The 138,419-nt window shown below is 39.1% G+C and overlaps 1 protein-coding gene and 1 non-coding gene across 3 annotated transcripts; both read left to right on the top strand.

Annotated features, from left to right (window-relative positions):
* Positions 1-37,909: 37,909 nt before the first annotated feature.
* Positions 37,910-121,546, top strand: GALNT1 (polypeptide N-acetylgalactosaminyltransferase 1). Of its 2 annotated transcripts, none has more exons than XM_049769658.1 (12): positions 37,910-37,939; positions 77,108-77,250; positions 81,255-81,429; positions 92,703-92,869; positions 99,914-100,121; positions 104,849-105,019; positions 107,150-107,267; positions 108,981-109,161; positions 109,973-110,112; positions 114,934-115,032; positions 115,597-115,731; positions 119,379-121,546. In XM_049769658.1, exons 2-12 carry the CDS (start codon positions 77,112-77,114, stop codon positions 119,523-119,525), a joined length of 1,680 nt encoding a protein of 559 aa, XP_049625615.1. In that variant the 5' UTR covers positions 37,910-37,939; positions 77,108-77,111; the 3' UTR covers positions 119,526-121,546. The 2 variants fall into 2 exon arrangements, with proteins under 2 accessions (XP_049625615.1, XP_049625614.1); XM_049769657.1 differs by lacking the exon at positions 37,910-37,939 and adding an exon at positions 58,592-58,613 and having other exon boundaries at positions 77,009-77,250.
* On the top strand, positions 78,927-79,034 carry LOC126004707 (U6 spliceosomal RNA). Its single transcript, XR_007493970.1, has one exon. It is a non-coding gene; the product is annotated as a U6 spliceosomal RNA (small nuclear RNA).
* Positions 121,547-138,419: the final 16,873 nt, after the last annotated feature.

A 138,419-nucleotide genomic window follows, 5' to 3' on the forward strand; every position in this document is an offset into this window, starting at 1 on the left:
GAAATTATGGGAATTAATGATTAGATAATTTTCCTCTAACCTGAAGCACTATTATTTTATCTCATTTTCCATTTTTGTTCAAACTATTTTTCTACTTTCCATGCCATACATTTTCCCCCAATCATCCATATATCAGAAGGAAAACCCTTGAGTTTCTGTTTGATGTCATCTCTAATATAAGTAGTTGAGGGCGCCTTACATTAAAGTGTGTGATTTATGTGCATGTTGGCATGTAAGTGAACATGCACATCTATTGCTTCAATTTTCTGCTTTGAGATTTGTCTTCCAGTTCTTTTCTGAGAAGATACAAAGAGAAAACTCCCAGGGAAAAATTTTAATGTGGTATCTCATCTATCTCAGTCAACAATATTTGTCTGAGTCATAGCAGATATGCAGAGATATCTGAAGGCAGGGCTTTCAGATTATGGCAACACTTTTTGAGGGTGGGGTTATTGCCAACTGCTTGGCAGAACATTCATTAAGCTGTTCTTTTGCAATAAAGAACCTCACATTTGCCCCATGTTTTTAGGATTACGTTTTATATCATTTGCCCCACATTTTTAGGATTAGGTTTTATATAAAAAAATCTCAATTTTCTAAAAGCTGTCTGGGATTGAGAATGGCAGAGCCAGCTTTACCTGTTGTGAGATACACAGAGAGTGATCCCAAAGAGTTCTATTTAAAACAGAATCTCATCTTTAGTCAAAAGATTTAGTCTTTGACTAAAGATGTGAAGGACCTATACAAAGAAAAAATAGCCTATAAAAGTCTGCTACAAGAAGTAAGAGAAGACACACAGAAATGGAAATCCATACCCTGCTCTTGGATTGACAGGATTAATATCATTAAAATGGCAATACTCCCCAAAGCTTTGTACAGATTTAATGTGATCCCTCTAAAGATACCCATGACATTTTTCAAAGAAGTGGATCAAACACTTCTGAAATTCATTAGGAACAATAAATACCACAAATAGCTAAAGCAATACTTGGGAAAAGGAATATGCGAGGTATTACTTTCCCCAACTTTAAACTGTATTACAAAGTAATAGTTATCAAAACAGCATGGTATTGGAATAAAGACAGATCCTCAGATCAGTGGAATAGGCTTCAGTACTCGGAGAATGTTCCCCAGACATACTGTCACCTAATTTTTGATAAAGGAGCAAGAAATACTAAATGGAACAGGGAAGGCGTCTTCAATACGTCAATACGTGGTGTTGTCACAACTGGTTAGCCACTTGTAAAAAGGCAAACTTAGACCTCCAGCTAACACCAAGTACAAAGGTAAAATCCAAATGGATTAAAGACCAAGATATCAGACCTGAAACTATAAAGTATATAGAACAACATGTAGGTGAAGCGTTCCCTGACATTGAGACTAAAGGCATCTTTAAAGAGGAAACAATACTCTCCAAACAAGTGGAAGCAGAGATAAACAGATGGCAATATATTAAGCTGAGAAGCTTCTGCACCTCAAAGAAAATAGTGTCCAGAATACAAAAGCCACCCACTGAGTGGGAGAAACTATTCACCTAATAGCCATCAGATAAGGGGTTAATATCCAAAATATACAAGGCACTGACAGAACTTTACAAGAAAAAAATCACTAACCCCATCAAAAAATGGGGAGAAGAAATGAACAGACACTTTGACAAAAAAGAAATACAAATGGCTAAAAAGGCACATGAAAAATGTGACTGAATGAGGGAAGTAGAAAGCCTGTTTAGAGTACAGGCCGGTGTGGGGTGGGGAAGAGGTACACTTGGGATATTGGTGATGGGAATGCTGCACTGGTGAAGATATATATATAAAATCAAGAGAAAAAATAGAAAAATAACTTAAGAAAAAGAAACAAACAAAACCCAACAAAGTATGCTTTGGGGCTTGTGTACAACAGGTAGGGCATTTGCCCTGCACAGGGCTTAACCAGGTTTGATTTCTGGTGCCCATGTGGTCCCCTGAACCCGCTAGTGGTGATCCCTGTCCATTCATTGACTTTCCCACTCTGTGCTGTGTCTAGCTGCATTAGATAATCCCAGCCTTGGAAAAGAATCCACTGGTATTTCTGTCCATTCCTGGATCACGGTTACCCTCTTATAGTCTGGGCTATGTGAAGCCACCTAGCAAAACGTTTTCAGAGGGGTATCATGAAAGGGATCCACAGATCTAAGTCCCAGGGAGACTCTGGCCCTCAGAACCCAGATTTTCTATCATTTCTGCATTTTCTGGTATGTCTCTGGGAGCTCCCATCTTTGTATTTCTTGCACAGTCTAAACATAATGGCAGCAAGAGTTCAGCTTGGCTCTAGTCACTACCAATGTACTAAGCACTGTCCCAATGGATGAGGAAAAGCTCCAAAATGTCTGCATCCTATAGTCAAGACCTCAAAGGGAAACGAGGCTAAGAAGCTTCTTAAAAGTGGCTGTTGCTTGAAGTTTTCCCAGCATTCCTTGCTTTACCGGAAGCTATTCGCTAGATCTTAAGCCATCCTTGCCAGGCCAGAAGACAACCTCAACTACCGGAAATGATCCTTGCCAGGCCGGAAACACTTTTGGAAACACCTCCAAGTGTAGAAAATTTGATGCCATGGCTGTGAGGTGGTTTCAGAAGCCATTCTGCCTTTTTTTCTGCCCAAGGTTTGTGAAGAACCCTCGGGGCTCCTTATTCCATCTCTGCAAAGTTCAGGTGTGATTCCAGAGAGGCCGATGAAGGGTAGGCTCAGGTGGGTTCTTTTGGTTCTGGATCTTTGGTGATTGATGAGATGAGTGTTTCTATGATGCTATTCTGCTTGTGGGACTTGGTGATTAAGAACTGGAATGGTTCTTAATCAGCGGGAGTTGTGCCTGATCTGAGGTTTTCCATGACACTCTTCTTTGGAGAAGCTGGTGGGGTCCAGAGTCACCATTAACTTGATGTTTGAGCATTTACAATTTAAAGGATGGAGCGCCCTGGCATTTTATAGAAGTTGAAAAAAAATCTGTGGGGGTCTGCATAAGTTTTATTTACTGCTCTTTTCCCTTCTTAAAGTGGATTTGATTACTTGGTAAAACATACTGGTAAAACCTCATGTGAAGACATGGAGATCATTTTATTAGGAAAGTTGGTATATGGATATGATGACTTTTAACCTCAAAAATGCCTATTTTATAGACCAAGAGTCATTTCTGCCTAAAAATGTAAAGGTTAATTAGGAAGTTTTTGCAAATAAGAGACTATATGTATGAAGTCGAAGATGAGAATGGTTTTTTAATGGCACATCACAGGGCAAAGGAGAGGAGGATACAGAGTGAGAATAGGGAAAACATGGAGGCATGAAAGCAAGAAAGAGAGGTGGAGGTGATCAGTGCACAATTTTATACTGAACAATTCACTTACAGCAGGACTAGAATGAACATCTATCAGAAATTACAGGAAAAAGTATTTGTTGGAAAATAACCCAGAAAATGGCACTGTGTTTTATTGTGTGGGAGCTAACTGTCATGGTTATCAAGGGTTACTCTTGGCTCTGTGCTTAGGAATTATACCTGACAGTCTTGGGAACCAAATGAGATGTCAAGGATTGAATCCAGTTTAGCCATGTGCAAAACTAATGCCCTCCTGCTGTCCTATCACTGCAGCCCTGGCCTTGTCTTCAATAAAGAAAATTCAAATTACTCCAATATGTATGTGTGCAGTACACCAACTGGACCACAAAAAAAGATGCAATAGTAAACGAGGAGATTTTCCAATCCAGAATCTCATAAACTTCTTGGATCTGTTGAATTGGTACTAAATTTGGTAAATCTAAAAAAAAAAATAAAAGAAAAAAATAAAACAGAAAATACTGATTATGATAAAAATTAAAAATCATGAATTTAAGATATTCCAGGTTTTAATATAAATAATGAGCTCTAGTTTCCAAGCTTCTAAATATCTACTTTTCTTAAGATCGTTCTTGATTGTTTGTTTCTTTTCCTCCCCTCTCCTTGTTGTTCACACAGTTATGACACTTACACAGCTATTTTAGTTGTAGTACTGAGTGATTTCATACACTTGTGTGTTGCTTGGCATACTTGGGTTGCACGCTCATTGAGGATCAAACACTATATATTTTATGGGTGGGAGGTATCTGGTCACACATAATTGTTGCTTGGTGGCTACTGCTTCTGGTTCTATGCAGAGAAGTAGAGAAGTCATTCCTAGTGGTGCTTTTGGGATCATGTGCTTCTTTCTAAGAATCTAACCAGGGCCCCTTACTATCTCCCTGGCCCCAATTGGGATAACTCAGTTGCTTCTTGCTTTTTCTTGTATTTATAGTGCAGATGATGGAACCCAGAGTCTCACACATGCAAAGCAAGTAAGTGTTCTATGACTCAACTACACCCCTGGTCCTGGTTGTACATTTTGATTGTAGTGTTCTAACTTAGTTGTATTGTAACAGAGATGGCACACCTCAAAGCTTCTCGGCCTTTTGATAGAGGTGGTAAACCTCATTGTGATACCGGAGGTTATAAATGGCAGGGTCACCAGGGTTGAATGCAGCATGTGTGGTAGTACTAGGGATCAAATTGCCAGGCTTGGGGCCAGAGCAAAAGCACAGTGGTAGAGCATTTGCCTTGCATGCAGCCAACCCAGGATGAACCTGATTTGATTCCTGGTATACTATATGGTCCCTCAAGCCTGCCAGAAGAGATTTCTGAGTGCAGAGACAGGAGTAACCCCTGACCACTGCCGGGTGTGGCCCCCCAAAAAATTACCCACTCATGTTTGAAAGGTAGGTGCTCTACCACCGAGACATATCCCTGCACCTCGTGTTCCTTGAATCTGCTCCTTGACAAGTGACACAGAGATGATAAGGACATGTGAAAATAGAAGTCTCACTTTATTCATTATTTTTAAGTAACAAATTCGGATCTTTATAACCATATGTCATTTTTTCTCATCCCACTCTGAAAGAAGGTCATTCCAACACTTGCAGTAATGGGAGGAGACCAACCATCACAATGTAAAGGGTCAAGGAATGTATCCACAGACCAGTACAAAAATGACCCTGAACATGACCTATATAAAATAAAAGTAACATGATTGAGAATAATAAATAAGGAAATCAGATATTGACTTCTTGAAAATTCATATTGGAGCTACATAATTCAGTGAAAAGGATTTCATTTCATTTTCTATTAATTGAACGATATGTATTCTATATATAATATAGTAGCTTGTATGCAACTAGTTCATTCTAATTTGTCTTTTTATTTTTAAAGCAACATGCATACAAAGCGTAGAAGTCATTGCCAGAGAGATTTCTTAATGGGACTCTTAGGATTGATCCCCTGTACCACGTGATCTTTTGAGTATCATTGGGAGGTCACCCTTTGGACACAGAGCCAGGATTAGCTCCAGAGCACTGCTAGGAGTGACCCAAAACAAAAAAGAAAAGAAGTCTTGAGTAAAGTTACTAAATAAAAAAAATCAACTGTTACAGACTATAATATTTGAGTTATGAGATGGAAAGGAAGGAAATAGAGGGTATGAATGTAGGGTGTCTGTTACAATGAATATATAATGTACATATTATATTATAAGGTTATATGTTATATGTAATGTTCTATTATATAGGTATATAATGTAGGTTATAGGTTAAAACAGGGGTCTCAAACTCAATTTACCTGGGGGCCGCAGGAGGCAAAGTCGGGGTGATCCTTGAGTGCAAAGTCAGTAGTAAGCCTTGAACATTGGGGGGTGTGACCCAAACAACTAAAACAAAACAAAACAAAAAAAGATTCCTCTAGGGCAGGGCCACAACATGTTGTACAGAGGGCCGCAAATGGCCTGCGGGCTGCGAGCTTGAGACCCCTGGGTTAAAATGTACATATTCTCATTTTTTATAATGTAGATTTGTGAGATACTATCTAAACTTGAGTGATCAAGAAAGTACTTTTTAAGGCTTGGGGAATAGCTCAATAGCTGAGAACATCTACTTTATAAGCAAGTTGGAACCTTGGAGCCACTGGATGTACCCAGTGTGACCCAGATAGTTTGGTTTTGGACCCTTTGGCACCACAAGCAATTTCTATCTGCAGAGAACCCTCACAACCGCAATAGTGCATGTATGTAGTATGTACCAGTACAAATACCACGTCTATGGGAGAGCACAGAGCCCCAGAAAGCATCTTGCTCAAGAACACAAGCTCCACAACCTGATGTGCAACACAGCTAAATAAGCCAACACCACAACCATGAATGTCTGAGACCCCACAGTAACAACAATAATAGAGGGAAGTATGGTGTGGGGGAGTAACTTTTTTTTGGGGGGGACACACCCATTGACACTCAGGGGTTACTCCTGGTTATGTGCTCAGAAATCACTCCTGGCTTGGGGGACCATATGGGACGCCGGGGGATCGAACCACAGTCCATCCTAGGCTATCGTGCGAAAGGCAGATAAATTCTTTATGCCATGCGCCATTGCTCCGGTCCTTTTTTTTTTTTTTTTTAAAGTACTGTCAAAATGATTTAAAGTTATTAGTAGAACTTCTTTGACTTACATTTGTAATCCAACTGAGAGAGGAGGTAGACAAAGTTAAGGAGCCCAAATCCTTGCTTTGATAAGTTAGAATAAGCACTTGTGGATGGTAAAGTGAATCATTGTTGCTAACTCTGGTATTTTTTTTTTGGGGGGGCCACACCATTTGATGCTCAGGGGTTACTCCTGGCTAAGCGCTCAGAAATTGCCCCTGGCTTGGGGGGACCATATGGGACTCAGGGGATCGAACCTAGGTCCTTCCTAGGCTAGCGCTTGCAAGACCGACACCTTGACTCTAGTGCCACCTCGCCAGCCCCAACTCTGCTCTACTTCTACAGCTGATTATACATACTTTTGGTGATAATAATTTCTGTCAAGCGTCCTAAAGAGTATAAATTATACCTGGAAATTCATGATTATCCCACTGACTCTGGACTTAGCCATATGAATTATTTTGTTTTGGTTTGTTTTGAACCACACCTGATGGTGCTCAGAAACTATTTGTGGCTCTGTGCTTGGAGGTCACTCTAGCATGCTTGAGGAAGCATGCAGTGCCTAGAGTTAGCCATATGAATTATTTTGAACTGTGGGTGGTAGTGACGGTGGCTAGACCTGAACAGAGGTTTTCAGAAGTATTGCGTGTTTTCTTTGCTTATCTGCACCTGTGACTCTGCCTTGGGACTAGCACACCCCAAACAATGGCTGCTCTTTTATCCCATGTCCCTAACTCAGAGGCCACAAATAACCAAGCTCCATTAAGTTCAACAAAGAGTACATTGTAGCATAATTTAACAAACAATGGCTAAAGTTAGTGAATCAAGACTGGAACTCTAAGTAATTTATTCAGAATTTGGGGCATTATTGACCAGGAGAGGCAAGGTCAAACAGGATCAGTTAAATGCAATTTTATGAGGGAGGTTTTAAGGTTTTTGTTTCATATTCTCTTGTTCTATTTAACCTTTTATGATATGCATCTGTTACTTCTTATTTTATTTTAATAGAGACCTTTCCAGCATTTCTATGGAGTCTAGAATCCACTCCTGGAAATGCTTGGTCAGACAGTGAAGGCTAATGGTTTAGAGACTGGATCAAGGACTCAAAGGACTGTGGCACTGCTCAGATCCACCTACCTGCACAAGAGACAGCAAAGGCTTTATCTAGCAGTGTCCAGGAGCTCATACAGAATTAAGGATCAAAATCAGATTCTAGAAGGCATGAGTTCCATCCCTTTGAACAATCTCCCTGGCTCCTGTTTGTTTAGATTTTACATATAAAATCCACAAAGTTCAGTGTACAATATCCATGATGTGATATGAGCCTTAAATATGTGAAGTCCCATACCAGCAATATTGACAAAGCCACTTCAATTGTACTAAAAAATAAATGTGACCAATGTTGAACTTAAGAGACTGAAACATTAATAGAAGGTTCAGAAAACTGTAATACAGTAGAAACCTTATGGACCTTATGGGGGTGGGGAATAGTGAGGTTGGAGCAGAGTATTCTTAGGGGTGAGCTGTGCTTGAGATATCTGGGATTGGTAGGAATGGGACCAGGTTTGAAGGGCTTGGAATGCTGATTAATGTATGTGGACAGACACAGACAGTGGCTTCCTGACCTAGGTGATTCAGAGTTCACTCCCAGCAGGGTTATATAAAATGGAATGCATTGGACAGAGCAGAGCTAGTAGTAGAAACTATTTTAAGGGCCATTTGGGCATGTGGTCTGGCACATGTCTAACTATTGCTATTAGGCATGTCGTTTCAATTACCACATCCTTCAGACCTAAATTTACGAAAAGGAATGTCTTGTTCCTTTGCTAGAAATATATAGATCATTATTCAGGTAGAATAGTGCCCTGTGATTCTAGGAAAAGAAGAGGACAAGAAAATGTATTTTACAAACCTCTGAAAGTCACTTAAAAAAAAAAAACCACTCTGTGCATTTAATACATTTTCATGAAGTTTTCCTAAGTGCCATGTAATAATTTCATAGATTATATGCATTCACAGTTAACATTTTTGTCATATTAGATCGCCTTAGTTCAACAGTTCCTATTTCAAACAAAGAAAAAATTTCTTGCATTTCTCTTTAAGTTTATGATTTTGATTTACTTTGAAGTAACTGTAGCCATGACTGGCTGCCAATGTCTGGGGTAGTTTAGTAACAAATTTATTTTTATTTATTTATTATTATTATTATTATTATTATTTTGGTTTTTGGGTCACACCTGGCAGTGCTCAGGGGCTACTCCTGGCTCTATGCTCAGAAATTGCCCCCTGCAGGCTCGGGGGACCATATGGGATGCCGGGATTCGAACCACTGTCCTTCTGCATGCAAGGCAAATGCCTTACCTCCATGCTATCTCTCCAGCTCCCTAGTAACAAATTTAAGTTTTTTCTCTGAATCCTGCTCTTCTTATCTTTCCCTTTCTCTTCTTTGTTTTTGCTTTTGTTTTGGGGCCACACCTTGCATGCTCAGTGCTTATTCCTGGCCCACCATTTAAGAATTACTTCTGATGGTCTCAAGGAACCACATGGATGCTTGGGGATCAAACCTCAGTTGGCTATGTGCAAGGTATACCTGTTATATTATCACTCCAGCCCCCTCCTTCCCTTCCCTTTCCTTCGCCCTTTCCTTTTCTTTCTTGTCCTTTTTGGAAATAGAGAGATATATTGAAAAGTAGAAGGGAAAGAAAAGAAACACCTCAGCCTGAGAGGAACTTAGAAGAGGATTAAGTATCTGCTTTTCTTCAAGACAAAACACATAATTTTTTTGGTATAAAAAACAGCACTTGGTTTTTATTTATTTTTTTAAGACATCAATTACTTGTCTTTTATTTTTAGTGTCTTAGCTTTATTTCTGCCCAATATCACTGGCTATATGACAAGATGGTATATTCTGAGCCCTAATGATGCAAGTTCTCTCCACCTACAATTGCTGAGGCACTTGCGCTTTTTCATTCCCATGCTGATCTCAGACTTCACTGAGTCTCTGATCTAGCAGTCCTCCAAAATTTTCTCATTTTCCCCCTTAAAATAAATATTATGACCCATTTAAATGTGTTGATCAAGAGGAAAATCAGGATTTTCATCTCATTCCAACTGATTGGTTAACATAAACAAAGCAAGCTGCCCCCTTTTCTTTGATTTAAGAAAGTCTATTGGAATGCCGAATTAAAGAGGCATTTTATAGGAGCAGACTTTAGTCTGCTATACTTCATATATAAACATATATGTTTTCAAACTCAGAAAAGTGGATGGCATATGCATCCTACAAAAAAGAGGGATAAACAGATCAGCGTATGTTAAACAAACCTGAGAAGACTGAAAGGTGGAGAAACAGAAATTATGGGCCTTGAGATCTAACCGGACGTGAGAACTGATAGAGAAATGAGAATTGAGTTATTTAAATGGTTTTTGTTTGTTGTTCCCCTCCTCCTACTACTCACCCATCGAATGATAGAGACCCAAGAAACAATATGAAACTGTGTGTGCATGCCTTTTTCTTCTATTTTATTATATTTTCTTCTTTTTGCCAAAGAGTCAGCAAAGAAGCGGTGTAGATAACTTTCATATAGTTATTCAAGTATAACATTCAGGGGAAAAACTGGGACCTCACTCCTATCTTAGGCAGCAAAGGCTGAATAGAGCACTTAGAGTTTCACTTTCACCCCGTGGACACAAGGACCGCCTCCTGAACCCCATAATCCCTTCTGGGGATTATGTATCAGTGAGGACAAAGTAGGGAACTTTTATCTTGATCCAGTTGACAAGATAATTAGAACAGAAAAGGATCCAACTGTATTCAACTATGCTAAGGCAAAGTTTAAAAAAAAAAAAAAAAAAAGAAGGCAGACCCCAAAGAAAAAAGATTCAGAAAGTCACATAATGTATCATTCCATCGTTCCACCTGGATCCACACATCTTTATTTTTTTAATATAATTAACAGAAATGGAGAATACATAATGGTTTCCGGGTAAGGTTAGAGATAGTGGGATGGTGGAAGGGTGGGTGTGACTACTAAGGCATAGTAGAAGGGTGATCTTTATGGTAAATGAATAGTTTAGTAATTTGATTATGATGGCAGTTACAGGAATCTACACATGATACAAAGGCACTTATCAATGTCAATTTCCGGTTTTGAAATGCTTATATGCTTATATACAGATATGCTTATAGTCTTTTATGACTTATTGTTTACGTTGTAGTCACTGCTGGGAACTATGTGAATGAAATGAGATCGTTTATAATTTTTAGAATTACCATAGAATCTTTGCTTCTTTTCAAAATAAGAAGTTACAAAGTTATTCATATTTAGATTTTTTGATTATTGTTATAATCCACAAACAAGGAATAAAATTATATCATAATATAAAAGCATTTACTCATTCTGCTTTTTCCTGTGTTTTGACTCCTATGTGGGCTTTGTCTGAACAGTCTTTCAGTAACACCCTGTTCTGTTTTTCCCCATCCAGTCAGATGCTCTTACATACAATTATTCGGTTTAAGAGATCCCTTCTTTCCTCCTTTCTGCCAAGTGATCAATTCTTCTTGGTCAGTCACTGTGATTTAGACAATCTTTTACCTCTCTCCGTTACAATAAATCTAATGTAGGTGCCACTTTCTTGCTTTCTAGAGAGTTGGGAAGAAATGCCTTTATTTACAAGTATTCTTTTATATCAACATTATCCAAATAACAGTTGTTTAAACATGGTCTGATGAACAAAATGTTCGGGGTTAATCATTCCTTCAGAGAAGTAGCCTTCCTTTTGGCATGCTTTATCAGGAGCGGTGATGTGGAAATATCAAACCAGGTAAACTACCTGTGTGGGATAGTCCACTATCTCCACTAATGAATCATCTAGAGATTAACTTCTATGGCAAGACAATAGCAATCATGAAAAATGCATAAAGTTGTGAAAAAGCCACAAATAACACATTATTTAGCCTGCAGGTACTGCTCTCTCTTAAATGTATACATATGCAGGAAGCCAGTTAGGGTCATAGAGCCAAATGGAAGGCAAGTGTAATACCAGGAAAGATTCTATCAGTGCCTTTACTTTGAATTCCCTATTTTTTCTCTATTGTTAGGTGCACAGTTCTTTGATGCTTTTAAACATGCTTATTTTTTCCTACTCCATTTTAGTTATTACAGTAGTAAATATATCCTTCTCTTCTCCTTCCTTCCTTCCTTCCTTCCTTCCTTCCTTCCTTCCTTCCTTCCTTCCTTCCTTCCTTCCTTCCTTTCTTCCTTCCTTCCTCGATAGTTTTTTGTTTTGTTTTGTTTTGATTTTGGGCCACACCCTGACGCTCAGGGGTTACTCTTGGCTCTGTGCTCAGAAATCGCTCCTGGCCAGGCACCGGGGACCATATGGGGTGCCGGGAATCGAGCCCTAGTCTGGTCTGGGCTGGCCGCATGCAAGGCAAACACCCTAATGCCGTGCTATCACTCCAGCAGATAGTTTTCTTGAACAAAATTTACTTAGAAAGACATGAGCAGGGGAGAAAGAAGGAATGTATGTTTAAGAGAGAACTCAAACTTGAAAGAGCAACCAAGCAGAGATTAGGGAATACAAACTTGAGGGAATAAGCCAGTAAGATATTTCTGAAATTTGAATAGGAGTAGACAAGTTAGGATGTAGAAGAGTAATTGGTTAGAAAACCAGTTGCTGAATATGCATTTTACTGCTTTGTGCAATACTACCAGCATTTTAGTATTTAGTGCAAAACTAACAGCATAACATTTGGGGGGGGGGCTTTGAAGTCCTTGGCCTTTGTGTATAGGCGTGATTCTCCAGTGCTACTTGAAGGACTATGTGGTGCTAAGTAACAATTAAGCATATTTTTATGGCAGAGATTTTATTGTAACAAGATAAGGTACTTTAGGCTGCCAAATGGTAGTCATTCCCCCCCACCAGTGTTTTATTGAGGTAAAATTTACATGCCATAAAATTTACTGATTTCAAGTACACAATTTAGTGCTCAGTGCAAGTCCATGGAATTGCACATCCACTAACAATCAAATTTTGGAACATTTTCATCATTCAAGATCTCGAGTCTGGGCCCGGAGAGATAGCACAGCGGCGTTTGCCTTGCAAGCAGCCGATCCAGGACCTAAGGTGGTTGGTTCGAATCCGGGTGTCCCACGTGGTCCCCTGTGCCTGCCAGGAGCGATTTCTGAGCCAGACAGCCAGGAGTAACCCCTGAGCACCAACAGGTGTGGCCCAAAAACCAAAAAAAAAAAAAAGATCTCGAGTCTGATACAGCCACTTCCGTCAGGGTAACCATTAATAGTAACCTGTATATACTTCTCTTTTGTTTTAGGTGTTTCATATGTATGCAATCATACATGTTCGTTTGCATCTGAGTTCTTTCATTTGATGAATTTGAGGCTATGTCGTGTCTTATATATTTTATTGTTACTGCTGAGTGGCAGTTTTGTTGGATAAATGTCAACCACATTTTGATCATTGATTCACCAGTTGCTGGAGATGGAGGTTATTTTAACTTTTTCCATATTATGAACAATGTTTATGAGTATTTATATACAACTTGCTATGCAGCCTAGTTTTCAGTTTTCTAGATTGCATGCCTAGATGTGATATTGTTGGGTCCTATTCTACTTTTTTTTTATGTTTTAAGAAACAATTATTTATTTATTTTTTTATGTTTTTTTGGGCCACACCCGGTGGTGCTCAGGGGTTACTCCTGGCTGTCTGCTCAGAAATAGCTCCTGGCAGGCACGGGGGACCCTATGGGACACCGGGATTCGAGGTAACCACCTTTGGTCCTGGATTGGCTGCTTGCAAGGCAAACGCCGCTGTGCTCTCTCTCCGGGCCCGAAACAATTATTTTCAATGTAGCTGCACTATTTCCATTTCTCACAGGTATTGTATGTTTGTATGTTTCTGTGATGTTTCTGTCTGTTTATTAACCATTTATTATACTTTTTTGGGGGTGGAGTAGTGTAAAATGGAAATATAGTCCGTGGGTTGGGGTCTAGGTTCACATACAGAGTAGTACTCAGGAGTTCCCCAGGGGCTACTCTGCCTGGGAAGGCTAGGACTTCCAAGTCCTCTAGCAGTTATAAGATCTGCAGCTACATTTATTTCAACATTATTTTGGGGGCACTCAGGGGTCACTCCTGGCTATCTGCTCAGAAATAGCTCCTGGCAGGCACGGGGAACCATATGGGACGCCGGGATTGGAATCAACCATCTTAGGTCTTGGAATGGCTGCTTGCAAGGCAAATGCTGCTGGGCTGTCTGTCCGGCCCCAATTTCAACATTATTTTTAAGAGTGTTTAAAAGCGAAGTTTACTGTGATACTTTGTGATGTTGCTTCTAAAATGACCAAACCGTTTGGAAAGCAAAGCGTAGCTTTCCTGTTAGGATGCTTGGGCAATGTGGGTCCATTCAAAACCGTTGGTAAAATTGGAGATATTACATTTAAAAGTTTCTATTTGTTGATGGATTGGTTGACGGGTCTTTGGGGCACAAGTCGAGGGACTCAGGAGTTGCTCCTGACAGGCTGGAGGACCAGATGGGATGCCGCGAGTCGGATGCCCTAGTAGGAGCTGAGCTCTCTCTCCGGGCCTTAGAGAGAATCGTTGATCAGAAGACTGTGCTTGTACCTGTTGATTTCTTCTGTGACGTGTGTGGAATGTTTGTTGCCTGGGTGTTGGGCACAGCGGTGATTTCGGCGCTTACTCTCGGCTCTTAGGGTCCCTAGACTAGGGTTGGGGGACTTCGGGGTGCCCAGAGCGCCTCGTCCGCGGCGCCATCACCGCGGGTTCCTGAGACGTCCAAGAGCGCGCTGCGTTCCGAGCGCGAGTGTCCTCTCGGCCGGGGGGCCGGGGGCCGTCCCGAGGGGCTGCGCGGGCCGGGGCTCGTGTCGCCGGGCCCCGGGGAGGGACGGTTGGGCCCCGCGCCACTTGCCCGCCGCATCCCCGGTGGCGAGGGCCGGGCTGTCCGTGCGGGGCGCGGGGCGCGGGGTGGGCCGGCCCGTCGGGCGGTCCGCGGGACGGAAGCAGCCCGGGCTTGGGGCTCGTCTCGCTGCGGGCGCGGGCCCCGGCGCGGGGAGGCCGCCGCCTGCCCCGCTCTGCCTTCCCTTCCCTTTCCATCCCGTCCCTTCCCTCCCCTCCTCGGGGCTCGGGCCGGGGAGTCCGGCCGCTCCGAGCGCGCCTCGGTCCCGGGGACGGCGGGCGCGGGGCCCGGCGTCCAATCGCCTCGCCTCGCCTCGCCTCGGGGACGCGGGCGCCGCATCCGGCGCGGGGAGCGCGCGGCGCCCCCGCCTCCGCCTCCCCCGCGCAGCCGCAACGCTCGGGCCGCCGCCGCCCAGGAGCTCCGAGCGCGCGAGCCGAGCCGAGCCGAGCCGAGCCGAGCCGAGCCGAGCCGAGCCGAGCCGAGCCGAGCGGCAGGCTGCTTGGCCCTGCGCTGCGAGGCTCCGGGCCCTACACGGCCACGGCCACGGCCACGGCCACGGCGGGCGGCGCGGAGTAGCGGCCGAGGCGGGGCTGGCTGGGCGGGGCGGGCGCGGCGGAGGCGCCTCGGAGGCGGGGGCGGAGGCGGGGCCCGTCGGCCCGCCCGCCCGCTCGCCCGCCCGCCCGCCGTTCGCCCGCCCTTCGGGGGAGCCGCCGGCACTGGCCGAGGACGCGGCGCGGCGGACGGCGGCCCGCAGGAGCGCTCCCCGCCCGCCCGCCCGCCCGCCCGCCCCGCCGCGGGACCGCGCCACCCGAGCAGCGCCCGCCCGCCGCGCCCGAGGAACCAGGAGGTGAGTGGCCGCTCGGCGCGGGGCCGCGGAGGAGGAGGAGGAGGAGGACGGAGGCCCGCCGCCCGCTCCGCCTCCCCCCGGGCGCCCCTTTGTGCCCACGCGGGCCGCTCGGAAGCCGGGGCGGAGGCGGGGGCCGGGGCCGCGGCGCGCCTTTCCGCCGCCTGCCCGCGCCTCGCGCGCCCTCGCCACGCGGAAGTTCGCGCCGGACCCGCAGCTGCGGCCCAACATGGCTCCTGGCTCTGCCCGGCGCCGTGCGGTGCGGTGCGGTGCGGTGCGGCGCGGCGCGGCGCGTTGGTCCCGGGCCGCGGTGCCAGCCTGTCCGACCCACCCCCGGCCGGCGCGCATAGCGGGCGAGGGCAGGCGGGAGGGCCGAGCGGGCCGGGGTCCCGCCGCGGAGGGCCCGTCGAGCGAGCCGGCACCCCCGGCGTTGAAAGTAGCGGCCCTCCCTGGAGGAATGAATGGACGGACGGACGGAATGAATGAATGAATGAATGAATGCCGCCCGCCCACCCACCACACGCACGCCTCTGCGGGAACTCCGGCGGCTTGCGCCGTCACCGCCTTTCTCACCCGGACAGCCTGGCCAGGTGTTGGCGGTGCTGTCGGGGTCTCCTTCCCTCCCCGACTCATGACCTTGGCCTCATTCTCGGAGCCACCTCCACATCCCTGCTTGGCCCTTTCTGCCAGCTGGACCACAGGCGGAGCAGCAGGCTCCGGGGCTGCCCGCGGACAGTCCCACCTTGGCCAGACCCTGTGCCGAGCACACTGATGTCAAGTCCATGCGACGACCCCGGGCCAGGGGTCCTGTCGTCTAACTGACCGAGTCGAGGCTCTAACTTGGCGAGGCACGAGCTCTGCAGGGCAGCACATCTCGGATTCAAACGTACAACTCTTGAGCTCCGTCTTTCTCACTTCTGGGACTAGACTCGGACTGTCCCTTGTAGCAACTCCATGTGCGTGTGTCTGCTGAACATTAAATTCAGACTATTTGCCCGAATTGCCTCCGTCTCGTTTCAAGTGTGTGAGATACGGGTGGCCTGTGGCGATGGAGCAGCACGGATGCCGTGCAATAGATTCGTTCATTTGTTTAATAAATGTTTGCTTAGTGCCATCTGCTTGCGAGGCACAGTCAGGTCCCAGCCCATAACTCAATGAGTACCTGTCTGTGTGCTTTAACAAGACTTCCAGGTGATTTGTGTGCACGTTGAAGGCCTTATTCGCAACGCCGTGATAACCATATTCAACCAACGTTCTACTGGAATGTTTGGTAAGGCTTTCAAGAAAGCCTTGTAAACCTGAAAAGTAGGCTATAAAACTCTTGGGAACACTCACTGTTTATGCAGTGTACGTGCTAAACGTTTCATTTCTCCGGGAGAGTGTAAGCTTTATGAGAGCAGAGTATGTCTTCCATGTGCAGCCGTATCTCCCCAGCGATGCCAGTGCCTGCTCAAGCAGTAGGCATGTAATAAATGCTTGTTGAGGGTGTCAATGATCCTGCCAGAAGTCCAAACTGGTGGTTCATGTCAAGCAGTTACCGACAGGGCAGTTCTGACTGCATCAGGTGAAGCCTTGGAACGAGTCAAAATGAGGGCAGACCTAGGGCTAACTTTTATCTCTAAGCCTGCCTGATTCGCTCTGGATTTACTAGCATAGTCGATCATGATCTTTCTTGGAGGGGTCTGGGGTGCCTCCCAAGACTTGACGCGCCGGGCAGACCGTAGATTGCTAGATAGAAGTCAGGATGCTACGCAACTCCAACTCCGGTTCGGCAGTGTTCGAAGTAGATCTTTATCTTTTTATGACATAAAATGTCAACTTTGTACTTAAGTATGTATTAGTGCCATACGTATACTTAAATTCCAATTTATTTAGAATGCCACCACATTTTCCATTAATATTCTTTCTGTTTGTCCTATCTTCTTAGTCTTTGATAGATACTTACTCTTAATTTTTATTCATTACTTGCAGGGATACTGTCACGGCTATTTATTTCTGAAGTGTTAACAGCTTTCTGTAAACCAGATCATCCCATTTTAGTAAAAGGCTCTCATAGTCAGAAAAGTTAAGGACAGCAGTAATGCTCTTTAGGTTATTTGTTTATGTAATATACATAGCTTTTATGCTTATGTAACAACATACAGCTTCAGTACTTTGTTTTTAGTAACAGATTTTTTTGGATGCAGTTCCTAATTGATTGAGATTCAGAAGAGTGTTACAACATAGCAATTGTGATTCACTGTTTTAACATACACTGAGGTTTTTTTCTTTAATTTATTATTTTTTTTTAACGATGGGCTAAAAGCTGGACTGAGGTGGAGGATCAAGGAAAAGAGAGATTAGCTAAAAGTGGCAGTAGGTCAGGGAGGATGGAAAGCAATTGGGGTGACTGGTAATGAACAGTAGGACAGCTGTATAGAACTAGGAATGAAGACTACAGTTTGCTCATTTATTCAGTTACTGTTGAGTGTCTATTGTGTGCCAGACTAGGCTGGATGCTCAGGATCCAGGAGGGGGTGAGGTGATAGAAGCAGCAACATTAAACAAATTTGTGGGTAAGCATGTAATAATTAGAACTTGTTTTGAGTTAAAACAAAGTATACTGGAGAATTGGGGTGTAGGATCTGCTGTTTGGATAGGCTGGTCATGAGGCTTTTCTTTTTACTTTTTTGGGGGGGCTTTTTTGGGTTTTTCGGCCACACCTGGTGATGCTCAGGGGTTACTCCTCCTGGCTATGTGCTCAGAAATCGCTCCTGGCTTGGGGGACCATGTGGGATGCCAGGGGATCGAACCGCGGTCCATCCCATGTTAGCTTGTGCAAGGCAAACGCCCTAGCGCTTGTGCCACCGCTCCAGCCCCTGATAAAGGCTTCTTTAAGTAACATTTGAACTCTGGCTTTGAGGGACCTTCTCATAATCGGCTTCCCCCCTTCACTCCCATACCATTTGCGATTTCCATATACTCCTATACATACTTAAGCACTTTGCTTATTTCTCGCTGAATTTTTATGTATGGTTTCTTCCCTGAGATGTCCCCCTCCACCTCCACTTGTGAAAGTGCTGTTCTTATTCAAAGATGTGCTCAGATCCTTTCTTTTTATAAAATCTTTTATTGTTGATTTTTCCTAGGTCTGTCACTCTACTTGAGTATATGCTGTTTGAAGACTATGTTCTCACTTAGTCCAGCATAAAAATCCCACCATCACGGAGAGATAGCACAGCGGCGTTTGCCTTGCAAGCAGCCAATCTAGGACCAAAGGTGGTTGGTTCGAATCCCGGTGTCCCATATGGTCCCCCGTGCCTGCCAGGAGCTATTTCTGAGCAGACAGCCAGGAGTAACCCCTGAGCAACGCCGGGTATGGCCCAAAAACCAAAAAAAAAAAAAATCCCACCATCAGTGCAGGGTTATTGGGGTTTCTACCCAATAGGTACTTTAAAATCTTTTTTTTATTGATTGAGATTCTGTGATTTACAATGTTGTTAATGATAGCTTCTCATGCACATAATTCCAACACCACACCTACCACCAATGTGTGGTAAATTCTGTATTGTTCAAGTGATTACAATTGTGCTTGAAAGCCCATTATCTGAAAATTCAACCTTCAGAACCATAATTATAAATACACAGAAGTAATTTAGAAAGATTTTATGTACCCTTCAGCCAGTTGTCCTCAACTACATTTCAGTATTAGACACATGACATTGAATTGCTATTGTATTGATACTTAGTGAAGTCAAAATACAGAGTATTTCCATCACTGTTTTCTGTCATGTAGTTACACCCATTTCCCCCCACCCATTTTCTCTTCATCCCAAAGCCCTGTCAGTCACTAAAGCTGTTCTTCCTTTTTATAATTTTGTCATGCTAAGAATTTTTATTTAAAGTGCTTTCTTTTGCAACACATGTGCTAAGAACTTTCATTAAAAAAACGTAAGTCTCTTGGAATTGAATTTCTATTCATTGAACATGATTTTCTGTAGAACCATCCAGATGGCTCTGTGATTCAGTAGTTTATTCCTTTTCATTACCAAGTAGTAGTCATTCAATTCACTTTTCTATTTTTTTCTTCATGTTTGATTATGTGATTTAGTCTTTTAAAATTTGTTGAGGTCTCTTATAGCTCAAAATACCGTAGGTTTCTTGTTATATATTTTGTGAACACTTTTTATAGACTGTTTTCTGCCATTAACTGTGTAGTATTGTTTGGATATCAGAAAATATTGGTTGGTGATGTAGTTGAGTTTTATATATATATATATAATTTTCTGTTTGGATAGTCTGTCAACTATTTAGAAAGTTGATATTTTCAATTGTTTTCATTTATTTGCTTCCTTAATCAGATTAATTTTTAGCTTTATATTTGGGGGGTGAGGGAACCACAGTGGTGCTCTGGACTTAACTCTGGTTCTGTGCTCAGGAGTCTCTGGTGGCAATGCTAGGAGACCCTGGCAGTTGTTCCAGGACTCCTACTTGTAAAACATTGCCCATTGAGCTATCTCTTAGACCTCTTAGCTTTATGTGTTTTGCATACACATTTATGGTTGCTGTATGGGTTTGTTTGTTTGTTTTTTGGTTTCTTATGGCTTTGCCCATTCATTCTATAGTAGGCCCTACTAAATGTTGTTGATAGGGTCTTGTAAATGGCATAAAATGTTTAATTGAAATGTCATATAACAAACATGGTTCCAAAATTTGTAGGGATTTTTTTTTTCATTATAATGAAATAACATCATGACAGTATTGAAGGCCTACAATTTGATGTCCTCCTTTACCTCTGGCAATTTTCTTTGCTCTGATATCAACCTTATCTGATAGCAATTTAGACACTACTTTTTCTATTAATAGGATTATTTCAATTGTTTAGATGATACTTTATTTTTAATCATGCTTTTACTTTCATTTTGTAGTACAGCAGGTCTTATTTAATTCAGCGATATTTTGTTATAACAGACAAGAAAAGGAAAATCGATTCTCAGCAAGGCCAGTGTCCTTGTGGAGCTTGCAGGAGCTTCCCATGTCTTCTGTGGGTTTTCTTTGAGTATTCTAGTTTCATCTCACATTCCAAAGCTGTAATCTCTTGGGTTAACTGATGTATCCAAAATGTCCCATGGTGAGTGAGTGTGCAAAAGCCCTTTGATGTAACTCTTGTTCAAGGTTGGTTGGGTACTACCTGGTGCCACCCCTCATTCTGGACTAGAATAAATGGATGACTACCAATTATTATTGTTTAAGATAAGAATAGTGCTTAGGACCATCAGAGACTTGGCAGATAAGTGTCTGTGTTTGCTCGCTCACGTGCAGAAACATCCTAGAGAGGGCCAGCGCAATAGTACAGCCAGTAGGGTGCTTGCCTTGTATGCAGCTGATTTGGGTTTGATCCTCATCATTCCATATGGTCCCCTGAGCCTTCCAGAGTGATAACCTGAGTTCAGAGCCAGGAGTAATCCATGAGCACCGCTGGTTGTGGCCCCCCAAAAAAACAAAACAAAAACCAACTTAAAGAAGCCAATGTGTCTATAGTAAGATTGGTTTCTTTGCACCTGATTTCACTTGAAGCCTTTGTTTTTGAGAACCTGTCTCTGATGCCATGTTTGTAATGCACATCAAGTTTCTTGTAGAAAGCATATAGATTGGTGGGTCATGTGAGTTTATTTTTGTTTTGATTTATAGAACTTTTAATAAATGGTCAGTGTTAAAAATAATTGGTCAGTGTTCTCTCTTGGATTTTTCAAATAAATATATATGTCTTGTTTTTTTTTTTTGGGGGGGGGGCCCACCCGGTAACGCTCAGGGATTACTCCTGGCTCTGTGCTCAGAAGTCGCTCCTGGCTTCGGGAACCATATGGGACGCCGGGGGGGATCGAACCACGGTCTGTCCTAGGCCAGCACTGGCAAGGCAGACACCTTACCTCTAGTGCCACCACGCCGGCCCCATGTCTTGTTTTTTTAATATATTTTACAATACATACTGTTATTGTCAAGGTTTTTAATATGTACTGTCATTCTGTCTTTTCACTATGTATTTACCAGTGCAATTATTGCTGTAGTAGGGTTTAAGATTGTCATTTTATATTTTGTTTGCTGCCTTTTTCTGTCCTTTTTACACTCTAGCTTTCTATGGAAACCCATTTTGACTTACCAGTACTTTTATAGTATATATTTTGTGTAGTTTTTTTTTCTTTCCACCCCCTATTTTGTGTAGTTTTAATTAAAACCTTTTTATTGGTTGCTTTAGATCAGGTTAAGGAACTTTTTCCCCTGCCAAGAGCCATTTTGATCTTAATAGCGTCATTCACATGTCATACGATGCAGGTAGTAGAAAAGAAGCACATGTCTGTTCCATGTTGTGTCAGAGCCAACACATAATTTCACAGACCTTAAACAACTCATGGCCCAGATGTTTCTCACCATTCTTTATTTTGTATTTTGTAGTACATACATTGCTTCCTGTCTGTTGATGTCACCATTACCTGTTTAAGTACAGAAGCCTTTTATCTCCCTTTGAATCTCTTTAACCTTCTCATTTTAGTGTTAACTTAGTTGTACTATTTCTTTCATATAGACATGCATCAGAGTTATAGGTTTGCCTCCATTTTAAACATAAAGTCTTATTATGGTTTTGTTTATTGTTTAAGGCTCTACTCGATTATTTTATGGGGATGGGGAGGGCAGAGAAGCAGGGGAAAGCAATATTCAGGAAAGCAGGGATCCCTCATGACAGTTCTTGACCAGCTGGTGCATATAATTCAATTCCTGTAGTTCAGTGTGATACCCGTGGATGCAGAGAGTTGGGAGCAGTGCTGGATCCTCCAGAATTGTACCTGGGGATGCTGTGGGCACCATGTGGTGCAGGAACATTAAGTAATTGAATTGATGAAGGTAAATTTGGATGGAATGTAGGCTGTTGATAATAGGAGATGTAACTATGGAAATCAAAATAGGATAGAGCACATGCTTTACATTGTGAGATCCTGGGTTTGATCCCTGGCACTGCAAAACCAAAACCAAAACCAAATACAGTGTACATAGCTCGCCCATTGCCACAAATGTTTCTCAGTGTTCTTACATTAATGCATTTAATGTTTACAACAGTCCTTGAACGTCACTTATCGTTACTCCTATTGTCAGATGAAACAAATGTAGCATGGAAAAAGTGAGTGACGAAAGTGAGCTCTTTGCACTTCCTGTTCTGTGCAGTTAGCATGACAGTTTGTGTCAGAGTTTTGTCTCAATCAGAAACCTATACCACCTTGACAGGATAGCATGAGCAAGATTTTTTTAAAAGCGAGGCAGAAGAGTACAGATGTTATTTGGAAGAAAATGAACAACCATTGAAGAAACTTGATGAGAGTTTTGCATCAAATGATCAGAACTAAGCTTTTATGTATATTTTTAGAGCTTACTCCTGTTTCTGCATTCAGGGATCACTACTGGCAGAGTTTGGGGGACTGTATGGGATGCTGAGGATCAAACCTGTGTCAGCTGCCTGCAATGCAAAGTGCGGAATATTTTAAAAGACCAGTGGTAGGAAATGAAACAATGTGCTAACCCAGCTGACTCTACCAAGGGTCTTCAAACTACGGCCCACGGGCCACATATTGTTTTTATTCCCATTTTGTTTCTTCACTTCTAAATAAGATATATGCAGTGTGCATAGAAATTTGTTCCTAATTTTTGTTTTTACTATAATCTGGCCCTCCAACAGTCTGAAGGTCAGTGAACTGGCCCCCTGTTTAAAAAGTTTGAGGACCCCTGCTATGTCAAGCTTACTGTGTTTTTTATAGAGGTTGAATGAAAGGTTCTTGTTAATGGATGATGAAAAGAATGAAGTCAGTTACTTGTCTTGTGAGTGCCACCATTAATAGCAATTGAAAAAGGAACTAAACTCAGGTAATTTTGGTGATTAGACTGTGTCTTGAGACCTATTCAACTATAGTTGTCAGAAAAGGGCTCTAGATATGACTAACTTGTAGCTTTATAGTTGAGGAATTTTGATCTTGGGAGGAGAGGCCAGTTTGAAGGTACAAAGCAGCATATTTAACATTGAGATGATAAATAAGGGAATGGAAGAGAGGGCTATACAATCTGAGGTTGAGGCTCAGAATTAGGACTTTAGGGGAAGAGTTCTTTATACCCTAATGGAGCAAATACATATTGGCATTCTGCTGTATTTCAGGTACCATGATACAAAGTGAATATAACAACATGGTTCCTGTCCTTATTGACCACACAACCTAATGGAGCAGACAGAAATAGAAATAATTAGTTAAATGACATTCTGACTGGAATTGAGAACAAGAGGATTTCAGGTAAAAAGAATGTCATGTGCAGAGGCCAGAGAGCAGACGAGAACTCCGTTCTCTTTAAGGAACTGCAAGATCATTGTGGCTGAAAGGGGATGTTGGTGTGAGGGTAAGTGGGATGGGATGGCCATAGAAAACTCAGCAGAGGGTAGATACCATAGGATCTGAATTTTTAGTGCTGTTGAAAGATGTTGAATGCTGAAGTGCTGTTTCAGATTTGAAGGACATTACCCACTGTACTGTAGGAAGAGTGTGTGTGAGTTGGTGAGAAAATAGGTGGCCTGAGAGAAAATGTTGATATAGCTGCTGTGTAATATCAGAGCTGGTATATCTCTCAATAATTGGCGCAGGCCATTCCCTTCAAGTTTCTTTTTAGTCCTAGAATATAATGTGTCATGTTGCTGCCATTCTGTGTGTCTCTTTTGTATGTGATTTTATTATGCAAAGTTTGGGACCTTTTCATAAGTATACTATAAGTATCAGCGCCTACCAGCTAAGAAATGATGAATGTTGAGTTATCTGTGAGATTAACTTCATTATTACCCATGGTTAGGATTTTAGACTGAGTCTTTTTCTGATTTATTCTCTTTGGATTTGAGGACCACACTTGGCAGAGTTCAGGAGTGTTCTTTACTCCTGTTTAGGAGTAGCTCTTTCTACCTGTTCTGTGTACTTCTAGGGATGCCACTTATTCTTCACCCTGATTTCTCTATCATGGGCAGTCACTTATATCACCATTCTAAAATACATCTTAATCTTATTGCTAATCACAGTTTAGCCTCTGACTTCTCTGTACTTCCGAAGAGATCTTTCCAAGATTTACTTGCCTTTCTTTTTTTAACGTACAGAATACTTCAACAGATTTGTGTGTCTTTTCTTACACAGGGTGTCTTTCTATGCTAATCTCTGTATCATTCCAATTTTAGTGTATGTGCTGCTGAAGCGAGCATTTCGCTGCCTGTCTTAAGCTCAAGCTGCCCCAATTCCAGTCATTAGCACAGTACTTTCTGCTACACTCCAGACTGATCCTAGCTTTTCAGGTGGGTTTTTTGATTGTAGGCAGTAGAAGGCAAACATTTTTTCTTTAGCAAGAATTTATGGGAAAGGAATCAGAATCTTACAGGCTGATGGAATGTTAGAACCAAGCTCGGAAATGCTGAAATCAGGGAATTTGGGAGGTGGAAGAGGTGGTTAGAAACTGGACTTAAAGGATTGATCTGGTTAAGATGTACTTCTGGAACAGATTTGCTGTTTCTTCCATCTTTGCAAGTTACTTGCTCAAGATTAATGACTCTTGGAAACCAAATTTGGTTGTCTGAACCAAGATGTCATGTTAGGCATATTGGTGGTAAGAAGAAGGCTTCAGTACAGGAACCCAGAAATCTCTTTCACTTCCAGAGTAGAAAAACAGCTGATTTATAATCCAGAGATTATATGAGGAGGAGAAAGCTAATTCCTTAAAAGGAAATGAGGAGAAAAACTAAAATGAAATACCTCCTACTGACTCCTTTCAACTAAAAACAAGCCCATGATTTTTTTACACTATAGATATCAGTATAAGACAGACAACTAGAATTTTGTGTTTTGCTCTGTACTGTTTATACTATTTCTGATCTCAGTTTATACTGTATGATCTCAGCTTTTTTAAATTTTATTTTGGGCCACACCCAGCAGCGCTTGGGTTACTCCAGGCTCTGTGCTCAGAAATCGCCCCTGGCAGGCTTGAGGGAACATATGGGATACCAGGAGTTGAACTGGGGTCTGTCCCGATCGCCCACATGCAAAGCAAAAGCCCTACCACTGTGCTATCTCTTTTGCCCCTGATTTCAGTTTTATATGCTGGTACTCTTTTTTCTTAAACTTTATCTATTTATTGATTGATTGTTGGGCCACATCCAGCTGTGCGCAAGGATTACTCCTGGCTCTACTCTCAGAAATCACCCCTGGCAGGCTGGGAGACCAAATAGAATGCTGGGAATTGAACTGGGTCCCTGTCGGGTTGGCCACAAGCAAGGCAAATGCCCTACCACTATGCTATTTCTCCAGCCTCCATATGTTGGTAATCTAATCATCACAGTAAGCTTTTGTGACTTTCCAGTCAAAATCAGGTGCAAACCCAGGTAGTCTTGGTAGTGTTTAAAATATCATGAATAATAAAAAAATTTAAAATAATTTGTATTTTATTTGGAATATTGGTGCATATTTTAAATTAGTATCCTTTCCCTTCTCTCCCCCCTAGTCACACCTGCACTACACACTATGCTCTGATTTATGTAAGAGTGAGAGAACTCAACTTTCCAAGAGATTTTGGTCTATAATTTAGGAATCATTAACGTCCTTGTTTTGACCTGTAATTGTTTCCCATTCATGATCATGTCTACTATATGGCTATTAGCAATGGACTGATAAGTAACTAAGCCCATCATGGAAGCAGCAAGCACTTTACTAGGAAATGATTCAGAAGTAGGTATGGTTATCATTCTCATAGCCTCAACATCTCCTTTAGCTTTGCTTTATAATTTGATTTTGAGGACTTAAAATCAATGGGTTTTGTTGTTGTTTTGAAGGGACTGCCTCCAAGCAGTTCCCTCGGAGTCCAAAGATTCACTCATAGTGATATGAGTGATATGCAACCAGACTGATTGGTTCAGTGTTTAGTTGAACCAATGGTGATGCAATGCTGCTCTTCACTCATAGTGATATGATATGCAACCAGACTGATTGGTTCAATGTTTAGGCATGGTGATACAATGCTACCCAGCCCAGTGGTGCACGGAGACCTTCACAGCAACCCCAAGTGCTGCTGAGAGATGCTTCAATGGCAGGGATTGAATTTGGGACATTGAGAATGTAAGACACATTCCAGCCCTCTGAACTATCTTGGCACATTTTTTTTTCTTTTAGGATCTTCATGTTGTTTATCCAGTGTTCCTCTCCATTTCCTCCCAAATCCCCTCTTTTTTTTTGTTTTTGTTTTTGTTTTTGTATCACACCTGGCAGTGCTCAGGGTTACTCCTGGCTCTATGTTCAGAAATCACTCCTGGCAGGGTCGGGGACCATATGGGATGCCGGGATTCGAACCACCGTCCTTCTGCATGCAAGGCAAATGCCTTACCTCCATGTTATCTCTCTGGCCCCCAAATTCCCTCTTTATATATATGTATACATGTTTTTTGTTTTTGTTTTTGTTTTTTGTTTTTTTGTTTTTTGTTTTTTTTTTGGTTTTTGGGCCACACCCGGATTGCTCAGGGGTCACTCCTGGCTGTCTGTTCAGAAATAGCTCCTGGCAGGCACGGGGGACCATATGGGACACCGGGATTCAAACCAACCACCTTTAGTCCTGGATCGGCTGCTTGCAAGGCAAACGCCGCTGTGCTATCTCTCCGGGCCCTCATGTTTTATATACATAAATATATTTAGTTATCTGTTCATCCCACTAGTTTTTTTATACTTTTTTTTTTAATTTTCTATTGAGACTAATGTGAATTATAAGTTTTTCACAGTTGTATTTCAGGTACATAGTGACAGTGAATTAGAGCCATTCCCACCATCAGTGTTGACTTCTCTCTGCCACAGTTCCCAGTACGCCTCCCATACCTCCACCTTTAGCCCCCTGGATTGCTAGTGTAACAGGCCCCTTTTGCGTGTAGCTTGTGTTGTTGTTTGGGTCTCTTGATTCTATTGTCATTGACTTTGGTTTGGGTATTTAGGTCTGACCATGTTTTATTTCCACTCAGTTCTCCTGAGACCACTTGACCCCTGCTTTCCATAGTTTTCTGTTTTCTTTAAAACCAGTAGCTTTTAAATGCTTCTGTTTGGTTTTTCTAGAGACGTTTTTCCAACTAAGTTTTGGAACTAATTCAATTTCTCTTCCTTTAATATTTCAGTTGTCTACATCTTTAATACTGTTCTTTTTATCATCAAAAAGAGTTGAAACAACTGTAGTGTGATCAAATATTATGACTACATTTGTATTAATATTTTTACATGTCTAGTAGGATTAATTATTCTGTACTAACATCCTTCTCTTAATCCTTGGTGATTAAAAACATCACAACTTTGTTGGCTTTGTTACTTGTTAGCTGAGATCCCAGTCTTATCTCTCCCTGGGTCCCAGTGGAGGGAACTTGTTACTGTTCTGAATGTTGCTAGCACTGTCACAGTGGGAAAGAACAGGGTGTATTGTACACTGTTTCTTAAAGTATCTAGAAGCAGAGCTACAGTACATTGCTTGGTGTGTGTGTGTGTGTGTGTGTGTGTGTGTGTGTGTGTGTGTGTGTGTGTGTGTGTGTGTGTGTGTGTGTGTGTGTAGGTGGCATTGGGGATTGAATCCATATTTGTAAGATAAGGTTTGCCAGTGAGCCATTTACTGGACTCTTGTCAACTTCATAACATTGAAGGCATCTAGATTTGTTGACATCATGGAACCAAGTGTTAGTGATTGTATTAAAATTAATCTCGTCTTTTCTTATACTTTTTAATGGTAATATGCTTACAATAGTGCCTAAATTCGTAGCATCAATATATAAAATTACTGAACACAACTATAGCTGTTCTTGTGGTATGTTCTAAACAGATGAGAGGCTAGACTGATAGTACAGAGGGTAGGACATTTGCTTTGCTCACAGCCCACTAGGTTGAGCCCTGGCATCACATGTGCTTCCCTGAGTTTGCCAGGAATGATTTCTTTTTATATTTTTGTAGCCTAATGTATTTTTTAATAAAATATTTATGTAAGCACTATGATTACAAACATGTTTGTAGTTGGGTTTCAATCATAAACAGAACACCCCCTTTCACCAGTACAACATTCTCACCACCAATGCCTCCCTCCCTCCTTCCCCACCTTTGCTTGTATTCGACACAGGCATTCTACTTCTCTCACTCATTAAGATTGTCATGATAGTTGTTAGTGTAGTTATTTCCCTAACTACATGCACCACTCTTTGTGGTGAGCTTCATATTGTGAGCTGGTCCTTCTGGCCCTCATCTCTATTGCCTCTGGGCATTATTACAATTATGTCTTTAATTTTTCTTTTTTTTTTTTTTTTTTTTGGTTTTTGGGCCACACCCGTTTGATGCTCAGGAATTACTCCTGGCTATGCGCTCAGAAATCGCCCCTGGCTTGGGGGGACCATATGGGACGCTGGGGGATTGAACCGCGGTCCGTCCTACGCTAGCACTTGCAAGGCAGACACCTTACCTCTAGCTCCACCTTCCCGGCCCCTTTTCTTAAAACCCATAGGTGAGTGAGACTATTCTGTGTCTATCTCTCTCCCTCTGACCTATTTCACTCAGCATAATAGATTCCATGTACATCCATGCATATGAAAATTTCTTGACTTCATCTCTCCTGACGGCTGCATAGTATTCCATTGTGTATATATACCACAGTTTCTTTAGCCATTCATCTGTTGAAGGACATCTTTTGTTTCCAGAGTCAGGCTATTGTAAATAGTGCTGCAGTGAATATAAGTATGAGGAAGGGATTTTTGAATTGAATTTTTGAGTTCCTAGGAGTGGGATAGCTGGATCATACGGGAGCTCAATTTCCAGTTTTATGAGGAATCTCCATATTGTTTTCTATAAAGGCTGGCTGGACTAGACAGCAGCCAAGAATGATTTCTATTCTATTCTATTCTATTCTATTCTATTCTATTCTATTCTATTCTATTCTATTTTTTTGTTTTTGTTTTTTGGGCCATATCTGGTGACACTCAGGGATTACTCCTGGTTATGCGCCGAGAAATTGCTCCTGGCTTGGGGGACCATATGGGACGCTGGGGGATTGAACCATGGTCTATCCTAGGTTAGGAGGTGCAAGGCAAATGTCTTACTACTTGTGCCACCACTCTGAACCCTCGGAATGATTTCTGAGTGCAGAGCCCGGAGTAACCCCTGAGTGCTGCTGTGTGTGGCCCCCAAACAAAACAAAAACAAAGAAAACAGAAGAAAAATGAATTTAATTAGCTCCTTTTTCTTAAGAGTTTGACTTTTGTATTGAAATAGAGACTCTTTCTGGATCTAACATGATGCCAAGAGATTGAAAAAAGCCATGATCCTGAGGAGGAAAGGCGCAGAGCAGAATATAGGTAGCTTGTGGATGAGTAGGGAGCCATATTTGGGAGTTCTGTAATTCTGGGCGAATACTCTGCTAATTTTTGCTTTTTCTTTAAAAAAAAAAAAGCATTAAAAACATTTAAAATAAGAGAAAAGGGAAGCATTTTTGCTTCCCTATGTGAGACCAACTGTTGTTATTCCTACTGTGTTTGATTTAGGATTCCTGGTTTCCTTTTATGTGTTGTGTAATTATAAAGCTAGTCGTTTAGATTTGTAAGCAAGACTTGGTTGCAAGCAAGGGAGAGGTACTTCTCTTTATCTGATAATGAGCATATAGATAATTCCTAGCTGGTATATAGTTTTATGATTTTGGTTCTAGCTTTATAGTGTGTCCTGTTAGGGACTAGTCTTTATTCTGGGGAATATCTTCATTCTAACAGCACATGTGCCTAATAAAAATTAAAGAGTTCTATGGGGCTGGAGAGATAGCACATTGGTAGGGTGTTTTCCTTAGGGTGTTTGTCTTAGGTGTTTTACAGCTGATCTGGGATGGACCTGGGTTTGATTGTCAGCATCCCACATGGTTCCCTGAGCCTGCCAGGAGTAACTCCTGAGCGCCGCCAGGTGTGCCCCTTCCCTCCAAGAAATTGAGTTTTGTAATTACAGAGGAACATGAATATGGGGGAACACCTTGCAGTTTGCTTTAAAGGTATCTTGAAAGAAAAGTTGTTTTTTTTTTTAATGCAAATCCCTGTGCCTTGCTATGGAAAGAACTCTAAATCTCTTTATTCATTTTTTGCCATTTATATTAAGTTTCTACTCCATTGATTATTCATTCAAACTAAACAGGTTAGATACTCATTTATTGAACATTTTATTGGTGCTTTGTACTTCACATATGAATTTAGGATTGAGATATTTAAAAATAAAATCATATTTGATCTCTTTGAAATAGCTGACAGTTGGGCAGGGACAGATATGTAAATAACTTAGTAAATAATTGTGATAAATTCATTAATGAGACCCTCAGTTTTTGTTGTTTCTTTTTGGCTATATTTGTTGGTTCTCAAGAGTTCTGTGCTCTGGGATCACTCCTGGTGCGCTCAGGAGACCATATGGGATGCCGAGGATTGAATCCTAGTTGATCACACGCAAGGACAGCTTCTTCCCATCACTCTAGTCCTAATGAGGCCCTAATTAAAGATAAAAAGTGTACCTATGAGAATGACTGAGGAATGTCGACCACTTCCTTTGCCTCTTCTTTCTTCAAAATGTAGCTAATGAACACTCACTCCATGACCCTAATTGTAGTCACTGCATGGGCACAATTAGTCCAAATACAATTTTTCTTACTAGATCTTTATCAGAAATAGAACAAAGGCTTTATAAAAGCAAATCTCAAAACCTACCACAGTAAATAACTATGGATATACAAGTCTTGCATCTTACATTTCTTTCTATTATAAACCCCATTTTTCAGAAATAGGATAACCTTGCTTTAGAAAATTAGTTTGTTTTATTTGTGGGAGTTGTGTGAGAGCTCTCATGTAGTGCTCAGGAAGCCTAGGGTCCCATCACAGTGATTATTGGACAATTGATTCAGTGGTTTATTACATTATCAGACAGTGGTTCAGTGCAAGGGTCCTAGGTTGCTGTGTTGCTCTGGCTTTGTAATGCCCAGGATTATCTGGCCCACCGCAGGGGGTTTCTAGGTCACACCCAGTGGTGTTCAGGGAGCAGTGTGGTTCTGGGCATCATTGTGCATATCATACTGGGGTTAGCTGCATGCAGAGCTAGTGCTTTAACTCTGTGTTATCTCTGACCCCTAGGAAAAACTAAGGTTTCTTTTGCACAGTTTTTATGTGCCAGACTTTCTTAATTGACTAATTTACCAGTGATTTTTTTTGTTTATTTAATCTTAAACTCCTTATACATTTGCTTTTTTAAAATTTGTACATTGCTCTTTTTTTTTTTTTGTACATTTGCAGTTTAAGAATTGGTCTTTGATTAATGTTAGAGCTTTAGAAACTATAAAAAGGGTTGAGATGGGACTATGTACAAAAAGCTTAGGTCACTAAAAGTGCTGTCAACTTACATGGGATAAATGGGATTAAATAAGATATTATTTTAAAAATGTTTCCTGCAATCCATCTCCTGGAAAATTGTTAGTGTTCAGACCTCTTATTTGAAATGTGTTCTTTTTGTTTATTTTTACATTGTTCCTATTGAACCTCTTCTCTTTGTTGTCACATTATGTATTAAGTTATGTAAGGTACTGCTACATGTAACATTTTATTTGGATCAGTTATAAACGCTGAAGTTTAATTTTCACTATCTTATTATTGTTGTTGTTGTTGTTGTTGTTTTGGTCCACACCTGGTGATGCTCAGGGGCTACTCCTGGCTATGCGCTCAGAAATCCTCCTGGTTTGGGGGATGTCTGGGGATCTAACCGTGGTCCGTCCTAGGTCAGCTGCATTCAAGGCAAATGCCCTACTGCTTGCTGTACCATTGTTCCAGCCCCAAATTCCTAACTACCTGAAATCGTAGATGCAATTGGGATCTTCAACCTTTTTCTTTAAGAAAATTATTTTTATTTTACTTGTTTATTTTTTGGGTCATACGAGTGGTACTCAGGGCTTACTCCAAGCTCTACATCAGGGATCACTTCCAGCAGACCTGGAAATGTGGGGAAATGTGGTGTCAGTGATAAAAATGTGTGCAAGGCAGGCACTTTACCTGCTATACTCTCTCTCCCTCTGAGAAGAATATTATTTTGTTTTTTGGGGGGTGGGCCATACCCAGTGACACTTAAGGGTCACTCCTTGCTCTTCACTCAGAAATTGCTCCTGGCAGGCTCTGGAGACCATCTGGGATGTGGAGAATCAAAGCAAGGCAAACACCCTACCACTGTGCTATCGCTCTGGCCCCTGGGGAAAAAAAATTTTTTTAAATGAAACTTGGAAATGTAAATCAGAATTACTTGGAAAAGAACAGTGATTTTTATTTATTTACTTAAAATACTTTATTTAAATACCATGGTTACAAAGTTGTTAATAATACAGTTTTTACCCCACAAGTACAAAGTTATTCATGATTGAGTTTCAGTCATGCAGTGTACAGCACCCTTCACCAGTGCACATTTTCCACCACCAAAGTTCCCAGTTTTCTTTTACTTTTTTGTTTGCTTGTTTTTGGGTCACACCCAGCAGCGCTCAGGGACTCCTGGCTCCACGCTCAGAAATCGCTCCTGGCAGGCTCAGTGTCCCTATGGGATTTGAACCACCGACCTTCTGCTACCTCCATGCTATCTCTCCAGCCCCAAGTTCCCAATTTTCTTCCACCCTCCCTACTGCCTGAGTATGGGGCAGTTTTCCCCTCTCTCACTCTTACTTTCTATTCACTCTCACTCTCACTTTCTTTCCCCAGTGATTTTTTAATACTGATTATAATTAGCAGGTTGTTCTTTACTTAACGTAATTTCTCTCAGATTTGAAAATGTAGTGTATTTGACATTCCAGATAATACTTAATATATTTTTATAGGAATGAAGTAAAGGACTGGAGAGACTGTACAGAGATTAAGGCACTTGCGTGAACCACGTAGCATCACTGGGAGTGGCTTGAATGATCTTTTAAGGGGTATTTTGGGTCACACAATGCTCAAGTTTTATTCCTGGTTCCACTCAGGAATCACTCCTGCTGGGTGTGGGACACCATATGGGATGCTGGCATTCTAACCATGTGCAAGGCAAACGTCCAACCTGGTGTATTATCACTCCAGCCCCATTAAATTACTTTTTTATGGGGGGCTGTGGTTTTTGGGTCACACCTGGCAGTGCTCAGGGGTTACTCCTGGCTCCATGCTCAGAAATTGTTCCTGGCAGGCCAGGGGGACCATATGGGACGCCGGGATTCGAACCGATGACCTTCTGCATGAAAGGCAAACACCTTACCTCCATGCTATCTCTTTGGCCCCCCATTAGATTACTTTTGGTCTATATTTAGTTCTTTTTGTTTTTGTTTTTGGGCCACACCCTGTGACACTCAGAGGTTACTTCTGGCTGTGTGCTCAGAAATCGCTCCTGGTTTGGGGGACCATATGGGACACTGGGGGATCGAACTGCCATCTGTCCTAGGTTAGGGCATGCAAGGCAAACACTCTTCTGCTTGTGCTCCAGCCCCATATATTTAGTTCTTTTTACTAGAGTAGGTCAGTTACTTTTATTGCAGCAATAAATACAACATGTGTAAAACAATCATATTGGCTTTACTGTTAAATATATGTTATTAAAAATAATAACACCAATAAGTTTGTAAAATAAAAAGTGGTTTTGAATATAATTCTGACCTTATAAGACTCATATTGCTTCAGTTTTGTCTTTTTAAGGTTATCATTGTGTTTGGAACCATGGAGGTGCTTTTATAGAATACACTATTAGGGGGCCAGCGCGGTGGCGCTATAGGTAAGGTGTACTATGAAACCTGTTTAACTATAGGTTACACACCTCTGAAGTTTGCCTCTGTAGCAGATCAAGGGTTGTTCCTTCTATATTAGGGGTTGTATCAAATTTACATTCAACTAGCTGCTGATAAATTAGTACTTCATAGCAGAAGCAAAACTTCAACATTAAATATAGGTAAAGGTTTTAATTCCGTTGCTACCTTCAAATCTGTAGGTGTTTTTTTATCCACAGCATAATTAAACTTACTATCAGTTGTGTATATTGGCCGTAAAAATAATGATCCAGAGAGTTTAAATCCCAAAGAATTTAATCTTGAATTATTTCCCAGTTTGCCATCAACAAGCTGATTTTGTTTTTCTTTGTCTTCAGTCTTTGTCATAGTTTCTGTTCAGCTGCAAAATCTATTGACTTAGATTTGAATTTATGTTCCTGTAATTTTTTTGAGAGCATTAATGACCTTTAAGGACTGATAGAAGAACAAAGAGAAGGAAAAGATCTTTATAATCTGTAGTGCAGGTAATAAGTTCTTTGGAGCTGAGAATGATACCTATGTAGAAATGGCAGATATTGTACCTAAGACACTTGGAAGAAATGGCAGCTTGCATTTGCATTTTATTTTATTTTATTTTAAAAAATATATTTAAGAACCATGGTTACAGGCATGTTTGCAGTTGGGTTTCAGTTATAAAAAAGAAAACCCTCCTTCACCATTGCAACATTCCCACCACCAATGGCCCCCATCTTCATCCTCCCCCCACCTCCTGCCTGTATTCGAGACAGGCATTCTATTTCTCTCACTCACTACCATTGTCAAGATAGTTGTCAGTGTAGTTATTTCTCTAACTGCATTCACCACTCTTTGTGGTAAGCTTCATGTCGTGGGCTGGTCCTTCCAGTCCTCATCTCTATTGTCTCTGGGTAAGTATTACAATAATGTCCTTTATAATTCTTAAATCCCACAGATGAGTGAGACTATTCTGTGTCTATCTCTCTCCCTCTGACTTATTTCACTCAACATAATAGTTTTCATGCCCATCATGTATAGGAAAATTTCATGACTTCAGTTTTCCTGATAGCTGCATACTATTCCATTGTGTGTGTGTGTGTGTGTGTGTGTATGTATATATATATATACAGTTTCTTTAGCCACTCATCTGTTGTCAGGTATCTGGGTTGTTTCCAGATTCTGCCTATTGTAAATAGCACTGCAATGAATATAGGTGTGTAGTATAGGTGTGTAGAAGGCATTTTTTGTATTGTGTTTTTGTGTTCCTAGGTATATCCCTAGGAGTGCTATAGCTGGATCATACGGGAACTCAATGTCCAGTTTTGTGTGTGTGTCTGTGTGTGTGTGTGTGTGTGTGTGTATGTGTGTGTGTGTGTGTGTGTGTGTGTGTGTGTGTGTGTGTTTAGGTCACATCTGGTGGCGCTCAGGGGCTACTCCCGGCTCTGTGCTCAGAAATATCTCCTGGATTGGGGGACTATATGGGGTGCCAGGAATCGAACCCAGGTCCGTCCTGGGTCAGCTGCATGCAAGGCAAACGCCCTACTGCTGTGCTATCTCTCCGGTCCCAATGTCCAGTTTTTTGAGGAATTTCCATATTGTTTTCCAGAAAGTCTGGACTAGACAGCATTCCCACCAGCAGTGAATGAAGAATTCCTTTCTCCCCACATCACTTCCAGCACTGATTCTTCTTGTTCTTTGTGATGTGTGTGCCATCTCTATGGTGTGAGATGGTACCTCGTTGTTGTTTTTATTTGCATCTCTCTGATGATTAGTGATGTGGAGCATTTTTCCATGTGCCTTTTAGCCATCTGTATTTCTTCTCTGAGGAAGTATCTGTTACTTCCTTCTCTACTTTTTTACGGGGTCAGTTTTTTTTCTTGTTAAGATCTATCAGTACCATGTTATCTTAGATATTAGCCCTTTATCTGATAGGAATTGGGTGAATAGTTTCTCCCATTCTGTGTGTGGTCTTTGTATTCACTCACTCTTTCCTTTGAGGTGCAGAGGCTTCTCAGCTTAATATAATCCCATCTGTTTATATCCGGTTCCACTTGTTTGGACAGTGCTGTTTCCTTCTTGAGGATGCCTTCAGTCTCAATGTCATGGAGTGTTTTACCTATGTGTTATTCTATATACTTTATGGTTCTGGGTCTGATATCAAGGTCTTTAATCTATTTGGACTTGACCTTAGTGCATGGTGTTAGTTGGAGGTCCAAGTTTGCTTTTTTGCATGTGGCTGACCAGTTGTCCCAGTACCACTTGTTGAAGAGGCTTTCTTTGCTCCATTTTGCGTTTCTTGCCCCTTTATCAATGATTAATTGATAGTATATCTAGGGATGTATTTACCTATTAGAAGGTGCTATACAGGTCCTATCAAAAAAATTTTTTTAACAATTATTTTTGTTTTATTTTTTGGGCCGTACCTGTACTCAGGTTTATTTCAATGGCAGGGCTCTGGGGAACTACCATATTCAAGACACTTGCAAGACAAGTGCCATAACCACTGTTCTGGGTATGAACCACTGTTCATAACCTCTCTGGCTCCATTAAACTAGTTTTAATATAAAATGTGAATAAAGAAGCAACAATTGACTCTGTGTTAGTATACATACGATTTTGATCTTGCAGATTTTTTTTTTTCCTTTTTTGGTTTCTGGGCTACACCCAGCAGGGGTTACTCTTGGCTCTGTGCTCAGAGATTGCTTCTGGCAGGACCATATGAGTTGGTGAGGATCAAATCCGGGTTGGCTGCATGCAAGGCAAATGCCCTCTTTGCTGTGTTATTGCTCTGGCCCCTTGCAGATCTTTTACGATATTCCCTAAAAGTGTCTTGAGGGGCCTCAGTGGTGGCGGAGACTGTAGGGCATTTGCCTTACACACGCTAAGAGAGATACAGAAAAAAGCATTGAAAATAATTACAGGCCTGAAAAATGTCTTACATTTGCAGGTACAATTTAATATCTTTATACTTTTTTTTTCTTTTCTATTTTTTTTCTTTCTTTTTTCTTTTTTTTCTTTTTCTTATACTTTATACTTCATTCTTTATAGTTTACTTTATACTTTATATATATACTTTTTATATATACTTTATACTTCATTCTTACGAAAAGAGGAAAACCTTTTTATAAATCTATTTATAACCAGTTATAAGTAGGCCACATCTTCATAAAATATAGAATGAGGTATAATTGGACAAATTGCTTCTTAGTTAGATCTAAAAACCAATTATAATATAAATTAATTCTAATTATCTTTAGAAATTAGAAATTTAAGTTTTATTTACCATTTTCAGTAAATATTTAAGTGCCTATTTTGATTCTCTAGTAAAATAATTAAAGTATTTGTTTTATTTTTGAATGGGTACATTTTTTCTAAGCAATATCTCAACTTACTTAAATAACTTAAGCTGTTATTTTAATATATATTATACTAATGCTATGCCATTTCTTTGATGTGGAAATAGTAACCTGGTAGTTGCATGTCTTTAGTTTGTTCTTTGTTGTACTTGTATCAATTAAGAGAAAAATGCTCAGAGTTTTTTATACTTTGACGTTTAATGAAATTTGGTGGTATGTTGTAGGTAAATACATTTTATTGATATATAATTTACATTTAATATTAGTTTAGGTATATAAAACATTTGATACTGTGTATGTGCTTAATAATCACCATTGCAGGCTTAGTTAACCTCCATCTCCACATAAAGTTAAACCGTTACTTTGTTTTCCATGTCCAGTGAATGATGCTCAGGGTTTTTGCCTCTCCTGGCAGATCCTGAGGACTACATGGGATGCCAGGGATCTATCTTGGGCCAGCTGCACACAAGGCAAGTACCCTATTTGCTATACCATTGCTCTGGCCCCACCTTTACGTATTTTGTGATAAAAACTTTTCGGATCTATTAGACTTAGTAACTTTCAAATATACAGCTTTATTGCTTACTAGTTATTAGACTGTTTACTAGTTATTAGACTATAATTATATCCTAGTCTGATATAATTCTTTTATATTACAATTACTTGTTTTATAATTGGAAGATTATAATCCTCACTCATTTCTTACCTCCTTCTCTGGCAAGCTACCAAAGCATACTGACCTCAAAGTCCATTCATGTTTTCACAATGGCAAGATTTCCCGTTTAAATCCTGAAAATATTTTATTGTTGATATATGCTCCATTTTCTTTTCATATATCCATCATTGGGTCCTTAGTATGCTTCCATGGCTGATTGCTCAAAATAGTGATGCATTGAACATAGATAGGCACAAGATATCTTTCTGAGTCTGTGTTTTAAATTTCTTTGAATGAATGTCCAGCAGTGGAATTGGTAGAATTGTTCTATCATATAGTAGTTTTATATATTATTTTTAAATTGAATTTATTATTATTATTTTGGTTTTTGGGCCACATCAGCTGTGCTCAGGGGTTACGCCTGGCTCTGTGCTCAGAAATTACTCCTGGGGGGCCATATGGGATGCTGTGGATTGAACCTTGGTCAGCTGCATGCAAGGCATACAGCCTTCCCGCTGTGCTATCGCTCCAGCCATTTTATTTTTAATATTTGGGAAATACTTAATGTTTCAGTAACAGCCACTTTAAGATTGTAGTACCTTATTAGTACCTTCCTAATCCTTGTATGATATGATTCCATTTGCTATGTTTATTGTTATCCACACCACAGTTCCCCCACAGGGTCTTTGATTATTAATATTTGTGTAGTTTAACGATACATGCCACATGCTAGAACAGTGTAAGAATGAAACCTTTGACTTTTGGAAGTACATTTATTTTAAATGTGTAGTTGAGCAGACATGCAAGTAAGGAAATACCTCAGAGGTTAAAAAAGAAATCTGGGGCCCGGAGAGATAGCACAGCGGTGTTTGCCTTGCAAGCAGCCGACCCAGGACCAAAGGTGGTTGGTTCGAATCCCGGTGTCCCATATGGTCCCCCGTGCCTGCCAGGAGCTATTTCTGAGCAGACAGCCAGGAGTAACCCCTGAGCACCGCCGGGTGTGGCCCAAAAACAAAAACAAAAACAAAAAAAGAAAAAGAAAAAGAAATCTGAAGTTCAAGAAGATAGGCTAATGATGCTGCTGGCTGCTCTGCTGGGGCTGTACGTAACTTTTGATGCTTATAAGCATAAAACTATAGGTTTTAAGAGTTGACCATGAGGTACTATATAGAAACCTAGATCAAACAGGTGAGGTTAAAAGACTTCCATATCGAGCTAAAATTCCCTACAAGGGATTAATAAATAATCTTGGAAAAATCAATACCTTTTAGGACCAGATAGTACAGTGAGTAAGGTGTTTGTATGCATGTATGGCTGACCCTGATTCAATCTCTGGCATTGTCTATGGTCCCTGAGTCTTACTAGGAATAAGTCCTGAGCTTAGCTGGGTATATCCCCATGCCAAAAACCAACAAAGAATCACATTTCCACATTTCGGGTTTGCAAGAGAATTGTGAGGTGGAGAGAATTAGGGGGAGGAATAAGGAGGGCTCTGTCTCAGCTTATCTTTTATACAAAGATAAAATCATGTCTCTGAAAAACTAGAACTGCAAATACACTTTTACTAGATTTGGGGTGGGAAGTCATAGTACTTGAATAGTGAAAAACCACCCAAGCCAAGAAGTCAGTGAAAAGTGGTTTCAGGTATTAGGACTGGGAACCAATGCAAATACTCTTTGGAGTATAGTAACAGAATCTCAGATAACTGATCCAAGTTAATTTTTTAGGAATATGAGATCACAATTGAGAAAAATTAGTAATACCTCACATAAGACATAATGACTTAATCAGCAGAACTTGGTTGGCATTGAGACTGCTGACACTCCACTGGTCAAATATAGAATATAGAATGTTGAATACTTGAATATAAAAATTCAGCTAAAACGTAAGAGGCGAAGGGCCCTTGGAGGGTCCCCACCAGACAGACCCAAACCCCTGGGCCCCATGGCTACAACGCCAGCCTCTGAACCCCGAACCCCATCAGCATTGCTGCCACGTGTCACAGTGGGAATAAATGTGACCTCTGCCACGTCTTAAAAAAAAAAAAACAGTAAGAGGCTATGAAAAATAGCTAGGTAATTTAAAGCCAGCAATGTATAAAGAAATGTTATATATTTTGTTTTGTTATGCTTTGGGGCCACACTCAAATGCGATGCTTGGGAATTATTCTAGGTAGATAAGCTAGATTCTGAATAAGGAAATCTATTAATGTAATTGTCCACATGAATTGTTTAAGGATAAATATATCAGTTTAAAAGATGAAGAAAATGCGCTTACTAAATTTTGCTGTTTCTTTAAAGTATAAACTCATACCAAACTAAACATAGGAGAAAAATTCCTTAACCTGATAGGATTATGTATAAAAAAAAACCCATTGATAACATATTGATAGGAAAACCTTAAAGCAATCATTTAAAGTGATTGCAATAAACTAAGCATGTCAATTATTACCTCCCCTCTCCAGTATTTACCTTTAGCAAGCATCGAGTCAGTTGGTAAAATATGAGAAGTCATGAGGTTGTAGGAAATGATCAGAATTGACTTAGAGTCTGAATGAATATATTCATAGAAAATTCAGGAATCTGTAGATTTTTTTAGGATAATATAGTAGTTAGTAAGTGACTGAACATAGGACCAATGAGGTAAAATCAGTTCTGTTATGCTAGCAGTAATGGAAGTAGCCACTCACAGTAGAAAATTTAAAATTATTTAAAACTATAGTTTCACAATAGTTTATAAAAACCAACCTGGGAATGAATATAAAAGTAATGATAAGATAGCTTTAAAACCTTTATATGAAAGACATATAGAATATATTGAAAGACCTGAGGACCTAAATAAATGTGGGAATGTGTCATGATCATAGGTGGGACTATTATCTAAGCTTATCAATAAAGTAGTCATAAAAATTTATTATTTCAGTTCAGAACCCTTACAGGTATGATTTTATTTTTGTGTAATCTGACAAGCTGATTTCAAAATTTATTTGGAAAAGTGAAGGGTCAAAAGTAATCAAAATATTGGGACCGGAGCTCCAGTACAGAGGGTAGGTCGTTTGCCTTGCTCTTGGCCGACTGAGGTTCAATTCCTGACATCCCATATTATTCCCTGAGACCACCAGGAGTGATTCTTGAGTGCAGAGCCAGGAGTAACCTCTGAGCACCGCTGGACGTGGCCCAGAAAAAAAAAGTCAAAGTATTTCTGGGGCATTTGTCCTACCAGATTTTAAAACTTAATACACAGCTTGGGAGATAGCTCAAAGGCTACAGGTGATCTATATTGATACTGAGACCGCATGATCCCCTCAACAACTCAAAGGACCCTGGAACACTGAGCCAGAAAAACCTGTGAATACTAACATTGTGATCTTCAAAACAGAAACAACATAGGTTTTAATATTTTTGTTTCATTGATGTTTTTCAGCCATACCCAGTGTGTATGTGGCACTACTACCTTGGTTCAGGGGAATCCCCCCTGTCAGTGCTCAGGGGACTGTGTGGTATAAGGGATTGAACACAGGAATCCAGTATTTAAAGCATATGGCCATCTTTTTGAGCTATCTCTCTCAACTGGCAACATCCAATTTTATCAGCCGAGTTAATGTAGTGTTATGGAAATGAAAGGCAAATAGATTATGAGAGAAAATTGAGGTGAAACTAGGATCTGTATCTACATGGAAATCTAATCTATGCAGAGCTAGTCTTACAACTCAAGTGAGAAAATGGAATATTCTGCAAATGTTGGGATTATTGTTTAATTACATAAGAAAAAAGGGGGCTCTTACCCTCAAATGTCATATAAAAATGCCATATATAAAACAGTTCTAGAAAGATTAAGAACTTGATTGTGAAAGTCACAATTTAGGGTTTCAGAATAGAGAGGTTGAGGCCAAGATAGTGGAGAAAGGAGCCATTTAGGACTGCACTGGCTTCTCTCAAATGTAAATTACCAAAAAATAGACAGAGAATTCCATATGCAGTCCATTTTAGAAATGCATGGGAATATCTAACAACCAGCAGTGGGAGATAGCCACCATGGTGGAACAGAAAACAGTGGAACAGATAAAAAGGATTCCTAATGGAAGGGAGAGGGTCAGAGCCAAGACACAAAATGTTGTCCAGGAGCCAGGCAGATAGTACAAGAGTTAAGGTACTGCCTGGCACATGGCTGTCCAAAGTTAAATCTTCAGTACTGCAGATGGTCCCTTGAGCATCACTGACTAGCCCCTAAACCCAAACCCAGCAGCAACAACAGCAGGGAATGCTGCCCAGGGAAAGGGCTGAAAATCTGTATCCCAGCCTTTAAATCTTAAAAAACCTGATCAAGGGGCCGGAGAGATAGTGTGGAGGTAAGGCATTTGCCTTTCATGCAGAAGGTCATTGGTTCGAATCCCGGCATCCCATATGGTCCTCTGAGCCTGCCAGGAGTGATTTCTGAGCGTGGAGCCAGGAGTAACCCCTGAGCACTGCCGGGTGTGACCCAAAAACCAAAAAAAAAAACCAAAAAAAAAAAAAGCAAAACTTGGGCCAGATAAGGATCTGTGACTGGCAGTTACAGCAGGCATACATTTGTGAGCACACAAACTAGCCAATGTGGCTAGTTTAGTGTAGGCTGTGACCATGCCAAGCTAAAGGTATAAAAACTGAGTAAAAACAGCCCAAAATTGGAAGAAAAAAAAAAAAGGAAAAGAAAAGAAAAATTTCTCCCTCCACTCCATTACATCTGAGTACAAGCCTTACTCCAGAGTTGGGAAAGATTTTTTTTTTTTTTTTTTTTGCAGAGACTATTAAAAGTTTCTTTGTAAGCATCTGCCCAAACTTACAAACTACAATCAGAAGCAGGCATGTTGGGGTACTCTAAATGTGAAAAGTGGGAGTCATCAGTGAACCCTTTGCCCTTAAAGACATAGCTAATACATGAAGCATGTGACTCTAAATGTCCAGCTGCAGTTTAGAGCAGCACAATGTTGATCTCTGTGTCGAATTGACAACTTGAACCCTAGAGTGCCATACTCTTTTTTTCCCCTAAGCCTTCATACCTCACTAGGCACAGTGAAGAGGTAGAGGAGCTCATCTTTATTAGTGGACAAAGGCAGAAGCTCAGTAAGATATCCAGCACAGAAGAGCACTCTAGCCTCCCTGTTGAAGACTTCAAAGTAGTGATGGTAAGGAAGAAGGCTTCAAAAAGGAAAAAGAAAATGTGGACAAAGTTAGAGGTCATCGAACTGAAGAACACAGGTGAACTAAAAGGTGGGCTCAGCAGCATAATAACAGAGCCACGGAATGTATCACTGTGCTTGAGAATAAGAAGTGGTACCATCATCAAAGAACAGAAGGAGGAGAAAAGAATTAAGAAAAATGAAGGAAACACAAGTGATCCTTTGGATTACAAGAGGAATAACTCGCATACATTCTGGAAGAGGAAAGGGAATGGATGAGAATTATTGCTCTAAAATATAGCCAACAACTTTCCCAATCTGAAGATCAAGTCTTTACTTGGATCCAAGAAGCAAGTTTGAATTCAAGATCAAAGTAAGAAGAATCCAAGATTCAAGTTTAGAGAGTTACAAACAAAATAAACCCAAGTAGGAGAGCACTAAGAGCATTATAATTAAAATGGCAAAAGCCAAAGGTAGAGCTAGAATCCCATAAATTAAAGTAAAATCTTACTTATAGGGGAATGCTGTATAAAACTTGCAAAAGATTTATCAAAAAGAACCCATAAGCTAGTAAGGAATTAATGATATGACAGCCAACATATTGAATGAAATAAATGTTTAAACAAGAAAACATTATCTAGCCAGGTTATCACTCAAATTTGTACATATGATACCAAGCCTTTTCAATAAATAGCTAAAAAAGAAAGTATATGGGCATTAAACCAGCTCTGCAAGAAGCACTGAAAGGTTTTCTATAAAAGGTAAAGAAATCCTACTTGGAGGAAGTCAGATAATAAAAACAAAATGTGGGAATGGAAGAAAGTAATAAAAGAACATTGTATAATGAACTTGAGTCTCACCTGCTGTGAACTTAACAGGGATGTAGGCTCAATTTAAGAGCAAGCCTCATGATAGCTCAAGACAAATAGAGACAAAAGGGAACCTGACCCTTGACTAAAAGGCAGATATCAAAGTACAGGACAAGAGACTAAGACAAGGCCAAAGAAAAATAATACAGAAGAAGAGACTAGGAGAAGTTCAAAGAAAAAACTTTACGAATATCCAGAATCCACGTAAATAACGGTAATCAGTTATTTTATCAATAATTTCACTTCAACTTAGTGGTCTGAATTTAGAAATCAAATGGCAGAGAGTGCCAAGTGAATCAGGAAATCCAACCTTCTGCAGCTTTACAAAAGTCATACCTGACCTGTCATCATAAAGAAAGAGATTAGCTAGAATGGCTAGAAAATAATCTGATGGGCTAGAGTAGACTTAAGAAGACTGGCTATACTTACATCAAAATAGACTTTAGATTTAAAAAATTATATAGGACAAATGTGGGATATTATGTAATCATGGGATCTATACATTGAGAAGATTTAACCTAATATAGCTACAGATGGGAGGGGGCATTGGTGGTGAGAAGGTTGCACTTGTAAAGAGGGGACTTTCTGATAACTGAAACCCAATTACAAACTGTAAACATGGTTCTTAAATAAAGATATTAATTAAAACAAAAAGAAACAAAAAATACTCATTAAAAAGTGTACGTTCTTTGATGATATTTTTAAAGTGTTATAGTTTAATGTGTTAATTAATGTGTTTGTAAAAAGAGAATTGAATTTTTTTCTGTTACGTTGTAACTGTATATGCCACTGGAAAAATGTGCTTGTGCATGAACTAAATTCTTTTTTTTAAACCTTATTGATTGATTGATTGATTGATTGATTGGTTTCTGGGCTATTCCCAGTGGCACTCAGGGGTTACTTCTGGCCCTACACTCAGAAATCGCCGGTGGCAGGCTCGGGGACTATATGAGATGCCAGGAATTGAACCGGGTCTCTCCCAGGTCGGCTGCATGCAAGGCAAACAACACCCTACAGCTGTGATCTCTCAGGCCCCAAGAACTGAATTCTTTTTGTTCGTTTTATGCTTTTTAAAAATAACTTCTTTATTTAAACACCGTGATTACAAACATGATTGTAGTTGGATTTCAGTCATAAAAAGAACACTCGCCTTCACCAGTGCAACATTCCTACCATCTTGCATAGTGGTGGTGGGGTGGAACAGGGAGAGAGGGAGGTTCCCAAGTAGTGTTCTGGAGACTCCAGGGATAAATCTCCATGATTCTGTTAGTCAAGTTGATGTTTCAGTGCAGGTAACCAAGGATGTGGTGCTATTTGGACTGTGCAGGTGTTAGCCTCGTCCACCCAACTGGTGCTTAGGGGTCTGAGAACCTGTGGTATTGGGGTTTTGACAGGGGTCAATTGCATGCAAAGGTTTATACTATCTCCAGATAGTATATGTTTTTAATGAACATAATCCTTAAATTCTCTAAAACTGAAGTGGAGAAATGTCATCTGCAAAATATTGTTAAGCTTTATATTTATCAATGTTAGAGGAAAATGTGTGTGTGTGTGTGTGTGTGTGTGTGTGTGTGTGTGTGTGTGTGTGTATATATATATGAAGAAAAAGATAACAACCAAAACCTATGAACGATTTAGCAGAATGGTGTATCTTTAACAGTGTTATTATAAACCACAGGGCTTCAAATAAAATTAAAAGATCTAGCAGAGTGAAGTTTTCAGCTACATTGTATTTGTTTTGATTTTGGGTTTTATTTTTGTTTGGTTTTGGGTCACACCTGATGGTACTCAGGGATAACTCCTGTGTACAGGGGTTATTCCCAGTGGTGCTCGGGACCATATGGGATTCAGGGATCAAACTCAGATTGGCCAAGTGCAAGGCAAATGCCCTACCTACTGTGCTATCATTCTGGCCTATTGATTTTGGGTTTTAGAGCCATACCTTAAGATCCCAGGGCTATTGCTGGCTCTATGCTTGGTATTGTTCCTCAGTGCTTGAAGAACTATGTGGTGTCAGGGATTGAATCACATGCAGAGCACTAGCTCAGATCGTTGAGCTATCTCTGATCCACCCCAGTTATGTGAAATTAATAAAGATAATGCAGAAGACATGTCTTGAGCTTTTACTATGAGTTAAATAGAATTATTTCAGGGACTTTTTATAATATACTTGTTAATCTCCTATTACAATATTAGTATCCTGAATGAATTATTTTTGGTTCTGAGAGTAGGAAAAGGCACTTGAGATGTTACCTCACTTGTGACGGGTAGGGACTGGGGATTGGAATTCCTAAGAGGTGCTCAGAAGTTCTAGGGGCCCTTCTCCATGATTACCGGCTAACTAGGCCATACATTCAATACTAAGGCTCTAGGATGAGTTGCCCCAAGTTCTACGGTGCTGGGAATTATTGTTTGGGATTTCTTGGAGGTGCTTGAAGGGCTATACCTGATGGTGTTTGAAGTTCTCCAGGACTGCACTTGGTAATGGTGAGATTAAGCTAGAATCTGTTGCAGGCCTTGTCCTATCTTTCTAGCCCAGGAGCAGTCTGAGAAAATGGCAGCACCAAATTGAGGGAGTGAGGTTAGGTAGCCAAAGAAAAGCCAAGGAATGAAGTTAAATGGTATTAGTGAGAAACCAAGTAAGTAAAAACTAAGTTGCAGGGCGGGTGATTCACCCTAAGTGATAGACCAAACTGCTGGCTGGCTCTTTAGGAGAGCATGTTTTACAGTGTGTAATATCTGTGATGAACTATGCTGTGTAACCATGGTAGGTGTAATATCTTTTTCTAACATGCTGATAAATGAACAGTCTGCTTTTATTCCCCTCATGATGTAAATAATTATTTCAGATAATTTTTTGATGTATCTTACAGTTTCAGTTCAGATATCAAGGTCTTTAATCCATTCTGATTTGACTTTTGTGCAGTGTTAGAGGTCTGAATACACTTTTTTGCATGTATTTGGCGAGTTTTCCCAACACCACTTATTGAAGAGATTTTTTTTTTTTTGCTCCATCTCATATTTCTTGCCCTTCCCCATATCAAACATTAATTGATCTGAGATTCGGTCTTTATTCCAGTACCATGCTGTTTTAGTGACTACTGCTTTATAGTATAATTTGAAGTTAGGGAAGTGATGCTTCCCATTTTCTTTTTCCAAGCACTGCTTTAGCTATTCACAGAGATTTCTTGTTCCATATAAATTTCACGAATGTTTGATCTATTCATTTGAAAAATGTCATGGGTATCCTTATAGGGATAGGGATAGGCATGATACCCTTATTGTACATAACAATGTCTAAAATAAGGGGGAAGGGAGAGGGAGATAAGGAGGGAAAGGGGAAGAAGGGAGGAAAAGAAAGTAGAGGAGAAAATGCAGACAAGGGGAAGGAAATGGGACATTGGTGGCAGGAATTTTGCACTGGTGAAGGTGTTGTACATTGTATGACTGAAATTCAATCATAAATGACTTTTTTTTTTCTGTTTTGTTTTGTTTTTGGGGAGGGGGCACACCTGGCAGTGCTCAGGGTTTACTCCTGGCTCTGTGCTCAGGAATCACTTCTGGTAGGTTCAGGGAACCATGTGGAATGTAGGGGGTCAAAACTGGGTCAGCTGCATGCAAGGCAAGTGCCCTACTCACTGTGCTGGGAAAAAAAATAAACAAAAAACAAAACCACAACTGTATTAATAACAATCTTGTAACATGGTGGTTTATTTTCTTTTTTTTTGAGGAGCAAAAAATGATTACTACCTTTTTCTTGTAAATAGGGTTTTCCATTTTCTTTTCTTTTTTTTAATTTAAATGATCTTTATTTAAACACCATGATTACAAATATGATCGTAGGTGTATGATTTCAGTCATGTAAAGAGCAACCCCCTTCACCAGTGCAACCTTCCAACCACCAATGTCCCAAATCTCCTTCCTCCCCATCCTACCCACACCTGTACTCAAGACAGACTTTCTACTTCCCTCATTCATCCACATTGTTAGGACTATCCTAACAATGTGTAACCATGGTGTTTAAATAAAGTATTAAAAAAATTAAGCCTATATAAATGTACTGTAGCAGAGGATAGGATCAGGCATGAGCCCATTTTTTTTTTAATCTTAAATTCACTCCTATTTGCTTTTGTGGCCATTTAGCACTAGGTTTGGTTATATCTTAAAAGATCTTTGAGCCAGGGGCCAGGACTGTGGTACAGTGTGGTAAGATGCTTGCTTTGCATACAGTCACCCAGGTTCAATCCCAGTATCTCATATGTTCCCCTGAGCATAGCCAGCTGTGGCCCCCAAACCCATAAAAAGAAGTTAAATCCTTGAACCTTCACTGCCCAGTATAGAGGTACTTTAAAGAGTTTAAAGAGTTGTTTTGTTTTTGTTTTTCCTCTCAGGATATGGCTGTTACATGATTATCAAGGACTTTACTTCTTTAATCTTCCTGTTTTGTCATTTTCAGTTTATGACTTTTAAGATCATTTTATGTTTGTGAAATCTGACCCTTCTAGCCTATTCTTTGTGGTTGTATTCTAGCGAGCAAGATACAGGAAGGGGAGGTAGTGGCCCAGTGAACAGGTACCCTTTCAATACTTTTTCCATAATCCAATTCAATTATTTGTAGTTATATTTTATTGGTCATCTTTATCTCAGGGATATGCTAGTAATATGCAAATTGGCACCTATTATATAACAACTTGATTCATAAGAAAGTAGATAATAGGTAATGATTCATAACTAGTGATTCCTTAGTACCGCCAGATGTGGCCTGGAAAAAAAAGTTTCCATTTTAGTTAAAGCCCTTTCCTCTCTCTCAGACATAACAACAACCATAATGTGTATTCAGTTTCTTGACATTGTTCTCCTTTTAAATGTTTGTCCATGAGTAATATTTTAATATATTTTGTTTTGTTTGGGGTGTTTTTGTCTTGAGCACCAGAGTGGTGCTCAGGGAATCAACTGGGAGGCTCGGGATTGAACCTGGTTCTGCTGCCTGGAAGGAAGGCTAGTGCCTTACCTGCTGGACTATCTCTCCTGTTCCCCAAACTGTGAATAAGGGAGACATACTAACATATTCTACATATTGTTTTTTTTTTTCTCAATCATTGGTTTGTCTTGATGTACAGAATTCTTGCTTAATTGTAACTGCAGTATTATACAGCTCTTTTGTCAGTTTTCCTCTTGATGGACATTGGGTTTGTTTCCTTTTGTAGCTTTTATCTCCTTGTATGTGTGTACAAGAGTGTCTCTTATGGTTATGGACCTAAAAGTAAAATTACAGAATAATAGGATAGTGTTTCTTCAGCTTTGCTAGAGACTGCCATATTGAGTCAAAGGTGTCTATAAGTGGTCACACTTGGGACAAAATTGTATGGAGACCTGTTTTTTTATTCCTTATTAACAATTGTGTTTTGCTAATCTGATTTCAGGAAATCATTGAGGTTAAAGCATATCATATGTGTTATTGACTTTTTTGGGGGGGCCACACCCAGTGATGATCAGGGGTTACTCCTGGCTACGCTCTCAGAAATCACTCGTGGCTTGGGAAACCATATGGGACGTGGCTGGGTGGGGGGATGGGGGAAGGGGGGAATCAAACCACTGTCTGGTCCATCCTAGGTCAGGTGCATGCAAGGCAAACGCCTTACCGCTGCACCACTGCTACGGCCCCAGTGTTTATTGACTTTTATAATTTACCAAGTCATGCTATTTAGAGAAGTTGGTTTTTAAATATATTCTGATGCTAGTATTGTGTTGATTTTGTCTGTTGACATTTTTTCCTAGTTGATGGTTTATTATTTAATCAACTGTGATACTTTTAGTTGTATTAATTGTATTAGCTGTAATTTTCAGTTAGTGAAAGTGATGTTCTTCCTGGGGATGGGAAGATGGCTCAGAGGTTAACATACCTCCTTTGCACAAGTGAGATGGTGAGTTCAGGCCCCAGTATACCCGAATGATCCTGGCAGCCTTGCTTTCAGTGGCCGCATCATAGTAACTTCTGGCCACATTGCAGGCTAGGTGTGTGCAGGCACCCCAAATAAAGGGTATGGGCCCTGGTGAGCAACACAGTTGTTTTTAGCACATGTGTGAGCACCATTGGGACCCCTGGTGAGCCAGAATGTTCACAGATTGTGCACAAGTGCCACACTCAAGAAGTTCAACCTCTACTGAGCACTGGCCCTGCGTGTGCAAGCGGGAGCTGAACAAGCCAACATACTGAGGATGTGTGAGATCCCTGAGTGTTACACCAGTAATGTCAATGGATGGAAAGAAAGGGAGGAGGAAGAAATTAAAAAGACTTTAAAAAGAAAGAAAAGGAAAAAACCCTACTAAACCCCAGATATTCTTCCTTACCAAGGATATATAGATATCTGCTTATATTTTAAGTTTTATTAATTTGTCTTTTGACATCTGGAATCATTTTCTTGGTGGTGTGAATTTCAAGTGTACATATGGATAAGTATTTATTAAATGGTTCAACCCATTGATTGGTAGTACCACTTCTACCTGTCTACTGTGAGGTTGGCTTATTTGTATGACTCTTCTGTGTATCTGTGCTGTTCTATGGAGATCAAGCCTGGGGTTTTATACATGCCAGGAATGTGCTATATCACTAAGACACATCAGTGGCCATTTGTTTTTAAAATCTGTGGTTTTTTTATGTTTTGAACACAGTGTCAGTATAGTTTGCTGATCGCTATAGTTAGAACACTGGAAATTCTTTTATGTTAAATTAAATGTTAAATTTAATGTTAAATTAAAACTATATTGGGGCCGGTGAGGTGGCACTAGAGGTAAGATGTCTGCCTTGCAAGTGCTAGCCAAGGAAGTACCGCGGTTCGATCCCCCGGTGTCCCATGCTTGGCAATTTCTGAGTGCTTAGCCAGGAGTAACCCCTGAGCATCAAATGGGTATGGCCCCCCCCCAAAAATTAAAACTATATTAATATTTTATTAGAATTTTACATATTGCATTTACTATAATAAAAATGTTTATGGGGGTATGCTCATTCCATAGTTTTTGTTTCTTCCAGGCTACTGAATAGAGTTGCAACTGCAAACTGTCTCTCCTGCATTGTACAACAGCTTACATCTTACTCAGTTTTTCCAGTCACTAGCTTTTGCTTTTCTTTGAGGCCTCTGGAAACTCTCTTGAAGGAAGGTATTTTGTAGTTTAGGGCTTAGCCAAGAATCAGAGTTTATATATCAACTTGGGAATTATCTTTTCTAAACTTTTGTTCCTCTATTCTATTTGTTCTGCCAGCTTCAATCTTAATCCTTTGATGCTTTTGGCCAATATTATTATGACTTATTCAATCAACATGATTGAAACTTTCTTGAATTCAGCTATTTTCACTGTTTATGCTGGTATTTCCTTTCTGTCAAGCAGCTACATCACTCAGTATAGATAAATGCCCTCTCAAATATTGACATCCTAGTTTCTGTCTTCTGGTTGTTCTCCACTACTTTCAGTAGCTTTTTTTGTTTTGGGGCCCTACCCAGCATGCTCAGGACTGAACTGCTGGCTCTGTAATCAAGGATCACTCTTGGCAGTGCTCAGGGAACCTTATGTGGTGCCAAGGTTTGAACCTGGGTTGGCCACATGCAAAGCAAGGACCTTACCTACTGTGTTACCTCTTCAGCACCTTTCATTTATTTTGTTTTGGGCCAAACTTGGCAGGACACGAGGCTCTGCAATTAGAAATCACTCTTGGAGTGCTCAGAGGACCATTTGGCATACTGAGTATTGAACTTGGGTCTACTGGGTGTAAGGTGAAGCACCTTGCCCACTGTACTATCACTTCAACCCTCAAAAGTTTTTTTAAGGTGGTAGGAAATGTGAAGGGATGGGTATGAACCTTGTAAGACTGAAACTCAGCCATGAACAACTTTGTAACTGTGTATCTCATAGTCATTCAGTTAAATTATTTATTTATTGGTTTTTGGGCCACACCTAGCAGTGTTATTCCTGTTAACCCCTGTTACCCCCTTATTCCTGACTCCATTCTCAGGAATCACTTCTGGTGGGCTCTGGGGAATGAACCCAAGTCAGCTGTGTGCAAGGGAAGTGACTGTGCCCTATCTGCTGTAGTATCGCTTCAGCCCCTAAAGAATTTATTTTCTTAAGAAAGGACAATAAACTATGAGCAAGTAGTACAGTTTTAAAAAAAACAAACAAGAAGTGTGAAATCTGTTAAAAGCACATTTCTCTGTGTATCTTTATTTTAAAGAAAATCTGAGGGGCTGAAGCCATACTACAATTGGTAGGGCATTTTCTCTGCTTGCAGCCCACTTGGGTTGAATCCCTGGCATCCTATATGGTCCCTAGAGCCCTCCAGGAGTAATTAATTCCTCAGCATAGAGCCAAAAGTAACTCCTGAGAACCACCAAGAGTGGGCCACCCCACCCCTTTATCAGCCAGAGTTTATAATTGTTGTTTGTTAGAGGGTTAATTCAACTTAGATATTAGACCTTTTTTAATGCTTCTCCCCTTCTCTTTTTTAACTTTTTGTTTTGCTTTGTTTTGTTTTGATTTTTGCCTTTTAAAGCAGTTTAGTTTAACAGTAAGATTCTAAAAACAGAGATTTCCCACATACCTTCTGTGCCAGCCTATGTACTAGCCATCTCATTGTCAGTATCAGTCACCAGAATGGTACTTTTGTTTATTTTTATATATCTATTTTTTAAATTTTGGGTCACACCCAGCGACGCTCAGGGGTTACTCCTGGCTATGCACTCAGAAATCACTCCTGGGTTGGGAGACCATATGGGATGCCTGGAATCGAACCACCATTGATCCTGGGTTGGCCTTGTGCAAGGCAAATGCCCTACTGTTGTGCTATCTCTCCAGCCCTACTTTTATTTTATTTTTTTTAAAAAGATAAATCTACATTGACACATTATAATTATTAGGGTTCACTCCTGATTTTGTTCATTTAGTGGGTTTGGTCTAATGTATTATAATATATATAATATAATGTATTATATAGCCATCTTTATACAGATACATTCCAGTTGTGCCCTAACCATGTATTCCTATCCCTACTCTACCTTTGCAACTGTTGACTTTCGTGTGTATGTAGTGGGGGAGAGGGGTAGGAAATAGGGAAATCATAGTTGGTTTGCTCAGGACTTAATCTTGGCTCTGAATTTAAGGATCAATTCTGGCAGAACTAAGAAGGTATCTATCATACGTGGTGCCAGCGATTGAACCCAAGTCATCTGCATGCTAAGTAGTATTACCTTACCCACTGTAGTAGCCTTCCGCCCTTCCCCAACCTTTTAAAAATTGTTTCTGCTTTTCCTAGAATGTCATTTTAGTAGGATACCCTATGTATGCAATTTTTTCCAATGGCTTTTACTTAGTAATATGCTTTATATGTTCCCCAGTGTCTTTTACATTGCTTTATAGCTCAATTCTTTTTAATACTGAATAAAATAATAGTACATTGAATATGCTATAGTTTATCACTTTAGCTACTGCATCCTAATTGCCTACAACGTTTGGCAATTGTGAAAACTACTGCAAATATTTGTGTGCCTATTTTTATTTGGGCAGAAGTTTTCAGTTTACTTGGGTAAATACCAAGGAGTATAATTGCTGAATGATATATAAACATATATTTAGTTTTGTAAGAAACCACCAAACTGTTCCAAAGTGGCTGTACTGGGGGTGTGACTGTTCTAAATCCCAGGACTCATTTTGATGAAGCCCTGGGGCTCAGTCCTAGCCCTGCTAATGCAAGCCAGCAAACAAACAGAAACCCCACAGAGACCACCACAGAGACTTTCTGGTATTGTCATTGTTCTAGATTTTGCTTCTCTAAGAGGTGTGAAGTGTTATCCTATTGTTTTGGTTTGCTTTTCCCAGGTGATCTATGATGTCGAATCTATTTTCATATGCTTACTTATCATTTGTCTTTGGTGAAATTGCTTTCACTTTTAACTTCTTTTTTTGTTATTGCTGTTAAGACTCCTTAGTAGCATATAGTTTTGTTTTAAACAATTCAGTCTTACAGTTTACTTTTTTAAACAAATAAATTTTATTCTTTATCTTTGTTTTAGTTCTCTATGTATTGGGGTTCATTTCTGTCACTTCACTTTGTGCTGTCTAAGGTTAAGATACGCGATTTCCTGGTTTCTTTTCAATTGCATTTTCTGTTTGTTTGGTTTTTTTCAACTTTAGATTTTAAGCCACGTGTTCTATTTTTACTTAATTTATTAATGGCCTTGTAATTTTCAAATATCTTTAAACTTAAAAAAACAAACAACCTAAATTTGATTTCCTAGAGACAACACAATGGGCTTTAGTGCATGTTTCACAGCAAGGAGGCTCATGTTCACAATATACTCTCCTGAACACTGACTGCATGCAGTGGTCCTCAAACTATGGCCCGCGGGCCACATATTGTATTTGTATCTGTTTTGTTTCTTCATTGCAAAATAAGATATATGCAGTATGCATAAGAATTCGTTCATAAGTTTTGTTTTTACTATAGTCAGACCCTCCAATGGTCTGAGGGACAGTGAACTGGCCCCCTGTTTAAAAAGTTTGAGGACCCCTGTTAAAACCTCAAGCCCCCACTACCATTGTATTTCTCCCTTACCGTATTTTCCGGCATATAAGACGACCCCTTAATTTTTGCAGTTAAAACAGGTTTAGGCCTATATTCTTTGTATCAGACAGAACGTTCCTGTGCTGCAACTGTATGTACTACAGTGAGCTAGTCCCAACAAGCAAAGGTTCAAAGGTTATACTGTAATAGACTTCCTCTCTGACTCTGGCCGATCTGAGCAGGCTTTTGACAATGTAGATTCCGGTCCAGAACATCGTCTAATTTGCATGCATCAAAAGCCTGCTTGGATTGGCTGAGTCAGAGAGGCGGTCCGAGCAGCCTGGCAGTGATTGGTGCAGGATCGAGTTGGAAAATTCGTTTTGTAGCAATGTTCAGACAGTTTTTCTTTAGCGGCATATTGAAACACTTTTCGGGATATACTCGGCATATAAGACGATCCCCAACTTTCGGTTGACTTTTTTTTGTTTCAAAAGTCGTCTTATACGCCGGAAAATACAGTATTCCTAATCTCAGTCAATAGCCTTAAAATTCTTTAACTTTAGTCACTCTTATTCCTTCTTGGTATATTTTGCTTCTTGGTATTTGTTGTTTTTTGGGCCACACCTGATGATGCTCAGGGGTTACTCCTGGCTCTGCACTCAGGAATCATTCCTGGCAGGCTCAGGGAGCATATTGGGATGCTGGGGCTCAGACTCATGTTTGCCAGGTGCTAGGCAAGTAAGTGCCCTTGCCCTCCTGCTATGCTATTGCTCTGCCTATACTGCAAATTTCCTATTTTAATAATGCAATATATTCGGCTCTTTCTATGTTTACCTTATATTTTTGGCTTAGATTTTTGGTTTTGGGCCACACTGGGTAGTGTTTAGGGTTTACACTTGGTTCTGTGCTTAGAGATTACTTCTATTAGAGCTGAGTAGATCAAATGGAAGTCTTGGGAACTAAATTCAGATTGGCTGCATACAGTGAAGTGTTCTGATCACTGTACTATATAACTTGACCTCCTACATCAGATTATTTTATCAAGTGCCTGCCACTACATCCGGTGCTGTAGTAATACTATTAAAATTTAAGACTTTGCTTTTATGAAGCTATATAATGCTTATATTAATTACTGCAATTGATCAATGCATACATTTGACATAAATTACTGTTTGATACCAAAAGAAAAAGAATTAAGAAAGGATAAAGAACAATACTGCAGGATATTATAAACTGGGTATCTAGCTCACTTGCCTTAGATATATAAGACCCCCCCCCCCAAAAAAAAGATAATGGATGGAAAACGTTGAAGAGGTTAGAATATTGAGTGGAATGAGTCTGAGAAAGAGACTGGCATATAGGTAGCCTGCATACTATAGGTATTTGATCAACAATTATTTCATTGAAGCCATACTACATTAGGTTTGGCAGTTGGGAGATTAGACTATGAGAATAAAGACTATTTGCTTAGATGGTGAAAAGGTAAATCAAAGAGAGTAACAGTATGAAGAAAACTGAACAATTGTATGAAATTGAAGGCCAAGGTGAAAAATTGCACAACAAAACCTTGGAGACTCCATGGGCCAGAATAATATAATATGGAACCTCTGACCTGGAGAACATTTGACTGAAATCTTTATGTCCCCAAAACTGCTCCTTAGAATCCCAGGGATTTTCCATTGTTGATAGTGGAAATATATTACCTAGTGTCTGAACTTGGAGACTCCATGGGCCAGAATAATATAATATGGAACCTCTGACCTGGAGAACATTTGACTGAAATCTTTATGTCCCCAAAACTGCTCCTTAGAATCCCAGGGATTGTCCATTGTTGATAGTGGAAATATATTACCTAGTGTCTGAACTTACGGTTGAAAAAAGAAACTGAGGCCCTGGCACAGTGTTCTCATATAATCATTTGACATTTATATTAAAGAAATCAAAGCTAAAATGAGAATAAATGAATGACTTCTTCTGACCATTAACCCCATAAAGTCCTTAGTTCACATGATAGTAAAGAATTCCTCTGAATTCTCTATTTAACCACATCCTTCAACACTTCTGTTTGTTTTCTGCAGACATCATCCTCATTTTCCTATTTTGACTCACATATTTTGTTCACTTGAAATATCTTTTTGTCTTTGCCCAACTCAAACCAATTTCTCAGACATTCTGCACCAATGGTTTCCTTTGTGTACTTCGTGAACTGTAGCTTCTCTCTTTTGCAAAGAGAGAAAGCATTTTGTCAATTGTAAAGTGCCATGCAAACTTAGCTTGTTCTCACCCATTGCATGCCCATTGAGTAAAAGTCTAAGCATTTCTCTCTCTCTCTCTCTCTCTCACACACACACACACACACACACACACACACACACACACACACACTTTGGTTATTGGCCACATGGTAGTACTCAGGGACTACTCCCAGCATTCACTCCTAGTGGTATTTAGGATTATTTAGTGCTAAAAACTGAACCTGGCTTTTTGCATGCAAAGCAGGTATTCTAGCCCTTGAATTTTCTGGTCTCCATTTCATATTTTTTGAGTATCAAACTTAGCATAATGTTTTACACAAACTTAATATTTAGTAAGATTTGAGTGAATTAGAGTATGTCAGACTTTATGTCAGACGTGGGCATACTCTACTCAAGTTCTTTTTTGTAAGTGTTAAATTTATGCCGAAATTATACTTTGCAGTCTCCTTTAAAAGTAGACTTTATTTGGATCCCACCAGTGATTCATATCTTCATTTTTCCCTTTACACGACACATGCCTATCTAAGTCTGTAGGTTGCAGAGTGGTATGCTAGATAATTTGGGCTGTACTAGCAGAATATCCAGGATTTTAACATCTCTTCACATAACAAAATCTAGACATAGCATATTTATGATTGGTCTCTTCAGTAGTTCTATATACTTTGTCATTTTGAGCATGCTCTTGACTTTGGATGGCTATGGGACTTCAACTGTGCTATGTGAACAACATTTAAAACATAAGCATGGTTTTTCTTTCAAGAACATAATTCCTTGAGTGCTTCCAGTCCTGTTGGTCAAGAGTTGGTTACGTATCAGTTGGGAGATAGCTCCATGGGTTATAGTACATGCTTTATGTACAGAAGGCCTGGCTTCATCCCAAGCTTCATTAGAGTCTCCCAATCCTTCCAGGAGCGACTTCCAAACACATCAAGCAGTAACCCCAGGCATGACCCTTCAACCAAATGAAATCAAACAAAAAGAAACCTGGCCACTTGGACTAGAGCCATGGTTGACTTGGACAGTAATATGTATTCTAGGAAAGAGTGATCACTTTCATTCAGTTGAGGGTCTGATGCAGTAGAAAACAATGTGAAGTGGAGGTGAGGATAAAGAACAAATCTTTGTTCAAGATGCAGTCTGAGTATCTTTGACTGTCACATTTGGAAAGTAAAAGTATCTGATGGCCATAGAGAGTACAGTTGGTAGGGCATTTGCCTTGCATGTTGCAAACCTGGGTTCAATCCCCAGCACCATGTATGGTCCTCCAAGTCCTGCTAGGAGTGATTCTTGAGTGCATGATCAAATGGAGCTAAAAATTTGAAAAGAAAGAAGGAAGAGGAAAAAGGGAAAAAGAAAGAAAAATGTTCTCTAATTTATCTTCCCTATGTTTGGTGTTGGTTCTCGGTGATCCCTATTTACCGAGACTAACTCACTCACGTAAGATAAATTATCTGAACGTTAAGAGTTCCACAATAGGGGGGCGTTATGCTCAGCATTGGTTGCTGTTAGCTTTATAGACAGATGAAATAGGGCAACTGACAGGCGGGGGAGGTGGTTATCTGTAATTAACTGATTTTAGGAAATTCTATTTTTTTAACAGGAGATGTGGGACATGTGGATTTGGGATATGAGTTCGTTTGAAAAACCACTCTGGGGTAAGTTGCTAATAATTTGAGGGCTCCCTTGTCTTTACATTGCAGCTTGACCAAACAGTTTTGTTTATTTCAAACTTAGGTTGATTGGACTTAATAAAATGACTTATGGGGCCGGGCAGTGGCGCTAAAGGTAAGGTGCCTGCCTTGCCTGCGCTATCCTTGGACGGACCGCGGTTCGATCCCCCGGTGTCCCATATGGTCCCCCAAGCCAGGAGCAACTTCTGAGCGCATAGCTAGGAGTAACCCCTGAGCGTCACCGGGTGTGGCCCAAAAACAAAAAAAAAAAATGACTAAGATTGCATTTTAGTAACTTGAGAAAGATAACTGTCAGACTTCGCTCAGTACTAATTAGCACATTCATTTTTAATTAGAGAGGACAAATTGAAGACTACAGACCAGGTTTAGCAATAAAAAGTTTCTAGGGCCAGAGAGATAGCTCAGAGTAAGGCGTTAGCCTTGCATGTGCCCTACCCAGAGCCGACCCGGGTTCAATATCAGGCATCCCATCTGGTCCCTGAGCCTGAGCAGAGAGCCAGGAGTAACTCCTAAGCGCTGCCGGGTGCGGCCCAAAAACACCAGAAAAGAAGAAGAGACTTTTGTTATATAGTGTTTGATTTCCTGGACATACTCAGTAGTCTTCTCAACTCGTGACCACTTGCGGAGCTAGCATTACCAGATCAGGCGTTCTGTCTCAAATACAGGCAGCGGAGGGGCCGGAGGGAGATGGGGCATCGGTGGTGGGAATGCTGCACTGGTGAAGGGGGGTGTTCTTTACATGACTGAAACCCAACGACAATCATGCTTGCAATTATAGTGCTTAAATAAAGATTAAAAAAAAAAAGATAAGGCAATCACAGTTTGCCTCTGAGCTTCTTCAAAAAAATTAAAAAATAAATTCTTATTGCATCAGTGTATAGATGGAAGTTCTGGATTTCTTGCTTGATACTAAAAAAATGCCTCTCAAGGGGCCGGAGAGATAGCGTAGAGTATGGCCTTTGCCTTGCATGCAGAAGGACGGAGGTTCGAGCCCCGGCATTTCCCAAGCCTGCCAGGAGCAATTTCTGAGCCTGGAGCCAGGAATAACCCCTGAGTGCTGCCGGGTATGACCCCAAAACAAAACAAAACAAAACAAAACAAAAGAAAAAATGCCTCTAGAAATATTCTTTAGTATTTACTGAGTTTGGTATGGTATATGAGTATATTATTTATTCTCACTTAATGTGGTGTAATGCATCTATACTTCGGGATATATATCCTTCACTTAGAAAATAAAGTTTTACTACTAAAATTATGTGACTGATTAATTCTTAAATTGAAATTGAAATTTTAACATTTGATGTGATAGACACTCATTTCTGTTTTGATCTACTGACAATGTTGGAGAGTCTCACCCTGTCCCCCAGGTCCAGTGATGAACTTACACAATTCAGCATGCTAAAAGTTAAAATTTATTAACAAAAGAATACAAAGCAACATATCAGACAGAAAGTGTACCTTGTGAAGTCTGGAACAAAACAGCAACACATTTCCAAAAGCATCTCCTATTCACACAGGATGTTGTTAAATTCTCCAACAAGAGTTGTGCATGGATTTTTTTTTTTTTTAAGTATTGTTTGGTTGGGAAACAAACGTGCTTAAATTTTTGAAAGGGCTAGTTTATAGGCACCCTCTACCTAAACTTTATCAAATCTAAAATGTATAGACTTCCAGAAGGAAGCCAGTGTCTAAGAGAAACCATATTGTTTGCACAGTTAAGGCACAGTGAATATATAGTTTTATATTTTGTAGGGAACTGATAGAGCTCCAAGTGTCAGCCTAGAGCCAGTTTTGCAAATAAACTTTTCTAAAGAGAACACTCATCCCTACAGTCTTAATTTTTATTCTGTACACTGACATTTATTTAAGGAGTTTGATTTTGCACATTGAACTTCTAGAAAATAACAAGTCAATATGATGGCGAACCAAATTATTGAATGCTATCTGTTTGGGGACTTCATAACGGCATACTAGTTTAACTTGCTGCACTTGTTTGAAGACTCAGACAATTCAATATAATATTGTACTCATGGTTAGGGTTTATAGCAAAACCTCCAGTGCAAGAACAGCAGGGAAAAGATATCCAGGGGAAGTGCTTGAGAAATCAGGCATTCAAGACTGCCTTCAGCAGTCTCACATAGACTTAACTTTTTCTGTGAATATAGCCATCTTTAAGTCTCATATAGACTTAAATTTTTCTGTGAGTAATATTCATCTTTAAGAAATCTTTGAAGGGAGTACATGCATATTAAAACCCAGAGTTTTTATTGGAAGCTGTCACGTAGACACATTCCAGTCATGTGACTGGTCTTCTGGTAATGGAAACTTTGGACCTAAACCAAATACCAGGTGCACATCATAAATCTTGATGGTTATTTTAAACATTACTGACAGTCTGGTATGTATCTTAACCCACTGCTTCTAATATCTTTAACCAGTGACTGAGTACATTCCAGTTTAATTCTCAGAGCTTGACTAGGGGTCATTGCCATGTCTCCCTCCAGGAATACCCCAGAGAATAACAACGGAATGAAACAGAGCTGCTGTATTAACTCTTACAGTATTCTACATTAAACAGTGTTGCATTTACTTAATGTAATACTAAGTATATGTTTTAGAATGTATTGTTCTAAATTTAGGAAAAGTAATAGAAATAACTGATGAGGGGCCCGGAAAGATAGCACAGCGGCGTTTGCCTTGCAAGCAGCCGATCTAGGACCAAAGGTGATTGGTTCGAATCCCGGTGTCCCATATGGCCCCTCGTGCCTGCCAGGAGCTATCTCTGAGCAGACAGCCAGGAGTAACACCTGAGCACTGCCGGGTGTGGCCCAAAAACCAAAAAAAAAAAAAAAAAAGAAAAAAAAAGAAATAACTGATGAACTTATCCGAGAAAAGTATGTTGACTCATATTCTTTAGAGCTTTTTGTAATGGTTAATTCTGGATTTCTCTTTTGTCCACACGCAGGGGTCCTCAAACTTTTTAAACAGGGGGTCTGACTATAGTAAAAACAAAACTTATGAACAAATTGTTATGCACACTGCATATATCTTATTTTGCAATGAAGAAACAAAACAGATACAAATACAATATGTGGCCCGCGGGCCATAGTTTGAGGACCACTGGTCCACAGTATATGTATTATATAGAGGCTTATGTTATATCAAGCAAATAATGCAGAAAATAGAACTTAACATTTAAATTATGATAATAGAAAATTAACTTCATTGTTTGATGGTCTGTTTTGTAAGAGGCTTTTGTTATATTTTATTTTTGGGGGGTCCTCCCAAGCAGTACTCCAAAAGTCAAGGCCCTTCCGGCAATACTCAGCCATCTCAGCCTGCAGTTCAATGCAAGTGTCCAAGAGTGCAGAGCTGCTCCACTCTTCAGTGCTGGAGATTACCAGGGCCACACCCAGTGATGCTCAGGAGCCTCCAGTGCTGCACTCTGGTACATGGAGTACTTCGTATGAACGAAGGTTCTCCATATGCAAGGCATATGCCTTAACCCCTTACCTATTTATCCAACTCTATAGTAGGCTATTGAGTAAAACGGGGTCTCTGAGATGCAGTTTTGCAGGAAAAAAATTCCCCCAATTTTAATTGCCTGATTTCAGGATTTAAAACCAGTTTCCTCCTTTCCTTGTTGCTGTTTGAAACCTCCTTTATATTATGCAAAAAAAAAAAAAAAAAGACAAACAAGGAAAGTCAGTCCCGTTCTTCAGAATGAGAAAAATTTTATTGTTGTAGAAATGTAACAAAACTTTTAATATGATATGGTATAAATATGGTATAAATATTTCAAGGCAAATAGAGTATATAATATTTTCTTGTTTGACCTTGGAATTTATTTTGTTTTGTTTCTTTGTTCGTTTGTTTGCTTTTGCACCACACTTGGGAGGTACTTGGAGGGTTACTCCTGGTTCTATGTCAGAAATTACTCCTGCTAGGCTCGGGGACCATAAAGGATGCCAGGGATTGAATGCGGATTGGCTGTATGCAAGGTAAATGCCCTACCCACTGTGCTATTTATTATTCCAGCCCCTGACCTTGGAATTTCTTTAGTGAAAACTCTGAATATGGGTCCTACGGTGTAGGTTTTACAGTTTTCTTTATAACAGACTTGGAAAGCAATAAGCTTAGTAAAAGATTTTATGTAAAGGAGAGACAAACAACATAACTAAAAAAAAAATTCACTTTAAGAAAACTTATTGCAGAAATATTTAACTCTATTTTATGCTGCTTTTTGATAGAAACTTCCCTCTCTGGTTGTCCTTTTTCCTGCCAGATTTCCTGAGTTGATATTTTTCTTTTGTAGTTGAATGGCAAGTTTTCTTAGAGTGGAGTTTTACAGTGTGATAAGAGCTTTCATGATGTGGATCATTGCTTTCGTTCATGTACCATCTATAGTACCTGACATGGTCAGTATCAACAACATGACCAAGACTCATAATCTAGAGCTCATTGAATGAGGTCATTCTAATTGACTTTAAAAAAAAAATAAAAAGAACTCTAGGGGGCTGGAGCCATCAAAGTACAATAGGTTGTGAAAAGATGATTTTACACACATATGTATCTTAAGGCCTAAAAACTCTCTAGGTGTGTATTCTGTAATAAGAGTTTTATTTAGCATGCTAACTCAGAACATGTTTTTACTTATTAAAATTTAAAAAAAAAAAAAACATTCCACATTGGCCAGTGCTCAGGAGCCTCCAGGTCTATCCCCAGTGGTGCAAGGGAGGCAATGCATTGCAGAGTCAAAACAGATCCTGTATATGACTAGTCATATGCTCTAATATTTGAATTATATCTCTGACCCAACTCACGAGGACTTCTTTTTCCATTGTAATTTTACTTCTAATTTTTTTAATCTATTGAGATTCTGTAATGGTACTATAATGTACTATAATGATGGTTTCCAATACCACATCCATCACCAATGTACCCACCACTCACAAGTTTTTGTTTGTTTTTGAGTCAAATCCATTTGAGCTCAGGGCTAATACTGATAGAATGTTTGGGGGATTGTACCATGCTTAGAGCACCATTCAGTGCTAGAATTTAACCTAGGCCGCCTCATGTAAAACAAGTGCCTCTGAACTGTCTCCATTGTCCCCAGAATTTTTTTTGCAGGAGAATAGGGTAGGGGGTTGGGGCCATACCTGATTGTGCTTTTCTTAGGGATCACCCTTGGCAGAACTTATGGGACTTTTAAGTTCCACCTTAAAGATGCCAGGGATTTAAACTGGTCAGCCATATATAAAGCAAGCTCTTTACCTGCTATATTTTCTATATAGCTGCTATCCCTACCAGGTTATTTTTTTAACTTTTTGCTTAATGAAGTGCTATGACTGGTGAGGAATGGATATTGGAACATTATATGATTTATCAAAGTGTTTTAAACATTTTTAAATGTTAAAAAAGTGGAAACAGCATATTATAATTTTTAATATGAAAATTATGTGAAATTCAGGTTTCAATGTCCTAAAGCTTTATTGAGTGAGTAGAATTGTTATGTTCTGTGTTGCTTAAAGCATTTGCCATCTGTCCCTCTATAAGAAAACAACTTGCTGATGCATACCAAGAAACATTTTCAGGAATGTTCAGGGCCCAAGCAGGTAGGGCACTTGCCTTGCATACAACTAACCCAAGTTCAATTCCAGTTCATATCAGTTCAATTCCAAGTTCATTAACAACCCGATTTGATCCCCTCCTGAGCCTACCAGGAGCATCACCAGATGTTGCCCAATGACCTCCTCCCACCAAGAAAAAAAATTGTTCAGGGGAATACATAAAAATGGAAAACTAGAAAGAACCAAATGTTCCATTAAGAGTAGAATGAGAAGCCAGAAGAGAGTAGAGTTGCTAAAGCACTTGGCTTATAAGCAACTGACCCTGGTTTGAGCGCTGGCACCACATATGATCTCCTAAGCACTACCAAGAGTGACCCTAAAGCACACAGACCTAGGAATAGCCCCTGAACACTACTAGATATGGCCCAGCTCCCTTCAAAAAGAGTAGAATGAATAACCATGGTATTTGCTGAACCATGTAAGAAAATTTATTACAGGCAACATAATGGATACATTTTTTGGAATATAGAATTAGAGAAAAAGTATAACTCAGATTTTTCTACTTATAAACTGTTTAGAAATAAGTATATATAGCATTGCTAACGATAATGAAATAAAACTCTGGGAAAGTTAAACCTAAGTTTAGAATAGAGATTCCTTTGAGTAGTCAGTGAAGAGGGGAAAGGAACTTGATAGGCCATATATTCTTACCTTTCAAATAGGGTAGTGAATGAGATATTTTAAAGAAGTCTGTAAAATATTTTATAAGTTATAAAGGGAAATTTCATCAGTATACCAGACATATGTAATTTTTACCTTTAATCTTCACCTATCAACAGGTATTTAAATTATGTCCAAAACCCAATTCAAACTTTCTTACACTGGAAAGGTGATATAATAGGATTTGTGGTTCTTTACAAAAATATTGAAGAGTCAAGATTTGGTCATCATCAGGACTCCTGTGTTTCTCTGCTTGGGTTCATTTTTTTTTTTTTTTTTTTGGTGGTTTTTGGGTCACACCCGGCAGTGCTCAGGGGTTATTCCTGGCTCCAGGCTTAGAAATTGCTCCTGGCAGGCATGGGGGACCATATGGACGCCGGGATTCGAACCGATGACCTCCTGCATGAAAGGCAAATGCCTTACCTCCATGCTATCTCTCAGGCCCCTTTGGGTTCATTTTCTAATAATGCAAATAGACTTTCACTATGAATTTTTGGTATTACTGTAGTCCTAGATGCACTGCCTTCCAGCTCTGAGACTCAAGATATCTAGGGGTGAGTTTCCATGTTTCACCTGGCAGGTTGTTTTGTTATCATTTGGCCAAGGGGCAAGGTCTGTTATAAGAAAAATCCTTTAGGGCAAGGTGCAAAGAGGAAGGGTCAGAATCATGAGTCAGAAAACTTCAGTATTACTTGTGTATTGTTGGTTTATTCCTTAATTGTGAGGCAGTATTTGGTATTTTGACATAGGTTTATGGATACTAAGAGTATTTTGAAATGACTATTAAAACAGTTGATTATGTCTGAGGCATAATATTCATAAAATATACTAAGATATTATTTCTTAAAATTTTTTTAAAAATTATTTAAAAAGTAAGTAAAACTTCACAGGGCCAGATCACAACAGCTAAGGCATTTGTCTTGCACATGGCTGACCCAGGTTCCTGGCATCCCATGTGATCCCCTGAGCAACCAGTAGGAATGTCTCCTGAGCACAGAACCTAAATACTGCTGGGTGTGGCCCACAAACAAAAAAAAAAAAGTTAAATTTCAGTATGAAGCTTATTTATCCTACCTCTTTCTAGTCATACATTTCTTCTCCCCTTCCTCCAGGAACATTTTTGAGTCAAATAAATATTACAAACTTACTTATCTGTTACCTACTTTAAATCATTGAGTCATCATTGAACTTAGTGTGATAGAAGTTAACTAACTCAGTGACCAGTGTGCTGAGGATTTATAGATGATTTTGGACCTTTACCTTCATGTTAAACAAGCTCTTAACACTGAGCATTTAGTGCTTTTATGGGGGGAGGGGGCCCCACACCCAGTGATACTCACGGGTCATTCCTGGAGATGTCGGGATCCTGTGGGATGCCAGAAATTGAACCTTATTTGTCTGTAGGCAAGGCAAGCACCCACCTGCTGTATTATTCTCTGGGATCCAAGAGTTTATTGCTTTATAATTAGGAAAAATATATGCCTGTGGCCAAAAGTTTATTGCTGTCATTGTCAGATAATGCCTATTATTTGAGTTATTAAAGATAGCAAGGTAGGGAGATGGAGCGATAGCTCAGTGATAGGGCATTTGCCTTGCACGTGGCTGGCCCAGGGCTGACCTTGGTTCAATCCCTGGTGTCCCATATGGTCTCCCAAGCTAGGAGCGATTTCTGAGTGCATAGCCCAGTGTAACCACTGAGCATCACTGGGTGTGGCCCCCCAAACAAAAACAAAACAAAAGATAGCAAGGTCGTCATAATTATATGAAATTACAAGAAAAACAAACCAAAAGTATTTTAAGAAATTAAATCAGTTTATCATCTTAGAAGCATTTCAGGGGTTGGAAGGTGATTAGGTGATTTTATGTGTGAGATCATAAGGTAAAGCCCCAGGGCTACCTGTATGCAGCTTGGTGATCCTGAAAACTCAGCTAATTGGAATTCCCTCTGAGAAAGGACCAGGAAGATCGCTCAGCGACTTAAAATGCACCAAGGACGTGTTGAGGCAGTGAGCTTAGTAATCCCAGATGGGAAGAAAGAATAAAAGTCCCCAGTGAAGAATATTCCATTCAGGAAGCAGAATAGAGTGGCCTAAATGGAAACACTTTAGCCAATAGATGTTATAAGACTCTTTACTATAAGTATTGAAAAGTGATAAGTTTAGAGATTTCTACAATCTTTAAACTTGGGATATAGTACGTGGGAAAATAAAGAGATAACTTTTTTTTTAATTTATTTAAACACCTTAATTACATACATGATTGTGTTTGGGTTTCAGTCATGTAAAGAACACCACCCATCACCAGTGCAACATTCCCATCACCAATGTCCCAAGTCTCCCTTCGCCCCACCCGACCCCTGCCTGTACTCTAGACAGGCTCTCCATTTTCCTCATACATTCTCATTATTAGCACAGTTCAAAATGTAGTTATTTCCCTAACTAAACTCATCACTCTTTGTGATGAGCTTCCTGAGGTGAGCTGGAACTTCCAGCTCTTTTCTCTTTTGTGTCTGAAAATTATTATAACAAGGGTGTCTTTCAATTTTCTTAAAACCCATAGATGAGTGAGACCATTCTGCGTTTTTCTCTCTCTCTCTGACTTATTTCACTCAGCATAATAGATTCCGTGTACATCCATGTATAGGAAAATTTCATGACTTCATCTCTCCTGACAGCTGCATAATATTCCATTGTGTATATGTACCACAGTTTCTTTAGCCATTTGTCTGTTGAAGGGCATCTTGGTTGTTTCCAGAGTCTTGCTATGGTAAATAGTGCTGCAATGAATATAGGTGTAAGGAAGGGGTTTTTGTATTGTATTTTTGTGTTCCTAGGGTATATTCCTAGGAGTGGTATAGCTGGATCGTATGGGAGCTCGATTTCCAGTTTTTGGAGGAATCTCCATATCGCTTTCCATAAAGGTTGAACTAGACGGCATTCCCACCAGCAGTGGATAAGAGTTCCTTTCTCTCCACATCCCCGCCAACACTGTTTGTTCTCATTCTTTGTGATGTGTGCCATTCTCTGGGGTGTGAGGTGGTATCTCATCGTTGTTTTGATTTGCATCTCCCTGATGATTAGTGATGTGGAACATTTTTTCATGTGTCTTTTGGCCATGTGTATTTCTTCTTTGTCAAAGTGTCTGTTCATTTCTTCTCCCCATTTTTTGATGGGGTTAGATGTTTTTTTCTTGTAAAGTTCTGTCAGTGCCTTGTATATTTTGGAGATTATCCCCTTATCTGATGGGTATTGGGTGAATAGTTTCTCCCACTCAGTGGGGGGCTCTTGTATCCTGGGCACTATTTCCTTTGAGGTGCAGAAGCTTCTCAGCTTAATATATTCCCATCTGTTAATCTCTGCTTTCACTTGCTTGGAGAGTGCAGTTTCCTCCTTGAAGATGCCTGTAATGTCCTGGAGTGTTTTGCCTATGTGCTGTTCTATATATCTTATGGTTTTGGGGCTGATATCGAGGTCTTTAATCCATTTGGATTTTACCTTTGTACATGATGATAGCTGGGGGTCTAAGTTCAATTTTTTGCAAGTGGCTATCCAATTGTGCCAACACCACTTGTTGAAGAGGCTTTCCCTGCTCCATTTAGGATTTCCTGCTCCTTTATCAAAAATTAGGTGGTTGTATGTCTGGGGAACATTTTCTGAGTATTCAAGCCTATTCCACTGATCTGAGGACCTATCCTTATTCCAATACCATGCTGTTTTGATAACTGTTGCTTTGTATTACAGTTTAAAGTTGGGGAAAGTAATTCCTCCCATATTCTTTTTCCCAATGATTGCTTTAGCTATTCGAGGGTGTTTATTGTTCCAAATGAATTTCAAAAGTGTCTGATCCACTTCTTTGAAGAATGTCATGGGTATCTTTAGAGGGATGGCATTAAATCTGTATAATGCCTTGGGGAGTATTGCCATTTTGATGATGTTAATCCTGCCAATCCATGACCAGGGTATGCATTTCCATTTCCGTGTGTCCTCTCTTATTTCTTGGAGCAGAGTTTTATAGTTTTCTTTGTATAGGTCCTTCACATATTTAGTCAAGTTGATTCCAAGATATTTGAGTTTGTGTGGCACTATTGTGAATGGGGTTGTTTTCTTAATGTCCATTTCATCCTTATTACTATTGGTGTATAGAAAGGCCATTGATTTTTGTGTGTTAATTTTGTAGCCTGCCACCTTGCTATATGAGTCTATTGTTTCTAGAAGCTTTTTGATAGAGTCTTTAGGGTTTTCTAAGTAGAGTATCATGTCATCTGCAAACAGTGAGAGCTTGACTTCTTCCTTTCCTATCTGGATTCCCTTGATATCCTTTTCTTGCCTAATCGCTATAGCAAGTACTTCCAGTGCTATGTTGAATAGGAGTGGTGAGAGAGGACAGCCTTGTCTTGTGCCAGAATTTAGAGGGAAGGCTTTTAGTTTTTCTCCATTGAGGATAATATTTGCCACTGGCTTGTGGTAGATGGCCTTCACTATATTGAGAAAGGTTCCCTCCATTCCCATCTTGCTGAGAGTTTTGATCAAGAATGGGTGTTGGACCTTATCAAATGCTTTCTCTGCATCTATTGATATGATCATGTGGTTTTTATTTTTCTTGTTATTGATGTTGTGTATTATGTTGATAGATTTACGGATGTTAAACCAGCCTTGCATTCCTGGGATGAAACCTACTTGATCGTAGTGGATGATCTTTTTAACGAGGCATTGAATCCTATTTGCCAGGATTTTGTTGAGGATCTTTGCATCTGCATTCATCAGGGATATTGGTCTGTAATTTTCATTTTTGGTAGCGTCTCTGTCTGGTTTAGGTATCAAGGTGATGTTGGCTTCATAAAAGCTATTTGGAAGTGTTTCTGTTTGTTCAATTTCATGAAAGAGTCTTGCCAAGATTGGCAGTAGTTCCTCTTGGAAAGTTTGATAGGATTCATTAGTGAATCCATCTGGACCTGGGCTTTTGTTTTTCGGCAGACATTTGATTACTGTTTTAATTTCATCAATTGTGATGGGGGTGTTTAGATATGCTACATCCTCTTCCTTCAACCGTGGAAGATTATAAGAGTCCAAGAATTTATCCATTTCTTCCAGGTTCTCATTTTTAGTGGCGTAGAGTTTTTCAAAGTAGTTTCTGATTACCCTTTGAATCTCTGTCATATCAGTAGTGATCTCTTCTTTTTCATTTCTGATACGAGTTATCAAGTTTCTCTCTCTCTCTTTGTTAGTTTTGCCAGTGGTCTATCAATCTTGTTTATTTTTTCAAAGAACCAACTTCTGCTTTCGTTGATCTCTCGGATTGTTTTTTGAGTTTCCACTTCATTGATTTCTGCTCTCAGCTTTGTTATTTCCTTCTGTCTTCCTATTCTTGGGTCCTTTTGTTGAGCATTTTCTAGTTCTATTAGCTGTGTCATTAAGCTACTCAGGTAAGCTCCTTCTTCCTTCCTGATGTGTGCTTGCAAAGCTATAAATTTTCCTCTCAGTACTGCTTTTGCTGTGTCCCATAAGTTCTGATAGTTTGTGTCTTTATTGTCATTTGTTTCCAGGAACCTTTTTATTTCCTCCTTGATTTCATCTCGGACCCACTGGTTATTGAGCATGAGGCTGTTTAACTTCCAGGTGTTAAAGTGTTTCTTCTGAGTCCCTTTGGAGTTCACAAATAATTTCAGAGCCTTGTGGTCAGCGAAGGTAGTCTGCAAAATTTCTGTCCTCTTGATCTTATGGAGATATGTTTTATGTGCCAGCATATAGTCTATCCTGGAGAATGTCCCATGTACATTGGAGAAGAATGTGTATCCAGGTTTCTGGGGATGGAGTGTCCTATATATATCCACTAGGCCTCTTTCTTCCATTTCTTTCCTCAGGTCTAGTATATTCTTGTTGGGTTTCAGTCTGGTTGACCTATCCAGTGTTGACAAAGCCGTGTTAAGGTCCCCCACAATTATTGTGTTGTTGTTGATATTATTTTTCAGATTTGTCAACAGTTGTATTAAATATTTTGCTGGCCCCTCATTCGGTGCATATATGTTTAGGAGAGTGAATTTTTCCTGCTCTACGTGCCCCTTGATTAATATAAAATGTCCATCTTTGTCCCTTACAACCTTCCTGAGTATAAAGTTTGCATTATCTGATATTAGTATGGCCACTCCAGCTTTTTTATGGGTGTTGTTTGCTTGGATAATTTTTCTCCAGCCTTTTATTTTGAGTCTATGTTTGTTCTGACTATTCAAGTGCGTTTCTTGTAGGCAGCAGAAGGTTGGATTGAGTTTTTTGATCCATTTAGCCACTCTGTGTCTCTTAACTGGTGCATTTAGTCCATTGACGTTGAGAGAAAGAATTGTCCTGGGATTTAACGCCATCTTTATTTCAAAATTTGGTGTGTCTTTTGGGTAGTCTTGTCTTAGATTAGGTCTTTCAGTTTTTCTCTTAAGACTGGTTTTGTGTCTGTGAAGTTTCTGAGCTGTTTTTTGTCTGTGAAACCATGTATTCTTCCGTCAAACCGGAAAGTGAGTTTTGCTGGGTATAGTATTCTGGGTGAAGCATTCATTTCATTCAGTCTTGTCACAATATCCCACCACTGTTTTCTGGCATTGAGTGTTTCTGGTGACAGGTCTGCTGTAAATCTCAGGGAAGCTTGCTTGAACGTGATTTCCCCTTTTGATCTTGCTGTTTTCAGAATTCTGTCTCTATCTGTGGGATTTGTCATTGTGACTAGGATGTGTCTTGGGGTGTTTTTTCTGGGGTCTCTTTTGGTTGGTACTCTTCGGGCATGCAGCATTTGATCACATATATTCTTTAGCTCTGGAAGTTTCTCTTTAATGATGTTCTTGACCGTTGATTCTTCCTGGAAATTTTCTTCCTGGGTCTCTGGGACTCCAATGATTCTTAAGTTGTTTCTGTTGATCTTATCATAGACTTCTATTTTCATCTGTTCCCATTCTTTGACTAATTTTTCCATTGTCTGCTCATTTGCTTTAAGTTTTTTGTCCAATCTCTCCTGCTGTATGGAATTGTTATGTATCTCATCTTCCACAGCACCAAGTCTATTCTCAGCTTCTGATACCCTGTCCCAGAGCTTATCCATTTTGTCATTCACTCGTTTACTGACTTTTTCAGTCCTGTTAGTTGACATGTTATTTCAGTTTGGAGTTTTGTGATTTCTGTCTTTATATTTTCTTGGTTCTTATTAGTGTTCTGTTCAACTCGATCCATGGTTTTTTGGAGTCCGTTGAGCATCTTCCATATTGCTAGTCTAAAGTCCTTATCTGAGAGGTTGGTTAGTTGGTTGGTCATTATCTGGTCCTCAGAATTGTCATCTTCATTGTCTATGTCTGATGCTGGCCTGCGTTGTTTCCCCATTGTCACACTTGTATTGTGGGTTTTTCTACGTGTTGTGGTGGTATTCATTGTCTATATGATGCAGGCAGCACACTCCTCTGGCTCCTCCCTTTCTGGATGGGCTGACTTGCCTCTAAGGGAGGGGAGTCCTCCGTGGATGAAGCCTCACACTGGGTCAAATCTTAGGCCCGAGCATGCAACAGAGAAGACAGTCCGGAGAGAAATGTTTGCTTCTGTGATATAGCGCCGTTCTTAGTGTGATTTTTCCTTCTTGTTGCAATGGAGTTCTTTCCTTAGAAAGAGTGCACGGTAGCAAAGCGGAGCGGCCGTGCTCCGCTGGAGCCTCTTTTTGCCCCACTCGCAAGAGTTTCACGCAAGAGGACAGTAGACAGACATAGACAGGTCACACTCACAGTTTTTCACAGTTGGGCCCCACTGGGCCGGTGTACTTTCGCGGATTTTCCCCACCTGGTGTCACACACAGGGAGCCGGCTTTTGCAAAGCTTAGCCGGTTTTCATGCTCTGTAGTCCCTCCCTGAAAATGGCGTCTGGGCGAGCGAGGTTTCTGGAGCCTCTTTTTGCCCCACTCGCAAGAGTTTCACGCAAGAGGACAGTAGACAGACATAGACAGGTCACACTCACAGTTTTTCACAGTTGGGCCCCACTGGGCCGGTGTACTTTTGCGGATTTTCCCCGCTTGGTGTCACACACAGGGAGCTGGCTTTTGCAAAGCTTAGCCGGTTTTATAAAGAGATAACTTAAGTGTGCAAAGAATGTGAACATTGCTTTATACAGGATCTGATTGAACTAATTTTAAATGCTCAAAATGAAGAGCTGGAGATAAGAGTACCCAATAAGTACTCTGAATGAGAATATAGTAATACCTGAAAATCAGTTTATTTTTTGGTTAGTGAATGAATCTTCTGAATGTTAAATAGCTAGATAATTTAAAGACAGTGGCAGAACTATTGACCCAGATATAAAAACCGAAGGCTATAAAATTGAAACCTAAGGGGTGATACTTAGTATTAGGCTAAAATAACTACTTCATTCATAATGGTAGCCTAAGTTATTATTTATATACAATGTACAGTTTTTCTTTTGGGACCACACCCAGTGACGCTCAAGGATTGCTCCTGGCTATGCGCTCAGAAATCGTCCCTGGCTTGGGGGACCATATGGGCCCGGAGATCAAACCAAGGTCCATCCTAGGTTAGCACGTCAAGGCAAACGTCATACTGCTTGCGCCACTCCTCCGGCCCCTGTATAGGTTTTTTTGGGCCGTACCAGAGTGCTCAAGGGTTCTGGTGGAGTTTAGAGGACCATATGCAATGCTGGGAGGCAAATTGGGTGGGCCGCATGCAAAGCAAGTAAGTGCCTTGATCTCAGCTCTCTGGCCCTCACAATTTACTTTTGGTAGTGGTATAAGGTAGGATCTAAAAAAAATTTTTTTGCCATATGGAAAACCATTTGCCCTGGACCCATTTTTTACATTTGACCTTTAGTATCTCTTTTCTACCTATGTGTTGGTTTTTTTCTGGATACTACACGGTTTTCAGTGCTTTAGATAAATAATTATAGATTTTATTTATTGAATAGAATAGATTTGGGGCCTGGAGAGATAGCACAGCGGCGTTTGCCTTGCAAACAGCCGATCCAGGACCAAAGGTGGTTGGTTCGAATCCCGGTGTCCCATATGGTCCCCCGTGCCTGCCAGGAGCTATTTCTGAGCAGACAGCCAGGAGTAACCCCTGAGCACCGCCGGGTGTGGCCCAAAAACCAAAAACCAAAAAAAAAAAAAAAAAAAAGAATAGATTTTCAGGCCACACTCACCTTGAGCTCAGGGTTCACTCCTGGCTCTACTCTGAGTAATTGCTCCTGGTAGGACTTGAGGGGCCATATAGATTATGTTCCCTCAAGAACTTGAGGGACCTGCGTTGGATACATGCAAGGCAAGCACCTTACCTGCTATTTGTGTTCTCTGAAAATTACCTCCCTCCTTTAACATGTCAGCCATGTGCTCTTTTTATATCTTTCAATAAAGCTTGATAATTTGCTCTAGGTCTTGTACGACCTATATGCTAAACTTAATCCTGAATACTTTAGAAACTTTATAGCTATTTTGAATATGATTTACATTATTTAATATACTCCTAGTATATATAGGAGCATGGTTGATGCTGTGTGTTATCTTATTCAGTAACCCGGATTAAATAATGATTTTGTTCTTAAGATTTATCTGCTGTTTATTTTAGAATTTCTGTGTAGAAATCATGCTATCTGCAGATGATAATTTTGTACCTTTTAGCCTTTATTTCTTTTCTTGTTTTATTGCTTAGCTATTCAGTACAGTGTCAAATTGAAGCCAGAATCTTAACTCATCTTATTTATAGTGTTGTTAAAATGCTCCAGACGTTCCAGAATTGTACTGGAGAGAGTGCAAAGGCTGGAGCACATACTTTACACGCAAAGTCCTGGATTCAGCCTGTTGCACCATATGGCCCTCTTTCTGCACCACCAGATTCAGCCCCCCTTATTTTCATTGCTAAATATGCTTACTATAGATGAAAACATTTCATTTAAAGTTCAAGTTTGCTGTTGAAGTTCTCTATTGATAAGTAATAATTTACTATGAAACTTAATGGCTTTGCCACCTAATGTTCAGAAACCAAAGAAGTAACAGAATGATTAGTTAGCAACAAGAGCTTACCAGAACTTCTGACAATGGCTTTATGACTTTATTGGAGATACACCACCTTTTTTTCATCTCACAGTGACTTCTCAGTGATGGCTTCTCCCCAAGATAGAACATTTGCTACTCACTCCTCAAAGTACTTGTTTTTCTCTTGAGTTGTAGCGCTCTAGGGACACAGCTCTTGTATACCTGCCTTCAAATCAGTTACCACAATTAAAATCCCAATTTTTGTGGCTGTTTGACTAAAGCTGCTTTTCCTGAACCTAATTCATTAAGAGCAAAAACGATTTTATTTTATTTTATATTCTCTATATTTGCCATATTCCCAGGATATAAGTATGTATTGAATGAATAGGTAACTGAATCAGAACCTTTGTTTATATTTTTGATTGAAAATACAGCAGGTGGAATATATAGTTATTAAATAAAATAACCTAGGCCCTCCTTACTAAGTTAGAGGAAAACTATTCATTTTTTTAAAGCTGTTTAGGTTTGGTGAGTCAGAAATTCCAGCCACAAATGAAATAAAAGTCTTATATCTTGTGTCTCTTCATGGTCAACTAGCTGGACAGCAGTCTTAGTGCTTCAAGGGAGAGGGAGTGCCTTTAGGAGAGGGGAGTGCATGCCATAATATGCACCATAGTCTAAAGCTTTAGCTACAAGAGAATAGAATGCTACTCAATTCAACTTTTTCTGCTCAACAGTAGTTGTCATCTTGGGCTTGGAGTTTCTGGAGAGCCTTGGAAGGAAATATGGGTTAGGAGAGAATTAAAATACTATTTTGAAGCTTGACAGCATCTCTGTTCTCACTGCATAGTCAGCAGCTATTGGTTTGATGAAAGGTGGGATAAAAGGAAGAGATCAAGGCTATACAGAGATGGCAGAAACAATACAAGTACACCTAATATTCTGGGCTGTCTCTTCATATTACTATCTGGTAGCCTGGTGAAGTGAGCAAGAACTATTTTATATCATATTATACTTTTCTTCTGCCATTTCCCCCTTTTTGGTATTTGTCACAGTACGGGAGAGGGGGAATGTCACACATTTAGTAGCAGTACCTTTACACGTATTGAACATTGCACTTTTTCATTATGATTCTCATATACAATTGGCTATACAATTGCATGTTGTGCTGTGTCAAGGAGATCCTACACAGAAGAGCTGCCAAAGAAACAAAAACAAAAAAGAGCTGCCCAGTGGAGATCAAATATTTAGAAGGCAGGTCTTCTGGCCACTGTCCTAAACTCTGGGCCTGTTTATTTATATGCAGGTTTCTGTTTTGTTTGGGGGCTACATCTGGTACACCTGACAGTACTTCTGACTTTGCTCAGGAGCCACTTCTGGCGGGCTTGGGGAATCATATCAGATGCCAGGGATTGAACCAGGTTGGCAGATTGCAAGACAATTGCCCTACTCTTTGTACTAATGTGCTAGCTTCTGTTTTTTTCTTTGTTTCCTGTTTTTTGTTTTGGGGCCACACCTGGTGGCGCTCAGGGGTTACTCCTGGATCTATGCTCGGAAATCCCTCCAGGCAGGATCAGGGAACCAAAATGGATACCAGGGGTCAAACCCGGGTCGGCCGCATGTAAGACAAACACCCTAACCAGTGTGCTATCACTCGTTCCTCAGTCCCTGGTTTTACGTATGTTTGAAATAATTTTTCTATGCCTGATTTATAAGTTTATTCTTAATGGTATATTATAGTTGTATATTAACTTATTAATTCTTTTTTTTTTTTTTTTGGTTTTTGATTTTTTGGCCACACCCGGCGATCTCAGGGGTTACTCCTGGCTGTCTGCTCAGAAATAGCTTCTGGCAGGCACGGGGGACCATATGGGACACCGGGATTTGAACCAACCACCTTTGGTCCTGGATCGGCTACTTGCAAGGCAAACGCCGCTGTGCTATCTCTCCGGGCCCAACTTATTAATTCTTAGAATTAATATATAATTATTTAATGTAATGGATATATTTCTTTTCCTGGGTGTATTAATAGCTAGGTTCTGGGTTTTTTAATTCAATTTTTTCTTTTTCTAGGTAATAAACGTGATTTCTGATGAAACCAGATTGGAATGATTTTCATGATCCCTGTAAATTTATATATATATATTTTAAAATTTTGCATTTGACTTAAAGTGCCATGAGAAAATTTGCATATTGCAAGGTGGTCCTAGCCACCTCCTTGATTTGGGTACTCTTGGATATGTTCCTGCTGCTCTACTTCAGTGAATGCAACAAATGTGATGAAAAAAAGGAACGAGGACTTCCTGCTGGGGACGGTGAGTGATATTTCATAATGCACCTGTTCTAACCAGTTTCTTACTCTTTTACTAATTTACTTTGAATGTTTTCACTATTTGAATTGTAATGCCTGGTTTTTCATATTTGATTATTATGTCTACAATAATCTTATGGTGAATTCTTCCAACAGTTTCAGTACTGGGGGCAGGGTGGGGCTTGGGGAGGGCAAGAAGATAGCTATAAAATACGGAACATGGTTTACATGCGCAAGGACCTGAGTTGAATCCCTGGCACTGCTGGGCCAAGTATCACTGGGGAGTGGCTCCAGCTCATACTCACACCCTCTTTTCTACATATAAAAAATACAAAAATTATGATATATATGTTATATGTTAAATTAAGTTCCCTGCGAGTACAGAAATTTAATACCATAATGCAGAGGGAAGTGTTGAAATTTCACTATTAGATAGCAAAAGAGGTTTCTTTTGTCTTCCTGCATGTATCATAAGGGAAATGTCATTCAAGAGTGTTGTAATCTGGAAAGTTCTTTTTATTAATGTTGTAGATAGTTCCACTTAGCACTTTTTGGGAATGGCTTTTGAAAAAAAAAATCAGGATATAAAATAAGGGACTGCAAGTGAAATCAGAATGCTATAATATATAAGGTATAAAAAGGAAAGGAAACCAAGAAATGAAGGAACAAGATCTGAACTAACATTTTTTGGTAGCAGACGTTTAGAAAAATCAGTTTTAAACTCAGGGTGTTTCAATCAAAAAACAAATTCCAATTTTTATTTTTTAAACATAATGAAATTACTTAGCATCAGTTATTCAGCTATTCAGTTATTCAGCTTTTCTTAGTTCTAAAAGTTTTATAATTAGTAAAATACCTTGCTATACAACTTTTTTGCCTTTTAGGAATTATATGTCAGATTACTTTTAACATATTTTATTAGGTAAATAGACATACTTTTATAATGGCAGAATGTAATCTCCTAAAATTTATAATTTCCAAACTATTTATTTTGGTGAATATACTTATTTACTGTCATTTTGATAATGAAATTTTGTGGTTTTTTTTTTTCAGGAAATTTTTCTAAAATTAGGCTAAACTAAACTCAAGTAAATATACTGACTCCTTATCTTATGAGTTCCACTTTCACTATAAAATTTATAGGTTGTGTTTGAATAAAAATATATATATTTGTTGATTGGCCTAGTTTACTCAGTGACCCTTGCTTTTTTTGTAACTTTGAAGGGTTATAAAAATGTTGCCTCCTTATATGTTAGAGCAGTAGAACCATTCTCATGATCACTCTAAGCTTTGTCTTAGAATGTTTGGTGTTGTTAAAATAAGGAAAAACATTTTGGAATAGGCAAAATTAGTGAAGAAAATTGTGTAATAAAATCAGCTGGAAAAAATAATGTTTAGACTTCTAGTAATAATTTTCCTGAAGAGGGTATAATATAATTTCACCTTTATTTTTTTATTTTGTTTTTTTTTGGGGGGGGGGTACACCAGGTGACACTCTGGGGTTACTCCTGGCTATGCGCTCAGAAATCACTCCTGGCTTGGGGGACCACATGGGATGCGGGAGAAATCGAACCATGTCCATCGTAGGTTAGCCCCGTGCCAGGCAAACACCTTACCGCTGTGCCACCACTTCAGCCCCTAATTTTACCTTTTAATCTTACTTCCAAGTTAGAATACAAAGTGCTCGCTTCAGCAGCACATATAGTAAAATTGGAACAATACAGAGAAGATTAGCATGGCTCCTGCTCAAGGATGACACCCAAGATAGAATACAAATCAGAAATGTGTAATACTTATTAAGTACATTTAAAAGTATGTTGAGGGGTTTATTTATTTTAATTTTAGTTGTCAGCATTAAGAGTAAGCCTGTAGGGGGCTGGAGAGATAGCACAGGGGTGTTTGCCTTGCAAGCAGCCGGTGCAGGACCTAAGGTGGTTGGTTTGAATCCCAGTGTCTCATATGGTCCCCCATTCCTGCCAGGAGCTATTTCTGAGCAGATAGCCAGGAGTAACCCCTGAGCACGGCTGGGTGTGTCCCAAAAACAAAAAACAACAACAAAAAAAAGAGTAAGCCTGTAGTTTTCTCAGTACATTTTTAAAAACAAACACATTACTTCTGTATATTGTCATGTATGTGGAACCTAACAGAAATATTTAATAAATTACATTTGTTCTCACATAAAACTTTGGAATAACACCTTTTATTTTGTTGGACAACTTGATTGGATTCTTAGAAGTTACCTCCATGTAATGATTTAATGCTAAAATGAGGGTTAGCGTGTTTGCCTTGCTGTCAGCCTATCCACGCTGAATCCTGGCATGCCATGTTCTTCCCTAAACTCCACTAGCAATGGCCCTAAAAACCACAACAGCAACAAAAAAAATTTTTTATGTCAGAAGGAAATTTTTTTCAGTTTAGAAAATAGGTAAACCCAATTTTATTTGCTTCAGGGAAACAAAAATTTCACCAAACTTGCTTTTTATTAAAATAAGACTGTTAAGTAGAATACAGAGGAAGGTAATGCTTACATCTTCGTTACCTTTAATATTGTGAGTGCCTTGGTTTAAGGACTTATTCACTAACTATGTGCATTTCTCCTAACTTCCTTGTCAAAGATAATTAGTAGTCCATTTTTTTTTTCTTCACACTGTTACAATTTCAAAATTGAAGTAGTAGAGTCTGTAGGTCATGTTGTAGTTACATAATTTTATCACCCTCTCCAAGGCCCTCATCTTCCTTTCATTGTTGTTGCTGAAATTACTGGAGATTTATTTGCACACATGCCTGACCCTGGTCCTTGAACATTTTTTGGTTGCGCTTGCCAGGGAGTTTATATCTGGTTGTGGTGTTTGCACACTTGGCCATAGGAATTGGGATGAGGAGTTCAACTCTTAGTTCTGGTGCTTATGCACAGTTAGCTGGGTGGTTTGCATACTTTACTTAGTCTCAACGCTTATTTAGTGTTGAAAATGGAAAAACTTTCACAGTCTTGAATTAAATTTAAATTACTATATAGTGTGCATCTTTCTTTCTCAAGAGAACCACACTTGAGCATCTAGACCTAGATCCTTAACTGAGTGTCATATTGACTAGAAGAGGACAAGATGTAGGAACTTTACTTTTTTGTTTATAATTGAAATTTCTGCCCTCAAACTCTACACTTTTTTGCCTGATTTTTTTTTTTTTAAGATGTTAAGGCTAGAATTTAGACTTGAGTTTGTAGTGATGGAATAAGAGTTTTAAATTTCTGGTTTGGGGGCCGGAGTGGTAGCGCATTAGTGTAGGGCATTTGCCTTACACACGACTGATCCAGGGTGGACCTGGGTTCGATTCCCAGTGTCCAGTATGATCCCCCAAAGCCAGGAGCAATTTCTGAGCGCACAGCCAGGAGTAATCCCTTAGCGTCACTGGGTGTGGTCCAAAAATAAATAAATAAATTTCTGGTTTGACAGTCTCTTATAAACAATCATTTTTATACTTAATAGTATTTATAGTAATAAGTTACTCAGTCCTTCATATTTCCTACTACATTTTCAAAATTTACAAGTTAAAAATAATTTAAAAACGAACGTCTCATTTAAAAAAAACCATTTTAAAACCCATCATCTAACTTCAGCAACAGTAAACTTGAGGTGAAATTTATAATCTGGATACCTTCTCACCACCTCCCTTTTTGGTTACCATTAAAGAAGAAATTGGGAGGAGTAAAGGCACCAAAATAAGAACACATGAAACACATTGGAATGAAATACTGAGTCGCTATTTAAGGATGCTCAGATAGGTAAGAGCTGTAGTGTCTAGAAGACTGGTTTAGAACTGTATTTGGGTGAGTGATTTGGTCTTGTGTCAGGACCTGGGTGGGGCAAGGTAGCTCTAGAAGAGCTGTAAACTGGGAGAAGATGGGTTAATTAAAAATAACTGACTGCTGAGGGTATGGGTAAGAGTTAAATGTTACTAAACAGTCATGAATCAACAACTATAAAATTAATGTTTCTTTCTTATTCTTAGTTCAAGAGCCTGTACAAAAGCCTCATGAAGGTCCTGGAGAAATGGGAAAACCAGTCGTCATTCCTAAGGAGGATCAAGAAAAGATGAAAGAGATGTTTAAAATCAATCAGTTCAATTTAATGGCAAGTGAAATGATTGCACTCAACAGATCTTTACCAGATGTTAGGTTAGAAGGGTAAGTACTACAGTGGTCCTGACAGTTATTTTTTAATTTCTAAACTTTTATTCATAATGATTTATTCTCTCTATATAATACTGTGCTAATGAGTTTAGTAAATTTTATTCATTATATAGTCAAGAGGCAACCAATACAAAGAAGTGGTTTAAAGTAGATATATTGCCAGGATTCTCTAGCCACCTTTATACAGATCTCTTACAACCTTTACTCTCCACTCAACAAACTGAGTCTGTTATCAGTCGCCATTGTTTATCCCTTACTATGCTTTTTCATACTCCAAGCATAAAAGAGATTATTTTGAATTTGTCTTGCTTTCTTTGACTCAATTCATTAGACATGAAACCCTCCAGCTCCAGCTACATAGCAGCAATTGATAGGATTTTATCTTTTCTTAGGCAGAATAGTATTTTTATTTGCATAGCACAATTTCTTTATCCACTAATTTGTTCTTGGGTACTTGAGTTGTTTCCATATCTTGGCTATTGTGAATAGTCCTGCAATGAGTATTGGAATGCAGTTATCTTTTCAAATTAATATTTCTGTGCTCTTGGGGTAGCTGCCATGTGCAGTCTCCATATGGTTTTCCATAGAGGTTGAGCTAGAAACAGCATTCTCATGAACAGTAGATGAGGGTTCTTTCTTTCCCACAACCCAGCAAGCACTATTTGTTTCTAGACTTTTTAATATTTGTTACTCTCATTGCTGTGAAGTTGCAGCTCATTTACATTTTCCTGATGATAAGTGATGAATAGCACTTTTTACCTTTCTACATACTTATTACCCACTGTAAGAAAGTGCTTATTCAGCTCTCCCCCCCTTTTTTTGTTTTTGGGGCCACATCTGGTGGTGCTCAGAAGTTACTCATGGCTCTGTGCTTAGAAATTGGTCCTGACAGGCTCGGGGGAGCAGTGTGAATGAGCAAGAAGTACATTCTTTGACATGCATGTATATCATCAACAATATTATATGAGTAAAATAGCCACATAGAAATATAAATAAAACTCTTTCTGGGAAGACCAAAAATAGGTATGAACCATACTGCTTGGTAATGGTTATGATTATGAATTATGATTAATCACCATCAGAGGAGGAAATAAAAAGTAACAGCAAGAGACGTTTATGAGAGATGTTGACTTGTGTTCTGTTTCTTCACCTGAGTCATGATTACATGGGCGTTTGCTATGTGATAAGTCATTCAGCTCCAAATTTATGTTTTGTACACTGTGTCTTATACTTCATAATAAAATCAACTTGAATAAGTGGGAGGTGATACAGCAGAGACAGAAAGTGTAGATGGTTTTTGAGATATAATTGTTTTAAAAAAACCAAGCGAAGGGGGTATTAGCTGAATTATCTGGGAAGATTATGCAATCAAGGGAGACACTTGTTAAGAATTTCATTCTGCCGTAGGAGTGGGAGGAATGCTTCAGGAGATACTTGGGCTGGCTATGGCTAAACTTTCTATGCACAGGCTCACCAAAGTTCTTGCTTTTTGAAAAAACAAGTGCAGCTTGTTTTTGCAAGATAAAATAGTACATTGTATTTGTACATTACTGGGGATGATCACCCTGAGGAAAAATTAGAAATTATTTGAGCAAGATTTTTGACCTTGAATCAGTGAGAAGGAATAGAGGTGTTTTTAGAAATGAATAAATAGGCATCATTTTGAGAATAAAGCCAGTGATTATGATCATATGGGAGGATAAATGGCATTGATTAGGGGTATGAAAATTCCATCTGATGACTTGATTTTTTTTCCCAGTGAAATTGGAAAGAAGTTTAATTACAGTGAGTAGGTACTGGAAATCCAAGAATGTGAAATAGGTTGAAGGAATTGGTGAGGAGTTCCTAGTCAATTGGCTATTACAGTATCCAATATCTAGTACTGGATATTGCTAAAAGCCTGCTTAAGGTTTATGGTTATAACTTAAATTTTGGACCATTTATTATGCTGTTATGTTTTGTTTCGCTAAAGTCAGCAGTTCTAGTGCAAATAAAAAATCAGAGGATTGTTGGATTTTCCTAGGGGTGAGATTTAGCCAACTGAATATGATAGTGAAATATAAGATGCAAAGCAGTGATTATGATAAAAAAAAAAAAGCTATGGATCAAGGTGCCAGGTTTGTAAGCCCATGTTCATTTGTCCCTGGCTTCAATCCTCAGCACCAAAAATATGTAAAATAGTTGTGGACTTCAGCAGAGTAAAAGGAATGGGAAAACATGACGAGAAAAAATAAAGATAGTAAAGCAAAGAGATGGTAGGGTTGAGGCTGAAGAGCCTAGGGAAGGAAGCTAAAGAGCAGGGATTATTGGAGTAATTGAGTTTGAATAAACCAGAATTGGAAGGGGGGCAGACTGAGGAATCATGACTGGAGACTGGGATACTTAAAATGGAACTAATCAGTAATGACATGGTCTATAGTTTAGCATGAAAGGAAATAGGTGAGAAGTGAGAGAGTATAGCAAAACAAAGATCTGAGAGGCCAGGTTATTGATAATTTGACTACTTGGTTGATAAAACGATTACAAATGTTACAACAAGACTAGTGGTAGGTTTCATTGTTTCATTTTATTCCTACTGGTGTTCTAGGGATTATATGGGGTGCTGGGGATTGAACCCAAATCAACAAAACTAGGGCCTTATCTGCTATACTCTCACCTGCCCCTACTGGTGATTTTGAATTTGATAGGAAGGTGTTATGAAAAGGTGTTAGAATGAGATTGCCACAGCAGGGGTTTTTGATAACACCTTTTTTAAAAAGCCTAAGGCCTCACAGGGAAGAGGGATAAACAGTGAATCAGCAATGAGCAAGAAAGATATTTACTCTTACTTCCACAATACGTAGTGGATATGGGAAGTGGAAATAAAAATGACTTCCTCTGGGAAAATTAATTTAAAAAATTTTTTTAAATGACTTCCTCTTGGGGCTGGAGAAGTGGCGCTAGAGGTAAGGTGTCTGCCTTGCAAGCACTAGCCTAGGACAGACCTGAGTTCGATTCCCCGGCATCCCAAATGGTCCCCCCAAGCCAGGGTCGATTTCTGAGCAAATAGCCAGGAGTAACCTCTGAGTGTCAAATGGGTGTGGCACAAAACAAAACAAAACAAAAAAACAACAAAAAAAGACTTTCTCTTAAAAGATATTTAGGAAACAGTATCTTTTTTTCAGTGGGGAGGGCCACATCGGTGTGGATCTAAGGAACCAACATCCATCCCAGGTTAGCCAGGCGTGGGCACACACCCAACCGCTGAGCCACTGCTCCACCAGGCTCCAGGCGTGATTTCTGAGCGCAGAACCAGAAGTAACCTCTGAGCGTCACCAGGGGTGGCCTCCCAAAAAATTACAAAAATATTGCATTCTAAATGTACATCTTTAAATCCTTTTAGTGTATGCTGCTAGTATTAGGCATAATATTTTCACCTTTATTCATTTGTTAATAGTTTATATTTTATATTTTATTTCTAGTTAATCGAGGGTGACTTGAAAGTATAAATTTTATTGTGCATTTTTATTGCTTTTTTTACCTCATTTTTATTATTCATTTCTAGATTAACTTCATCATGGTCAAAGTATATCGATGGGAGATGTGTTAATTTCTTTGAGAGGCATAGCCAGTGATATTTGGGTGTTACTAAGGACACCATGTTGTGCCAGGGAGCAGACCGAGTTTTCTACCTATAAAGCATATATTCTAGCCCTTTAAATTATTTTCCTTGCCTTTGAAGTGGTGAAACATCTTATGTGACTTAGAAACTCCAAATTTCTCAAAATGCTTCTGCCTGTACTCAAAATGTCATATTTATTTGTAGCTATCTTTATGATTTCCACTTCTGTAAAGTTTTAGGGGTAGAAGGTGAGCTCCAAGTGGTGTTCAGGAAGATACCCTTACAGCAGTTCTCAGCCAGTAGGCCACATGACCGTGTGAGGAGCATACATTGAATGTTTGGGAGACCATGTTGAGCCAGGGATCAAACCAGGGTCAACCACTTATAAAGCACATGGACCTTAATCTTTGTAATCTCTCCAGACATATTTCTTTATTGGTAACACCTGAAGTAAACTCAGGAATTATGCTAAATATATGTTCTACTATTTTGGCCATCTTTCTAGCCTTATGACCTTGATATTTTTTTTCCTTCTAGACATTTTTGTTTGTTTGTTTTGTTTTTGAGCCATACCTAACATTGCTCAAGGGTTACTCCTGGCTCTGTGCTCAGAAATCACTCCTGGCAGGCTCAAGGGACCATATGGGATGCTGGGGATCAAATGTGTCAGCCATGTGCAAGGCAAGCGAACCTGCTTGTCCTATCACTTCACCCCACACCATGTGTTTTTTGTTTTTTTTTTTTAGTCTTTGTTTTTTAATAGTTGAGCTTGATATATCTTTGTTTATTGTGTTTTGGTAATTTTGAACTTAATTAACATTTTAGATAAAGTTTATTAAAATTAATTTCACTTATTAAAATGATAATTTCATAGAAAGTATAACCTGATCTTAGTTTTTTTTTTTAATGGAGCCCTTTTATTTTTTTATCTTATTTTAGGTTTTTGGGTCACATCGGCAGCGCTCAGGGGTTCCGCCAGGCTTGGGGGACCACATGGGATGCCGGGATTCGAACCCTCATCCCTCTACATGCAAGGCAAACACCTTACCTCCATGCTATCTCTCCGGCCCCGATCTTGTTTTTTGTTTTTGTTTTTTTTTTATCTTTCTGCTTTGGTAATTTATATAGTGTCAGCTGACTCAATTTTTACTTTATTTTTTATTTTATTGTTTTTAATTTGAGGATTTTTTTATTATTTAAACTACATTGACAAATGACAATAAAATAACTTTAGGGTATTATATAATAATCTGATATTTGAATATATTGTGAAATTATGACCACACAAATAAGTCTAGTTAGTGTCTATCTCCATTCATTTTTATTTTAAAAATAAGAAATTTAAAGATCTTACAAGTGTTCAAATATGCAATGCAAAGAAATATGATATAATAACTATGCTATACTTTAGAATATGCTTATTTTATAACAGGAAGTTTATACATTTCAACCCAATTTAGCCATTCCACCTTCTCCTAATACCCACCTTTGGCAATGTCTATGTGATACAATTTTTAATATTCAATGACACTCTCTTAGATTGGAACTACATTTTTTTATTCCTTTAGTAGTAAGTGCTAGGGTCAATGTACTTATCTCATGCCTAGAGTCTTTCTCCCTCTGTCCCGTTTTAAATTGTCCCACAGTGATTTAAAAAGAAAATAAAACAACTCTTGATAATAACAGTCTATATTTGTCCTGCTTATCAACTTACTTGATATTTACGGACCCCAGAATTCTTACCTGTACAGTAAATAAAGTAACAAGGTTGTTGTGAAAATTTGTAGTGTTGCATAGTCTTGTTGAATATAGAGAGGATATAAGACTGTGGTGTAGAGAAGGTCTTTGAGGGAGTAAGCTGTAAGTTCCAGAGCTAGCCTAACTCCAGCTGTGCTTTTTCATCCTCATTCTCTTTTTACTAGTTGTTATCTGACTTCTTATCTATTGTGAATTAAGTGAAATTAATTTGTTAAATTAAAGATATCTTCTTAATATTTAACTACATCATGCTGGACAAATTTCTCTTTGGAATCCAGAAAGGTCTGCTTTGTCTAATCAGGAACCAAATTGGGAGTATATTTGGCAGCTAAGGGCCCAAAATACAATGAGGAAAAGAAATCTGCACTGCCATATTTATTGCAGTATTTATTTATTTATTTACTATTTATTGCAGTATTAATTCACAATAGCCAGAATCTTGAAACAGCTGAGTGCCCAAGAACAGATGAGTGATACATCTATGCAGTGGAATACTACCCAACTATTAGGAAAAATTAAGTCATGAAATTTGCTTATATGTGAATATACGTGGAAAATACCTTGCTGAGTGAAATGAGTCAGAGGGAGAGGAACAACAAACAAATTATAGTATGAGAATAATAGCCAAAGACAATAGAAGTGATGGGTGGGAAGTAAAGTTAAGTTAAGAGGGATAACAATAGGGGCCGGAGAGATAGCATGGAGATAAGGTGTTTGCCTTTCATGCAGAAGGAAGGTAGTTCGAATCCCAGCATACCATATGGTCCCCTGTGCCTGCTGGGTGCGATTTCTGAGCATAGAGCCAGGAGGAACCCCTGAGCGCTGCCAGGTGTGACTCAAAAAACAAAAAAAAAGATGACAATAATACTTGAATGTGATCACTCTGGGTAAATATTGAGAATTAAAAGGAAGTAAAGTGATATGTATGATAGTTTTTCAGTAACAGTATTCCAAACCATGGTGCCTAAAAGAAAAGAGACAGAAGAAAGGTATCTGCCATAGGGACAGTCTGGAGGGTGGGGTGAGGGAAGGGTTATGAGAGGGTAACTGGGGAAATTGGGAGTGAGAAATGAACACTGGTGAAGGGACGAGTGTTGAACATAGTATGACCAAAACTCAACTATCTACAGCTTTTCAACTATCTCGTGATAAAATGCAAAAAATTAATATATCATAATCAAATATTAATAAAAAATAAATGATACCCATATTAAGTCTCATAGAGATTCAGTGATAGACATTATGGGTTTCATTGATAAGCTGAATTAAACTAATATCAAGGATTATATACTGTATGATTCTATTTGCATAGCTTTTGTAAAAACATAATAAAAACATAGTAACAAACAGATGTTCATTATTAGGAGCAATGCATGCAGTTGGATGCAATGCATGGAGACAGTTTCACAAAAGGAGTCATTGGGAAGTGAAATGGTTATTTTTGTGATTGGAATGGTTTTTATTTGGGGTGGGGGTCACACTCAGCTGTGCTCAGGAGCTACTCCTGGCTCTGCACTCAGAAGTTGCTCCTGGCAGGCTTTGGGGACCATATGGGATGCTGGGATTCGAAATGGTGTTCACTGCGTGCAAGGCGAATGCCCCACTGCTGTGCTATCACTCCAGCCCTGATTGGAATGGTTATATGAATTTAAATATGCTCTAAAATTTATATAATGAGCTAAAATTTATAAGGTTCCCTCCCCCCCCCAAGAGTGTCATTTGAAAAAACATTCTGTTTGGAACAATTAAAACTCTAACACACTGTGCTAAGAGCTATCATGCCACCTCTGGAAAACTAATAGTATAGATTACCAACTGATTTTATAAAAACCTTATTGCCCAACAGAGGTGTTTATTATTGAACTCTTCACTAGAAGAATGCAAAAAAATTAATTATGGAATACATGTGTGGAATGGCATGCTAGTAGCTATAGAAATAGGCTTTTCCTAATAGCATGAATGAGACATGAGATTCATATTGACTAGAAGAACTCAGACATAAAAGTATGTGCTCTTTTGTCATTACTTCTCTAAGTCCTGTGTCATTCTGGAGGTTCTTGACATTTTCTGACAGAGTCTGTAAGATCAAAATTATTCTTATAATAGTACTAAGACACGATATGCCAATTTTGATCATTTTCTTCACATGGTTTATATTGAAATCTAAGAAGTTGTATGAGGTGCCTGGAGATCAAGCTCAACAGATAGGCCTGATCAGTACCTGGCACTGACATGGTCCCCCGAGCAGAGAGCCAGGAACATCCCCCAGCACTGCCAGATTCATGATAAAGGGGTTTTAAAGACAATTATAAAGGATATCCTTGGAAGAAAGGATAAACCTTGGTAGGGAACCTGAGGCCAAACCCTGGGATCTGGGAGAACATCAGATTATGGCTCACTAAAGAATAACTTAAAAGTTTGGGGGCTGGAGAGATAGCTTGGAGGTAAGGCATTTGCCTTGCATGTAGAAGGACAGTTTTTCGAATCCCAGCATCCCATATGGTCCCCTGAGCCTGCCAGAGCAATTTCTGAGTGTAGAGCCAGGAATAACCTCTGAGCGCTGCCGGATGTGACCCAGAAAAACAAAAAACAAAAAACAAAAAAACAAGTTTGACTAATGTGGAGTGGTAATTATATGATCAGGAAATCAGAATAAATCTGGGCTATTTTTAAAGTTTTAAAAACTTTTAAATTTTTCCATACAGTTTGAGAATTTTAATTATTTAATGCATCATCCAAGAAAGAAATCTGGTTTTTCACTTCTCATTTACAAAGTTCTCAGATGGTTTTTGTCTTCTGTCCATTTTCCTATTTACACACTGCACATTTTGAATAATTTTGTGTCTTACTTTTTTTTTTCTTTTCTTTTTTTTTTTTTTTTTTTTTTGTGGTTTTTGGGTCACGCCCGGCAGTGCTCAGGGGTTACTCCTGGCTCCATGCTCAGAAATTGCTCCTGGCAGGCACGGGGACCATATGGGATGCCGGGATTCGAACCGATGACCTTCTGCATGAAAGGCAAACACCTTACCTCCATGCTATCTCCCCGGCCCCATCTTACTTTTTTTAAAAGATTTTTGTTGCTTTGGTAAATTGGCATCTTTATAGTTCCCTTGGCAGTTTGTTTTTTCTAATTTTATGACAGTAAGTAGGATTTTAGGGGTGGGGCCTCCACACGGCAGCACTCAGGGCTTACTTCTGGTTCTGCACTCATAAATCACTCCTGGCAGGCTCGGGGGACAATATGGGATAACGGGAATGGAACCTGGGTCTGCATGTGCAAGGCAGACACCCTACTATTGTGCTATCTCTCTGACCCAGTAAGATTAATTTTTGAAAGAAGAGCTATATGATGTTTTTATTAGAAGCGTGTTCATTGTATCCTCCTTACCTTTTATATAAGCCATTCCTGACTTAGTGTTCAACATTAGGCATTAGAAGTGCATTAGCGGGGCCGGAGACATAGCATGGAGGTAAAGTGTTTGCCTTGCATGCAGAAAGTCGGTGGTTCGAATCCCGGCATCTCATGGTTCCCTGAGCCTGCCAGCAGCGACTTCTGAGCATAAAGCCAGGAGTAACTCCTGAGAATGGCCGGTGTGACCCAAAAAACCAAAAAAGAAAAAAAAAGAAAAAAAAGAAATGCATTAGCAACACAGGTTCTATCCCTGGCACCATCTGGCCTTTTGAGTGTTGTCAACATGGCCCCAGTGGCCCAAGCCACTCAGGAGGGTCCTACATCACAAGCATTGAACACTGGCACTAGCTGGCAGGATATGGCCATGAGTAGCTTTGGGTCATCTGAGTTCTGGAGGCCCCATCAAAAATGAAAAATGAGTGTCTTGACTTACCCACCTGTTACATTCTTGAAGCATAGTGATTAATGTTTTAACAATTTGGAGTGGAAACTATGTTCAGATCTTTTATTTGGAACGCTGAGGATGCAATTTCCCTTTCTTCACATTTAAGATATTTAAAATTTTTTTTATAATTGGTTATATTTGTAATTCTCTTCCATCCTTATTCTCATACATATGTACATGCACATTTATAGGATACATTTGGTAGGCTGCAAGGGTACACAGAAAATGCAATATAGGAGTCACCCTGGGGAAGTCTGTGTGGTCAGGATTTGGCCTTTATCCTACACTAGAATTTCTTACTTGAATAAATTCACATATTACCAGTATGTGTCGTTGTAAGTAGCGTTATAGAGAAGAAACCACAATTTAAATGTATACAAAATCATCGTACAAATTGAAATAACACTGCAGTGTTAAAGGAATAGATGCATTTAAGTTTTCGATCTTACCGTTTTTGCCTTAAAGTTTGTGGAGGAGGTGGTAGGCTATGTATTGACTTTCTGAGTGAATCTTAATGTAAACATAGGGTACAAAAGGAATGGGCAGTGACGTGGAAATGAGGTTCAAGCCTTTTGGGCCAGTGGATAGTGAGATTACTGGTAGAAGGAGATAGATCATACTGGGTGGCATTGGTATCTCTTCCTTTGGTATTGGGAATGTAAAGAGGTGGAAGACTGAAACGAGATTCAGTGAAGAAGATATTTGTCTCTCCATTTCTCTTGAGAGAGACCAGACTAACGGGCCCTTATAACGAGCTATTCTTCCACTTCTTGTTCTTTCGATCCCTTTATTTTGTTAAAATTCCTCCTTCCATTTTCTTTCCTGACAAATGTCAATTACCATCACTACATGAATTCAATAAATAGGTTATTGTGGCAGTTTCAGAAGAGGAGTTTAGTATTTTCCTCATTTCTTTCTGCTGAACTCCCTTGTATAGGCAGTAGTAACCTGTCAAATAAGCTTAAAGGTCACATACTTTGTAAAACTTGGGAGAAAGTGGGAAGGAAAGTTGGAAACAAAAGACTAGAGCAACTTTTATAATTTAAGGCTATCTAGGAAAGTTATACATGCACTTTTCAGCTAAAATACCTCTTAATAGCTGGTAACTTGTTATTGTTCTCTGAAAGAAGAGACTTTGTTGCCTAGCAGATTGCTAGACATGTACATTTGCTGATTTCTTAAACACGTATGTTGGGTGTATTTGGTCTTTCTGATAATCATTCTCTTTATATGTAGTCTTGTTAAGCAAATTGCACTTTGATATTTAATTATGGAAATTAGGCAGCATCAAGGACATGGTTAGCAATGAGGATTATAGCATCTCACTCAGCTCCTGGCCTTGCTGTATTTCACCTCAGTTTGTCTTCTGTGAAATGAGGCTTCAAATGTCCCACAGAATTGTTAGTGTTTAGCATATAAGTAATAGATAGTAAATATTAGTTCTTTTTAATTGAAGATATATTCTTGCTTAGATCCTTAAACTGCAGATTCTAGTGTTTGTTTTTGTCTAATTGTATTATTGAAATGTATTCAGTTTGGAATTAATGGTATATCCATGGTAGATATTTCCCATTATAATGAGTTAACAGAAAGCATACATTAGTAAAAGATGCCTAATTTTAAAAATGGAATTGGCAATTTAAAATAATTTTAATCTAAACATTTAACTTTAAGTACTATTTACTGAAAATACAAAAACATTATTGGTTTTTGTTTTGTTTTGTTTTGAGGTCACACCTGGTGGTGCTCAGGGGTTAATTCTGGCTCTTTGCTAGAAATTACTCCTGGTAGGCTCCGGGGACCATATAGAACACTATGGATCAAATCTGTGTTGGCCTCTTGTAAGGCAAACATCTACCCACTGTGCTATCTCTCCCGGTCTAACAAATGACATTATTCACCAAAACCTAAATCAATACAGTGTTAGCAAGAATCCCAGCACCAGAGCAATTTGTTTTATTGGTGTATTGCCCTTTTTAGTCAAGAGCCATTGTTTATGCTATATCTTCACAGTCATTTTTGATAAAGGCATTTATTTGCTTCATCTCTAGGTGTAAAACAAAGGTGTATCCAGATAATCTTCCTACAACAAGTGTGGTGATTGTTTTCCACAATGAAGCTTGGAGCACACTTCTGCGAACTGTCCATAGTGTCATTAATCGCTCACCAAGACATATGCTAGAAGAAATTGTTCTAGTAGATGATGCCAGTGAAAGAGGTAAATTTTACATTTTAATGTCAAAAACAATGCTACACATTCTTTCATCAGCAGTTAAAAATAAATTGCTATTGTTTTCAACTTAATAATTTCATATAAACATATAATTTATACTGAGAGTATTTATGGCATGTGGACTCATTTTTATAGTCAAAGAACGCATTAGTGTGAAAAATAAAGTATTACTTTAATCAGCATTTAGATAGTGTTATACTTTAATCTTTTTTTTAAAATAAATAATGTTATGTAAGCAAAGTACAAAACCCTCTCAGCACGAGTGAGTTTGGCCCAACAACCCCAAAAAAGGAACTGAATAAAAGGATGAAAAAGGAATTTAAGATGATACGATACTCAGATCATAAGAGTAAATCTTCAGTGTTACTCATTCGAATATTCTTCCAGGAATCTCAGGGTTTTCTTCCTAGTTTAAAAATTCCCATTGTTTCTGAAAAGGAGAAGTTCCAATGATAGGACCTTTAGCCAGCATTTGTTTTGCATTCTTAGAGTTTCATGCCACAAGATGGTCTGCTTAGTCCATCTACAAAGAAGCATAGAAGGGCCAGAGCAGTAGTGTAGTGGGTAGGCCATTTGCCTAGCATATTGCTGACACAAGTTTGATCTTCGGTACCTTGTATGGTCCCTGAGTCCCACCAGGAAGCACCCCTAAGTGCAAAACTAGGAACACATGAAACTTAACCTAGATTTCACCCCACATAGTCCCACAACCATTGCTAGGTTTGGCCCAAAATCCCAAAAAAAGAAAACTATTTTTCCCCTTGATTCATCTTTTTAAATTAAGCTTTTTGGGGGGATCGGGGGCTGGTGGTGGTTCTTAGGGGGCCATTTGGTGAGGAGGGGATTGAATAAGGATTGGTCATATGTGAGGCAAGCACCTTAACCTCTATACTTGCTCACCCAAACCTAATTTCTTGCCTGATTCCTCATGTTTGTTAAGATGAGCCTAGTGTAGCTTTTATATCTTCCTTTCCTGAGACCTTACTAAATATGTACATTTGGTTTTTTCTTAATTATTGGAAATAATTTGCACATCATTAGCAATTTAAGTCTTAGGACTTTTCCAGATTGTAAAGGTTCAAAAAGATAAAACTCAACCTCCTCACAGACTTCATCACTTACCTCAGTTTAATTATGGAAATTTTATAGTAACATAAAAGTTTGAAATAACAGTATAGTAAGATGTTAAAATGAATAATAGCTATGAGAAATTATGAAAATCACATCTAAAAGAAATACATTTATACTTATTGACTATAGATATGTAAATCTCATGGATGATTGACAGAAGTTAATTTTTCTTTAAGAAAATAAAGCATGAAACAGTGAGTAAGGTGTTTGATTTGCAAGCAGCTGAACCTGGTTCCATCTCTACCATCCCATATGATCCCTGAGCCTGCCAGATGTATTTTCTGATTATGGAGCTAGGAGTAGTCCCTAAGTGCTGCTAGGTATTGTCCCAAAGCAAAAACAAACATACAAACAAAAATAGAAGCAAAGTCAAACAGTGCTTTTTACAGTCTATTCTGTACTTGTGTTTGATTTACTTATATTTAGTATTTTCTAAGTTAAATATCCCTAAGTTGGATAAAATTAAAATAATTTTGATTTTTGGTGGTGGGGGGGGATTTGTTTGGTTTGGTTTGGCTTTTGAACCATACCAAGTGGCTCTCAGTGTTGCTTCTGGCTCTGCGCTCAGAAATTACTCCTGGCATGCTTGGATGACCAGGGATCAAACCCAGGTCAACTGCATGCAAGACCAACACCCTACCCTCTGTGCTATTGCTCCTGCCCCAAAATAATTGTTTTTAAAAAGAGAGTTGGTTTTTCTTATAGTCATTTTTCCAGTGCCTCCTTTGGATTCTCTGTTACTCCGTTGAATGTGGAAAAGTCTATGTAGAATAGTAAACTTTTGTAGGATGTGAACTAATCAGATTTTATGGCCATAGTCTAAAACATAACAGAGAAAGTCACAGAGAATAGCTAATCTTTCCTTTCTCACATAGCCCCTTATCACCCAGCTGTGTAAATTTGTGAGACATAATGTAGGCTGGTGTCCTTCTGCTGCCCTCTTCTCATGAGAACCTTTGTCACTGAAACATAGTCTGGTCTTCCCTTTTCTTTCTTCCAAAAGCCTTAGGTGTCCAGCTTATCCTTTTTTCTTTTTGGGAAGCACTAGGCATCGTGTTTTGTGGTAATAACTTTAGTCTTGCTTTCCAGATTCGAAATTATCTAATACATATTTTTTGGATTTAGAAATCAGAAAGTTCTTTGTTCCCTTCTGTTTCCCCTTATTCATGAAACATATCAAAGATATCATTTCTCACCTGGATTTCAGACACAGACTAGTCTTAATGAATATCTCCACATACCCTCACACTTTCCCATCTTTTCACCTTATTGCTGCAGCTTGAGTGAAATAAATCTAAGTGTTACTTCTGACTAGAGAGGCCTGCATGTACTGGCCTTTTCCTGAATCTCATCACATCTGAAATCACCCCCTGCTCAACTCATTCCTATAGCCAAGAGCAAATGTTGACTCAGAGTCAAGTTATATTTAAAGAGTTCTTCCTTGACCTTCCAAGACCCATCATATCCTTCTGAGTACATGTGGAACATTCTGTACCACAAAGCATTTACCTAAGTTTTTAACTATTGACTTGTTAGTCAGATAAATTTTTCTCTTCTCATTTAGTTCCTCAGATCCTTCAATGCCTATGACATAGTAAAAATGTGAACATTAGGGGCCTGCGCGGTGGCGCTAGAGGTAAGGTGTCTGCCTTGCCAGCGCTAGCCTAGGACGGACCGTGGTTCGATCCCCCGGCGTCCCATATGGTCCCCCACGCCAGGAGTGACTCCTGAGCGCATAGCCAGGAGGAACCCCTGAGCGTCACCGGGTGTGGCCCAAAAAAAAGTAAAAATTAATGAATAATTTATTATTCAATCCTCACTTTACTTATGTGTGTGAACTTCCTATAGCACATCTTTTCTAACTCAGGGAATCTTGTTTCATAGTTAAAGTCTGAGTTTCAGCAACTACATTTATTAAAGAAGTTTGAAGAAGGTGATATTACCTCTATTGATAAGCAAAAGCAAAATGAAACTTACTGTACACCTAGAGCTTAGCCTCTTATCTGCTATATATGTCAGGTCTGTCAGAAACCTTCCTATTACCAGCCTCTTAATGAAAATAATCTGAGTGAATCCATAGTTTCAGAAATTATGTGATTGTCCGCCTAGAAATTATCTGTTATGTTACTAATTTGAAATTATTATTTTTCTCATTTTACACAAAAGGAAATGAGGGTTTTTATTTCAGTAAGTTTTAGGAGTTTATTAGACTGTAAATTTCTTGTTCTTCCCAACACCCCCATTAAAGTTCAGTCTAGATTGCTCAAATGTTACTGTAGGCCATGAATTTTTTCTGATTGTCAGACTTCGTATTCCTTGATGGAGACATGCCTAGGGAACCTTTTAGGCTAATGGATGTAAAGATGTTTCTGTAAATGAGATAGATTCTCCCTTGTTTTTAGATAATATAGCTTCTTATCATTTAAGCTCCCTCTACTCTTGTTTCAATTTTGTAAATTGAGACTTCAGCAAATAATTCCTAACCTCCACCCAGACCTGAGTCCATAATTCTATATCAACTCTCATAAAGCATTTATTTCTCAGCTTTATAGCATAGATGTGTTGTCATATACCTGTAAAATCACTTTTTCCTTTTACCTTTTCTGACTTATTAGCACAAGTACCTTTAATTGTGTTAGTCAACCCTGGCCCTCACATGATTTATGTTAAAATCTGACTAACAAAAGTGACAGGGAAGGCAGCAGAGAGGAGAAGCTTGGCTGGCTCAGTAAGATCAATAAGGGCTGCTCAACAACCCCTGGTCAAAATAAACTTTCTCCTGTGACTCTGTCTTGTTCCTTGTGTGCTGCTCCTTGCTACCCATCCATCCATTTCAGGGTTAGCATGAACACAAACAAACAAGTCAAATACTATGAACTGAAAGTGTCTGAAAGCAGCTGAAAGCAAGCTTCAGGCGATAGCCATCAACTCCTGGGAAACCTGCCAACCAGAAAGCCCTAGAATTATCCCTACAGCTTGTGGAATAGTCATTTTCTTGAATTCTTACACCACAGAATTAATGCATTTTTTTTTTTCGTTTTGTTTGTAGATGAGACAAATCAAAACTTTTCAAAGATGTGGAACTGGGAATTAGATGCCCGTTTTTTTTTTTGTTCGTTTGTTTGTTTTTATGGTTTTTGGGTCACACCCGGCAGTGCTCAGGGTTATTCCTGGCTCCAGGCTCAGAAATTGCTCCTGGCAGGCATGGGGGACCATATGGGACGCTGGGATTCAAACCGATGACCTCTTGCATGAAAGGCAAACGCCTTACCTCCATGCTATCTCTCCAGCCCCTAGATGCCCGTTTTTAAGTAGCAATTTAAATAGTCTATTTTGGGGTAAAACGTGGAAAACATAGTCTTAATCAAAGTCCATCCCTGAAAACATCACACACCTGTTCACATAAAATTATACCAAACTCTGGGCATAAAGTAATTTAAATCTGTGTCAGATTAGGTAAGTCTATAGGCATGAATTGCTCTCTATAGAATACCTCCTGGACTCTCTGTGAATAAAAGATATGAATTTGAGTCCTTCCTTGTTTTTGTTTTGTTTTGTTTTGTTTCGTTTTGGTTTTTGGGCCACACCCGGCGATGCTCAGGGGTTACTCCTGGCTGTCTGCTCAGAAATAGCTCCTGGCAGGCACAGGGGACCATATGGGACACCGGGATTCGAACCAACCACCTTTGGTGCTGCTTGAAAGGCAAACACCGCTGTGCTATCTCTCCGGGCCCCTTCCTTGTTTTAATCATCAACAAGCAGTGTTGATGGGTTAATTTATTAACCTTGATGGGTTAATTTATTATCTACTGAGCCTTATATTTTTAATCTTCAAATTTGTGAGATAATTGTAATAATCTCATAAAATTTGTGAGGATTAAATGAGATTTTTGTTTTATTGTTTGTTTTTTTTGGGGGGGTCACATCCGGCTGTGCTCAGTGGTTACTCCTGGCTCTGCGCTCAGAAATTGCTCCTGACTCGGGAGACCATATGAGATGCCAGGATTCAAACTACTGTCCGACCTGGGTCAGCTGTGTACAAGGCAAACACCCTACCACTGTGCTATCTCCCCGGACCCTAAATCTCACCTAAGTGAGATTTTTAAAATATTTGAAGAGCCTAGAATTTTTGCTAAATAGGAAAAATATGATCGCCCTGCTCAGAAAATGTTGTTTATTCCTTCAGAGTTGCCAATACCTTCATCTTTTCTATCAGAGTCAAGTTAAAGATTTCTCCTTTTTTGTTTGTTTTTGTTTTTGGGTCACACCTGGCTGCGCTCAGGGGTTACTCTATGAGCTCTATGCTCAGAAATAGCTCCTGGCAGGCTCAGGGGACCATATGGGATGTCGGGATTCACACCACCGACCTTCTGCATGCAAGGCAAATGCCTTACCTCCATGCTATCTCTCCAGCCCCAAGTTAAAGATTTCTGACTCTAAAATCTGGTGCATAAAATAGAAACAGTCATTAGATAGTTCTCCAGATTTTTTTCAGATATAGTTGGGCTTTATTTATTTATTTATTGAGCTTTAGAAAACATTAATATCCTATAAACATTAACTGTAATAAAACTTTAAAGTATAATAAACATTTTATATACTTGTATTGTGGTATATATTGACAATTCTCTTTCACAATTTTTATAACTGATTGTTTGATCATAGAGGCATTTTGGTCTTAGCAATTTTGACTCCCAAGAGCCATTTCACTATTTTTCTTTCCCTCTACTAGATAGGAGCCACATTTAATAATGATAGATAGTACAGAGAGATAGTACAGTAGGTAAAGCACATGGTTTGCATTAAGCCAACATGGGTTTGATCCCTAATATTGCTTATGTCTCCCAACATACCTCCTAGGTTGGAAAGACTTGGACATCCTGTTGTGAATAGCATAAATCCCACAAAGTAACATGATCTGAAGAACTTTATTTTTGCTTTGAAGACAGTGTTTTGGTCTTCTCTATTCAGATCAGTTATTTGGAGGAGGGGCATTTTTTCTTACATCTATCAGATTTCTTCAGGAAATCTCCTGACTTTGTATATATCTGCATACTCCCATTTCCCCTATCTTTTTCCTTCATACCCTCATTTACCTTTTCATTTTTAACAAAAAAAAAATTGGGGTTTCTGGGCCACACCCAGAGGTGCTCAGGGGTTATTCCTGGCTCTGCACTCGGGCATCACTCCTGAAGGCCCTAGGAACCATATGGAATGCCAGGATCAAACCTGGGTCAGCCATGTGCAAAGCAAATGCCCTACCTGCTTTACTATCGCTCCAGCCCCTTAACCAAACATTTGTTGTTGTATATTTAATCTGGACCTCTTTGTGTATTGAAGATGTCTGGCTAGTGCAGCAGTTAACCAGTACATCTCTTCTGTATTGGTCCTATTTCCTTTGTCCTGATAAAAAAGAAAACTATACAAAGTCAGTGGCTGTGGTAGTCAATACAAATCCATTTCTACCTTTAAAGTAGCTCCATTTTGGTCTTGCAAGAAATCCCACTGTATTCTGAACTGACAGCTTGTGCATATGCTATTCTTTTTCCCTTTAGGGTTCTGAATTTAATACTTTCGGACAGTTTTTCTGTTCTTGAATTTTAACACAATTAGGAAAAGAATTGATCCTGACAGAGAGTAGCTCAGGCAAATGTGGTAATATGCTTATCCTTGATTGAGTCCAAGCCTTGTTTCTAATTCTATATGCAATTAAGTAGAAACAGCTCCTAGAAAATATATTCAGGAAATAAAAGACTTCCTGAAGCAGAATAGGTTCCTAATGAGTTAGGGATACTCACTACAAGTACTCATTGAATAAGTGTTGAATGATTTCTGTAAATTAAAATTATTTCTGGATAGTGATAGGTCATATTTTTCATGTTGTGTTATTGTTTTCAGATTTTTTGAAAAGACCTCTAGAGAGTTATGTGAAAAAATTAAAAGTACCAGTTCATGTTATTCGAATGGAACAACGTTCTGGATTGATCAGAGCTAGATTAAAAGGAGCTGCTGTGTCGAAAGGCCAAGTAATCACCTTCTTAGATGCTCACTGTGAGTGTACAGTGGGATGGCTGGAACCTCTCTTAGCCAGGATCAAACATGACAGGTAATTGTCTGGGGCTGTACATTTAGTTTAAATGCATTTGTGTCTGTACTAAGTTGTAAAATGCCATCTTAGAGATAAAAAAATAATTTCCTCTTGGGACTAAACAATAGTACAGCAGGTATGCTGCTTGCCTTGCAAAAGACCAACCCAGATTTGTTCGCTGATATCCTGCATGACTTCCTGAGCATCACAGGTGTTGCAAATAATAATAATAATATCCTCTGAAGCTTCCTTTAAAATACTTCTAAAAGGTCTAGGAATGTGGCTCGTCCGTAAAGCACTAGTCTTGTTTGTGTGAGGCCCTGGGTTCAATCTCCAGCACCACTACAAAAAATAATCATAATAAATCATCTCTATAATAATAATAAATGCATCTCTAAATATGAAGATAGCATATTCTCAGGGCTGGATAGAATGTTTACACACTATCTTGTTCATGAAAATGAATTAGGAAACACATTGTTAGGATATATACTGAACACACTTTGTCGCTAAGTGGGAAAAGAATAGATGGATAGTGAATGATCTAAGAGAAATGAGATAAATCCTTTGCTTGTTCCTGTTCTCTAAAATTAGCACTGGAGCAGACAGGTCATCTCATTTCTACTTACATTCTTATTATGACTATAGCTCTCAGCTTTCAGCACAGCAAGAAATAGAAGGGATTGGGAGAGACACACATTGCATCCTCAGATGTTTAATTGCATTGTGAGGAACATGACCCTGGCTGTCATCTTTGATGACATACATTTTTCAAAGAATTACCTACTGCTGCTCTGAGGCTCAGTTCTTATGTATTAGGAGATAATCTGACTTTAGGACACTGAACCTATATTATTTGAATTTCTGCCTGTCATTGGAATTTGATCTAGACTAGAGGCTATGTCAGTAGTAAGATTTAGATTTTAAACGGGATAACTTCTGAAGTACATGGAGCACGGCAGGAGCTAATGTACCTGCAGCAGATGACAAACCTACAACCTCCTCTCAAAGATGAATGAATGGTGGGGGGGGGGGGGGAAGCATTAAAGTAATGAAAAGATGTTTTCTAAAGATAGTTTTAAGACAGAGAATATTGGGGCCGGGTAGGTGGCGCTGGACGTAAGGTGTCTGCCTTGCAAGCACTAGCCAAGGAAGGACCACGGTTCGATCCCCCGGCGTCCCATATGGTCCCCCCACGCCAGGGGCGATTTCTGAGCACATAGCCAGGAGTAGCCCCTGAGCGTCAAACGGGTGTGGCCCAAAAAACCAAAAAAAAAAAAAAAAAAGACAGAGAATATTACTTAAAGAAAGAATAGAAGCGGGGCCAGAGACATGGCATGGAGGTAGAGTGTTTGCCTTTCATGCAGAAGGATGGTGGTTCAAATCCCGGCATCCCATATGGTCCCTCGAGCTTGCCAGGAGTGATTTCTGCGCATAGAGCCAGGAGTAACTCCTGAGCACTGCTGGGTGTGACCAAAAAAAAAGAAAAATAAAGGAAGGAATAGAAGGACTTTAAATTGTCTTCTACAAGTATAAAAGTATTTAGGAAGTATTTTAAAGACATAGCAGAGGAAGCATTGGGAAATGTCAGAAATATCAAAGAGGAACTAACTGAAATAATAACCACAATTATTTCCAATTTGGTTTATATGCTAGATTAAATATGAATAATAGCTTAAAAGGCTGGATAAACAAAGACTTTTTAAATGCTTTAGTGAGTTGGCACAAAAAAAGTCACAGATCTCAAAATGAATTAAGAACAAGTGAACATTAGAAGTCAGCTTTCACTTGTAGAGTTTCTTCTGAATTTAAATGCAAGCGAGCCTCTCAAGGCACAGCTTCCACCATGATAGACTGGGTAAGGGACAAGGCTGAGTGAGGTCTTGCCTAGGCTGGGAAGATGAATAGCAAACACCTGTATAACGTACTTGACAATAGCTCTAAAGTTTATGTGGAAACAGAGCAGGCACTAATAATTATAGTGGGGATGATTGTGAAAGATGATTAAGTAATGCTGGCATTAACTGGTTGTTCTCAGGAACATGAATGCATGTTCTACCTAAAAATCATTCCTATAGGGATTAAAGGCAAAAAGTAATGTTTTTGAAGATAATAAAGGAGAATAGCTTTTTGATTTTTGAATAGGGAAAGATTTCTTTTTAATATCATCTAGATGGGGAAGACAAAATATTCTCTGAAATGTGGCTGTCAATATATGAATAAGGTACCTTTTATTAGAGAGGACTGTGGTCATGTGTGGTGTTTTCAGATTTACAACAAAATATAACAGAAAAATTTGTTATTTTATCTGGAAAAATAAGCTGTTAGGAATATTTTTTCTAATAGTTTGATTCTTTCAAACAATTTGAAAATATATTTACGTTTTTGATTCACAACTAGTGATGCAGAGGACTTGCTTACTTCTAATTAGCTCTGAACTCAGTGATCACTTTTGGTGGGCACATGTGGTTCCAGAAATAGAACCTCAGATCAGAGGTGTAAGACCATCGCCCTACCCACTATACTATCTCTCTGGCTTTCTTTTTTCTTTTTTTTTTCCTTTCAGTTTTTGGGTCACACCCAGCGGTGCTCAAGGGTTACTCCTGCTTCTGCACTCAGAATCTCTCCTGGCAGGGGCTGGAGAGATAGCATGGAGGTAGTGAGTTTGCCTTGCATGCAGAAGGATGGTGGTTCAAATTCTGGCATCCCATGTGGTCCCCCGAGTCTGTCAGGAGCAATTTCTGAGCATAGAGCCAGAGTAACCCCTGAGCACTGCTGGGTGTGGCCCCTCCCCCCCAAAAAAGAATCTTTCCTGACAATCAAGGAGGACCATATGGGATGATGGGATTCAAACCACCAACTGTCTTGGTTCAGCTACATGCAAGTCAAACATCCTACTGCTGTGCTATCTCTCCGGACTCCTGGCTTTATTTTTTTTTTAAATGGCCACATTCTATAGTACCACTAGCGCTCAGGAACCCAAGACGACTTTGAGGAAGTAAAGGGCCAATGTTTCGAGAAGGTCCGGGGGTCGCCAGGGCCATTTCTGGTTTGGCATTGTTAGGGTGAAAGCCCCACCTAGATGGCAACTTCTAGTATTTGGGGCCACTAAAGTGACATCTGGTATTCTCAGGCCATGCCATAATGGGAATCAACCACTGGGAATTGTATTTGCTTTGTTGTGTTTAACCACTTGAGCTTTATCTTTAACTTAAACTTTTTTTTTTTTGGTTTTTGGGCCACACCCTGTGACGCTCAGGGGTTACTCCTGGCTATGCGCTCAGAAGTTGCTCCTGGCTTCTTGGGGGACCATATGGGATGCCGGGGGATTGAACCAAGGTCCGTCCTAGGCTAGTGCAGGCAAGGCAGGCACCTTACCTCCAGCGCCACCGCTCGGCCCCAACTTAAACATTTTTTTAAATTCTGAACATGTATTTAACAATATGACATGCAGAAATGTGAGAACATAGCATCCAAAGTTGTGAACATTATAGGAAAGCCACATGGTAAAGTACATATACACTTAATATTTATTTTAAAAAAAAACAGTAATGCCATGAAATTCCTTGACTTAATTCATTAATCTCAAGACCGGAGTGATAGCACAGTGGTAAGGCGTTTGTCTTGTACACGGCCAACATGGGACAGACCCTGCTTTGAATCTCGACATCCCGTACAGTCCCCGATCCTTCCAGGAGCAACTTCTGAGTGCAGAGCCAGGAGTAACTCCTGAGTACCACCAGGTGTGGTCCAAAAAAGCAAAAATAAGGGGCCGGTGAGGTGGCGCTAGAGGTAAGGTGTCTGCCTTGCAAGCGCTAGCCAGGGAAGGACCACGGTTCGATCCCCCGGCATCCCATATGGTCCCCCCAAGCCAGGGGCAATTTCTGAGCGCTTAGCCAGGAGTAACCCCTGAGCATCAAATGAGTGTGGCCCCAAAAACCGAAAAATAAATAAATAAATAAATAAATAAATAAATAAATAAATAAATAAAATTTATTAATCTCATTCCTAAAACTTTTCTCCAAAGGCAAGAGTGGAATGTTGTTTAATGAACTTACTTAGAAAACTGTAAAATAGGGGGCCGGAGAAATAGCACAGAGGAAGGGTATTTGCCTTGCATGCAGCCAATCCAGAATGGACAGTGGTTTGAATCCCAGCATCTCATATGGTCCCCCATGCCTGCCAGGAGTAATTTCTGAGCACAGAGCCAGGAGTAACCCTAAGGGCTGCCAGGTGCAACCCAAAAACAAAAAAACAACCACTGTAAAATAGGGGTCAGAGCAATAGCACAACGGGTAGATTATTTGCCTTGCACCCAGTAAACCCAGGTTCAACCCCCAACATCCCATATGGTCCCTAGGGCCTGCATGAGTGATTCCAGCGCACAGAGCCAGGGATAACCCATACCACTGCGTGTGCCCAGCCCCCCCAAAAAAGAAAGAAAACTGTAAAATAGATAATAAATTTGTAAGATTTACCTATTAGTAAAATTACTGCTTTAAAAGGATTAAATATAGTCATTAAAAGCACTGTTTTGCAAAGTATAGAAATATTTGAAGGATTTTTACATGTGATTGTAGAAACATAGCTTGTTAAATTTGGCAAGGAGGACATTTTCACCATTGACTTTTAATATTACAGATTGTATTTTTATTTATAAATGCCAAGTAACAATTGTTATGCAGTTATATTAGGACTTGAGTGGGAAAGTAAAATATTTTGAAATTTTGATTTTACAATTGTAGGAGGACAGTAGTGTGTCCTATCATTGATGTGATCAGTGATGATACTTTTGAGTACATGGCAGGCTCTGATATGACATATGGTGGCTTCAACTGGAAGCTCAATTTCCGCTGGTATCCTGTTCCCCAAAGAGAAATGGACAGAAGGAAAGGTGATCGGACACTTCCAGTCAGGTAATTACTTTGTCAATATTTTCTCTAAAGATTTACTGGCAAGGGGATTGTGATACTTTGGAAATCAAATCTAAAAAGATTATAAGAGAATTTTAAGAGATATGAAGCATATTTGTAGTTAAAAACCAAACTTTCACCTGTGTGACTTTTAAAGAGGACTTTTATTCTGTTCAGTAATTATGATTTTTCATTTATACAAATAATTATGGTAACGTGTGCAGGTGCAACATTTTTACAAATTTGTAAATTCACTTAAGGAAGATATTTGACTTAAACTGTTCCCTAATTAGTTCTTCTATATTAATATGTGAAAATGGCACCTAAAATAAGGTCTTTAAACCAAAATATAAGATGATAAATTTAGACTTGTACCATCTAGATTATAGTTACTGGCTTGCTATGAGGATACAAAATATTGTTCTAAAAGTAAAAAAGAAAATTACAATTGACGGGCTGGAGCAGTGGCGCAAGCGGTAAGCATATGTCTTGCTCATGCTCACTAGCCTAGGACAGACTGCAATTTGATCCCCCGGTGTTCCATATGGTCCCCCAAGCCAGGAGCAATTTCTGAGCTCCTAGCCAGGAGTAACCCCTAAGCGTCACTGGGTGGGCCCCCGGGCCCCCCCCCAAAAAAATGATGATGATAATAATAATAATAATACAGTTGACAAAAGCATAAACAAGGATTTTCATCAGTACAAGTTTTTCTTTTGTTTATATTTGGTCACATAAGTATTTTCAGATAGAGATGACATCTCCATGCTCTTCACAATCTTAAATTGAGATTTTTGTTCTAGTTTCTTAACCAAATTTCTTTCGAAGCACACTTTCTTTTTTTCTAGCTTCTCGGGTTTTCTACCTCTAGAACCCAAGACTAATTCTGGCAAGGGTTTCACTAACTTAGTCAGAGCCTTTCCCTAGCAACGGGACTTTTCCACTGTCCTACTGACATTTCAAATGTCTGTCTTAATTCAAGGTTCTTAAATTTTTTGTAGATGGAGAACTTTGAAAATATTTTGTTTTGTTTTTGATGTGGGCATGACAGAGGGATGCAAATGTGCAAATAAAAGATTTAGCATACAATTCTAAGATTTTTAATAGCCCAAAATTCACATCTAGATGAGTAAAGCGCTTGCCATGCAAGCAACTGATCTTGATCTGCTTCCCAGTACCCAATATGGTCCCCTCAGCACAGAACTAGGGGTGTCCTGACCACAGCTAGGCATGGCTCATTTTTTCCTTACTCTTTAAGATTGGACTTTTTCTTTTCTATAATCAAAATTATTCTGGGACTGGAGCAATAGTACAGTAGGTAGGGGGCTAGCTTTGCATGCGGCCATCCTGGGTTCAGTCCTTGTATCCCATATGGTCCCTGAGCACTGCTGGGTTTGGCCCCAAATTATCAGTAATAATAAAGTTAAAATGATTCCTAACTTTTTGTTGAACAGCTATTTCTTCTAGAAGATTAATATTGCTACCCTCATAGGGCTTGAAATGAATACATTTTAATATCACAGAGACAACCAGATGTTCCTAAAATACTTACCTGATCCTAGTTGTATTCCTTTTTCCTCCAGATTCATGGTTTATACTATAGAAACAAATGGTTAACTGATTTTTTATTTATGTTTTCATACATATAATTTTCCTGCTTAATTCTACTTGTAGCTACCATTCTGCGTACACAGACCGTGTTTTGATCTTATTCTGTACTTTAACCTTTCTTTAAAGTTTCCAGTTTGGTGTGGAAAATTAACGCATTGTTTATTTACATCCTATGACTTACATCTTTGACTTTACAATATTTGTCACCTTTAGAACTTGGCATTTTAGCATTGCTTACATGAGCCTAGATGGTTACTATATGGTTGCTAGGATCAGTAGAGTAGGAACACATCATTCAGATGAGGAAGATTATGAAAGATAGCTTCAATTTAAGGAGGTTAAATGGGAAGTCCAGTCAGGATCTGAGGTCTAAGAAAGATATGAGATAGGAAGAGCCCTTGGGTAGAAGTGATTGTAGGTGCAGCCCTCAGAATGACTAGGGGCGATGTCTGCAGAACAGATAACACAGTAGAAAAACACAGAAAGCCTTATAACTGACCATGTAGTATTATGATTGAATTTCAGAACACCTACAATGGCAGGAGGCCTTTTTTCAATAGACAGAGATTATTTTCAGGAAATTGGAACATATGATGCTGGAATGGATATTTGGGGAGGAGAAAACCTGGAAATTTCCTTTAGGGTAAGTTCCCTTTTAAAACAGTAAACTTTAACCTCAAATATTATGCTTTACTCATTATTTGTTAACCTCTAAATTAGTACAGAGCCAGGACTAACCCCTGAACACCATCAGGTGTGGCCCAAAAACCTTTAAAAGAAAGTAATAAATTGCTCTTCTATAATACTCAGTTGATCTCATACAAAAATCTTGTTTGTTGCTTAACATGTCAATGCCAGCACTGCAATTTATGTTACACTATATTCAAGTATGTGTCATTGGTGACTGGGTTAAATCAATATATTACTTAATGGCTATTTTTAAAAAACAATCTGCTTTGGACACTTATAGTGGCTACTGCAGTGAACTGTATGATAAATCTGAACCAATTCTCTTATTACCCATGGATCCTTATTCACTCTTAAATTGGAGTAGGGTAGTGTTTTTTAATCTTTTTCTATCCATATTTGTTTCCTTCCTGTGATCCTCCCTGCATCATACTAGTTGGCCCCTTGTCCTGTCTTGTGATCTGCCTATTTACATGATTTTTATCTGTACCCCCTTGAAACATGCTAAGGGGGCTCATAAAAGGCCTTATGTCCACCAGTTAAAAATACTACTCTAAGGACTAGAGATAATACAGTGAGTGAATAGGGCACTTGCCTTGCATGCAGCCAACCTGAGTTCAGTCTCCAACACCCAATATGGTCCTCTGAATCTCACCTGGAGTGATCACTGAGCATTACTAAGTAGTGCCCCCCCAAAAAAAAAAACAAAAATAAAAGCTCTCTAGAGTGTCTTATAGATCTTTCCAACTACTGTATTTGCTGGCGTATAAGACGACCCTTCAACACATGAAAAACTTCCTAAAAGTCTTAAAAGTAAGTTACTTCTTAAAAGTAAGAGGGGTGCGGATCACTCGTCCCTGGAGCTGGAACAAGTTTCAGCATGCCGTATACCAGCATATAATATGACTCCCGACTTTTAGGAAGTTTTGCATGGGTTGAAGGGTTGTCTTATATGCCGGCAAATACGGTATATCGTTTTATAGTACTGAGGAAACATTAGACACATAGAATATTTAACAGAATCAAAATTTTTCAATATTTATTTAATTGTAAATATTATTAGGTGTTTCACTTGTGAAAATTTTGATTATCAAAGGATAAGTTTATTGGTTAATAGGAAGTTAAAATGTTTTAACACCTTGTTTTTTTTGTTCTCAAAAGAAAATAGCATGTTACTACCATCCTATTGAATGATGTATGAAAGATCTGTTTAGATCCCTAGATCCTCCTATGTCACAGGCTTGGAGTAGAGAGAACAGATAAGACTGAATATACTGTGATGGTCAAAGTTATTCTGACAGTGAACACATACATTAGTAAATATTTTATACATATACCAAATTATAAAGTATTAAATCGATCAAATCTTAGATTATGATCCTTATGTGTGTCATGGCTATAATTTGCAAATACTGCTCTGGACCTCTTTTGTGTCTTTAGTCAGCTTTTTTATTTTTCTGAAATTATTCTTTAATTTCAGGTTTGAATAGAACCAGAAAGTTAGAGAAAGGTTTATTCCTAAGTAAGCTCTGGCTTTGTGACCATATCACAGCAAGAACTCAATTGTATGCCCTTGATTCTGTGAAATTCTAACTGTGAAACAGAATAAGAGTGAAGTCTCCTTTTGAAACTTTCAAGCCTAATGTGGTCTTGCTTGCTGTTTTTGCAGATTTGGCAATGTGGAGGAACTCTGGAGATTGTTACCTGTTCACATGTTGGACATGTGTTTCGGAAAGCAACACCTTACACATTTCCAGGGGGCACTGGACAGATCATTAATAAAAATAACAGGCGACTTGCAGAAGTGTGGATGGATGAATTCAAGAATTTCTTCTACATAATTTCTCCAGGTCAACATCATTCTACACTAGAAATATAAGAATCTTAACTCTTACCCCTGTTCATAATGTTAAGGGATAGAAAAGAAACTGAGCAGAAGTAAAAGCTTCTCATAGTCCACTCTAAAAAAGTAAATGAAATAACACATAGTATTGAAGTATTTATCAGAATGCTTTTGTATTATTAGCAATAATAATTTACTCAGCCTTGAATTACATTAATTACTGTTAGCTCAGATGTTATCCATGATTTTTTAAAATTTTCTAACTGAAATAACATTAAACTTTTAAGTGTCAGATATCTTAAGGCCTACAAAAACCTTATAGCATGGTTCGCGGGATTTCTCCCTGGGAACTTTTTTCTTCAAGTTTTGTGTGAATCTTAATTTTAATTTTTAATAATAGAGCAAAACAGTCTTGTTTATGCCTTAGCATGTTTTAAATGTTTTCTGGGCCTGAAGAAATAGTACAGGGAGTAAGATGCTTGCTTGCAACTGTCTCTAGTTTGATTCTTGAAACTACATATGATCCTCAAGCACAGTTTTGTGGTCCAAAACCCCTTAGCAATCAAACAACGTAATAAAAAGTTTTCTGATCCATTAAAGTTATATTTGTATGTAAAATTAGTATCATATATTTTATTCTAAAATTTCTCTTCAAAAAATAAAATGTTACATTTTCATTTTGGGAGATACAATTCATGGCATAGTCACTCATATAAATTAAACATCTGCATATAGTCTGATTCTTCCCTTTTGTCTTAATTTTTAAATGCAATATATAAATAAAATGTCACCTAATAGAATATTAATGATTTCAACAGGTGTTACAAAGGTAGAGTATGGAGATATAGCATCAAGACTTGGTCTAAGACGCAAACTCCAATGCAACCCTTTTTCTTGGTACCTTGAGAATATTTATCCTGATTCTCAGATTCCACGTCACTATTTCTCTTTGGGAGAGGTAAGAAAAATGTATTCTTTGTTTTATGAATTTTTATTTATCAGAAATAATAGAGGTTAGACTTCTACCAAAATGGTATCTATACGTGAAAATTTATAATTTTAAGTTTGGTTATGAATTGGTTGGCAAACTCATATAATAAAGTATTTTTTTTCCAACCATTCATTTTCTGTCAGGAATCCTAGTCTCTATTTGGATAGATAAGTTGGAAAAAATGTTGGCAGTGGTGCTTGCTGCATTTTATACCCTTAACATTCAGCAACCACTTTGAAACGTAATATAATTTTCTTATTAAATTTTATAATGAATAAATTAGAAATGCTTTGAAGTTTGACCTTTTTATTATCTTTGTGAGTATCCATATATATAGGATTTTATTATAAGGTGAAGTTCTATTTTCTGTTAACCATGATGGTCACAAGGAACTATTACTTATTCTCTGTTCCTCCAAATTCCTACAGTATCAAAAGACATCTAGTCTCCCTTCCAATGCAGAACTTTATGTGTAGAAATGCAGAACTTTATGTGTAGAAAAACAAAGTAGGTGCTTCTCTTATACAGAGGTCTGATTACATTAAGGATTTTATTGGTTCTCTAGGTTTGCCATATTAAATTACCACAACTAAGTGACCTATATAGTAGGAATTAATTATCATATGAGATCCAAGTACGGACAGGGTTGGTTCATTCTGATGGTTGCAAAGAAGATATGCTCCTCTAGCTTCCGGTGGTTTATCGGCAATCTTTATTGTTTCTGATGTTTGTTTCCTCAGTCGACCATTGGTTGAAAAGGTGATGAGGGCTTGGGGGGAAGAAAAGTAAGATATGAAAGAGCAGATAGGTCACAGAGTGAGGAGCTGATCTGAGTAAATTCGAGTAAAAATTTTCAATCTGTTTGTGATTTTCTTCAGAGTTACTGAGGCTACTTTAGGCTTGACTAGATTTTAAGTACACTGAGTAAGTTGATTCTTACTATGCCCTATTCATGAACATCCATTCTAATTGCTCTAGCCTCAATTCAGAGAAAGGCCCAGGGTGGGTGGCATGCTACGTACGGGAAGACTAGAATAGAGACTTTTTTTTTTTCTTTTGAACTGACCCACTTTTGGACAACACCTAGGCATTGTTAACTGGACCAGAATATAGGCATATTACAAAGAGCTACTTGTTTAACCCACAGTAGGAGATTGCCAAAGCAAGCCTGCCGATTACTTACCTCTTGCCAGCTGGCTTTCTGTGTAAAGAACAGATTTTACCCTCTGTTATTTGTCCTTGGAATTGCTGAAGGAATCCTTCAATAAAGAAACCTGCTTTATCTGGTATTTCCCAAACATATTTGGTTACAAAACACCTTTATTAGTTTCACATGTGTCAGCACCTGATTAAATACTGTTGCTCAGTTCTTGGTTTAGGAATCACTGTCTTACATTATGCACCGCCCAGGTCTGCATGCTCCTATATCCTGAGAACACTTCTCATCTGCCTCTAATCACCTTGAAAGTGTAGTAGCTCTTCCACTCTACTGTTGATAAAATAGACATGGAAATTTCTCTGTGTATAATTCCCATGACAGAACTTTTCTTTTTGCTTTTTCTTTTTTTGGTTTTGGGCCACACCCTGGTGGCACTCAGGGGTTATTCCTGGTTCAGAAATTGCTCCTGGCAGGCTGAGGGGACCATATGGGATGCCTGGATAGAACCTATGTTGGCTGATAGAACCTGGGTGTGAAAGGCAAATGCGCTCTGTGCTGCGCTATTGATACTGCCCCCAGAACTTTTTAAAGTTAATTCCCACAAATAAAATGTACTGACTGATATCCTGAAAGGACAAAATTGTTGAGCTGCAGGAATAGCACAAAAGGCTGAAGTGCATGCCAGAACCCCAGTTTTTATCCCTAGCACCACTTGAGGATAGCCCTAAAACACAAAAGCATACAAATTGGACAAAATTGTTTCCCAGATTCAGCCTAGTCATCTTTTTTTATATTCTCAAGAATTCACCTTAAGATCTCAGAGAAGTCACTCACCTGTATCTTCTCTGGCTGTTTTAGTGGGCTGAAGATCAAGCAGATGCTCCCCTCCTGCTATAAAGACACCACATTTACTGAGCCAAACTTCCTTCTGTTAATCCCACCTAGAACCAAAGCATCACTGCTGCCTCCCTAAAAAAAGGTCCTCCTTCACCTTGAATGTATAGACATCACTTCATTTCACCCCTGCATTTTGGAAGAGAGCTGTCAGACCCCAGTAGAGGCCCAAAACTGAGCCTCAGTCACCACTTCTTACTGATCAGAGTTTTAATTGACAGGAAGTTGTATTTTCCAGTCCTCGTAGAAACACTACTTTGGGGGAGGGGGTAAAAATATGCTGTGCTCAGAGGACCATATGCAGTACCAGGAATTAAACTAGTATAGGATGTGCGAAAGGCAAATGCCATAACCCATGAACTATCTCTGCTCCAAGGGGCCGGAGCGGTGGTGCAAGCAGTAAGGTGTCTGCCTTGCCTGTGCTAGCCTAGGACAAACCGAGGTTTAATCTCTGGTGTCACATATGGTCCCCCAAGCCAGGAGCAATTTCTGAGTGTCAGGAGTAACCCCTGAGTGTCACCAAGTGTGGCCCAGAAAACAAAACAAAACAAAAAAAAACTTGAATTAATCCTTGAGTTTTTATAAGGCATGTACAAAATATATTTATGAATTTTGAATTTGAAAAAAATGGATAAAATGATGTGGATTACAAGCTAAAATAATTCCTGAGTTAGTATGATGTGCTGAACCTGGAGTAGAAAGGACCCTAAATTTTCGTATTGAATAACTGCACAAGGTGTATGATTTACATATATTTGTATATATTAAAAGGAAAAATACATCTGGACTAGCTAGAGACTTCCTGAAATATTGGCATTAATTTTTACTTTATATTTTTGTTGTTGTTGTTTTGGGGCCACACCCAGCGGTGCTCAGGGGTTACTCCTGGCTGTCTGCTCAGAAATAGCTCCTGGCAGGCACGGGGGACCACGGGGGACCATATGGGACACCGTATGGGATTCGAACCAACCACCTTTGGTCCTGGATCGGCTGCTTGCAAAGCAAATGCCGCTGTGCTATCTCTCCGGGCCCTGTACTTTATATTTTTAATAAAAGTGGATTATTTGTAGTTTTAAATTTATCTTCTGTTTATCACACAAATTACATTTTTTTTCTTGTCTGCACAACAGAATAGTTTTGCACATCTCCTTTCTGCTAATAATACCATCTATGTGTCAAGATTTTAGACTATAACCACCTTTTATTTTTCTTAGTTGCAGTGCTAGAGACTGAACCCAGAACCTCTATATGAAATGTATCTTCTATCACTGAGCCACATTCTTTCTAATTACCACAAGCTGTTATCTTTTATTTGTGTGTGAGGGGTGGGGATCGAGCTAAGCAGTGTTCTGGGAGCCACTGTGGTGATACTCAACTAGCCAAGTAGACTGCTCTTTGTTAGGACCTGAAGATATGCTGCTGCTTAGGCCCCACAGTGCTAGAGGCTGTTAGATGGTGCTGAGTGCCAGGGTTCAAACCAGGCAAAGCATATGCTCCTAATCCATGTGTTCTTTCCTCAGCCTTTTACCATATGCTTCTGTGTGGGAGCCATAACTAGTGCCTGGAATCATGCATGCCAGACAGGCACCTTCTCCACTCACTATACTCTCTCTCTGGCCCTCCATGGACCATATGCTTTTAAACTAATGCTTCAGAGGGAAAAAAAGTATTAAAATAAATTGCATAAATATTCTAATTCTGGTACATTTATATTCTTTTATGTAATTCTTTTACATAATCCATGAGTGGTATTTGTACCTAGCCATGCATAAGCTTCCAATGATGTCAGGTACCAACTCTGATTCTGATTACAAAAAAAAAAAGACCTCAATTCTCCTTAAAAAAAAAAAAGTCATTGGTATAATTATCAAGGTAATGGCCCCTTGCTTGTCAACAGTTTCCACAGGGAGTTAATAAATTGCCTTTTTTAAGGCAAAATAGAGCTTATTGAACTAATCCTGAAATGATTTGGGGGATTGAGGATGAAGGGCAGCAGAGAGAGTGTACTGTAGGTAAAGACACTTGGCAGCCAACTCTAGTTCAAGCCCAGCACCCCCCCCCCCAAATATGGTCCCCTGAACCCCTGCCAGGAGTGATTCCTGAGGCAGAGCCAAGAATAACCCCTGAACATTACCAGGTATGGCTCAAAAAATAAAAATAATTTAATGTCTTTGGGGAAAATAGACTCTAAAAACTACCCCCTAAAATACATACATACATACATACATACATACATTATGTATTTTATGACTTACATAAATATAAAAAAAGAGAATTTTAGTTAACTAGTGATTATTTTCCTCCCTTCGATTCCTAAGCCTTACCTCAGGAATTTAGGGTGTCTTATTATAGTTAAATTTTAATTTTTATATATACATATCTAGTCCTAAGTCCAGGACCAGCCAGCCATAAAAGGGGTCTGCCTCTTTAAATAAAACACCTCCCTTTTAAATAAAACACTACTCGTGATTGCCTGCTGAGTCTATAAAGCCCTCCCTAGGGTTGGCTGTAGGAGAGAGAATTGGAAGAGCAAGAGGAGAGACAGTTGGCCGTTGGAAGAAAATCAGATCCAGCTTTCTCTCCCTTTTTATCTTTCTCCTGGCCTAGGGGTTTGTCCGAGGCCCCAGGGCTTCTCTAATAAATAAAAATATATTTGTCAGAGTCTGACATATATATATATTAGGATATCTAGCTAATTTCTTATATCGTGATATTTTCACTTCATTTTCCCATAGATACGGAATGTGGAAACAAATCAATGCCTGGATAATATGGCTAGAAAAGAAAATGAAAAGGTTGGAATTTTTAACTGTCATGGAATGGGAGGTAATCAGGTGAGTATTTTAATAAAACCTTATCAAGGATAACTTTCTGATTTGTTTTCATCTTCTGCTCGCTTGTGATGTCTTTCAGAAATGTTTTCTTCCCTTTAATGAGAAAATAATAAAGACCTTTACGAAAAGGAAGTCTTCAGTAATGGTTAAACTTAAGTGCAACAATTTGTAAAAGGCCCCTTGTTAGACTATTTGCATTGTTGCACATGATATTTATTTTGCCCTTTGGATTCAGTCCTTGGCTTTGATAACAACTCTCAACAATACTTTCTGTGTATAGAGAGAGTTCAAGGTCATTTGTTCTGCCCTCTATATAAAATTGGTGGTTTTCCTGAATCATTCTCTCTTACAGCAGTGTTCTAAAATTACATATCTACAAGCCTGTTTATCTCCTACCATATATACTGGCCACATAAAAAACTCATTTTTTTTTATTAAGATTTCTTTGTAATGGGATTAGGTAGCTCACACCCTCTATGATCCCCTGATATACCAGATGTGCCTTCAAAACAGAAAGATAACAATAATAAGATTTATATATACACACATATTTTGGTTTTTCAGGTTTTCTCTTATACTGCCAACAAAGAAATTAGAACTGATGACCTTTGCTTAGATGTCTCCAAACTTAATGGCCCTGTTACAATGCTCAAATGCCACCATTTGAAAGGCAATCAACTATGGGAATATGACCCAGCGGTATGTTATCTAACTGCATAAAAAATAATACTTTATCAATGGATATATTTACATAAGTTTATTGAATTAAACATTTAGGCAAATGTGAATCTTAATGAAATTCTCTTGTTCATACTGTCAGTGTCATTTCTTGTTTTTTTTCCTTATGCTTCTGTGCACAAGATCTGGTCATGTTAAAAAGACTTTTTTTCTTTTTGTTTGTAATACTGTTAACAGTAATGGTTTCCCATAGACTAATTCCAGCACCACACCCATCAGCAGTATACCCATCTCCCTCCCCTAAAAGTTCCCAACTCAGTTCCCTGTTATGTTGTTTTTGGATTTTTGTTTTCAACCTCACTCTGTACCTTAATCCTATACTACTCTCTGGACTCCATGAGTAAATTTTATTTCAAAACGTAAGTAGATGGTCTGATTATTTTGAGACTTCCTGGGTCACTTCCTGGGTAAGAAAAATTTAGTGTTCAAGTGCTGCCTTTGGATGCTTCTGTGAAAAGGAAAGGTCAGCCATGGGCAGACAGATGCAGATTTCACAGCCTTCTCTGGCTTCATGGAAGCACTTAGGGGTACAGTCCCAACAGTCGTGTTGAATCCATTAACTGAAAACAGCAAACGCGAAAAACCGTAAACTGTGTTCATGCCAGGGACCAGGGAGATAGTATAGCAAGTAGGGAACTTGGCCTGCATGTGACTGATTTGGTTCAATCTCCAGCATCCCAGATTGTCTCCCACGCCCTGCAGGAATGATTCCTACAATAACCCCTGAGCATAGCTACATATGACTCCCCCCAAAATATATGTTCATGCCTATAATCTAAACTTAACAGTCATGAAATTTCAAATGAACATTAAAAATAGTTGGATCTAGTTTTAGCCATATAGACATTGAAGCCCAGATGGAAATTAATTAATTGTCCAAGGCCTCACAACAAGTAATTGGTATAAGCTGATCTCAGACCTGAGATTCTGTGCACAATTCTATACTGTCTTTAAATGTGTAAATCTTCGAATCTTATTTATATAACATATTGTCTAGGATTTATGACACCAGAATTGGGACTAGGATGTAATGACAACTTTTCCAGATTGCAGATAAGTTTTATGCAATAATAATTAATACCGTATTTTCTAGTGTATAAGACGACTTTTTAACCCATAAATAACTTCTTAAAAGTCAGGGTCGTCTTATATGCTGTCGGTATATGGTATGCTGAAACTTATTCCCGCTGGTATGTGGCTTTCCTGTGCTCAGTCCTCTGTTCAGCTTTTATGGGACTCAGTGGAGGTGCTCTGTCCCCCTCTAACTGTCCTATTAATCTCTGCACCCAAGTCACCTGCTCTTAAGAGGAGCCCCATCTCCCTGCTCTCACTGTAGATCAATCACTGTTTTATGTTTACATGTTTGATGACAAATAGCCTTATGTTTATAAGTGACAGTTTTCCAGCTAAGTACATACATGACATAAGCACTTGAATTAAAATTTTCATATTGAAATAAAATCTTACTTTTTTTAAATTTCCATTTGGTATACGTTAAAAGAGAGAGGTAGTCTTACACAGCAAATATAACCCAAACCCTATATTTTAACAGGAAAATTAGGGGATCGTCTTATATGCCGAGTAGTCTTATACACTGGAAAATACGGTAGTTTTACTCTTCCTTCTAAGATAGAATTAGCTGTCACTTAATCCAGTTCCTGTTTTTTCTTTTACTGAGTAAAAGCCACTGTTAATCACAAGTCTTCTGGTCAGTTGCTAGCATTAATAATTAAGTCTTGAGGCCAACACTGTGTTCAAGGATAAACTATATAGGATAATACTTAATGTGAATTCTAATACAGTTGCTTTGGAATCCTTCATCTGACTCTGGAATCCTTCATCTTCATTTGTTGGTCTTCAATATAATAATGTTCAGTATAGGGGCCAGAGTGGTAGCACAGCAGTAGGGCATTTGCCTTACACTGGCTGACCCAGGATGGACGAGGGTTCAATCTCCAGCGTCCCATATGGTCTCTCAAGCCAGGAGCAATTTCTGAGTGCAGAGCCAGGAGTGTGTGGCCCAAAAAAAAACAAAAAATAATGTTTAGTGTCAATATTATTAGTATAAGTCATTATGTATATAGCTATTCTCATATGTCTTGTCCCTTTGAAATGGTCCTAAAAACATGACAGCATCTTCTAGACTATAAAAAGGAGGGAGATATATTGCCATATCAGCAATTTCTTAAGGATTTCTTTATAAATCTTATTTTGAATCTTTAAAAGGACCTGAGTCTCTAAGGGACTTGAGGTTTAGACTCACAGAATTAATTTGAATAACCTTATCACCTAGGAGATGAAGCAATTTTGAAACAGCTTTTTGAAAATAGGTTAAGGATCCTAAAATAGCAAAACACTGATCTGAGATTTTTTTTAATAATTTATTTTTTTAACTGAAACACATAAAGTGAAATTTCTGTTACAGAACTTATGGCCTAACTGTGAATTAGGATTTAGGACATTTTACTGAGTCCAGCCTAACCCACTGTATCTTGCTGCCTCTCACCCTCCCATATACCATGTTTTCTGGTGTATAAGACGACTCCTACTTTTCCTGTTAAAACATAGGGTTTGGGCTATATTCACCATTTAAGACTACCTCTCTTGTAATGCACATCAAATGGAAATTAAAAAACGTATACCCGGCAGCTGGATGAGATGCAGCGCTCGGTAACTCAGCTCCTTTGTTTTTTTGGTTTTTTGGTTGTTGTTTTTTTTTAATTATCTTTATTTAAACACCGTGATTACAAATATAATTGTAGTTGTATGATTACAGTCATGTAAAGAACAGCCCCCTTCACCAGTGCAGGATTCCCACCACCAATTTCCCAGATCTACCTACTCCCCACCCCACCCACACCTGTACTCGAGACAGGCTTTCTTTTTCCCTCATTCATTCACATTATTATGATAGTTTTTAGTGTAGTTATTTCTCTAACTGCACTTATCATTCTATGTGGTGAGTTTCATGTCATTAGCTGCACCTACATGGGAGGATGGGGGGAAGTAAGGGTTGGGACTGAGGCAGTAAAATATTAGAAATGGGGCCCGGAGAGATAGCACAGCAGCGTTTGCCTTGCAAGCAGCTGATCCAGGACCAAAGGTGGTTGGTTCAAATCCCGGTGTCCCATATGGTCCCCCGTGCCTGCCAGGAGCTATTTCTGAGCAGACAGCCAGGAGTAACCCCTGAGCACCGTTGGGTGTGGCCCAAAAACCAAAAAAAAAAAAATTAGAAATGAACTCAGCTCCTTTGTATGCCCTGAAAGATGAATGAGAACAAGCAGAGAGGACTGAGTGATGATACAATGGTAAGAGGGGGTCGGATAACTCGTCCCTGAAGCTGGAGTAAGTTTCAGCATGCCGTATATCGGTGTATAGTCTTATACACCCCCAACTTTTAGGAAGATTTTTATGGGTTAAAAAGTTGTCTTACAAAAAAAAAAAATCGTCTATGTGCCGGAAAATACAGTAGCTCTTATGCTATGCTCTATATTTAGGCCATTTTCCTCCATTGTCGTTTAACTAATTTCAATTGCAAACAAAAATTATAGTTGGGTTAGTTTGATTTTCCATTTTTATTTTAATACTTCTTTATTTGCCACTTTTAGAAATTAACCCTGCAGCATGTGAACAGTAATCAGTGCCTGGATAAAGCCACAGAAGAGGACAGCCAGGTGCCCAGCATTAGAGACTGCAATGGAAGCCGGTCCCAGCAGTGGCTTCTTCGAAATGTCACACTTCCAGAAATATTCTGAGACCAAATTTACAAAAAGAGGGGAAAAATAAGGATGACTGGGCTACCTCAGCATACATTTCTGCTACATTTTAAAGTAGCAGAAAAGGAAAAGTGCTTTTCCTCCTCTTCTGGATGTAAGGTTTATCAGCCATTAAAACTTAGACTCCTCTCGCTTTTCACTAGCTGTGAACCAGCCTTCCTATCCAAGGACGTGAAACTATGTAGTAGTGAGACTGTGCACACTGATGTTTACAAGATTGAAGAGTCTTTTATCAAGAATCATTATAAAGATATTCAAACAGCTGATGAAATGTGCTTTCCAGAGAACTGTACCTTTTATGGTTTGCTTGCACATCAGTAACTTCTGCTGACTGTGCTGTCATAATGAAGAGAATTCCAAGAGATTTTTTTTTTCTGATTAGAACTGGTAGCTGGTATATTAAAACATTGATAAAAAGATGAATGAAAAAGAACTGGAACCAAATCCAGAATCATGAAGACAACACATTTTTACAATTTAAAAAATAAAACTATATTAAACAGGGTTTAAAGGAAATTAAAACAACTACGAGAAGTACAATTTGTTATAGTATAGTATCAAATTTATATATAGATTTTATACCTCAGTGGGGAAAAATTAACTGATTCCAATGATTTTGTTTCCATCTGTGATGTCATGGATACTTTTTTCCTTGGGGTGCTGAAATTGAGCTAGTGAAATAGCTCTTTGAACGTAGTTTTAATTGCTTTCTACAATTTTTTTTTAATTTGGTGTGTGGGCTGTTGGAATTGTAATTTTTTGAATGCCTTCCAAAAGTAGAGATTTAAAATACTGTCTGGTCTCACTGAACACAATGCATTAGAAATCTCAGTTGCTCTTGGGTTAACTGGCTATAGATTTAGACACAAACATCCCATAAATTTCATACTAGATTTTCAACTTCTTGATTCAACTGATAACGTTTAGTACCCAAGATTCATACTACTGTGCTACCAATTTATTTTCAGAGCAATAAATCTCAGTTCTATGATCACGATTCCACTCAACAAAAGGCCTATAGAAGTGATTATTTGGGCATTTGGAGATATATTTGATGTTTTAAAAAAAACTTTTTTTATTTCATACTCAGATGTACTTCACTGTTAAGTGCATATTTAGATTAGGATTCTTGAATTGTATTGTTAATTTTTTTTAAAGAAATAAAATTTGACTGAAAATGTTTAATTGACATTTTTATGAGTGAGCCAAAGAAGTGCAGCTACTATTTTCATATTATTAGTCCTGCATTTCTTCCCTAAATTCTATTTAGGTTAAATATTCTTTTTGTCTGATTTTTAGTACCATAAAATAATCTGAGCATCAACTAAAAGTATCAAATGTTTAAGCTAAAGCTCGTAGAAAAAAAAACATCTCATTACAATACTTTTTCCAGAAAAGTAAAGCAACCCATTGGCCAAAGTGCATATATTGCCTTCCTGTTTGTAAGATTATATTTAATATTCTTTTCTTTGGTTATCTCTCACTGGAAGACTCACTGCCGGCAGTGTTATTACTTATGCCTAAGAATGTCTGTGAACGTTCCATTACTAATGATATTTGCCAAGAACAGAACGTTTCTCATGGTCTACTCAAGGTAATGGATGTCAAGCACATATGGATGCTTTAGGATGAGGCTGACTAGAATGCATAAATGTGTCCCCAGGCAATTTGAAATGTAGCAGGTGCTGGATGGAGATTTTTCCTACTCCTCGAGCTATGCTAATTCTATCTTCAATAGGCCTAATGCTTGAATAAACTAGATGTCTAATCAATAAATTATTTTCATGCTCAGATTTCAGGTTTTTGTACTCTAGCATAATTTGGACTTATTCCTTACTGTAAGAAAACATCAATGTGATTTAAATTTGTTTTGTTTAAGAGGGGAATGCAAGTGATTTGATTCATGGGTACTTTTAGAACCTAATAGATAATCCCATTGCCTTTATTTTTCTAATTAAAGAGTTCCTAAATACTTTGAAAATATAAAATATTCCTAAATAGTTGTGCCTTACATTGGTTTTATTTGAAGCTAAGCTGGATGATCCACCTTCCTCATTATATAGCTCTCTGAAAAATCAAAGGATAGAAAACAGCATTATTTGGTCAATGAAGAATGCATAAATGTGACAAGGCTAATTAAATTTTACAGATCTACTCAGTCCATCCAATCCCAGTTGATTAGAATGTCTTTCTGTTCTAATTGGCCTTCTTGAAAAACAGTGCATTGCTTACCACTCTACAAATGAAAGGATGTAGGCCATGTCCTCATTTCCCTTTTCAACATTCTGCTGTAAAACAGAGGCTCCTCTGTCAGGATCTGGTTCTCCTCAACTTATCTCCAAGTTTATATGGTCTCAAAAAGAAAGAAAGAAAAGAGAGAGGGGAGAGAGAGAGAGAGAGAGAGAGAGAGAGAGAGAGAGAGAAAGGAAAGAAAGAGAAGGAAGGAAGGAAGGAAGGAAGGAAGGAAGGAAGGAAGGAAGGAAGGAAGGAAAGAGAGAGAGAGAGAGAGAGAGAGAGAGAGAGAGAAAGAAAGAAAGAAAGAAAGAAAGAAAGAAAGAAAGAAAGAAAGAAAGAAAGAAAGAAAGAAAGAAAGAAAGAAAGAAAGAAAGAAAGAAAGAAAGAAAGAAAGAAAGAAAGAAAGAAAGAAAGAAAGAAAGAAAGAAAGAAAGAAAGAAAGAAAGAAAGAAAGGAAAAAGAAAATCAGAAGGTAATGTTCAAGTGAGGGATATGAGATACATGGAGTGGATTGCTTTATATTCTAGAAAGTTTTATGCATCTGGTCTAGATGCCCATGATTCAGTTTCTTAAAGTTTATAAAGTGTTTCTTTTTGGGGGGTTGGGTCGGTGCTCACTCCTGGAGGTGCTGAAGGGATCATGTGTTGCCAGGGATGTAGTCCAGGATCCTCATTTTAATCCTTCGAGCCATCTCTCCAGCCTACCAGGTATTTCTTAATAAGTCTACTTTAAAATAATGTTGCAGAATTGGTGGCAAAGTTCAGTTATATTGTCTACAATAGTAACGGACAATTCATGATTTTAAAAATCAAAAATCACACTCATCAGGTCATATCTATGAGGAAATTATCAAAACATATATAAGATCACTCTGAAAATGATAAAGCATTATAGAAATTATAGAACATTACATAGATTTTAGTTTTAGTTTAGAAACAGTTTCATGATATGCTTTAGAGCTACAGTAATTAAGTGGGAATATTTCAATCAACTACGAAAAATGGGTTGCTGGATAAAAGAGCAGAAACAGATGCATGCATGGAAAGTCACTTAACTTCAATAAGGGAAAGAAAGTTATGTTTGAGTTGAAGTAACCAGCTACTTTTATTAAGGGGGGGGGAAGAACATTGATGCCTTTATGATTTAAGTAGAAAAATGGGAAATTTTTATTCTTGGTATAGACAGATATATTAGGACATAAAAGTCGTTAATCCATGAGAGAAGCATCTCTAGGGCCAGAGAGAACACAGGAGATAAGGCACTTGGCTTGGCATGTAGCCACATTGGCCATAACCGTGGTTAAAATCCCAAGACACTGCCAAGGGTCACTCCTGAGCATAACCAGGGATAGCCCCTGGTTTCTGCCTGATAAGACTCAATAAGATTGATAAGTGAGTGAATTAATACAAAGAAAAAGAATGCTTTTTAAAGGGAAAGCTCAATTTTAACCAAACTTAAAACCTTCCAGTATGAAGGCAAACTATGGCCTAGGAGAAAATATTTGCAACAATCACTGAACCACTTGCAGGGGTCTCAAACTCGCGGCCCACGGGCCATTTGTGGCCCTGCCCTAGAGGAATCTTTTTCTTTTGTTTTAGCTGTTTGGGTCACACCCCCCAATGTTCAAGACTTTGCACTCAAGGATCACCCCGACTTTGCCTCCTGCGGCCCACAGGTAAATTGAGTTTGAGACCCCTGATAGAGTATGATAGCGGTAGTCTATATGTAGGCTGTGCCATCTATATCCCTCTGCTAGTCACATAGCAAATATGCCTAATGTTGCATTTCTCAGCACAGATCCCTACCACTAATATGACTCGTCTTCAGTAAAAAGCAAAATTTGGAAAGCAGCTCCATAAATAAGCTTCTCGGCAGATTTCTCAGCAGAAACTTGGAAGGCTAGAAAATAATGGGATTGTGCACTTCAAGTACAGAGGGGAAAATCTCAATCAAAATACTATCCTTCCTTCAAACATTAAGCTACCTTTGGGAGTATCCTAAAAATCAATTTTTAGAAAGATCTGATTGTGGATGGATAGTGCTGCAAAGGTTTAATTTTTGTATGTAGCTGCAGTTAACAGATTAAAAACACAAATTTAAGATATTTCACTGATAGGGTTGAAGCCATAGTACAATGAGTTGGTCATTTGCCTTGCACTCAGCCAGGTTCAATCCCTGGTATCCTATATAATCCCTTAAACACCACCCCAAAAGTAATTTACAAGTGCAGAGCTAGGAGTAACCCCTTAGCATCACTGGGTGTTGCTCCAAAACATAAAAATGTTTCCATACTGTTAATTAAATTAGATGTAAAATTCTAATTTTTCATCAGACATTTGCTTAATGGGTTTTGAAATACATATAATGTGTATTATATATATATATATATATATATATATATATATGTCTTGAAGAATCTTCTTTAGGCTGGACTCAAAGTTTAGCAGGTAGAACACTTACCTTGCACCTGGCTGTACAGATTCAATCCCCAGCACCACATATGGTACTCTGAGTACAGATCCAGGAGTAATTCCTGAGTGCAGAGCCAGGAGTAACCCCTATGAGATGCCAGGTGTGGCAAAAACAAAAAACAAATGAACAAAACCTGCTACAAAATACAAAGGAAGAATATGTCTTCCTTTGGGTTAATTCTCAAAGAAGACATACATATCAACTGTGAGTATGTAACATCTAAATATGAGGCCAGCTTTGATCACAAGAACTGATAAGAGGTAGATAGCATCACACTCCTGATAAGATAATTCCCCAAATTGTGTAATTGATAGAAACAGACACCAAACAAAAGAAGGAATTGAACCACCCTAGAGACCAGTTAGACCAGACAGGGAGCACCTCCCACCAACAGGAGCTTGATGGGCATTCCTCTCGTATACACACGGTATATGCTCCCACACAGAAAACTGACTTCTCAAGTAGCAACGCCTTTCAGTCAATGCCAGAAACACCAGGAGTTCATTACTGGTTGGTTTTTATTTTTACTTGTTGCACATTCAGAAACCTTTGTGTTGCTCAGTTTTTTTACTACCCCAATTTAAGAAGCTAGGTGTTAAATCTAGTCTTCAAAAAATTCTCAGGATTGATGAGGAAGAGATATTATAATGGGTAAGGTCCTTCTTACCTTGCATGTGGCTGATCCTTGGCAAATAAAAATAAAGGCCTGAATATTAGACCCAAATCCAGAAAACACAACAAGGAAAAGAGGCAAAAATAAATGGGACCAATTAAGCTTTACACTGCAAAAGAAATTAGAATAAGACATCCTCAATAGGATGACCACACACTGACAAATGATTGATAACCAAGATGAATAAAGAACTCACAAAACTCAAAAACAATTGACCCATAAAAAATGGAAAGAGAAGCTGAAATACTGCATCAAAAATGACATACAAAAAAAAAAAATGACATACAACCAGCAGAGCTTCTCATCACTTATCATCAAGGTAATGAATATCAAACCCACAATGAGATTTGACACCACAGCAGTGAGAAAGGCATAGATCAAAAAGGCTTAAAAAATATTAGTGCTGGGGCCGGAGAGATAGCATAGAGGTAAGCGTTTGCCTTTCATGCAGGAGGTCATCGGTTCGAATCCCGGCGCCCCATATGGTCCCCCGTGCCTGCCAGGATCAATTTCTGAGCCTGGAGCCAGGAATAACCCCTGAGCACTGCCGGGTGTGACCCAAAAACAAAACAAAACAAAACAAAAAAAAAAAAAAAATATATATATATATATATATATATATATATATATATATATATATATATATATATATATATATATATATATTAGTGCTGAGCCCGAGAGATAGCACAGTTGTAGAGCGTTTGCCTTGCACACAACTGACAGTGGTTCGAATCCCAGCATCCCATATTGTCCCCCAAGCCAGCCAGGAGCAATTTCTGAGTGCAGGGCCAGGAGTAACCCCTGAGAGCCACCAGGTATGACACCCCCCCCCCCAAAAAAAAAAAGTACCAGTACCATAGTTCCTTACACTAGCACCAGGAATCAAACTCCCCACACACACACACACACACTCCCAGAGGCCTTAATACCACTCTGGCACCAACTTGAGCCAGGTAGGTTCATATGACACCCATACAATGAGGAAACAGCAACAAATTTGATCTAAGGGCAGATTTCCTCACCTCATCACCTAATGGTGACATGAAATCAGAAGATCCTCTGTCCTAGGATCTGTGCAAAAACCAAGACCACTAATTACAGAAGACTGACTACAACTGTGACTGAGCAGAACTTATCCTGGAACCACAAAGAAAGACTCCATCCTAGGCTTTGTCCTAGGAATTGTGCAAAACCAAGATCTCTAGTTACAGAGGACTGACTTCATCAATCGTGACTGAGCAGAACGTTTCCTGGCACCATAAAAAGACCTTGGAGTTTGACAACTAACATGTAATCAGTCTCATGACACATGACAGTATGCTTCAAGGGTAGAGACACCCTGTATCTCTCAGGTCAAGGGAATTTCCTTTCTAATGTCCCCAATATTTACTGTGCCTATGCCAAAAAAAAAAAATACTTGCCACATCTGCCCCCCCCCATTTTTTCTTTTTTTTTTTCTTCTTTTAATTTTATTTATATTTATGGCTTTTAGACAGGGGCTCCCATCCACAATTTTTAGAGAACCACAGAACATGAATCATCCTGTTCTGCCTCATATTTCTGTCTTCCTACAAATTGGGGGGATGGGAAGTGGGATAGGACCCAGGGGCCAAGCAGTCTCAGGAGCATTTAGTTGAAATAAAAAATGGTCAGACCTAAATACCCAAACCAAAGTCAACAACAATAGAATCAAGAGGCCCAAACTACAACAAGCTATACACACAAGCAGTCCAAGGGGATATGGGTGTGGTTTTGGGATACATGCTGGGAACTAAGGTGGAGGGAGGTCAACACTGATGGTGGGAATGGCCCTAATTCACTGTCACTATGAACCTGAAATACAACTGTGAAAGACTTGTAATTCAAATTGCTCTTGATAAAAATAAAAAAAAAACCTTATAAGTTAGAAAAAATATCAGTGCTGGTGGCATAGGGGTCTGGGGGAGAGAAGCCCTCATTTCCTGTTGATGGTGGTAATATCATCTGGTTCAGCATCTATGCAAAATTATATTTAAAAATTTCAAATAATTAAGAATTGAGCTTCCATATAACCCAGTCGTTCCACAAGAACCCAAAAACATTCTAAAACATTCATAGGGATGAAGAGATAGTGCAGCAGATAGGTTCCTTACCTTGCATGCAGCAAACCCAGGTTCAATCTGGACAATTCCATCTGCTCCCCCAAGTCTGCAAGAAGTGATTCCTGAGTATAGAACCAGGAGTAAATCCTGAGTACCACCAGATGTGGCCCCAAAACAAAACATATTTGGGGGCCGGTGCAATAGCGCAGCAGTAGGGCTTTTGCCTTGCACGCAGATGACCCAGGACAGGCCTGGGTTCTGTGTCCCATATGGTCCCCCTAGCCAGGAGCTATTTTTGAGTGCATAACCAGGAGTAACCCCTGAGTGTCACTGAGTGTGGCCCCCACCCACAGAAAAAAAGAAGAGGAAGGAGGAGAAGAAAAGGAAGAAGACGTAGGAGGAGGAGAGAAAAGGAAGAGAAGGAAGAAGAAAGGAGAAGAGGCAGAGAAGGAGGAGGAAAAGGATAAAAAGAAAAGGAAGAAAAAGATGAAGAGGAAGAGGAGAAGGAAGGAGGAGGAGAAAGAAGAAAGGAATAAAGGAGGAGGAGGAGAAGGAAGAGGGAGAAGAAGAAAAAGAAGAGGAGGAGAAGTAAAAATATTTTGAAGAGGAGAAGGAAGAAGAGGAGGAGGAAGAGAAGAAAGAAAAGGAGGAAGAGGAGGAGGAGAAGGGGAGGAAAGGAAAGGAAGAAAAAGAAGAAAGGAGGAGGAAGAGGGGAGGAAGTGGAGGAGGAGAAGAAGAGAAGTAAAAAATTTTGAAGAAGAGGAGGAAGAGAAGTAAAATATTTTGAAGAGGAGGAAAAGTAAAAGAAATATTTTGAAGAGGAGAGGGAGAAGAAGGAGGAGGAGGAAGATGAAGAAGAGGGAGGAGGACGAGGACGAGGAGTAGGACGAGGAGTAGGACAAGGAGGACAAGGAGGAGGAGGAAGAGGAGGAGGAGGAGGAGGAGGAGGAGGAGGAGGAGATAGCCCAAACTCTAGGGTTATCTCTAGGCAACTTTCCTTCTCAGCAGTCTCCAGAAAGATTAGATAGTTTAGCAAGATATCATAGGGCTAATAATCTTAGAATGCTTTTAGGAAAGGAAACGATATGCTGAAGACCCACTGGACAGTAGTTCATGGTATAAACTTCACATACAGTACCTACTACCAAATTACTTAGCTTTCTAGACTTGAAAATTATGATTGTTTTTAAAAAATACTCTATACTCCCCCGTACCTGCCAGGAGCTATTTCTGAGCAGACAGCCAGGAGTAACCCCTGAGCACCACTGAGTGTGGCCCAAAAACCAAAAAAAAAAAAAAAAAGCTCTATAAACAATCTAATTCATGAAACCTTTCTTCAGTAAAGTTTATCATCACTAACCATGTTTGTCTAGAAAATGGAAAACCGTTACACCAGACTAGCCGGCTTTATATATATTATGTAAATATATAATATATAAATATAATAAATATATGCCACATATATACATATATATGTGTATAAATATATAAATACATATATTTTTCTTTTTATTTTATTTTAGTATGTTATTTACTCTTTTCTTTCAAAAAAGCGTCCTTTCTTACTGTACCTGGGTCAGTAACTATAACCTATGGAGTTATCCTCAGTGTATGCCGATATAAGCACATGTGTATATGTTTGCCATACCAATATCTGTCCAATGTTTTTGTGACATATGTCTATTTCATGGTATTGACTCCACATAAGTGCTCATTACCATTTTACTTAACTTTCTAGACTCAAATACTATGATTTTTTTTCTAGCAAGGCTCTATACACAATCTAATTCATAAGCCTCTCTTCAGTCACCAAGTATGACTGGCCTAGAAAATGGAAAACTTCTATATCAGACTTGTTGTCTCTTTCTTATTTTAGTTTTATTTTCAAGCATTCTGTCCCATTTCATTTTGTCAGCTTTTCAACTGTAACCCATGGGTCAATACTTAGTGTCTAATGATGCATGCACATAAACATACAGGTCCGCCATACCTATGTCTGTTTAATGTACATTTGCAATATACAAAATGCCTATGTTGTATATTGTTCTTCCTCGCTTGACTCACCACCTTATAAGGTCATTTCTAGTTCTTCAGTCCCTCACCCCCACCTGCTATTACCCCACATTTGACACTTTTTGCCCTCAGTTCTTGGCTCTCATAAAGCAGATCATTATCCCAACTCAAGCCAGCTGCCAACTCCCAATGTGAAAAGATATACTCTCAGCCTGAGAAGAAACCAATACTCTGTTGCTATTGATCTACACTCAGCTGCCTCCTTTCCTCCACCTTCCTTCACTGTGGACCTTTGCTTTCTACCAGACTCAGTTTCTGAGAAGCCTCTGTTCAGAGACATTTCCTGATATGGGACTGCTTGGAGCCATTTTTCAGACTCCACAAGGCCAAATCACAGACCAAAGCAGTGCCCCAGATTTTACACACACACACACACACACACACACACACACACACACACACACACACACACACACACACGACTATTTCTAAAGACTTAAAAGGGACATGTATATCTCCTTTGAATATCTTAGATGTATTCCCTTAACATCTATAACCCTTATTGAATATTCTCTTATATAGTGACAATTTCCTCCATTGTTTATTTTTTGTGATCTGTCCAATAAAGAATTTTGGCAGAAAAGTCTCTGTTTAGAATTCATGTTAGAACAAAAATACAATACAAAAAATCTCTTCCTTACACCTATATTCATTGCAGCACTATTTACCATAGCAAGACTCTGAAAACAGCCAAGATACCCTTCAACAGATAAATGGCTAAAGAAACTGTAGTGCATATACACAATGGAATATTATGCAGCTGTCAGGAGAGATGAAGTCATGAAATTTTCCTGTACATGGATGTACATGGAATCTATTATGCTGAGTGAAATAAGTCAGAGAGAGAGAAAGATGCAGAATGGTCTCACTCATCTATGGGTTTTAAGAAAAATGAAAGACATCCTTGCAATAATAATTTTCAGATACAAAAGAGAGAAGGGCTGGAAGTTACAGATCACCTCATGAAGCTCACAAACAGGAATGAGTTTAGTTAGAGAAATAACTACATTGTGAACTATCCTGATAATGAGAATGTATGAAGGAAATAGAAAGCCTGTCTAGAGTACAGGTGGGGGTTGGGTGAGGAGGAGGGAGATTTGGGACATTGGTGATGGGAATGTTGCACTGGTGATGGGTGGTGTTCTTTACATGACTGAAACCCAAACACAATCATGTATGTAATCAAGGTGTTTAAATAAAATATATATAAAATAAATTAATTTTAAAAAAGCAACACTTATATGTAATTTCTAAAAAAAAAAAAAAGAATTTATGTTAGAACCAAGTATGGGGATTGTTGGACTTGTTCCCTCGGCCCCCATATGCACCAATAATACCTTGTGGTATTGTTTCTTTTTTGCATAAGCACCATAAAATGGGAAAATATTACATATGCAAACAAGTTCTTATTCAATAGAGATAGGAACATACAAATTTTGTAATGCAGTGGAGCCTTACACCCTGAACATTGTCATAATGATTTGACTTAGGCCTCAGAAGAACGGGCATTGTCCATTCACCCCTGAACTATGGATATCATCTACAGAAACAACCATGGTTGTCTATAACATCACTAGGAAGTAAACCTCTACCAAGGAAGAACCTACCGCTGCCTTAGCATCGACTTACTCCAAAAAGGGTTCTTTCAACACCTTTACTACCCAGACAGCTTAGCAACAGCAACAACCTGCTTTTAGGTCAGAGCTCTGCATTGCCTTCTAATGGTGAGGTTAAACCAGAGGACACTCCACATATCCTGACTTCAATGGGGACATGCACAGAAACCAGGATCTATAACTCCAGAAACATGACACCAACAATAGCAATTATGCAAAAAATTTTACTGGGACCACAGAGAATGACTCAAGGGTAGGATACTCAACCTAGTCTGCCTGGAGCCCAGAGTTGGTCTAATGCCAGAATACTTCAGGGGTAAGGTCTCCTTGTATTTAAGCCAAGGCTTTTCCTTTCTATTTCCCCCATATTTTGCTGAGCATATGCAAACAACAATTGCCATTCTCACACCGTTTTTACTGTATTTCTTAAACTCTTATCGAAGAAGAAGAAGAAGAAGAAGAAGAAGAAGAAGAAGAAGAAGAAGAAGAAGAAGAAGAAGAAGAAGAAGAAGAAGGAGGAGGAGGAGGAGGAGGAGGAGGAGGAGGAGGAGGAGGAGGAGGAAGGGTTTACTAAACCTTCTGCTAGTGCTATAATGAGTTCATTGGTGATTCAATAATTCTCAAAAATATACTTGCTACTGAACTTTTTCTTCTTTCCTTTGTCTTCCATTTATTTAGTTTTTCTTTCTATTTTCTATTGGGGGGGCTGGGCCACTCCCAGTGATGCTCAGGGGTTACTCCTGGCTATGCACTCAGAAATCTCTCCTGTCTTGGGGGACCATATGACACGTGGGGGGATTGAACCACGGTTCGTCCTAGGTTAGCACATACAAGGCAGATGCCCTACCACTGCTCTGGACTTATATTTTATATATATTTTTAATAATAACTTTGCTTTTGGTCATCTTGAAACAAATGTATTATAATCAGTTATGTCAACTATGCGATGCATTTTCTGTAAATAAATTTAATTAAAAAGAACAGAAAAATATTTGTATTCCCATTATCATTAAAGCACTATTTACAATAACCAAGATATGGAAACAATTTTAGTACTCAGCTACCAATGAGAAAAGAAATTGTGGTAATGGCATCAAGTGAAGGTTGGGGACTTGAGTGGTTAGTTGGAGATGCAGTAGCTCAATAGAGGCAGAACTTTGCATATGTGGGATCCTAGGTTTGGATCCCAGCATAGTAAGAAAGAGAATTGGTGGCAGGAAATGAACATTGGTGAATTGACATTTTATGAGAAAAACTCAACTATCAACAATTTTTAACATTTATATCTCATGGGAAGGAAGGAAGGAAGGAAGGAAGGAAGGAAGGAAGGAAGGAAGGAAGGAAGGAAGGAAGGAAGGAAGGAAGGAAGGAAGGAAGGAAGGAAGGAAGGAAGGAGGGAGGGAGGGAAAAAGGAAGGAAGGAGAAAGGAAGAAGGAAGAAAAGAGAAAAAGAAAGTGAAAGAAATAAAAAAGGAAAAAGAAAAATGACAGAGACACAAAAGATTTACACACATACATACATACACCATCACCATCACCACCACCACCACAGAATACTATTCCACTATTTAAAAAAATAAAATTCTGCACCTCACTGCAAGTTAAATGGAAATCATGCTGAGCAAAGTGAGGCAAAGGGAAGACAAATACCAAATGACCTCATGCACAGTCAGAAACATAGTAGAAGACTAAATATTGGCCAATGATAACAGACCCTGAGAGATGGCCCATGAAGCTAAGTCTGCTAAGTGAGGTGGGAAGGATAGAGGGTGAGAGGGATCTGGAGGCAGAGGTTGAGGGATGCTGACATTGGTGGAGGATATAGTGCAGCAACCTTGTTTGCCTGAAACATTAGCATATGGCAAGTCACCTAAATTTAAAAAAAAATAAAATAAAAATAAAAACATTCTAAATAAAAGAAAATAGCACCAGAGAGATAAGGCAGCAAATAGGTGCTTACCTGCATGTGGCTGGTCCAGGGTTGATTTTTGGCATCCTATATAGTCTCCCAAATTTCACTCTGAGTGATCTGTGAACACGGATCCAGGAGTAAGCCTTGAGCATACTGGGTATGGTCCCAAAAATTAGTTCTTTTTTAAAAAAATAAAGAAAGAAAGAAAATTTTGGATGTTGGAGAGATAGTAGAGTGGGCAGGGAGCTTCCCTCCCCCAAAACACTGCCAAAAGCGACCCCAGGAACACAGACCCAGGAGTAAGCCCTGGTCACTACTGGGTGTAGTCTCAAAACACCCTCCTCCCCAAAAGGATGCCTTCCTGGTTTTGAAAAAGAAAGTGTGTGCTGTGTCTTAGAACAGCTCAGTGGCAACAGCACATACCTACAAGCCTGATGCAGGCAAGGCTACCATAAAGTCAGGCCCCCCTGATTCCTCACAAGCCCAAACTCAAACCCAGCAGCTCTGCTGTCTGGAGTTCGAGCACAACAAACATGGTGTTTCCAATGCACAGCAGCTATGTGCGTGCAAGCACGGCAACAAAGGAGTGAGCACAGCACCACGGCCCACCCAGTATGTGACTCCAGTAAGCTGTGTGGGAGCCCACAACCACAGTGCAGCCTCTAGTCATCGAGACAGAAGCGAAAGGACCTAGAAAAATAATAAACACTACTGAAATGAGAAAAGAGACCTAGGAACAATCACCAGTCTAAAATAAAACAAATCAGAGAACTAAATACAAAGTCTAACTCAATCTCACTCATGGTTTCTTTTTTTTCCTTTTAAGGTATATTTACATATATATATATATATATATATATATATTTCCTTTTAAGGTATATCTTTTTTCCCTTTATTTAAACATCTTGATTACATATATAATTGTGATTAGGTTTCAGTCATGTAAAGAACACCCCCTTCACCAGTAGTAGCATAACCACCACCAATGTCCCAAATCTCCCCCATCCAACCCCACCCCCACCTGTACTCTAGACAGGCTTTCCAGTTCCCGCTTTCATTCACATGATTATGGTAGTTCTCAGTGTAGTTATTTCTACAACTGCACACCCCACTCTTTGTGGTGAGCTTCATGAAGTGAGCTGGAAGTTCCAGCCCTCCTCTCATTGTCTCTGAGGATTGTTTCAAAATGACTTTTATTTTTCTTAAAACCCATAGATGAGTGAGACTATTCTGCATCTTTCTCTCTCCCTCTGACTTATTTCACTTAGCATGATAGATTTCATGTATATCCATGTATAGGAAAATTTCATGACTTCATTTCTCCTGACGGCTGCATAATATTCCATTGTGTATATATGTACCACACTTTCTTTAGCCATTTGTCTGGTGAAGGGCATCTTGGTTGTTTCCAGAGCCTGGCTATTGTGAATAGTGCTGCAATAAATATAGGTGTGAGGAAGGGGTTTTTGTATTGTATTCTTGTGTTCCTAGGGTATATCCCTAGGAGTGGAATATCTGGGTCAAATGGGAGCTCAATTTCCAGAATTTGGAGGAATCTCCATGTCGTTTTCCATAGAGGTTGGACTAGACGGCATTCCCACCAGCAGTGGATAAGAGTTCCTTTTTCTCCACATCCCCACCAGCACTGATTGTTCTCATTCTTTGTGATGTATGGCAATCTTTGTGGTGTGAGATGGTATCTCATCTTTGTTTTGATTTGCATCTTCCTGATGATTAGTGATGAGAAGCATTTTTTCATGTGCCTTTTGGCCATTTATATTTCTTTTTTATCAAAGTGTCTGTTCATAAAAAAAATTTAAAAAGTGTTCATTTCTTCTCCCCATTTTTTGATGAGATTAGATGTTTTTTCTTTTTTTTTTTTTTTTTTTTTGGTTTTTGGGTCACACCCGGCGATGCTCAGGGGTTACTCCTGGCTGTCTGCTCAGAAATAGCTCCTGGCAGGCACGGGGGACCATATGGGACACCGGGATTCGAACCAACCACCTTTGGTCCTGGATCGGCTGCTTGCAAGGCAAACGCCACTATGCTATCTCTCCGGGCCCAGATGTTTTTTTCTTGTAAAGTTCTATCAGTGCCCTGTATATTTTGGATATTAGTCCCTTATCTGATGGGTGTTGGGTGAATAGTTTCTCCCACTCGGTGGGTGGCTCTTGTATCCTAGGCACTATTTCTTTTGAGGTGCAGAAGCTTCTCAGCTTAATGTATTCCCATCTGTTGATCTCTGCTTCCACTTGTTTGGAAAGTGCAATTTCCTCCTTGAAGATGCCTTTAGTCTCAATGTCATGGAGTGTTTTACTGATGTGTTGTTCTATATACCTTATGCTATCAGGTCTGATATCAAGGTCTTTAATCCATTTGGATTTTACCTTCGTACATGATGTTAACTGGGGTCTATGTTTGCTTTTTTGCAAGTGGCTAACCAGTTCTGCCAGCACAACTTGTTGAAGAGGTTTTTCCTGCTCCACTTAGGATTTCTTGCTCCTTTGTCAAAAATTAGGTAATTGTATGTCTGGGGAACATTGTCTAAGAACTCAAGCCTATTCCACTGATCTGAGGGTCTGTCTTTATTCCAATACCATGCTGTTTTGATAACTATTGCTTTGTAGTACAGTCTAAAGTTGGGGAAAGTAATACCTCCCATACTCCTTTTCCCTAGGAGTGCTTTAGCTATTCGAGGGTGTTTATTGTTCCAGATGAACTTCATAAGTGTTTGATCCACTTCTTTGAAGAATGTCATGGGTATTTTTAAGGGGATCACATTAAATCTGTATAACACTTTGGAGAGTATTGCCATTTTAATATTAATCCTGCCAATCCATGAGCAGGGTATGTGTTTCCATTTCCGTGTGTCCTCTTTTATTTCTTGGAGCAGGGATTTATAGTTTTTTTTTGTATAGGTCCTTCACGTCTTTGGTCAAGTTGACTCCAAGATATTTGAGTTTGTGTGGCACGAATGTGAATGGGATTGCCTTCTTGACTTCCTTCTCTTCCCTATTATTATTGGTGTATAAAAAGGCTATTGATTTCTGTGTGTTAATTTTGTAGCCTTCCACCTTGCTATATGAGTTTATTGTTTCTAGAAGCTTTTTGGTAGAGTCTTTAGGGTTTTCAAAGTAGAGTATCATGTCATCTGCAAACAATGAGAGCTTGACTTCTTTATTTTCTATCTGGATTCCCTTAATATCTTTTTCTTGCCTGATCGCTATAGCAAGAACTTCCAGTACTATGTTGAAGAGGAGCCATGAGAGAGGACAGCCTTGTCTTATACCAGAATTTAGAAGAAAGGCTTTTAGTTTTTCTCCATTGAGGATAATATTTGCCATTGGCTTGTGGTAGATGGCTTCAACTAGATTGAGAAAGGTTCCTTTCATTCCCATCTTGCTGAGAGTTTTGATCAAGAATGGGTGTTGGACCTTATCAAATGCTTTCTCTGCGTCTATTGATATAATCATTGATTTTTATTTTTCTTCTTGTTGATGTTGTGTATGATGTTGATAAATTTACGGATGTTAAACCATCCTTGCATTCCTGGGATGAAACCTACTTGGTCGTAGTGTATGATCTTCTTTTTTTTTTGGGGGGGGGGGGGGTTTGGGTCATACCCGGTGGTGCTCAGGGGTTATTCCTGACTGTCTGCTCAGAAATAGCTCCTGGCAGGCATAGGGGACCATATGGGACACCGGGATTTAAACCAACCACCTTTGGTCCTGGATCAGCTGCTTGCAAGGCAAACACTGCTGTGCTATCTCTCCAGGCCCTGCGTATGATCTTCTCGATGATGCATTGGATCCTGTTTGCCAGGATTTTATTGAAGATCTTTGCATCAGCATTCATCAGGGATATTGGTCTGTAATTTTTTTTTGGCAGCATCTCTGTCTGGTTTTAGTATCAAGGTGATATTGGCTTAATAAAAGCTGTTTGGGAGTATTCCCATTTTTTCAATTTTATGGAAGAGCCTGGCTAGTATTGGTAGTAGCTCCTCTTAAAATATTTGAAAAAATTCATTAGGAAATCCATCTGGGCCTGGGCTTTTCTTTTTGGGCAGATGTTTGATTACAATTTCAATTTCCTCAGTAGTGATGGTGATGTTTAGATATGCTACATCCTCCTTACTTAAATGTGGAAGGTTATAAGTGTCCAAGAATTTTTCCATTTCTTCTGGATTCTCATGTTTAGTAGCATAAAGTTTCTCAAAGTAGTCTCTGATTATCTTTTGGATCTCTGCAATATCTGTCGTGATCTCCCCCTTTTTATTTCTAATACAGGTTATCAGATTTCTCTCTTTCTTTGTGAGTTTTGCCAATGGTCTATCAATCTTGTTTATTTTTTCAAAGAACCAACTTCTGCTTTCATTGATCTTTCAGATTGTTTTTTGGTTTTCCACTTCATTGATTTCTGCTTTCAGCTTTGTTATTTCCTTCTGTCTCCCTATTTTTGGTTCCTTTTGTTGGTCATTTTCTAATTTTATGAGCTGCGTCATTAAGTTATTCAGGTATGCCCCTTCTTCCTTCCTGATGTGTGCTTGTAGAGCTATAAATTTTCCTCTTCAGGGCCGCTTTTGCTGTGTCCCATACATTCTGGCAGTTTGTGTCTTCATTATCATTTGTTTCCAGGAAAATTTTGATTTCCTCTTTGATTTCATCTCGGACCCACTGGTTGTTCAGTAGCAGGGTGTTTAATTTCCAATTATTAAAGTTTTTCTTCTGTGTGGCTTTGTAGTTCACATCTAATTTCAGAGCCTTGTGGTCAGCAAAGGTAGCCTGCAAGATTTCTATCCTCTTGATTTTATGGAGGTTTTATGTGCCAGCATGTACTCCATCCTGGAGAATGACCCATGTACATTGGAGAAGAATGTGTATCCAGGGTTTTGGGCATGGAGTGTCCTATATATATTTACTAGTCCTCTTTCTTCCATTACTCTTTTCAGGGCTAGTATGTTTTTGTTGGGTTTCAGTCTGGTTGACCTATCAAGTGTTGATAGGGCCGTGTTGGGGTCTTCCACAATTATTGTGTTATTATTGATTTCTTATTTCAGATTTGTCAGTAATTGTATTAGATAATTTGCTGGTCTCTCATTGGGTGCATATATGTTTAATAGTCTGATTTCTTCCTGTTGTACATATCCCTTGATTAGTACATACTGTCCATCTTTGTCCCTTACCATTTTTCTGAGTATAAAGTTGGTGTCATCAGATATTAATATGGCCACCCCAGCTTTTTTGAGGGTGTTGTTTGCTTGTATGATTTTCCTCCAGCCTTTGATTTTGAGTCTATATTTTTCTGACTATTCAGGTGTGTTTCTTGTAGGCAGCAGAAGGTTGGATTCATCTTTTTGACCCATTTTGCCACTCTGTGTCTTTTAATTGGTGAATTTAGTACATTGACATTGAGGGAGATGATTGTCATAGGATTTAATGTCATCTGTGTAGATAAGTTTTCTGTGTTTGTTGGTCTCTCTTGTCTTAGAGTAGACCTGTCAGTTTTTCCTTTAAGGCTGGTTTTTCATCTGTGAAGTTTCTGAGCTGTTGTTTATCCATGAAGCTATGTATTCTTCCTTCAAATCTGAATATGAGTTGGGCTGGGTGCAGTATTCTCAGTGAGGCGTTCATTTCATTCAGTCTTGTCACAATATCCCACCACTGTCTTCTGGCCTTGAGAGTTTCTTATGACATGTCTGCTGTAAGTCTTAGGGATGCTCCTTTGAATGTAATTTCCCTTTTTGATCTTGCTGCTTTCAGTATTCTATCTCTATCTGTGGGATTTGTCATTGTAACAAGGATGTGTCTTG

Source organism: Suncus etruscus, chromosome 3, assembly GCF_024139225.1.
Source record: "Suncus etruscus isolate mSunEtr1 chromosome 3, mSunEtr1.pri.cur, whole genome shotgun sequence".
In the NCBI taxonomy this organism is placed as follows: Eukaryota; Metazoa; Chordata; class Mammalia; order Eulipotyphla; family Soricidae; genus Suncus; species Suncus etruscus.

Coding starts and splice junctions, on each gene's coding strand:
- GALNT1 (XM_049769658.1), top strand. CDS start 77,112: ATGAGAAAATTTGCATATTGCAAGGTGGTCCTAGCCACCTCCTTGATT. Junction 77,251..81,254: donor AGGACTTCCTGCTGGGGACG/GTGAGTGATATT, acceptor TCTTATTCTTAG/TTCAAGAGCCTGTACAAAAG. Junction 81,430..92,702: donor CCAGATGTTAGGTTAGAAGG/GTAAGTACTACA, acceptor CTTCATCTCTAG/GTGTAAAACAAAGGTGTATC.